The sequence below is a fragment of the Rhinopithecus roxellana genome, chromosome 6 (genome assembly GCF_007565055.1).
Source record: "Rhinopithecus roxellana isolate Shanxi Qingling chromosome 6, ASM756505v1, whole genome shotgun sequence".
Classification (NCBI taxonomy): domain Eukaryota; kingdom Metazoa; phylum Chordata; class Mammalia; order Primates; family Cercopithecidae; genus Rhinopithecus; species Rhinopithecus roxellana.
In genome coordinates this window covers 53,925,104-54,069,282 of record NC_044554.1, presented here as the reverse complement: position 1 = coordinate 54,069,282, position 144,179 = coordinate 53,925,104, and the positions used below count along the sequence as shown (strand labels likewise).

Sequence of the window (144,179 nt, the reverse complement as noted above, 5' to 3'; positions counted from 1 at the left end):
TGCTACATGGGCCACCACAGGAGAGAGGAGAGCAACAAGGAGGGGCCCAGGAGACCGCTCTGAGCCCCTATCCTATTCCACCAGGGCAGCCCTGCTTTACTCTCCTTGGCTCCTTTAAAGTCTTTGAAAGATGGTTTGATAAAATGTATCTGCTGCTAAGACAGTTGGGAAATCAACATGCAGATGAATTCATGGTAGGGCTGTTTGTGGTTGAGGACCTCACTACAGCACACAGGGTTCCTGCCATGTGGCCCGCTATAGGAGGTGTTTTTCTCAGGCCTCACTAACATAACAGAGCAGTACCTCTCCCAAGTATTTGGTTTGCTTTGGCAGTTAGGCAGCTCAGAACCAAATGTATAACCCACTGATTTGTAACTATTAGTTCGGTGCAAAAGTAATCACTGTTTTTGCTATTAAAAGTAATTACCACCAACCCAAAAGTAATTTTACACCAACCTAAATATGTAGAACCTTACGCTGCCATTTCTTTGTCCCTGCATTATCTTTTTTTTTTTTTTTTTGAGATGAAGTCTCACTTTGTCACCCAGGCTGGAGTACAGCGGTGCAATCTCGGCTCACTGCAACCTCTGCCTCCAGGTTCAAGCAATTCTCCTGCCTCAGCCTCCCGAGTAGCTGGGATTACAGGTACCCACCACCACGTCCGGCTAATTTTTTGTATTTTTAGTAGAGACAGGGTTCACCATGTTGGCCGGGCTGGTCTCGAACTCCTGACTTCAGGCGATCCAGCCCCCGCCCCCGGCCTCCCAAAGTGCTGGGATTACAGAAGTGAGCCACCGCACCCAGCCCATGCATTGTTTTTGGCTTCATTTTAATCTCTTCCTTTCATTTTCTGTTTCTTATCACCCTGATTTCATTACCTGCTTAAGGTCTGCTTTCTTTCTCTCTTTAATCTATGAGTTGAAGGGAGGAAGGGACACTGAGACAGAAGAACAGAAGCTCTGCTCATCTAAACTTCCATCCCCTATTACTATGCCCCTACTATGGGTCAGCCTAGAATCTTCTAGTTCCAGTCCTTTAAGTCCATCTAAATCCAGACTCTGACTGAAGAGTAGTGACTATCTGTACCAGATGTGGTTTCACTGCGTTAGTGAATTAACACATGCCCTGGTCTAATTAACCATGCCATCATCCATATGGTCCTTTAAGTTCTCACTCTCGCCCTCTTTTCCAGCTCAAAGCAGCAGTCTCTGTATATTTATGTGTTTATACATAGAAAGCTATCTCAGGCCGGGCGCGGTGGCTCAAGCCTGCAATCCCAGCACTTTGGGAGGCCGAGACAGGTGGATCACAAGGTCAGGAGATCGAGACCATACTGGCTAACACGGTGAAACCCCGTCTCTACTAAAAAATACAAAAAATTAGCCAGGCGAGGTGGCAGGCACCTGTAGTCCCAGCTACTCGGGAGGCTGAGGCAGGAGAATGGCATGAACCCGGGAGGCGGAGCTTGCAGTGAGCTGAGATCCAGCCACAGCACTCCAGCCTGGCCAGCAGAGCGAGACTCCGTCTCAAAAAAAAAAAAAAAAAAAAGAAAGCTATCTCAAGGTTCCACTCTCCCCTCTGATGGTGAGGAAAGAGGGAAGTGCAGCTGACATGTCTCAAGGAGTTCCTTAAAAATAATTAATATATGGCCGGGCACAGTGGCTCACATCTGTAATCCCAACACTTTGGGAGGCCGAGGTGGGTGGATAACCTGAGGTCAGGAGTTCAAGACTAGCCTGTCCAACGTGTGAAACCCCATGTCTACTAAAAATACAAAAATTAGCTGGGCGTGGTGGTGCATGCCTGTAATCCCAGCTACTCGGGAGGCTGAGGCAGGAAGATCGCTTGAACCCAGAAGGTGGAGGTTGCAGTGAGCCAAGATTACGCCATTGCACTCCAGCATGGGTCACAAGAGTGAAACTCCATCTCAAAAAAAAAAAAAATTAAAATTATACTTTAATGTATGACTGCAACTGGAGTGCATGCTTGCTGAAAAAAAATTGAATATAGCTGTGTACAAAGTAAAAAAATACCACTTCCTCTCCCACACTCCATGGGTAACCACATAGGCATCAAACATTTTATTAATAGTGTTCTTTTTATTTTATTTATTTATTCATTTATTTTGGAGACAGAGTCTCACTCCATCCCCCAGGTTGGAATGCAGTGGTGCAATCTCAGCTCACTACAACCTCCACCTCCCGGGTTCAGGAGATTCTCCCGCCTCAGCCTCTGGAGTAGCCGGGATTATAGGCGCCTGCCACCACGCCTGGCTAATTTTTGTATTTTTAATAGAGATGGGGTTTCACCATGTTGGCCAGGCTGGTCTCGAACTCCTGACCTCAGATGATTCGCCTGCCGCGGCCTCCCAAAGTGCTGGGATTACAGGCGTAAGCCACCCTGCCCAGCCAATAGTGTTCTTTTTAAGTTGACAAGTTTAAACAAGAGCCCTCTACAAAGAGGAACAGTGCTCACCTCTTCTCCATACTGAATCCATGTGCCAGATTCATTCTTCCAATACCAAATCCATGTGGTGGTGAAGACAGAATTGGCTGGGTTGGTGACAGAAGAAGGAGTGGAGAGGCGTCGGACAGGAATGAAATCACAACAACTCATTTCCCGAAAATTGATTGTATAACTTCCTACAGAACAGCTGAGAGAGAAAAGTATTAAGTTAACATAATGTTTCATTGACCCCTGTTTTCCACAATCTCGTCTTCCCTAATGAGAGCGCAGAATTAAACTTTCAGGGCTAAAATAGATCTTCAAGTTTTCTTTCCATAGCTTCAGGTCCTATACATAAAACAAACATGGAAATGCAGACAGGAAAGTGACTTGCCTGCACCACATAATTAATGGTATCACATGGTGCATTCTTCCCTCAGAAAAATCCCAAAATAAAACTATGCCCACAAAACTCCTGATTGGCTCAATGTTAGAAAGTAAGTTAGAAACTCACATTTGGTCCATTTTAAAAATTATTTATTATTATTTAAATCGCTATCAAAATGTGGAGACCCTTGTGGAAAATTGGCAAGGTTAAAGTTATTTTCATAATAACATTAAACATTATTTGCTTTTTTCACTTTCATTCTCTCATGAATACACGACGAAATTTTCCAGAGGCTACACAATATATGATTTCACAGCAGATTGAATAAAGAAGCAGATATGAGAATCTAGTTATCTTCTATCATGCCAAACATTACTTTGCAAAAATATAAAACTCCTCTCAATAAATTTTTTGTTTTGGAAAACAGTTATTTTATAATTGTCCATATAAATATTATATATACATATATAAATACACAGTTATATACCTGGGTATGTATATTAAATGGGCATACATGAGTATGTATATAGTATTAAATATAGTTACATGAAACGTTCATTATGTTAACATATAGCAAGCTTATTCTTATTTTTAAGTGAATCAAATATATAATTGTTCTCAGTTTTAATTCTTAATATGGTAAATATTGATAGCTATATTCCACATAAACAGAAATTCTTTGGGATACTGAACACATTTTTTTTTTTTTCTTTTGAGACAGTCTCACTCTGTTGCCTGGGCTGGAGTGCAGTGGCGCAATCTCGGCTCACTGCAACCTCTGCCTCCCGGGTTCAAGCTATTCTCCTGCCTCAGCCTCCCAAGTAGCTGGAATTACAGGCGCCTGCCACCACACCCAGCAAACTTTTTGTATTTTTTAAGTAGAGACAGGGTTTCACTACGTTGGCCAGGCTGGTCTCAAACTCCTGACTTTGTGATCCGCCCGCCTCGGCCTCCCAAAGTGCTGGGATTATAAGCATGAGCCATCGCGCCCGGCCTTGGGTCCTGAAAAGATTTTAAGTGTTGAGGAGTTCTCTGACCAAAAAGTTTGAGAACTGCTGCTCTAAGACCTCTTAGATCAGTGGTTCTCAATCAGGAATGATTTTGACCTCCGTGGATATTTTACATCTGAAGACATTTTGGGTTATGACAACCAGCAGGGCTGGTGGGGGGGTGGTGCTTCCTGTCATCTGTGGATTGAGGCTAGGAATAGGGCTAAACAGCCCTGAGAGCAAACAACTATCTGGCCCAAAATGTCAGTAGCGCTCAGGTTGAGAAACCCTGGTCTCAACTTGCCTGGGGGCGGAAATATAGACATAGCAACAAGAAAATAGCTGATGTCGCCCTCTAGTGGTAAAAATGCAGCAACACAGAATCTCCACCCCCCAAATCACTAAATTCTCATATGATGAAAAGTAATGCAACTTTTCCCCCTAAAGAATTTCCTTGTTAAACTGGGATGTTTCTTATATCCCTGCACACCATAGATAAATATGGTCATATGGGTATCACCCATTTCAGCTCTTCCAGAAGGAGAAATGTTTTTACTTATTTTTGAGACAGGGTCTCACTCTGTCGTCCAGGCTGGAGTGTGGTGGCACAATCACAGCTCACTGCAGCCTCGACTTCTTGGGCTCCAGTGATTCTCTCACATCAGCCTCCCGAGTAGCTGGGATCATAGGTGCGTGCCACCATGCCTGGCTAGTTTTTGTATTGTTAGTAGAGACAGGGTTTCATCAAATTGCCCAGGCTAATCTCAAACTCCTGAGCTCAAGTGATTCTCCTGCCTCAGCCTCCCAAAGTGCTAGGATTATAAGCATGAACGACACTCAGCCAGAAGCAGAAATGTAAGGTAACCTCTTAGACGACTCCAGGCTAGAGAAAATAGCAAACATAAGGAAGGTATTAAATGCTAAAGTACACAACAAAATTCTACACTAAAACTATAAGAAATTATTCAAATCATGTTTCTAAACTATGAAGTTAAGCCAAAGGCTCTTTCATCCTAAATCATTTAGTACTTTTAATAGTTCCGTGATGAACTGATCAGGATACAAACCGGCCTCTGCCCTGTGTTTTTCTGCAGGACACAGACAACTATCAGCTAAACAAATAATCATGTCACTGTTTCATTTGAGTTAGCAAACATTCCCAGGATCTCTAGTATTAGCCAGGCTCAGTGTGACCTTAAACCCACCCAGCGGTGTTTTTCCTTCATTAACTCAGCAGGCACTTGCCATTTTTATCTCAAGAAGTATTTCACACTGGAATGGGATTCCTATGGAAAAGTGTTTTTTTCTTTTTCCCCTAAGAATAGCACTAATGCTTCCCTTTGATAATGTTGGGCTCTTGAAAGCTGGAGTACAGTCACCAACTTACATGTGGATTCTGGGGTCAGAGTAGGCTTCCTCGATCATCTCCATGTGGTTGAAGTCCGTCCAGGTTTTACCAATAAGCATCTGCCACCGGTAAGGCAGATGGAAGTGGACTTTGCTGCAGCTACCTACAAAGACAAAGATGGGGTCTGAGGGACTGTTGAGCGGGGATTCTAAACAATTCAGTCAAGTTCACTGCCAGCTTTCCCCATCCATTCCTGCCTGCCCCCTGCCAGACAGGTCCCATCTATACCTGCTGACATTGCTGTGTGTCCATTATCCAGGTTCCTTCATTACCTTGGAGATGCATCAGAAAACAAAAATTCAGGCCGGGTGTGGTGGCTCACGCCTGTAATCCTACCATTTGGGAGGCCAAGACAGGCAGATCACTTGAGGCCAGGAGTTCAACACCAGCCTAGCCAACATGATGAAATCCTGTCTGTACTAAAAATACAAAAATTAGCCAGGCATGTTAGTGGGTGCCTGTAATCCCAGCTACTCGGGAGACTGAGGCAGGAGAATCACTTGAACCTGGGAGGTTGAGGTTGCAGTGAGCCAAGATCACTCCATTGCACTCCAGCCTGGGTGACAGAGTGAAACTCTGTCTCAAAAAAAAGAAAAAAGAAAAAAAGAAAAGAAAACAAAAATTCCCCACTCCCCCCAAAGTCACTCTACCCAGATAGAAATTTGAGGTAATCAGAAATTTAGTTACCCTTTCTGCACCCCCCAAGTGTATTAAGCCAAAATGCTCTCCAGCAGAGACAACAGCCTGTATTTCCTTTTTTCTGTTTTTTGTTTTGTTTTGTTTTGTTTTGTTTTCAGCCTGTATTTCCTTGAAGCCCTGGCCTACAGTTCATCTCTTCAAGAAAGATTCTCCTAACGAATCTCACTCCATCCCCATCTGACTTGTATTTTTTGCATTCCTTTAGCCAGTACCCAATACTCAGCTGGGGGTTAATTTTTTATATGTTTTTACTTACTTCACGCAGTTTTCTCATTTGCAGATTTTTTGTTTGTTTGCTTTTGTTTTTGTTTTGAGGCAGAGTCTCATTCACTCTGTTGCCCAGGCTGGAGTGCAATGGCGCGATCTTGGCTCACTGCAACCTCCACCTCCCGGGTTCAAGAGATTTCCCTGCCTCAGCCTCCCGAGTAGCTGGGATTACAGGCCTGTGCCACCACGCCCGGCTAATTTTTGTATTTTTAGTAGAGATGGGTTTTCACCATGATGGCCAGACTGGTCTTGAACTCCTGGCCTCAAGTGATTACCTGCCTCAGTCTCCCAAAGTTCTGGAATTACAGGCCTAAGCCACCGTGCCTAGCATTTTATGGATGTTTTCATGCCCTACCTTAATTACAAAGTCACTAAAGAGAAGGCTGCACTATGGTTTAGCTTACTTCCCCCTTGCATATTTGGCACAGGGCTAGGCATACAAAAGATAGCCATTGCAGAAATGCCGGCTAAAGAATGAATAGATGGGCCGGGCGCGGTGGCTCAAGCCTGTAATCCCAGCACTTTGGGAGGCCGAGACGGGCGGATCACAAGGTCAGGAGATCGAGACCATCCTGGCTAACACGGTGAAACCCCGTCTCTACTAAAAAATACAAAAAACTAGCCGGGCGAGGTGGCGGGCGCCTGTAGTCCCAGCTACTCGGGAGGCTGAGGCAGGAGAATGGCGTGAACCCGGGAGGCGGAGCTTGCAGTGAGCTGAGATCCGGCCACTGCACTCCAGCCCCGGCGACAGAGTGAGACTCCGTCTCAAAAAAAAAAAAAAAAAAAAAAAAAAAAAAAAAAAAAGAATGAATAGATGTTATAAGCTACAGTACACGAAGATAGAAAATAGTTCTGTTTTTCAAAATTTGCATTGTTATGTTTAAATTGTTTTGAAATATTCAAAATAAAGATGTGTGACAGCTCCAAAACAAACAACCAAAAAAGACAAGTTTAGACACTGCAGGGACACCTTGAGTGGCCCCACTTGAGACTTGGCTGATTGAAAAGTACATAACCACTCATTATAGTTCACAACTCACACTTGTTAGAATGGCTGCTATGAAAGACAAACAGTGACTGGGCGCAGTGGTTCATGCCTGTAATCTCAGCACTTTGGAAGGCCGAGGTGAGTGGATCACTTGAGGTCAGGAGTTCAAGACCAGCCTGGCCAATGTGCCAAAACCCCGTCTCTACCAAAAATATAAAAGTTAGCCGGACGTGGTGGGCACACGTCTGTAATCCCAGCTACTTGGGAGGCTGAGGCATGAGAATCACTTGAACCCAGGGGGCAGAGGTTGCAGTGAGCTGAGACTGCACTGCTATACTCCATCCTGGGTGACAGAACGAGACTCTATCTCAAAACAAACAAACAAACAAACAAAAAAGGCAAACACACACATACAAAAAGAACAAGTGTTGGTGAGGATTTGGAGAAATGTGAACCCTTGTGCATTGCTGGTGGGATAGAAAAATGGTACAGCCACTATGAAAAATAGTTCCGCAGAAAAAAAACATTAAAAGAAGTACTGTATGATCCCCCAACTCCACTTCTGTGTATATATCCAAAAGAATTGAAAGCCGGGTTTTGAGAAGACATTTGCACACCCATGTTCATAGCAGCATTATTTACAATGGCCAAAAGGTAGAAGCTTACAGAAAAGTCCTTAGGTTACTCACCATTAAATGGACAACCCTTATACAGATGGTCAAGACAAATTTCCTTTGAGCCATGATCATCCACCCTAGAAGATGTGGTCCTTGTGACATCAGATAAAGAATCTATGAAACAAAAAAGGATGCATGTATGCTGATCTTAATGTTTAAACCAAAAATCAAGGCACTTGGTCTCACAATGGGAAAGAATATCTGAAATGCAGGCCATGTTCAAGAAAATTCCTATGATTTATGTGTTTCTCATGAGTGTCTAGACAGCCCCTCCATACAACAAAAATGTGGACCTCAGAGTCCTGTGAAAGTTAAGTTTATTTCTTAAATCATAGTTGAAATATTCCTATTGTCAATAAATGTGGCAGCTTATTCCCTGTGGTTCTACTGGTTGGTCCTTCCCTGTCTTCATTAGTCAACCTCCTCACCAGACCACCCCTTAACCAAAACCCTCTAACTCTCTGCCCTTTAAGAACTGGGGAACATCCAAGGAAAAACCAGCAGCCATAGCCACTCTGCTGAAGACTCAAGACACAGGGGCCCGTTCGTCCTTCAGTGACTTACACTGAGCAGAGCCTGTTGTCTTCCTTGTGAGCTCACTGGCAGGGGAAACAGGAACCTGGGTGCAGTTCTGCCCCTGGGCCCTCCATACTGCAGCTCTGTTGCTTGAGGAAAGGGCAGCAGGTGACTGAGGCAGAGTCCTGACTTGTGCAGGGGCAGTGGATTCCCCAGGTGTGGTGGGGACCAGGCTCCTCAGACTATGACTTCCAGAACGTAACTTATCTTTCTCCCCCATGACTGCCATTGTTAAGCCAAAACCAGTGGCACCAGTTTTTTCTACATCAGTAGTTTTATCCACCACTTGACTAGAGCCATTTGGTGTATCGTGAACAAATGTACTAGCCCCAAATTTCTTCCCTTTGTATTTACCATTAACAAGTGCCACTCTTGGGCCAGCATCATCTGTGATTCTGCCAGTGGCCTGAACATCCCGGGAAGCAGGTCCAGCATCCTGAGTCCTAGGTGTTGATATTTCTCTCTGACTGCTGCTTGTGCTTTTGTAATTTAAGGATCTGGTAGAAGTTATATCTGTGACCACTCCATCAGCATTATTATTAAAAAGAGGGCCAGGCTGGACGTCCTGAGTTCCACTTTTGCCGTTGACGTTCCTGTAGTCTGAGGAAAGCAAGCCTGCACCCTTTCTGGTGGTCACAGCTTCAGGTGTTTGCAGAGAGCCAAGAGAAGAGAGGGTGGCAGGTAGCGTGGGAGGAAACACAGTCTTTCTCCTGGCGCCTTGGTCATTTGTCCAGGATGTGGGGCTCTTCCACTTGGGGGCTGGTGTTGAATTGGAAGCAAGGTAAGTGTTGCCTGGATTTCCACGCAAGGGGTCCTCTTGACTGCCGTTCTCTAAAAACCTCCGGCTTGCTCCGGCCTGACTTGTTCCTCCAAGATCGGTAGCCTTGGACGAGCCTAAGGGAGGCCGAGCGCGATCCTGACTCCCCAGATTCGTGAACTTGTGGGTCAGATCATCCACAGGTGTGTCCTCCAGGGAAGCCCTGTGGCCGCTCGGATCTGGACTAGGCGTGCAGGACCTCTCAGCAGACGCTGAAGCAGACGCAAGAAATTCTTGGCTGCCCTGAAAGAACCGATCTCTACTTTTGCTTCTAGCCCTATATGCCATGTTTCTATGATGCGAGGAAGGAGCTAGGGGAGAAAAAGTCAAAATGAAACAAAGTAATGAACATTGGAGTTAATGTAACTGAGTTCCTACCACCCTTCCCCCTCTTAGCTTTTCCAGCCTTGCTAGCCAAGGGCTATCAAAGTACTTGGCCTAATCTGATGTGTAAAAATCTTGAAGATGGGTGGTTTGATGTGTAAAAATCTTGAAAGTGGGTGGTTTGACAATGACGGGAATTTTTTTTTTTTTAAGAGATGGAGTGTTGCTCTGTTGCCCAGGCTGGAATGCAGTGGCCCGACCACAGCTCACGGCAACCTGGAACATCAGGGCTCCAGCGATCCTCCCGCCTCAGCCTCCTGAGTAGCTGGGACTACAGGTGCTCACCGACTGTGTCAGTAGATGAAAGAATCTTGTCATTCTGCCTGCACGGCAGAGCACGTCAGTTCCATGGCCTAGGATGATAGTGAGACCCTGGCTCTCTTCTGGGACTCAAAGTAGCCCCCAAACCCCAAAACTTTTAGGTGGGGTTGTCCACTATCTCCTGATCCTGAGTCAACATTCACCACTGTGGTCAATGGAGAGAGAGAGATTAGGGCAAATCAGAGAAGATTTTCCAGAAAGCATTCGATTTTGCCCATATTGTGATATGGGTGTACCTGGCTATTGACAGATTCACAGTGCTTCAAACAAACCAACAGAAAATGAAACCACAGTCTAAAGGCCTGACTTTGTTTAATCTGGAAATTTTTCTAGTTTTCTTCATCCCACTCCATAAGGCCAAAGTGTATCAGAAGTCAACATCGACAAAGCAGTGTGGCCTGGAGGGAACCGGCCTCCCTCTAGAAACTTGACAGGTCACACCCTCCTGGAAGCAGGGAGGAAGGAAGGAGTAAGGGTGTGTTTGTGAGCACGTGTGGAGTGTGTGTGTGGCGTGCATGCATGTGATGTTTATGTGGGGGGGGTGTGTGTGTGTGCTGGGGGTACATGTAGAAGACGAGCATGTCTGTGTTTGAGGCACAAGTGCACGTGTGGTGTGTGAATGTGAGGTGTGCACGTGTGCTCGTGTGTGTGAGTTTTTTGTGTGGAGAAGGGGTAGAAGAGACGTTTTTTTCTCTTCCAAACCCCAGGGGGCAGCAGTAATGTAGTAAAAGCAAACACCCTCCTCCTGTCAAGAAAAGGCTTCACTTAGGAGATTAACTAGAAGTGAAAACATATACAGATCTTTCTCATTCACAATAAGTATACATTGAGAAGCTACCACCAAAACCCATTCCTCCAGACGTTCCCCTGTTCAGGGGCCACTGTAGTGTGGGAGAAAAAACATTAGATATGGGATCAGAACATGCACTCTGCTACTTTCTAGTGGTGTGAGGCCTTGAAAATGTTACCTTTTATTTCTTCATTATATTATCCTTCATTCTGCCTAAAAATGAGCTGAGGCTGCTTGCAATAAAAGTTGCTTACTATTTCTGAGTCTCAGTTTCTTTTCCCCCTTAAGTAAGGCTAATAAATGACATATCTGCCTTTTCTTGTGGTTTCACTGTGAGGAACAATGATGAAATATTTATTTGGGGTGAAAGTCCCTTGTAAACTGATAAACCATTTCCCAAATATAAGGAAGTTTAATTGTTCATTACTTTGCACAGAATCTTAGAATCATGTATTCGATCTGCTTTATAAAATTCACCTTTTCTACATCCACTTCATAAAGACATTAAAAATGAATGTCAGTATATAATATGAAAATGCTTCAGAAATAGGAGCACTTGGCTGGGCACGGTGGCTCATGCCTGGAATCCCAGCACTTTGGGAGGCTAAGGTGGGTGGATCACTTGAGGTCAGGAGTTCAAGACCAGCCTGGCCAACATATTGAAATCCTATCTCTACTAAAAATATAAAAATCAGCTGGGTGTGGTGGCAGGCACTTCTAATCCCAGCTACCTGGGAGACTGAAGCAGAAGAATCACTTGAACCTGGGAGGCGGCCATTGCAGTGAGCTGAAGTCATGCTACTGAACTCCAGCCTGAGTGACAGAGTGAGACACTGTCTCAAAAAAAGAAAAAAAAAAAGTAATAATAACACTTCATACTCCTAAGGATGACTATTATTAAAAAAAATCAGAAAACACAAAATGATAGAGGATGTGAGAAATTTGAACCCATGTGCATTGTTGGCAGAAATGAAAAATGGCACAGCTGCTACAAAAAACGGTATGATTGTTCCTCAAAAACTTAAACATAGAATTACCATGTGATTCAGCACTTCTACTTCAGATTATATACCCCCAAAGAACTGAAAACGGGGTCTCAAAGTGGCATCTGTACACCATATTTACAGCAGCATTATTCACAATAGTCAAACTGGAAATGACTCAAATGTCCATTGACAGATGAATGAATGAAAAATATACAATTATATACATACAATGAAATATTATTCATTCTGACATATGCTATAACATGTATGAACCCTGAGGTCATCATGCTAAGTGAAATAAGCCAGTCAGAAAAGGATAAATATTGTACGACTCCACTTATATGAGGTACCTAGGGTTGTCAAATTCATACAAACAGAAAGCAGAATGTTAGTTGCGAGGGGCTGGGGAAAAGAGGGAATGGGAGTCATTGTGATTTTTTTTGAAATTTTAAAATATTGGGTTTTTTTTTTTTAAAGAAATGGCACTGAGGACCATAAATTAAATTGTACATAGTTTTGCATCAATAATAAATTTTCTGTATTAATTGTCTTGTGAATATGTAAGAGAATGGTCTTATTCTGAGGAGATACATGCTGATATATTCAGGTGTGAAATGTCATGCTATTTGCATATATCAAATGCTTTAACCACCAAAATGTTCTACGTGTGTGTGAGTAGCTGTATGTATATACAGATAGAAAGTGCTAAAGCAGTTGGGACAAAATGTTAACAGCTGGTAAATCTAAACAATTTTATGTTTGTTTCTTTTCCTTAAAAAAAAAAAAAAAAAAAGCTTTAGGCCGGGCGTGGTGGCTCACGCCTGTAATCCCAGCACTTTGGGAGGCCAAGGTGGGTGGATCATGAGGTCAGGAGGTGGAGATTATCCTGGCTAACACAGTGAAATCTCGTTTCTACTAAAAATTCAAAAAAAAATTAACCAGGCATGGTGGCAGGTGCCTGTAGTCCCAGCTACTCAGGAGGCTGAGGCAGGAGAATGGCATGAACCCGGAAGATGGAGGTTGCAGTGAGCCAAGATCACACCATTGCACTCCAGCCTGGGCGACAGAGTGAGACTCTATTCAAAAAAAAAAAAATGCTGGGTGCTATGGCTCATGCCTGTAATCCCAGCACTTTGGGAGGCCTAGGTGGATCACAAGGTCAGGAGATCGAGACCATCCTGGCTAACATGGTGAAACCCTGTCTTTACTAAAAATACAAAAAAATTAGTTGGGCATTGTGGCGAGTAGTCCCAGCTACTCGGGAGGCTGAGGCAGGAGGCTTGAACCCAGGGGGGCGGAGCTTTCAGTGAGCTGAGATCCTGCCACTGCACTCCAGCCTGGTGACAGAGAGAGACTCCGTCTCAAAAAAAAAAAAAAAAAAAAAAAAGCTTTATTAATTAGTTTTTAGGAAAATGATACACACTTTTTAAACCTGGGGGGCTGGCCGGGCGCGGTGGCTTGCGCCTGTAATCCCAGCACTTTGGGAGGCCGAGGCAGGTAGATCACAATGTCAGGAGTTCAAGACCAGCCTGGCCAATATGGTGAAACCCCATCTCTACCAAAAATACAAAAATTAGCCAGGGCGTGGTGGCAGGCACCTGTAGTCCCAGCTACTTGGGAGGCTGAGGCAGGAGAATTGCCTGAACCCGGGAAGCAGAGGTTGCAGTGAGCCAAGATCGTGCCACTACACTCCAGTCTAGGTGACAGAGCAAGACTGTGTCTCAAAAAAAAAAAAAAAAAAAATTACACCTGGGGGCCAGCAATAGTGCTAAGCATAAAAATTGAATTGCAAACATTGCATGTATACTACCATTATAATTATGTAAAAATGGTGTATGCATATGCATGAAGTTTGGAAGGGAAAATGAAGAGTTTTACGTGGCAAGGTAGAGTTTTTATGGCAGAGTTTTTCTTTGTTGCGATTTCTGCTGATTTGAAAGTTCACACAATTGGCCGGGTGCAGTGACTGATGCCTGTAATCCCACTACTTTGAAAGGCTGAGGCAGGGAGATCATCTGAGGTCAGGAGTTCAAGGCCAGCCTGGCCAACATGGCGAAATCCTTTCCTCTAATTTATACGAAAATTAGCTGGGTGTGGTGGCGGGCACCTGTAATCCCAGCTACTCGGGAGGCAGAGGCAGGAGAATCACTTGAACCTGGGAGGCAGAGGTTGCAGTGAGCTGAGATCATGCCACTGCACTCCAGCTTGAGTGACACAGAGAGACTCTGTCTCAAAAAAAAAAAAAAAAAAAGAGAGTTCACACAATTGAAAAAGAAAGACGTTTACCTCTGGGCCCCGGGGGATTCTTCTGCATATGCTTGCTGTTGCAGATGTCCTGGATATTCTGCACCACGTCAGGGTTCAGCCCGTGCTCCCTCATGATGGCCAGCACCTTTCTGTCCATCAGGTTATGGGACCGGAGGCAGTTGGGAAAACGACAGTTGCCTCGGGTGAAGTGGTCACAGATGTGGAGTCTTGAACACGGTGGCTGCTGGTTACAAATCTGCTGCCGACCCTCTCCCTTATAACTTTTGCATATCTACAGAAGGGAGAAACAATAGCCAGAGTCAAAACACCTTCTTATATCTGCCAAACATTAATTAAGGCAAGCTCACGTGTGCAAAAATCTCTGAAGCAAACAGAGATATACCAAAGGAGGAAAAATACACGCATATTCTACAATCTTTGATGAGTCACATTCAATTGGTGATTTACTTGGGGCAGAAGAGGCCCACAGACTAACTAAAAGATACTGATGAATTTGAAAACCCCTGGAAGAATCAATGTAAACTGGTTAACTACAAACAGGACCCAAAGTGAGCCCTATATCATGAAGGAACCCAGCATAGGAAGGCTCATCTTTGGTTATCAACTCGCTTTGCAATGAAAAGGACACATGGGTCTTACCTGCAACTGTTTGGAAATCCAAAATTTAGTCTCTGCTAGGCAGAATGACATTTCTCAAAAGATTGCCTAAAGAAGATAAGTTTTATATTTCCATCTAAATAGATACATGTATGTGACTAGCTCTGAAGAGATGTAGTTCCTACTGGAAAGAGGGCAGAGAAAATACTGCAGCTGAGGCCAGGCCATATGATACAGAACTGGAGGATACTGGTTTTAAAATCTGAGGCCCGGCCGGGCGCGGTGGCTCAAGCCTGTAATCCCAGCACTTTGGGAGGCCGAGACGGGCGGATCATGAGGTCAGGAGATCGAGACCATCCTGGCTAATACTGTGAAACCCCGTCTCTACTAAAAAATACAAAAAACTAGCCAGGCGAGGTGGCGGGCGCCTGTAGTCCCAGCTACTCGGGAGGCTGAGGCAGGAGAATGGCGGTAAGCCCGGGAGGCGGAGCTTGCAGTGAGCTGAGATCCGGCCACTGCACTCCAGCCCGGGCGACAGAGCGAGACTCCGTCTCAAAAAAAAAAAAAAAAAAAAAAAAAAAAAATCTGAGGCCCTGGAAGCAGTTGTGTGACCTCAAGAGACTCCTTACCTACTCTCAGCCTCCGTTTCCTTTGCTGTAACAGGAGGAAAAGATTTGTTCTGTCTACAAAAACCAAGTTGTTAAGCAGACTAAATAACACAATTTGTAAATGTGTTATGCAAAATATATAAAGTGTGATGCAAGTGTTTGAACCATGAAATGAGGAAACCAATATAATTAGTAAGAAACCTGAATTTCAGACATTTTAATGAGTCATTTCTATAGACTCTGAGCAAACCAGATCAGTATCGTTCACTGTGATCTGTCTAGATGGCAAAGCCATGATTCAAACCCCACTAGCAATGATTTAGCCACATGGACAATCGCTAAAACATGACTCAAGTAGATATAGGCAACTGCTATCAAGTCTATTATCCAGATTCTAGACTCTAGACCAGCGATTCTCAAAGTATGATCCCCGGACCAGCACCATCAGCACTACCTGTAAACTTGTTAGAAATGCAAATCTTCAGGCACTTGCCTATATCCATAGAGTCAGAACCATCAGAGGTGGGGCCCAACAGTCTGTGTTTTAACAAACCTTCCGGGTGGCTCTGATGTACGCTAAAGTTTGAACTGTAGCAAAAAAGCACCATTAGCAACTTCACAAATAATGTTTTAGTAACATTCCTATTCCCACGCTGATACTAAACAAGAATGCTCCTGCCTTCATTAGGGCCAGAACAAATGAAAGCATTTCTTCCTTTAATAAGCAAATTTCAATTGTACAAGTTTATATACCAGGCAGTCAGGTTTGCCCGATCTTTTTATGTTCTCACAAGTCAAAGCAAAATGAAAAAGTGTGAATATGTAGTTTTTAGGGATGAGTGTGTGGCTTCCCACTGGTTACCTCCAGTATTTTAACATTGTGACTAACACTTACACAGTGCTCTTAAATATTAGTTGAACAAATGCAAAACAACCAATGAAGTGACTGGAAACATTCCACTGTGGTCCCCATCTCTCACCCCCTAAACCACAGAGCTGTTTCTCTGCACTGCCTCTTGCACTTAGCCCCTCTCTTCCTCCTCATCCCTTCTGATAAAATCCATCAGTCAGGTATGGTGGTTCAGGCGGGGCACGGTGGCTCACACCTGTAATCCCAGCACTTTGGGAGGCTGAGGCGGGAGGATCATCTGAGGTCAGGAGTTTGAGACCAGCCTGGCCAACATGGTAAAACCCTATCTATACCAAAAATACAAAAAATTATCCAGATGTGGTGGTGCACATCTGTAATCCCAGCTACTCGGGAAGCTGAGGCAGGAGAATTGCTTGAACCCAAGAGACGGAGGTTGCAGTGAACTGAGATTGCACCACTGCACTTCAGCCTGGGAGGCAAAGTAAGACTCCATCTCAAAAAAAAATAAAATAAAATAAAAATTCCATATTGCCCAAAACAACAGCTGCAAATCTGCAGGGATAATTCCTCCGTTTTTAGAGAGCCATCCTGGACCAACTCTTCTTGAAATTAGCTGAACTCTGGCTGACTCCTCCTGCTAAAGCCTTATGAAAAAATTCCATGCTACTCCCCCAAGTTAAAACACTCCTTCAGAGCCTTCTCTTGCCCAGCATTCTTGAACAAAACTTATGCCAACAATACTAATTCATGCTAACTCCAGAAACCAGCTCCTCAGACCTCTAGTTCAGGAAATAATGCAGTCCCCCAGTCCAGAATCTTAACTCTCACAAGTTGAAAATGGCAATTAAATTATTAGCTAAAAATAAGCTTCAGGCAAGAACCTCCCCACCCCACCCTCTAATTGTGGGTACTGAATTCTAACAATGGAAAGGGAGCCTTGGGATGACGCTGACCTCTTCTTTGCACTGTTTGATGAAAGCATGATGAGAGCATTTTCCTAGAGGGACCCTCACAGCACTGTGGTCAGTGGGCTCTTCTGGGATCCCTTAACATAACAGTGCCTTCTCTTAGGTTCATGTCTGCCGACCTCCTCTCTAGAGAAGGGAACTGATATGGTTTGGCTCTGTCCCCACCCAAATCTCATCTTGAATTGTAGTTCCCATAATCTCCACATGTCATGGGAGAGACCTGGTGGGAGGCAATTGAATCATGGGGGCAATTACCCCCATGCTACTGTTCTCATGATAATGAGTTCTCACAAGATTTTTTTTTTTTTTTTTTTTTTTTTTTTTTACTTTTTAGTAGAGACTGGGGTTTCACCGTGTTAGCCAGGATGGTCTCGATCTCCTGACCTCATGATCCGCCCGTCTCGGCCTCCCAAAGTGCTGGGATTACAGGCTTGAGCCACCGCGCCCGGCCACAAGATTTTATGATGGTTTTATGAAGGGCTTCCCCCTTTGCTTAGCACTCACTTCTCTTGCTTGCCGCCATGTAAGATGTTCCTGTTTTGCCATCCACCATGATTGCAAATTTCCTGAGGCCTCCCCAGCCATGCGGAACTGTGAGCAATTGAACCTTTCCTCTGGCCGGGCGCGGTGGCTCAAGCCTGTAATCCCAGCACTTTGGGAGGCCGAGGCGGGTGGATCACGAGGTCAGGAGATTGAGACCCTCCTGGCTAACACGGTGAAACCCCGTCTCTACTAAAAAAAAAATACAAAAAACTAGCCGGGCGCGGTGGCGGGCGCCTGTAGTCCCAGCTACTCGGAGGCTGAGGCGGGAGAATGGCGGGAACCCGGGAGGCGGAGCTTGCAGTGAGCCGAGATCGCGCCACTGCACTCCAGCCTGGGCGACACAGCGAGACTCCGCTCTCAAAAAAAATAAATAAATAAATAAATAAATAAATAAATAAACCTTTCCTCTTTATAAATTACCCAGTCTCAGGTATGTCTTCATACCAGCATGAAAATGGACTAATACAGGAAGAGTGTCCTTATTGTCAAGGGACTCAACATAGATGTGTGGCCCAATGTTAAAAGTACCTGATGCTTTTGAAGAACTGAAGCAGGGATCAGACATGAAGAATGGCCTTTCCAAGCCTCCAGGTTAACACTAGACTAAGGATAGACCACAAAATACCTTCTCTCAAGTGTCATGGCAAGACTCCAGCTTGTCATTCCCTCAATGAAAGGAAAAGGATGGGATGTCTCTGATCGTCAGTGGGAGCTTTAACAGGGTTGATGTATAAGGCATTTTTCCCATGCTGGTAGTGATGGGGGACTGGGCTAGTATCTAGGCCAAGGCCCATAGATATCCCAAGACAAGACCTTTAAACCTTGGACTCCTGGAATTGAGACAGAGAGAGACAGAGAAAGAGGGAGAGAGAGAGAGACAGAGAAAGAGGGAGAGAGAGACAGAGACAGAGAAACAGAGAAACAAATCTAAGTATCTAGATAGAAGAATGCATGGGGCTGGAGAGAAAATGGGGCATATTTTCCTCCCCCTAACCCCCAACAAGTCTTTATAATGTGTCTTGCACTCATATCTCTCCTGAGCTCAGTGGCCAACTCAAAATCACTTCTCATGTTATAAGTTTTTTAAGTTCTTAGGGAAACACACTGAGCTCAGAGTCAAAAAGTGTTTAAGCCTCCAGAAGTCCCCAACAGCTATCTCACCGTATATAAAAGTGCATCTGAGCTGGGTGCAGTGGCTCACGCCTGTAATCTTAGTACTTTGAGAGGCTGAGGCAGGAGGATCGCTTGAGCTCAGGAGTTCAAGACCAGCCTGGGCAGCATAGTGAGACCCTGTCCCTACTAAAATTACAAAAAAAATTAGCCAGCTATGGTGGTTCATGCCTGTAGTCCCAGATACTTGGGGGACTGAGGCAGGAGAATAACTTGAACTCAGGAGGTCAAGGCTGCAGTGAGCCCTGATCATGCCACTGCACTCTAGCCCAGGTGACAGAGCAAGATCCTGTCTCAAAAAAAAAAAAAAAGTGCAAATGAATTTCAATTTTACTTACATTTTCTCCATCCCTTCCACTCACCCATTATGTTTCTATGCCTCTCTTTAACTGTGAGGCTAACTTCTCTATTCATGGATTTTATTGGGCCAGAAACCACTCTTTAAACAGTATTCTCTGATCCTTAAGTCTATATTCCTGAGTGGAAGAAACTGTTAATAGTAAAAGAAGTTCCCAAGTTTTAGGTAGACACATGGTTACCCAGACAGAAACTACATTTCCCAGACTCCCTTTCAGCTAAGTGTGACATGTAATAATCTCTGGACAATGTGATTGAGCAGATGGGCCATAAACAATGTCCATGTCACATCTTTTAAAAAAGGAAACTGCTTGCCTTCCATTTACTTCCTCTCTACATTTCCATTGGCTAGAAAATGGTGACAGTGGGTACAGACTCATTGTACACTGAGATGGAAGCCACATTTTGAAGATAACAGAGCTGACCTACTGACCTGAGTCCCTTGATGACATCATCAAGTCTAGCTGCCTGACAACTCGGGCTACCCCCCATCCACATCCAGGAAAAAGCAAGAGTTGGCAAACCTTTTCCATACAGGGTCAGATAGTAAATATTTTAGGCTTTGTAGGTCATTCTGTTTCTGCTGCAACTACTCAACTCACCCTTGCAGGGTGAAAGCAGTCATAAACGAATAGGTATGGTTGTGTTCCAATAAAACTTTGTTTATAAAAACAGGCCAGGTGCAGGGGCTCACACCTGTAATCCCAGAACTTTGGGAGACCAAGGTGTGCAGATCACTTGAGGGCAGGAGTTCGAGGCCAGCCTGGCCAATGTGGTGAAACCCCATCTCTACTAAAATATAAAAATTAGCCGGGCATGGTGGTGGGCACCTGTAATCCCTGCTACTTGGGAGGCTGAGGCAGGAGAATTGCTTAAACCTGGGAGGCAGAGGTTGCAGTGAGCTGAGATCACACCATTGCACTCCAGCCTGGGTGACAGAGGGAGACTCTGTCTCAAAAAAAAAAAAAAAAGGTGGCAGGCCAGCTTTGGGCTCTGGGTTATAGATTGCTGACTCCTGACCTAGATTATCAAGTGATAGAGAAACTAAATTACATTTTATTTGAATCACTGCATTTTGAGGGGATACCTGTTACAACAGCTTAGCCTACCCTCATCTTCCCTGCCATCTTCCCAACCTCACTCCAAAGTCCATCTCCTCCAAGAAGCCACCTTGATTTAAAGCATCAAGTAGTCTGACTACTATCAGATCTTCAGTTCATACTTACTCACACAGGGTTCCCTTGCAGCCCAGTGGAAGAGGTATTCCAGACTCACATTCTTTTAAAACCTCAAATAGGAGAGAAATTTCTGGGATCTCTTAGGTCACTCAGCAACAGCCTCGACTGCCACCTGCAGAACCCTGGCATTAATTTTGAATTTTCTCTGCTCCTACTCCAAAATATCTGTGACACAATACTGCCAGCAATATTCTCCCTCCTTAAACTGAGGAGTCACAACTTACCTCAGGCATAAAAAAAGGATCACTTTGGAGGAGGAGCACTGCTAATTCCTCTTTGTTAAGTCCAGAGAGTTCATGATTTTTCAGGACTCTGAAGTTCTCTTCTGAGAGAACCTCATGAGAATATTTGCATAAATTCCTGGAAGAAAACACGACAATGGTCAGTATTTCTACTTCACAGATGCAAAGAAACAGAAATCAGCCATAAAACTTTCAGTCAGCAAAGACCCATGCCCATATCCTTTGATAACAGAAACAGGTTGGTTCTGCTTAAAGAATACACTTCATTATTTCTTTTTTTTTTACTGTTTTGTTGTTGTTGTTGTTGTTGTTGTTGTTTGAGACAAAGTTTCTCATTTGTCGCCCAGGCTAGAGTGCAGTGGTGCAATCTCGGCTCACTGGAATCTCCACCTCCTGGGTTCAAGCGACTCTCCTGACTCAGCCTCCCGAATAGCTAGAACCACAGGCACGCACCACCGCACCCAGCTAATTTTTTGTATTTTTAGTAGAGATGGGGTTTCACCATGTTGGCCAGGCTGGTCTTGAACCCCTGACCCCAGGTGATCTGCCCGCTTCAGCCTCCCAAAGTGCTGGGATTACAGGTATGAGCCACTGCGCCCGACCAAAAATACACTTTAGTAAAATAAATTCATGAAACAGGTAGATAGGAGTATGGTGTATCTTCTTCAAATACATACATATATCTGAATTTAAATTATTGCAATACTTCTTTAAACAGCATTTCCTCTAGTATACATTAAGTTATAATTTGTATATAGCTCAGAAAGGTCAAAAGAGGAAAAGATTGGCAAAGAAACTAAAACAGATCTATTAAAAATGATTGCCTATCAAGAAAGAGAGAACAAATTATGAAAACACATCCAGGACTGCAGTAAAAATCAATGGGACAAAAGAGTTCCATTTATCTAATCTTTTCATTATATAACATTGCTCATTGCTGTATCTCTTGTATGTCTTATATACCAATGTACATACTTATTTGTGACTACAAAGGAATGGAACAAGTTCTTAATTGTATGTTTCCAACAACTCTACAGAAAAAGATGTAACATTCCCTTCACTTTGAGACTTTAATGATTTAGTTCAACAATGTCCAGTAGAACTTTCCATGATCATGGAATTGTTGTATAATATAAACTTTCCTATATGGAAGCTACAGATAGAAGCATGATGGAGCGCTTGGTTTAATCACATTAAAGTCTGAGAAGCACTTATTGAGATCACTAAGAAACACTAGTAGCACTTTTGCTCTTATTAGGCAAACATAATTTGACAGTTATCAATGTCCATATAACAAACTCATTCCACATGTTTTTCTTTTTGAGGAGACAAGGTCTCACTCTCTGCCCCCAGGTTGGGGAGCAGTGGTGTGATCAGGCTCACTGTAGCCTTAACCTCCCCAGGCTCAGGTGATTCTCCCACCTCAGCCTCCAAAGTAGCTAGGACTATGGCATGAGCCACCACACCCAGCTAATTTTTAAATTTTTTGTGGAGCCAGGGTTTTGCTATGTTGCCCAGGTCTGGTCTCAAACTCCTGGGTTCAAGTGATCCAACCACCTCAGCCTCCCAATGTGCTGGGACTACAGGCATGCCAAGCCTCATTCCACTTTTTTTTTTTTTTTTTTTTTTTTGAGACAGATTCTCACTCTTGTCGCCCAGGCTAGAGTGCAATGGAGCGATCTCAGCTCACTGCAACCTCCGCCTCCCGGGTTCAAGTGATTCTCCTGCCCCAGCCTCCCAAGTAGCTGGATTACAGGTGCCCGCCACCTTACCTGGCTATCATTCCACTTTTTAAGTTAAATATTCTACGGGTGATAGTGTCAAAATCCTTAGGCTTATGGCCTTAGTAGTTATTAATATGACCACATATTAATATTTTCTAGTTTTCACCACAATTATCAAGTTGTCAGGTAGTTGGGTAATGCCCAGATTTTCGCTAGTATAATGTGGCTAGCATTATTTTTATACAAATACCCTTTCTTCTTATACATTATTTTCCTGAGAGTTATTCCTTTGGGCATATTGCCTTAAAGAAAACAATAATTTTCTTGGCAGCTTGTGTTTCATTTTCATCTACTGTTGTCCAGAAAACACACCAGCAATCTAGGAGTGTGTCTATTTCCCATACAAGCACGTTCACATTGGATTTTGTCATCATGCTACTTCAATAGATATGAAACACAAGTAATTCATATCAAAGCCTGTTTTTTTTGTTTTTTTGTTTTTTTGTTTTTTTTTTTTTTTTTGAGACAGAGTTTTGCTTTTGTTGCCCAGGCTGGAGTACAGTGGCACAATCTCAGCTCACTGTCACCTCCATCTCCCAGGTTCAAGCGATTCTCCTGCCTCAGCCTCCCAAGCAGCTGGGATTACAGGCATGCATGCTCCACCATGCCCAGCTAATTTTTTATTTTTAGTAAAGATGTGATTTCACCATGTTGGTCAGGCTGGTCTTGAACTCCTGACCTCGGGTAATTCAATCCACCACCTTGGCCTCCCAAAGTGCTGGGATTACAGGCATGAGCCACTGCGCCTGGCCTGAAAGACTTATACTTTTATTAATTCACACTTTCATTATTAGTAAGACCAAAATGTTCCCAAATGTTGGCTTCCTGCTTGTGTTTCCTCTTATTTATACTATTTGCTCGTATCCTTTAACCGTTTACTAGAGAATGAATACTGACTGACCTACAGATGTGTAATTATTCTTTATATTTTTTAATATTAATTTTTGCCAGCTTTATTTCAAATAGTTTTGCATTTCTTCCTTTTTATCAAGAGTTAAGATTATTATTGCTGAATTCTTTTTTTTTTGAGATGGAGTCTTGCTCTGTCGCCCAGGCTGGAGTGCAGTGGCCGGATCTCAGCTCACTGCAAGCTCCGCCTCCCAAGTTTACGCCATTCTCCTGCCTCAGCCTCCGGAGTAGCTGGGACTACAGGCGCCCGCCACCTCGCCCGGCTAGTTTTTTGTATTTTTTAGTAGAGACGGGGTTTCACCGTGTTAGCCAGGATGGTCTCGATCTCCTGACCTCGTGATCTGCCCGTCTCGGCCTCCCAAAGTGCTGGGATTACAGGCTTGAGCCACCGTGCCCGGCCCTGAATTCTTACCAGGTCCTTCCAATTTGACATTTATAATTTACACTACTGCTTTATTTTATTCATTTATTTTTTTTGAGACTGAGTCTTACTCTGTCTCCCAGGGGATGTCACCTAGGGGAGTGCAGTGGCAAGATCTGCCCTCACTGCAACCTCCACCTCCCAGAATCTAGCAATTCTCGTGTCTCAGCCTCCCAAGTAGCTGGGATTACAGCTGCCTGCCACTGTGCCTGGCTAATTTTTGTATTTTTGTAGAGAAGAGGTTTCACCATGTTGGCCAGGCTGGTCTCAAACTCCTGACCTCAAGTGATCCGCTCGCCTGAGCCTCCCAAAATGTTCAGATTGCAGGCATGAGCCACTGCACCCAGCCCTAGCCTACTGCTCTCCAGTTTGGGCGACAGAGCGAGACTCCGTCTCAAAAAAAATAAAAAATAAAAAGAAATAAAAAATTTACAAAGAACAATTGTAATCCCTATTGTGTTTTTAATCAATCTACTGTTCTGCTTTGAATCCTATATCATACAATTTATCATATAATATCATATTAATTTTTTTTTTTTTTTTTTTTGACACAGGGTCTCTCTCTGTGCCCAGGCTGAGATGCAGTGACGTTCTCTTGGCTCACTGCAACCTCCACTTCCTGGGTTCAAGCAATGCTCATGTCTTGGCCTCCTGAATAACTGGGATTATAGACATGCGCCACCACCCCTGGCTAATTTTTGTATTTTTAGTACAGAGGGGGTTTCACCATGTTGGCCAGTCTGGAACTCCCAACCTCAAGTGATCCACTTGCCTAGGCCTCCAAAAGGGCCGGGATTACAGGTGTGAGCTACTGTACCCGGCCCACAGCATATCAATATCATAAAGTCTAAATGTCCTTTGTTAACTTTTTTTTTTTTTTGATGTAGTTTTGCTCTCCTTGCCAGGGCTGGAGTGTAATGGCAAGATGTCAGCATGTCAGCTCACTGCAACCTCCGTCTCCTGGGTTCAAGCAATTCTCCTGCCTCAGCCTCCCGAGTAGCTGGGATTACAGGCCCCACCACCAGGCGCGGCTAATTTTTGTATTTTTAGTAGAGACAGGGTTTCACCATGTTGGCCAGGCTGGTCTCGAACTCCTGACCTCAGGTGATCCATCTGCTTCAGCCTCCTAAAGTGCTGGGATTACAGGTATGAGCCACCACGCCTGGCCCTTTGTTAACATTTTAAATATACTTTAAATATTAACAGTAATTTTTCATATAATTGGCTTACACCTTTTCAAAAAACTCTTTAGTGTGCTTAACTATTCTTTTCTTTGATCCTCCGTCCTTGGCCTCCCAAAGCACTGGGCTTACAGATGTGAGTCACCACACCCAGCCTATTATTTTCATTATAAAAATTTTATTAGGGAATAAATTATCTCAATTTCCATAAAACAGTACATTGGGAATGTAATTTCTATTAACTCCATAAATTAGATTGGATATTAAGTATAGCATGTTAACTTCATTAAATCTTCTGATTCTGGAACAGAAAATATCCCTCCATTTATTCTGTTTTTTCCTATTGTGAATTTAAATTTTTCTTTTAATAGTTTTCCTTCATTTCCAAAATATTGAATATTATCTGTTGCACTATTATTTTTTAATTGTCACCGGTAAATAGAAATGCAAAATGATTTTATTGAAATTGATGATTTTTTGAAAATGTAAACATCTAGGTAAAAGTTATTCTCTAAGAATTAATCTTTAAAAGTCACTTATTCAATGCTATTGTTTGTGTGTAAATCGTGTCTACAACTCTCCAGATTGTCTTCAGATCTTACAGTGTAACCTCATATGAAAAAAATAGAGAACCAAGGACTCTGTCGACCAGGAGCAGAGCCCTTGAAACCCGGCCAGCCCTCCATGTACCTTGCCTCCTGGAGAAGTCAAGGCCAGTCACTCAGGCTCTAGCGACAGCCTCTATCCTTGCCATTCTCCCAGGCAGGCCGTCTCCTTGCTTTCTCCACCCGGTGACCCTGGCTTCCTGGCACTCCTTGATAAGGTCGACCTCTGCTTTTTGGTCCTGCACTGTGGTTTCAGATAACCAGTCCCCGCCAGCCCCTACCCAGAACCCTCAGCAGCTGGGCTAAGACTCCACTTTATCAATCCCGGAGGAAGGACTCCTACAGCAAGAAGGGCCTTTGAAAGATAATCCCCTCCAGCCAGCCAGGCGCGGTGGCTTACCCCTGTAATCCCAGCACTTTGGGAGGTCGAGGTGAGTGGACCACGAGGTCAGGAGATCGAGACCGTCCTGGCTAACAAGGTGAAACCCCATCTCTACTAAAAATAGCTGTAGTCCCAGCTACTCAGGAGGCTGAGGCAGGAGAATGGCATGAACCCAGGAGGCGGAGTTTGCAGTGAGCCCAGATTGCACCACTGCACTCCAGCCTGGGCGAGAGAGGGAGACTCTGTCTCAAAAAAAAAAAAAAAAAAAAAAAAAAGAAAGGTAATCCCCTCCAGCCTCCACCTCAAAGCAGAAATCCTCTCTATGGTGGATTGACCAGATGAGCCTGAGCCTCTTTATCTCACAAGGATCTTACCTCATTGTGCTGGTGGCCATTAGCCATTACCATTAACGTTTTCTTTTTCTTTTCTTTTTTTTTGAGACAGGGTCTTATTCTGTTGTTCAGGCTGGAGTGCAGTGGCACAATCATGTCTCACTGCAGCCTTGAACTCCTGGGCTCAAGCGATCCTCTCACCTAGGCCTAGGTGCTGGGATACAGACGTGAGACACCATGCCACCCTAATATTCTTCTTGATATTGAGCTGAAAATGACCTCACTGAAACTTCCCACCACTAGACAGGTTCTGCCCTCTGGCTCTGATGTATTTAGCAACTTGTTAGTCAGAAGGAATTAAGAATCTTTGCTTCCCCTTTAGCTCCAGCCCAGACGTCCTGAACTTAGAGCCAAGCCTACCGCACCTGTGCAGATCACGGCGCGATGCAGAATTTTTCCTGTCCTATGCTAGATGAGGAGTGTGGCACTTCCAAGGTCCCTGAAGTCAGCACTTCCTCTAAATAACTAAAGGAAGCCAGGTATCCTAATGGGGAGCCCTCTGCCTGAAACCCCAAGTGTCCAGGCTTTTCCAAAGCTACCCAAGGTGCTCATGTCTGAAAGAAAAGTCAAAGCTGGCCCATGCTTCACTGGCTGGGGTCCCTGGTGCTGCCCACCTGGGGGCCTGGTTTTCTTTTTCATTTTCATCTCCATCCTCAGGCAAGCTTCTTATTCCTCTAGATTCTGTGATTCTCACCCTGAACCCAGTCTCGACCTGCAACATCTCTGTCTCGACTGGGTCTGACCTGCAGCCCCTTCCCTGGCAAACTATGCTTCGTTTTCCCAGATTCCCTAGACTTCTCCCCAGCGGCTTCTTAGGGGCTTTTTCTTTGCCCTAATTTCAGGATATTGATCATGTAATACCTAACCTTGTTTTTAGACTCTCCCTTAATCACCTAGCCTTGTTTCCACATGAATAGGCTCTCCCTTAGCTGACAAAACCGGACAAACTCCATTTGGCTCCTTCATTTACAAGACATCAAGGACTCCTTACCCACCCCCTTCCTCAAGGAGTTACCTTGTGTAAGCTGACTCTCAACATATCAAAGAGTCCAATTCACTGATAAGGTACTGAAGCAAGCAATGTCTGAAGTTTCCAGGATTTTGCTCATGAGGTAACACCGTAAAGCCCTGAGTTTGTGTGCGGCAGAGCCCCCATATCTATCGCCTTATGATAGATGTAGAGCCCCTGCAACTGGAACTGTTTGTTTCCCTGTAACCATTTGTCTTTTTAATTTTTTTGCATGTGTTTACTTCTGTAGAATTGCTGTAATTAAGCTCCGCCTCCCCTCTCTAAACTAAAGTATAAAGGAAAATCAAGCCCTTTCCTCAGGGCTGAGAGAGTTTCGAGCGTTAGCCGTCTCTCGGTCACTGGCTGATAAAGGACTCTTAAATTCGTCTCAAAGTGTAGCGTTTCTCTCTAACTCGCTCAGGTACGACAATCAGCCACGAAGGTGGGGCAGTTTACACTTCCCTTCTATCTGGGTTAAGCACAGAAATTAACATTTATTACGCATTTACTAAGTGACAGGAACTTTACCTCTGTTATTTAATTTAGTAGTCACGATAATCCTACTTTGGGAAACCGATGCCTGATAAAATGAGAAATCAAAGGTGACTGAGATAAGAGGAAGATCCAGTAATGAACAGGTATCCCAAAACACAAGCAAAAACCTAAGCTGGAAAAATGAACACAGATCTGAAACCTTCTCAAATCAAAAAAATTTAAATCGGCATCCAGAATGATTTAAGCCACTGTTCCCACACTATTATTTAAGCAGGGTGCAAGCAGAGATCGTGTACATAAATCACATAAAGGGTGTGGTAGGAACACAGTATGTGATAGGCACTATTTGTTGTGATTCGTGTCAGGCCTCTGAGCCCAAGCTAAGCCATCATATCCCCTGTGACCTGCACGTACACATCCAGATGGCCTGAAGTAACTGAAGAATCACAAAAGAAGTGAAAATGGCCTGTTCCTGCCTTAACTGATGACATTACCTTGTGAAATTCCTTCTCCTGGTTCATCCTAGCTCAAAAGCTCCCCCACTGAGCACCTTGTGTCCCCTGCCCCTGCCCAGAGAACTGTAATTTTCCACTACCTACCCAAATCCTATAAAACAGCCCCACCCCTATCTCCCTTTGCTGACTCTCTTTTCGGACTCAGCCCGTCTGCACCCAGGTGAAATAAACAGCCTTGTTGCTCACACAAAGCCTGTTTGGTGGTCTCTTCACACGGACGTGAGTGAAAATTAATGTTGTACAGACAAGCTCAGCAGCATGGGCCACGATCAGAGCGTGAAGGGGGTCATGTGTAGGTTTCAGGTGGCAGAAACTTCCTTCCGACTTTCTTCTGATCACTCTGTCCCAGCTCCAGGTGCCTAATATTGGCTAGTGGACTTCAGCCAGGAAATAGTGTGAAAGTCTCCTGTGGCCCCTTGGGGTTTGCTAAGCTAACGATGCTGAAAGTTTGGTCCCTAGGCCAGCATCATCAGCATCACTTGGGAGGTTGTCAGAAATGCAAATTCTCAGGCCCCATCCCAGATATCCCAGGGTGATTCTCAATCTTTTAGCATGCATCAGCATCACCTAGACAAGTGGTCCGTTAGATTCCTGGGCCCCCACCCTGGAGTCTGTGAATCAGTAAATCTAGGGGTGTAGGGCAAGAATTTGCATGTCTAACAATCTGGTTTTATGAACATACTTGAAGTGTAGGCAGCTCAGGGTCACCTCCCCAAAAAAGACAACAGGTCCTACAGAAGGTTGGTTAGAAGCTGTGGGAACTCCCCTTTCGCCAGGACAAAAAGAGCTCTCCTACAAATTATTATGAATTTCCCAGGACAAAACAAGCGTTTGCAGAATGCTACCCACATTTGGAGCAGATAAACCTCAAACAAACGGGGCAAGTTGCAGTAGGAGGTGATAACTTAAAAAAAAAAAAGAGCAAAGACATCCTTGAAAGAGGCAGAATTGTCTCTCTTTAAGGAACTCAGGCCAAAAGCCTAAAAACAAATGACCTTTTCACTTTTCTCTTCCAGCCACAGAGCAAAATGTTATTTTAGCCCAGGCAATAAGCGCTCTCTCTCACCACGGGTGCAGCCTAAACAACTAGCCTGCACAGTGATTCTCATTCCTGGCTACACATAATAATCAACTGGGCAGTGTTGAAAATACACAAACCTGGGCCCCGCCCTGGAGACTGGCTTCATTTGACTGGGATGGGAGCCCAGGTGACTCCAGTGTGCAGTCAGAGCTGAGAATCACTGGATATGCTTGTCACATTCAATTCTGGGTTAGATTCCTGAACCGGATGTTCACCTCTGAGTTCTTGCACTTCACAAATCGGTAAACACAGGGCTAGCTCTGACTCAACAGACCAAAAAGAGACAGTATGAGTCTTTTTTTCTTTTTGACAGTAATTTATATCGAAGTACTCCTTCCCTTTCCCTTCTCTCCTTCATCCCCTCTGCTCCCCAACACCCAATAGGGTTGACAAAAACAAAAAGATCGCTGATTTGTATAGAAAACAGGAAATCACTCACCATGCTATAAGCCAGGTGAAAAAGGAACCAGGACATGTGAAAGATAAAATCTAGAGAACATTGATCTAAAGAATAAAATGTCATCAGTCAAAAACAACCCTAACAAAATACTATTTTAAAGCCACGAGATTCCTATTCCCCATGTTTATACTTCTGATATTCAAGATTAAATAGCCATGTTATTAGAGGGTAGGAATGGTTCACTGCCTCTAGAGTCCCTAGTAAGATGGAGGAGAAACAGAATAGACAGGACGAGATCATATGAGCAGGGTAACAAAGGATGTGGGGACAGACAGAGGGTGGAGCTGAAAAACAATGAGCTTGCTTTAACCACAACTGTATTACCCAGAACACACCAGGCACAAAGAGAGCCCCAGCTCACTGCAGAAGATGGTGATCCTAAGGCTGCAGCCATGGCAGCCCCAGCCTGCACCAAGGGAGAGGAAAGCACTGAGGACCTTGCAAGACTGGGCAGCAGAGGAAGCCGGGCCTGCTGAGGACGGGGGAGGCAGGAGGCCAAGAATCTGCATATATCCGACGATTGTACCAAGAGTGAGACAAACAGCGCGGGTGCCACCAAAAACAATAATCTTTCTGTTATTATGGACAGTCTCTCCAGTCTTGACTTCTCTAGTCCCCTAAGTTCATGGTTCACAAGCTTCATTGCCCATTAAAAACCATCTAGGGACTTAAAAAACAAAATCCCAATGTCCAATTCAAACCATAATTAAATCAGAATGTAGGAGTCAGGCATCGTATTTTTTAAAGATTCCCTAAGTGATCCCAACACATAGCAAAGTTTGAGAAACATCGCCCTGGGTCCGCATCAGGACTGAGAAAAAGGAGAGTAGATGGCCGGAGGTAGTGGCGTTACTGCCAAAATCTTTTTTTTTTTTTTTTTTTTTTGAGATGAGTTCCAGTCTTGTTGCTCAGGCCGGAGTGCAAAGGCGCGATCTCAGCTCACCGCACCCTCTGCCTCCCGGGTTCAAGTGATTCTCCTGCCTCAGCCTCCCAAGTAGCTGGGATTATAGGCATGCACCACCATTCCTGGCTAATTTTGTATTTTTAGTAGAGACGGGGTTTCTCCATGTTGGTCGGGCTAGTCTCAAACTCCCAAAATGAGGTGATCCACCTGCCTCGGCCTCCCAAAGTGCTGGGATTACAGACATGAGCCACCGCACCCGGCCACCAAAATCTTGATGATCAGAGAAAGTAGTTCACACAAGCCTCCTCTCCTCTCACAGGCTGGCTTCTCCCCACCACTCCCCACAATACTTCCCAGCGTAAGTCCCTCTGAAAGTTAAGGAATATTAACCAGAGAGAGATTAATTAACTGGTTGACAGTATTTCAGGATCCTGTGAGTGACAGATGAAGGGGTAGAAGCCTCTAGAATAATCTACCGTTTGTGACACAAAGTATGTGCTCAATAAATATTTGATCTGGTGCCTAGGATGCCAAAAGTTTCCCATGTCTTTTGATCTGTCACATAAAAGTAATAGAACCCCTAATCTCTGAGAAAGATCACTTAAAGAAAAATATTTCATTCATTCTGCACTAAAAAATTCATTTCTTTTACTCCCTCAAACTCGAAAGCCACATAAAACTTTGCATTTGCAGTCTTCCAGGAAGTTACCCCTAAGGAATTACATGTTTCTGAAAGTGTGGTTTGACCCCTGCAAATGGATTCTTTAGGATGGTATTTAAAATGCAGATTCTGGGGCGCAGCGGCTTACATCTGTAATCCCAGCAGTTTGGGAGGCTGAGTTGGGTGGATAGCTTGAGTTCAGGAATTCAAGACCAGCCTGGGCAACATGGCGAAACCTTGTCACTATTAAAAATACAAAAAATTGGCCGGGCGCGGTGGCTCAAGCCTGTAATCCCAGCACTTTGGGAGGCCGAGACGGGCGGATCACGAGGTCAGGAGATCGAGACCATTCTGGCTAACACGGTGAAATCCCGTCTCTACTAAAAAACACAAAAAACTAGCCGGGCAAGTTGGCGGGCGCCTGTAGTCCCAGCTACTCGGGAGGCTGAGGCAGGAGAATGGCGTAAACCTGGAAAGCGGAGCTTGTCTTGAGCTGAGATCCGGCCACTGCACTCCAGCCTGGGCGACAGAGTGAGACTCCGTCTCAAAAAAAATAAAAATAAAAATAAATACAAAAAATTAGCCGGCCATAGTGGCAGAGGCCTGTAATCGCAGCTACTTCAGAGGCTGAGGTGGGAGGATTACTTGAACCCAGGAGGCAGCGGCAGAGGTTACAGTGAGCAGAGATCTTGCCACTGCACTCCAGCCTGGGCGAGAGAGGGAGACTCTGTCTTAAAAAAAAAAAAAAAAAAAAAAAAAAAGGAAATAAAAATTTAAAAACTAATGAATAAAAACGCAGATTCTCAGACTCCAGCCCACCTGTTCGGAACAGAATTTCCAATACGTGACTTGGGAACCTGCATTTTAGTAGACTCTCCCATGTGATGAAAATGCATGTCAAAGTTTGAGAAGTACTGCTCCAAAGCTGGGTAACTACATCCCAGAAGCTACTCAAAACAATCCATCATGGATGGGAAAAAATACTGGAACTCCTTATATTTTTTAATGTAAAAAAATCTTTTCAGCCCAGAAAAGTATTGCCTGGGCTGAAAGGGCTGGAGGAGTGGGGGGATTCCCTGGTTAACTGAGAAGGGGCACAAGAGAACCTTTAGGGCTGATGAAAATGTTCTGTATCTAGGGTGTTGTGATGGTTACACAGGTGCATCCATTTATCAAAACTCTTTAAACCATACACTTTACCTTTTTTTTTAAGATGGAGTCTCACTCTGTCACCCAGGTTGGAGTGCAATGGTGCAATCTCGACTCACTGCAACCTCCACATCCTGGGTTCAAGAGATTCTCCTGCCTCAGCCTCCTGAGTAGCTGGGATTACAAGTGCACACCACGATGCCCAGCTAAATTTTTTTTGCTTTTTTTAGTAGAGACAGGGTTTCACCATGTTGGCCAGGCTAGTCTCAAACTCCTGACCTCAAGTGAGCCGCCTGCCTCGGCCTCCCAAAGTGCTAGGATTACAGGCATGAGCCATCACGCCCGGCCTCCATACACTTTAAATGGGTACATTTTATTGTATGTAAATCATACCTCAATAAAATTGATTTAAAAAAATTTTTAAAGTAAAACAGTAAATAGTATACAAATTAAGAATTTTACATCATAGACTGTTTAAATAAATGTACACACATTAGGATTAGGAGTAAATGCTCAAAACGTTCTCTGCTGAAGGTATGTGGGATCAAAATGTTAGGAAATGATTTCCCTAGATGACGTCTTTTAGCTTGATTTTCTAAATTGGTCTAGATTGGCATTAGCCAATTTAGCTTGATTTTCTAAATTGGCATTAGCCGGGCATGGTGACACATGCCTGTAATCCCAGCTGCTCGGGAGGCTGAGGCAAGAGAATCCCTTGAACCCAGGAGAAGAGGTTGCAGTGAATCCGAGATCGCACCACTGCACTCCAGCCTAGGTGACAGAGTGAGGCTCTGTCTCAAAATAAAAAAAAAAAAAATAGTTTTAGCCATTTTTAAAATGGTAATATATATATATATATATATATATATATATATATATATATATATATATATCTTTTCTTTTTTTTAAATATCTTCTCAGTGCCAGGCGTGGTGGTACACATCTGTAATCCCACCTATTCAGGAGGCCGGGGCAGGAGGGTGGCTTGAGCTCAGGAGTTTGAGATTAGCCTAGGCAAAACATTGAGACCCCCGTCTCTATTTTAATAAATAAATAAGTAAATAAATAAAAATAGTACATAAAAAAACAATAAATACAATCTCTTCCCTGTATAGGAAATAGGGAAAAGATCATGAAATAAGTCTCCCCTCTCTCCTCCCAACCTGAGACCAGCTCCCCTGCTGCAATTTGGTTAAAGTGATTACTCACTGGGCCTGAAATCCTAGGTGCTACTGAAACCTTTTATCCCTTTCTTACGCCCATGTTATTATGGCTTCTTCTATCCCAAAGTAGCCATAGGTAAAGATCACAGATGCCTGGTTTGGAAGTAAATACAGGCAGAAGCAGTAAGCAAATTAGAACCATTTAATGGATGGAAAAATACATCTACTTATTTTAAATGTTTAATTTTGCCATCTCTGCATTATGTAAAAAGTAGAAAATACTGTGTTATCACATGCTTCATTTGTCACTATTTAAGATTTTATCATGGTTCACAATATTACAATGTCATCACATTTGTTAGCTTAATTTCTAAAGAAAATTGCAGACACTGAGTGTCAAATTTGATCAAATTAAAAATTTGAGATGTAGTGATTGTGAAAAGAGAACAAAAAATTCCCAAATGATTCTTTTTTTTTTTTTTTTGAGACGGAGTCTTGCTCTGTTGCCCGGGCTGGAGTGCAGTGGCCAGATCTCAGCTCACTGCAAGCTCCGCCTCCCGGATTTATGCCATTCTCCTGCCTCAGCCTCCCGAGTAGCTGGGACTACAGGCGCCCGCCACCTCGCCCGGCTAGTTTTTTGTATTTTTTAGTAGAGACGGGGTTTCACCATGTTAGCCAGGATGGTCTCGATCTCCTGACCTCGTGATCCACCCGACTCGGCCTCCCAAAGTGCTGGGATTACAGGCTTGAGCCACCGTGCCCGGCCCCCAAATGATTCTTACAGGGTGCACCCTTTTGTGTCACGATGTTGCAGAAAACAGCATGTCTCTAAGGCCATCAGTCCGACAACAACGTGACTCCATGGACAGTGCAGAATTAGCAACAGAAGGAACTTCAGGAAGACTTAATACGCCTCACACAAACAACACAGAACGTGCAACAGTAAAATGCAAATCATGTTTCCTTAGTGAAAGGAGCAGAGCCAAAAGGTCACACATTATTAGGTTCCATTTATAGGAAATGTCCAGAATTAGAAAACAAACAAAAAGTAGGTTAGAGATTGCCAGGGGCTGAGGAAAGGGAAGAATGAGGACTGGTTCCTGATGGGTGTGGGGGTTTCTCTTTGGGGTGATGAAAATGTTCTGGAATTCCAATAGTGGTAACAGTTGCACAACATCATGAATGTATTTACTACCCCTGAACTGTACACTTTAAAATAGTTTTAATTTGGGAGGCCCAGGTAGGTGGGCAGATCACCTGAGGTCAGGAGTTCAAGACCAGCCTGGCCAACATGGTGAAACCCTGTCATTACTAAAAATACAAAAATTAGCTGGGCGTGGTGACACATGCCTGTAATCCCAGCTGCTCGGGAGGCTGAGGCAAGAGAATCCCTTGAACCCAGGAGAAGAGGTTGCAGTGAACCGAGATCGCACCACTGCACTCCAGCCTAGGTGACAGAGTGAGGCTCTGTCTCAAAATAAAAAAAATAAATAAATAGTTTTAGCCATTTTTAAAATGGTAAAAAAAAAAAAAAAAAAAAACTGTTACAAACAAAAATAGAGTGCTAAGATGACCAAAAAAGTAAAATGCAAATAAGAAGCAACTACTAAGATGCCAAGTAAGACAAACTTAAAAAATGAGTAATAAGACTTAAAAGGGCTAGAGACCCAGAATATATAAAGAATTAAAACCACAATGAGGGCTGGGCGCGACGGCTCACGCCTGTAATCCCAGCACTTTGGGACACCAAGGCGGGCTGATCACGAGGTCAGGAGATTGAGACCATCCTGGCAAACACAGTGAAACCCCGTCTCTACTAAAAATACAAAAAAAAAAAAAAAAATTAACCGGGCTTGGTGGCGGGCGCCTGTAGTCCCAGCTACTTGGGAGGCTGAGGCAGGAGAATGGTGTGAACCCAGGAGGCGGAGACTGCATTGAGCTGAGATTGTGCCACTGCACTCCAGCCTGGGTGACAGAGCGAGACTCCACTTCAAAGAAAAAAAAAAAAAAAAAAAAAAAAAACACGAGATACAATTTGCATTCTTTGTATTGGCACAAATTTTAAAAAGCTGATGATACCACTTGGCTACGATGTAAGGCAAGGGAAGGCTCTTATTCTTCTGGTGGGAGTATAACTTGGCAAACACACTTCAGAAAACAATTTGGTATTATCACATAAAACTTAAGAATCAAAATTCCACTACTAGATCCCTAGGGAAACTCATGTAACATGTACACAAAGAAGCATATACCAAAATGTTCACAGCATAATGGTTTAATAGCAAAAACTTAAATCAATTTCACTTTGTTTTTTCAGAGGCAGGGTCTCATTCTGTTGCCCAGGCTAGAGTGCAGTGGCACACTTGCACCTGACCACAGCCTCATCCAGGCTCAAGTGATCCTCCCACTTCAGCCTCCTGAGTAGTTGGGACTACAGGTGTGTGCCACTGTGTCTAGCTGATTTTATTTTTTAATGTTTTTGTAGGAGCTATGTTGCCCAGGCTGGTCTTGAACCCCTGACTTCAAGAGATCCTCCCACCTTGGCTTCTCAAAGTACTGCGATTACAGATGTTAGCTATTGAGCCCAGTCTCAATTTTAATAATAAGAAAATCAATGTATAAATTGTGTACATTCATGCAAAAGAAAGTAATGAATACATTTCAGTGAATCAGAGTAGTCTTTCTCTAAAATTGGTGGAGCCCAGAGCAAGGTTATAAATGGAGGCTTGGATACAAATGTCTAAATATTTAATAGTAATAAATCATGCTGAGCTGGGCTCAGTGGCTCATGCCTGTAATCCCAGCAGTTTGGGAGGCTGAGGCAAGAGGACTGCTTGAGCCCAGGCACTCGAGACCAGCCTGGGCAACATAGTGAGACCCTGTCTCTAAACACATACACATACAAATTAGCCAGGTATGGTGGCACTAGCCTGGTCCCAGCTACTGGGAGGCTGATGTGGGAGGATCATTTGAACCCAGGAGGTTGAGGCTGCAGTGAGCCATGTTTGCACCGCCACACTCCAGCCTGGTGACAGAACAAGACCCTGTCTCAAAAAAAAAGAAAAAAAGTCTGTATATATAATCACATAATAAAAACTTTAATACAAAAATTTTAAAATTTGTTATAAAAAAATTTTTTTTTGAGACAGAGCCACACTCTGTTGCCCAGGCTGGTGTGCAGTGGCATGAACATAGCCCACTGTAACCTCAAAATTCCTGGGCTCAAGCAATCCTTCTGCCTCAGCCTCCAGCATTGAGGACCACAGGCATGCACCACCACACCCAGCTAATTTTTTCATTTTTTATTTAATTATTTTTATTTTTTATTTTTTTATTTAATTTTTTAATTTTTTTTTTTTTTTTTTTTTTTTTTTTTTTTTTTTTTTTTTTGAGACAGAGTCTTGCTCTGTCACCCAGGCTGGAGTGCAGTGGCCGGATCTCAGCTCACTGCAAGCTCCGCCTCCCAGGTTTACGCCATTCTCCTGCCTCAGCCTCCTGAGTAGCTGGGACTACAGGCGCCCACCACCTCACCCAGCTAGCTTTTTGTATTTTTTAGTAGAGACGGGGTTTCACCATGTTAGCCAGGATGGTCTCGATCTCCTGACCTTGTGATCCGCCCGTCTCAGCCTCCCAAAGTGCTGGGATTACAGGCTTGAGCCACCGCGCCTGGCCTAATTTTTTTTTAACTTTTTTATTTTTTGATGGGGTCTCACTATGTTGTCCAGGCTGGTCTTGAACTCCTGTCCTCAATCCTCTCATCTTGGTCTCCCAAAGCACTGGGAGTACAGCCATGTAGTGCTTTGCACCCAGCTCAGAAAAAAAAAAAAAAAAATTTATTCAAATAATGACTATTTCAAAGCCTTCTGATTGGCATAAGTCAAAAAAGTTTGATAACACCAAGCATTAGCTGGCCAGAAAATGAAGAAACTGGGACACTCAAACATATAAGTATAAACTGGCACAGCCACCTTTATACTAATTTGTCAGAATCTGGAAAAGTTGAAGCTATGTAATATTCAAACCAACAATTCTGCTTCCTAATCATCTACCCTGGAAAAGCTCTACCCATGAGCACCAAGAGACACTTGCATGTAAATTCTTGGCAGCTTGATTTGGTATAACAAAAACCTGGAAATATACCATATATCCATTACTGGGAGGAACAGGTAACTGAACTGTGGTATAAATCCTATGATGAAATACTTTTCCACTCTTAAAATGAATAAACTAGGTCCTTGTGTAGCAATATGAATAGATCTCCAAAACACAGCATTGAATAAATATTTGAAAACACATAAAATACTACATTTTGCATATGGATACAAATATATATGAGGAAATCATAAAATCATGGAAGAGCAAGATACACACCAAAATCATGATTGAAGCTGCTTCTTAGGAAAGAGGGGAATGAGACTGGGGGATGAGAAAAAAATAACCTTAGGCCTGTTATGATTGTTTACTATATTTTAAAAGAGGAGCAGAATTGAAAAATGTGAACACTTATTTATTCTAGGAGGAGAGTTATAACTTGTATGGGTTCAGAATAAATATTCTCTGGTGCTTGTTATATTATTCTTTGCGTTTTTCAGTATTCTATCCAATTTGCGAAATAGTCAACTAGTCTTCTTCCCATCTGCCCACCCCCACCCAAAATGTGAATTAACCGAAAAGGAAAGACACAAACAGGAAAGACCCAGAGGAAACACCCACATTGGCAAAAACCACAAAGCAAGGTAAAGACGCTTGGGCAGCCTGCTTGAAACAGTTAAACAGAAATCATGCAGGCAAAAAAAATTTTTGAATTAATAACTTCATATAGTTACTGGACAATCGAAGTAGCTAGTTAAGAAGTCAAGGCTGGGTGCGGTGGCTCACGCCTGTAATCCCAGCACTTTGGGAGGCCGAGGTGGGCGGATTGCCTGAGCTCAGGAGTTGGAGACCAGCCTGGGCAACATAGTGAAACCCCGTCTCTAAAATACAAAAAAGAAAAAAAATTAGCCAGGCGTAGTGGCAGGCGCCTGTAGTCCCAGCTACTCGGAAGGCTGACGTAGGAGAATCGCTTGAACCTGGAAGGTGGAAACAGCAGTGAGCCGAGATCGCGCCACTGCACTCCAACCTGGCGACAGAGCCAGACTCAGTCACCACAAAAAAAAAAAAAGAAAAAAAGTCAAGCAAGGCCAGGAGCAGTGGCTCATGCCTGTAATCCTGCCCTTTGGGAGGATGGGAAGATCGCTTAAGCCCAGGAGTTTGAGAGCACCCCAGGCAAAATGGCAAAATCCCATCTCTACTAAAAAATACAAAAATTTGCTGGGTGTGGTGGCGCATGCTTGTAATCCCAGCTACTTGGGAGGCTGAGGCAGGAGAATCCCTTGAACCCGGGAGGCGGAGGTTGCAGCGAGATCACTCCACTGCACTCCAGCCTGGGCGACAGAGTGAGACTCTGTCTCAAAAGAAAAAACAAAATTAAAAAAAAAAAAAAAGCAAGCCGGACGTGGTGGCGCCCACCTGCAGTCCCAGCTATTCAGGAGGCTGAGGCAGGAGGATCATCTGAGCCAGGAATTCGAGGAATTCGAGGTGGCAGTGAGCAAGACCCTGCCACTGCACTTCAGCCTGCGTGACAAAGCAAGACCTCATTTCTTTTTTTTTTTTTTTTTTTTTTGAGACGGAGTCTTGCTCTGCCGCCCAGGCTGGAGTGCAGTGGCCAGCTCTCAGCTCACTGCAAGCTCCGCCTCCCGGGTTCACGCCATTCTCCTGCAAGACCTCATTTCTAAAGAAAAAGAAAAAAAAGGCCGGGCGCGGTGGCTCAAGCCTGTAATCCCAGCACTTTGGGAGGCCGAGACGGGTGGATCGCGAGGTCAGGAGATCGAGACCATCCTGGCTAACACGGCGAAACCCCGTCTCTACTAAAAAAAAAAAATACAAAAAACTAGCCGGGCGAGTGGCGGGTGCCTGTAGTCCCAGCTACTTGGAGGCTGAGGCAGGAGAATGGCGTAAACCCGGGAGGCGGAGCTTGCAGTGAGCTGAGATCCGGCCACTGCACTCCAGCCTGGGCGACAGAGCGAGACTCCGTCTCAAAAAAAAAAAAAAAAAAAAAGAAAAAAAAAAAAAAGAAGTCATGCAGATCTAGGTTCAAATACCAATCCTGCCAGCTTCTGGTTATGTTACTTTCAGTAAATTTCTGAAAAACTCTATGCCTGAGTTTCCTATAATAAGGATGGGACTTAAAATACTACCTTAGGAGCTACCCTAAAGACTAACCTGGATATCATCTCCAAAGTGCTTATCATAGTGGTTGGCACATAGTTATTTGTTCGATAAATAGTGATTATTTTTGCATCAGAACTGGGATTAGAACTCCCTGTGTGGGCATATATTTCAGCAAAGCAAATAGAAATATCCAAACCGATTCACCAAAACAATTATCCAACATCGAAGCAAGCCCTGTTGTCAACTAAAATGTATAACTAAAAACATTGCAAAAGAAAAGATAGAAACTACAGGACAGGATAAATCCTATCTATAAATAATAGTACCACAGAAAAAATTTTATACACCCAGTACAATGCAAATCGTCCCCCTGTAAACAGAGACCAGTTTATAACATCAAGATGGGTAGCAGGCCGGGCGCAGTGGCTCACGCCTGTAATCCCAGCACTTTGGGAGGCCGAGGTGGGCGGATCACGAGGTCAGGAGATGGAGACCATTCTGGCTAACAGGGTGAAACCCCCATCTCTACTAAAAAATACAAAAAAAGAGCCGGTCGTGGTGGCGGGCGCCTACAGTCCCAGCTACTCGGGAGGCTGAGGCAGGAAAATGGCCTGAACCCGGGAGGCGGAGCTTGCAGTGAGCCGAGATCTCGCCACTGCACTCCAGCCTGGGCGAAAGAGCAAGACTCTGCCTCAAAAAAAAAAAAAAGATGGGTAGCAATTAGTTAACAGACCCCATTAACTGGTAATCTACAAAGAAAGTCCTCAAACTCACAAGTGGCAGTTTTGGAAGACGAGGTTTTATAACTTGCTAAGAGGAGAATATTTTTAAAACATACTTAGGGAGGAAAAAAAACATGTTTTCTAGGACCCGAGGGCAAAAAAAAAAAAAAATTCTCCCGGAGGTCCTTATTAGAACGTTTAATACATTAATAGATTAAAAGTTTGTAATTCCTAAATTCAAAAGTGATGTAAAACGAAATTAAAAATATGGCTCGGCCAATAAACGTTAGGAAATAAGATTTTATCACTCTACTAAAAAAAATAAACTTTATTGAATTATCTGGAGGGCCCATCCAAATTTAGATAGGCCAAATAATCCCTATATTATATATATTCTTATAAAAGTGGGGGTTAACACCCAATTAATGACTTTAAAACAATTTTGCTATTTCAAACCAGGGAAAAATATACCATAATAAAATCCATAAAACTAAAATGTCGAAGTGTATTGCCTACAACAAATTGAAACAAAGTATTTAAATGTTAGATATGTAATATATGAAAACAATTATAGGTCAGGCAAGGTAGTGGCTCAGGCCTCAAATCCTAGCACTTTGGGAGGCCTAGGCCGGCAGATGGCTTGAGCTCAGAGTTTGAGACCGGCCTGGCCAACATCGCGAAACCCCATCTCTACTAAAAATACAAAAAATTAGCCAAGCATGGTGGCACACACTTATAATCCCAGCTACTTGGGAGTCTGAGGCAGTAGAATTGCTTGAACCTGAGAGGCAGAGTTTGCAGTGAGCTGAGATCCGGCCACTGCACTCCAGCCTTGGGTGACCCTATCTCAAAAAGTAAAAAAATAAAAATAAAAAATAAATTTTTTAAAGGATTATGTCTACGTAGGCTTTTTCCTGAAAATACAAGTTGGATTTATAAGACAATCAGGGACATTTGAATACCAACTGGATATTAGATGATATTAAAATTGTAATTTTTTTTTACAAAAATGTGATTATGGTACTGTATTATGTTAATAAAACAGTTCTTATCTTTTAGAGATACTAAAGTACTTAGTAATCAAATGGTTGCTGAGATTTGCTTTAAAATAACACATTGGAGTTGGGGACACACGGGGAATAGGGAGAACAAATGAAACAAAACTGGCCATATTTTGAAAACTGTTTAAATGAAATGATGAGTACAAGGGGCTTCATCATTTTTTTCTCTCTACTTTTGAGTATGTTGAAAATATCCATAGTAAGAAATAAAAAAATAAAAAGCATGTGTATTTCAAACTAAAAGTCAACACTAGTTGGTGAAGAATTTGTCATAATAGAAAAGATAGTAACAGAAAAATCATAACAAAGCCTTCCAACCATGTTATTTGGTGTAGTGCTAGAACATGCTAGAATGTTCCTTCCTTTTCTATCCCCCGCCCTCTGCTCTCTTCTTCTCAGATATTTCTTCAGTTACCAGCGGTAACTTAGATGATTTCCTCAATACCCATAACTCCCAGCAACTCAGAAATAACCTTCAAATTATTGCCTTACAACATATTAAAGAAATTTTTAAATAAAGGAACACATTCAAGAACTTTTTAAAAACGTTAGAGTGAGCTGAAAGGGTTTTTGCTGTAAAGAAATTTTTTAAAAAATATATTGTGTCCTCTACCTCATCCATCTAAAACATTTACCTTTGTGTGTTTTATTAAACGTATATTGGGGGTGAGTGACTGGAGTTTTTGTTAGTTAGGTGCGTGATCAAAGTTTGCTGACCGGGTCGGACAAGGTGGCTCACACCTGTAATCCCAGCACTTTGGGAGGCTGAGCGAGACAAGTGGATCACCTGAGGTCAGGAGTTCGAGACCAGCCTGGCCAACATGGCGAAACCCTGTCTCTACTAAAAATACAAAAATTAGCCAGGTGCGATGGCGCGTGCCTGTAATCCCAGCTACTCGGGAGGCTGAGGCAGGAGAATCGCTTGAACCTGGGAGGTGGAGGTTGCAGTGAACCGAGGTGGAGTCACTGAACTCCAGCCTAAAAAGTTTGCTGACCACCATTTTAAACCCTGGGACACAATTCAAAGTGTTTAAGAATGGGCCAAGTGTAAAAAGTATTCTACCGAGAAAAGTAATTGAGCAGAAGCACATAGTGACAGAAAGGGTGGAAGGAAAGACTGACCAGAGAGAATCATTCATTAATTCAACAAGGCATTCATTCAGTTCATTCAGAAATGAGATGGGAACGCGGAACCCGCCAAGACGGGAAAGAGACTACACAAAAAGGACTTGGTGATGACAGATTGTGAGGAGGAGGATTAAAACCCTGCCTGGGGGAAAAGATGAGTTTGACTCTATGGACAGGACACATGCGCGAAAGGAAGGGCCTGGGATCAAGGGAAAGGCCTGGACAGCGAATGTGAACCTGGAAGCCATCTTTTTAGATGTGCAGCTGTCCCCGAGGGAGCAAGCTCTCTTAGTGAGAAACTGGGAAGAAAATCACTCAAGAGGCTTAACCCAAACCTTGCAGCGCACCTGCATTCAGACGAAAAAAGAAAAAAAAAAAAAAAGGCAAATGGAAACAACAGAAGCAGTGGCCCGAGAGGTGAGCCGCACTGCTTCCAACCGATTTAAGAGAGTTGTCCCAAGGCGGGCGGTCAACTGCGCGCGCCACCGTGGAGAGACCACCCGGAGGGAAGGCCCGCGGCTGCTACAGCTTCAGGAACCTGGAAAAGGACTACTCCTGTTAAGCGCCAGGCATCAGAAAAGCGGTGATGGGGGGCATGGGGGTGACCAGGAAGAGAGGGACAAGCAGAGAGACCTGTGGCTCGCTCCGGCGGAGACGGACAGGGGGCCCAGCGCGGCTGGTTGCTGGCTCCGCCACGTCTAGGGAAGAAGGTAGCAGGGAGGGAAAGACTCAAGATACCAAAGAGTAGAGGCTCTTTCCTTCCTTCCCAACCCTGCCTCCCGCTTCTCTAGGCCCTGGCTGTCTCCAGAGCACTTTATTCTTCTGATTGGTGCGGGCGGGCGGGGAAAGGGGTAGAGATTGAGCCTGGTCTCCGCTAGGCACTAGCATTTTAGCCATTCTCGAAAAAAGGTCTGGAGGTGCCGGAAGGAAGGGAACGGTAGAAGCGCGGGCCCTGCAGGGGCTCCCAGAGGGAGTGGCTGGAGGCAGAGGCTGTCAGGTGCGGGGTCCCGGCGAGGCCATGCCCCTCCCAGAACAGTGCCCGCCTGGACAGTCCACCCAGACCAGGGTTGCGGACAGCGCCCCTCCCTGCGGGTGCACTTACCTCTCCGACTGAGAATAGTTGCACCGGCCCAGCAAGTTGAGCTTGCAGAGATGCAGGTTATCGCAGGGTCTCTGGCAGTACTTGCGACGGCAGACCCGGGCTCGAGTGGTGGCCACCACCGATCGGGTGATCCCGGCCTCGCCGCCGGTTTCCAACACCACAAAGCGGTCGGGCCCGGCTACCTGCAGCACCTCACAGAGCTGCGGCTCAGACAGCGCGATCTCCTCGAGCAGCGCGTCCAGGGCCATGCGGCCCCCGTGGGCGCACAGGATTTTGGTGATGAAGCAGCACACCTCCGGGTCCGCCATGGCGCGCTGGCTGTGCTGGCTCTGCCGCGGCGCGGGACTCGGTTCCGCGGAAATCGAAACTTACAAGTGTACAGGGGCGGGCGCGGGCGGTGCTCCTGCTGGGCGCGCCCGGAGTCAGCGAGGCCGCGCTCTCCGTCGCCGTTAGTCCAGCCCAGCGATCCACTCTCCGCTCTCAGGTCAAGAGGCTAGATCTCACCGACCGGGTCCTAGTGGCAGGTTTACAGCCGGCCGCAAGGGCAACTGGGTGGAAAGAAAGAGAACGCGCGGGCAAATCCGCTGGTGACCGCCTGGGGTGGCCGCTCTCGGTTCTAGGCTCGGCGAGGGTGAGGTTCCCCAGCCGGGCTCCGCGTGGCTTCTTTAGAAAGAAGAGAAACTAAAAGCGATCTTGGGGCTCTGGCCGGTGTTTTATAAGCCAGCCGACTGAGGCGTGTGACGCAAGTCTTGGGAGCCCTGTTGAGGAGTGCGCACCCCACCCATTCCCGGAAAGAGCAGACCCTAGCGAGCGCTTCCTGCGAGCCCTGCGCTCTGCCTCCGTTGGTAGTAAATCTTCCCAGCAACTCCACACGGTAGATATTATTATCCTCACCCTGAACTTGAGGAAGTAACTTGCACAAACACGCACTGGCATCAAGCGGAGCTCAGATGCCACCGAGGTTCCCCAGATCGCGTCCCCAAGCCCCAGATCGTGGTCTGCCCGGTCCAGGACCGATGTGCAACTTTCTCCTCCACCACCGTGCCCTCTTAAAGAACAACGATTGTCACTCTCCCTCGTTTCTGTCTTCTCACGAACTTCTGGACGAACCACTTCTTGACATGGTCTTGCTTACCTAGAATCGCTAACTCGGTGCCCTGAACCACTGCTTATACCTCAGTCACGATGGACATGTTAAGACGTATCCCAAGATTTCCAATCAGTTCCTCCCTGTAGAGATTGAGACAAGAACTTTTCCACCGTGGGGACACACTTTGACCCCCAGAGTTGACATATTGTTTTTAAGTGAAAACATTGAGCTACAGAAGAGGTAGAAAGAAATCTTAATGAAACCTCCCTTATCTGACTAAAGCAGAAACTCCCGAAAACATGGTGCCATTAACAGCCTCTCAGAGTATTCAGCTGCCAGGAAGATAGACTGTCCCATTACCATTAGTACCAAAAAACCCAATGGGCTAGGTACGGTGGCTCAGCCTGTAATCCGAGCACTTTAGGAAGCTGAGGTGGTGGGAGGATTGCTTGAACCCAGGAGTTCAAAACTAGCCTGGGCAACATAGCTCTCTACAATAATAATAATAACAACAACAATAATAATTAGCAAGGCATGGTGGTGTGCACCTGTAGTCCCAGCTACTTGGGAGCCTGAGGTGGGAGGATTGCTTGAGCATGGGAGGAGGCTGCAATGAGCCGGGATTGTGCCACTGCACTCCAGCCTGGGCAACAGGACCGAGACTTCGTCTCAAAAACAGAAAACAACCCAATCGAAACTTACAAACTCTCCTACGGAAACCCTGAAAACTTCCTTTCTGTTAAGTTGAGGTATATAAACCTTTACTTTTGAGTTTTCTGTTACTGGAAGCTCCTCCTTGAATGTGTAAATAAACTTTGTCTTTTCTCCTGTTTGTCTATTGCCAGTTAATTTTTAGGCCCTTGAAGACAGGACACAAGTTGAAGAGGAAAAATTTTTTTGTTTTTTGTCTTTTCTGTTTTTTGTTTTTTTGTTTTTTCCAACATCTTCAAATAAAATAGATGGGTCATTGATCAGATAAGAAATACATCTTTTTAAAAAATAATAGAATCTGGTTGCCATCTTAGAAATTCTTCAAAATGACTAACGAGAATTCTCCGTTTTGTCATTCATGGTAGATAAACCCTCTTTCAGGAATAGAGTACTTTGTTATGAAAACCAGCCAAACATGGGGGCCACATAGGATCATCTTAGGATGTCTAAGAGGGACATCTTGTTCCTTCTAGCTGCGGCTTCTATAGTTGTCCTTTAATCCACTTGGCCTTATTTGTGGTCTGACAGGTTCCCAGGGACCTTTATTATCAAATCAACTAAGTTCCAGATGTTTATTGAGTATCTTCTATGTGGTCCTTATATTAGTTAGTAATGTAAGAACATGCAGAAGTTTAAGCAACAGTCCCTGCGCTCAAGGAGCATGTATGGGAAGACATGAAAAAATGCTTGGAAATATAAGCAAATTCGTAGATAAATGCTGCAATGGGAATATACAAGATGAGAGACTGAAGAGTCTAGTTTGGCTACAGTGGTTGGGAGTACAGACATAGAATCTACTCCAATTTGAAGCCATGAAAAATGATTTAAGGGCCAGGTGCAGTGCCTATAATGCCAACACTTTGGGAGGCCAAGGCGGGAGGATCATGACCCTCCTGGGCAACATAGTGTGAGACCCACCTGGGCAACATAGCAAGACCTCATCTCTACTAAAAATAAAAACTAGCCAGACATAGTGGCATGCGCCTGTAGTCCCAACTACTTGGGAGGCTGCGGCGGGAGGATTTCTTGAGCCCAGGAGTTCAAGGTTGTAGTGAGCTACAATTGTGCCACTGCACTCCAGCCAAGGCAACAGAGGAAGATCCTTTTGAAAAGGGAAGAGAAGGGAAAGGGAAAGGGAAATGGAAAGGGAAACAGAAAGGAAAAGAAAAAGGGAAAGGAAAGGAAAGAAGGGAAAGGAAAGGGGAAAAGAAGAAGGGAAAGTGAAAGGAAAAAAGAAAGTGAAAGGGAGAGAGAAAGGTGATTTAAGGAGTTCTGGGAAGGAAAAAGGAGACATTTTGAAAATTTTTGAAATATGTGCCATCAGGCCGGGCGCGGTGGCTCAAGCCTGTAATCCCAGCACTTTGGGAGGCTGAGACGGGCAGATCACGAGGTCAGGAGATCGAGACCATCCTGGCTAACCCGGTGAAACCCCGTCTCTACTAAAAAATACAAAAAAACTAGTCGGGCGAGGTGGCGGGCGCCTGTAGTCCCAGCTACTGGGGAGGCTGAGGCAGGAGAATGGCGTAAACCCGGGAGGCGGAGCTTGCAGTGAGCTGAGATCCGGCCACCGCACTCCAGCCTGGGCGACAGAGCAAGTCTCCGTCTCAAAAAAAAAAAAAAATACAGAACTTTCTCTGCACTTTTTCTGGGGCATAACGCCAGTAAAAGTCAAAGGAAAAAGCATGATTGATCCATGGGGCCTATCAGACTTTGGTGAGGACCTGACAAAGTCTCTGCCAGCCCAATGAGAAGCTCTGGAGTAGGGGTCCAGCTCCGGACAGAAAAGTCTAGGCCCTTGTACTGCCTTGCTCAGCCACTGGTGGGGGCCGCCAGAGAAGTGGATGACTTCAGCTCGAATGCTGGGGCAGATCTTGAAAGAGCTAAAGCTGGAAGCTATTGGCTAAACATGCTCCTCAAAGCTGGGCAGCAAGCTCAACCTGAGTGCCACACTGTGTCAGCTGTAGTCCACCCTTTGTACCACATGGCTTTCTTTATCCATTTGTATTTAGGAAACAAGTTTTCAGGGTCACTCTTCCTACAGGGAAGCTTATAAGAGGGAAATTAATGGAATGAACTATATATCGTCCTTGTCACTGCAGTTGGTCTCAAGGCCACGGCTGGTTGTCTGGTCCTCATCATATCCCTCCACCACTATCCATTCCAATCCCTCTAACCCTTGGCCACCACCTCAGCTGCTCTCAATAGCTTAATCTGGTTGGGTGCCCTATTTGTAAGTGGTCTGAGCACATCTCAGGCCCAGATGGGCAAAGGATTACCAAGAGACACCCAAATAGGTCACCAGAATTCCATGCATATTCCACCTGCCCACATTGTGTAACAGCAGCCACACCTCCTGCTGACCATTAACAGTTACCTCGGATAAGATGGCCATTCCCTTTCTTACTTGCTAGTCTTTGACCATTAGGAGGCCAAAGTACCTGGTGACAGCCATCACTGTAGTCCAGTGGGATCTCTGCTGTATCTCCAGGCAAGAGTGTGCCCCTTTTGGGAACCAGGACCTGCAACTCTGCAGAGCCCGGTGTTGCGGGGAGAGGAAATTGTAGGGGGTCATTGGAATTTTACTAAGTAGGGCCACTCTGGAAACCATTCTTTCCAGACTCACATATGGACACAGTACCATACTAACTTGACCTATTCAAGGCATATACCACGATGTTCTGGAGGCTATGTAATCATTGTAGGGTATCACCTCCATGCTGGTGCTTTGACTCCATCTTTAACTGGCTTTTCCAACAGTGCATCCTATAGCTACTGGGTGGTGAAGTGTATGATAAGACCATGGATACTATGTTCATAGGTTCATTCCCTCCACTTTCTGTGCCATGAAAAAATTCACCTGGTAAGATGCTATGTTAAGTGTGATTCCATGTCTATGGATCGGGCAACCTTTAAGGCTCCAGAAAGTGGTGCTACTGGCCAAGCGTGGTGGCTCATGCCTGTAATCCCATCACTTTGGGAGGCCGAGGCATGGACGACTTAAGGCCAGAAGTTTGAGACCAGCCTGACCATCATGGTGAAACCCTGTCTCTACTAAAAATACAAGATTAGCCGGATGTGATAGCACACGCCTGTAATCCCAGCTATTTGGGAGGCTGAGGCAGGAGAATCGCTTGAACCCAGAAGGCAGAAGTTGCAGTGAGCTGAGATCGCACTATTGCACTCCAGCCTGGGCAATAAGAGTGAAACTCTGTCTGAAAAAGAGAGAGAGAGAGAGTGCTACTACTGAGGCTCTGCAGGGGGAAAGGGCAACCCCAAATCCAGAATAACTGCCTCTTCCTGTGAGAACCACCACTGGTTCTGCCAGGACAAAAGGGGACCGATGTAGTCTACTGGTCACCAGGTAGTCTACTGTTCTCATTAAGGAACAGAGCTTAGCATTGGTCTTTATGGCTGGCAGATCAGACATTCAGAGGTGGCAGCAGCTATGTTCATTTTGGCAAATGACAATCCATGCTGTTAGGTTCTTGTATCACTTCCATCTTGGCCACCGTGGCCTCTCTGTGCAGCAGTGGGGGAGCAGCCTCTCACTAACCCTGGCCAACATTAACTGGCCAAGTTATTTTGTGTAGTTGGCAGATCTTTTGTAGGCCTTAATGTGATATGAACTGCCCACTTCCACATGTCTATTCATATGCTTCCTTTTACTCTTAGGCTCCCAAATTCCCAGCCAGGCCACCATCACTGTCCATGAGTCCATGTCGGTTCTAACCCTAGGCCATACTCCTTCCATACAAAGTGATGACTAGGTGCACTCTCAAAGCTCCTCCCGCTGGGGAGATTTTCCCTTACCATTGTTTTTCAAGGCCTTCCCTGAGTGAGACTGTAATATGCATTTTATTATGAGTGAGGCTGCCATGCATTTTCAGTTTGTACCCACATATTAAGCTAGCCCATCCTTAATCCAAACTTGGTCTTTTTCCCTCCTCCTTTAGCTAGTTATATGGGACCCCCTCACATGACCACAGGTGAGGCTGGGGGAGAGGTACTGGTGCAACTGTAGTGAGTGACATGAAAATCTGGGCTAATTGCTCATGTGGCTTGCATGTGCGTGTGCCCTCTGGTCCCACCTGTGTTCAGTCCCAGATGTACCAATTTTATCCTATGATGGCTTTCATACTGACCCTGCCTGACCTTATCACTTGGTGTGTCTAACAGGACATAGCTGATGGCAGCCAGTTTTGAATCCATGATCACTTGGTGTCTCCACCAGGGCCCAGTAGAAGCTCAGAGCTGTTTTCTGAAAGGAGTGTAATCCTTCACTGCAGTTGGCATGACCTTGTTGCACTATCCAAGGAGTCTGCATTGTGATTCCTCTATTAGGGCTCATCATAAATCCCATACTACATCTTTTTCCATCACTGACATCTCCAACATGAGAAGCTGTGCCAGATTTTATGGTCCAAGCAATAGGGTTGCTTGTATCACAGCCCGGAGAGTTCCTTCTTGATCTGAGTCCCACTCAAAGATGGCAACCTCTGTGTAACCCAGTATGCACAGCAGCAGTATTCTTAGGTGTGAAATGTGTTTTATCAAGAACTCGAAGATTCCTAACAAATTTTGTGCTTCCTTCTTTCCAATAAGTATAAATGATGCAACAATTTTTCTTTTGCCTTGGAAGGAATGTCCCAGCACACTGGTGACCAAGGGACCTTTCAAATCGTTAGTGAAGTGGCAGGTCAACGTATTTTGTAGGATTTATTTCCCACTCTCAGGAGCACATGTGTCATACCAAGGCCTCTACCATGCTCTTCACCTCTTTCTCATCCTGCTTAGCAGCATGACATCCTCGATGTGATGGATCAATGTGATGTTACATGAGATGTCCAAATGCTCCAGTTCTCTTTGGACTAGATTATGGCAGAGGACTGAAAAGGAACATAACCTGTGGCAAAACTGTACAGTCTTGTTGCTGTGCATTCTGCATGAATATGAACTCTTTCTGATCCTCTTTCTTGATTGCAAAAGAAAAGAATGCATTCACCAGATCAATGGCCTCAAACCACTTCAAGCTACATAAATCTGCTCTGGCAAAGATGCTATATCCAGTACATAGCTACTACTTCCTTGCAGTAGTCTGAAGTCATTCTCTAGGAACCATCCCATTGCTGCAGGGTCCACACTGGCAAATTAAACAGAAACATCATAGGTACCATGCTTCTTCATCCTTTAGATATTTAAGAGTGGCACTAATATCAGCCATCCTCCTCATCCTAGACTGTAATGTTATTTTGTAGTTACTACATTGGCTGGGGTGTGGGACAGTTTCAGATACTTCCACTTAGCCTTCCCTACTGTGATAGCTCCACTCTACAAAATCAGGATGAATGTGAGCGTTAGCCCAATTCCCAAGTGTGGCAATCCCAACCACATATGTGAAGATTAGGAGAAGGACAATTGGTGGGTTCATGAACCCAGGGAACCCACTGCAAGCTGGACCTCAGTCAGGACTCCATTTGCTCCCACTCTGACATGGAAGCCATGAGAATGTTTCAGTTCTTTGGGCGTCAGTCAACCTCTGACCTTGTACCCAACAGTCACCAAAATGTCTGCATATTCCCCTATCCCCAGTGTTCCATCATTGGAATAAATATTGTAGATCTCTTTAGGGGAAGAATCAGAGGAACTGTGGCAATATGTTCTTGCCATAGTGTTACAGGTCCTTCATCTTGGTGACTTGGCCACCACTTCACTCAGTGGGTTCTGAGTCTGAACATTGGTTCAGGAATGGAAACAAGGCAAGGAAATGTTTTTCTCACTGTCTTGCTTATTAATTCTTTTATTTTAGATTATACTTATGAAGCAGAACAGATGCTCCTTGACTTACAATGGGGTTATGGCCCAATAAATCCATCATACATTGAATATACTGTAAGTAAGGAATGCATTTAGGCCAGGCACGGTGGCTCACACCCGTAATCCCAACACTTTGGGAGGCTGAGGCAGGCAGACCACTTGAGGTCAGGAATTTTTTTTTTTTTTTTTTTTTTTTTTTTGAGACGGAGTCTCGCTCTGTCCCCCTGGCTGGAGTGCAGTGGGGCGATCTCGGCTCACTGCAAGCTCCGCCTCCCGGGTTCCCGCCATTCTCCTGCCTCAGCCTCCTGAAAGGTCAGGAATTTAAGACCAGCCCGGCCAACATGATGAAACCCCATCTCTACTAAAAAAAAAAATACAAAAATTAGCCAGGCATGGTGGCTCACACCTGTAATCCCAGGTATTTGGGAGGCTGAGGCAGGAGAATTGCTTAAAGCTGGGAGGCAGAGGTTGCAGTGAACCTAGATCACCCACTGCCCTCCAGCCTGGGTGACAGGGCAAGACTCTGTCTCAAAAAAAAAAAAAAAAAAAAAACCCAAAAATATATTTAATACACCTCATCTACCAAATATCATAGCTTAGCCTAAGCTACACTAAATGTGCTCAGAACACTTACATTAGCCTACAATTGAGCAAAATCATCAAACACAAAGCCTAGTGTATAATAAAGTGCTGAATATCTCATCATGTAATTTTTGAATTCAGTACACCGTACAGTATCAGTTGTTTACTCTTGTGATCACATGTCTGACTGGGAGCTGTGGCTTGCTGCCACTGCCCAGCATCACAAGAGGGTATCATATGGCATGTCCCTAGCCTGGGAAGAGATCAAAGTTCAAAATTCAAAATGTAGTTTCTACTGAATGCACACCATGGTGAGGCAGAAAAATCATATGTTGAGGGCCATTTGAACTTTTTGACTACCCATGCGTCTATGTTCTTCCTAGAGAAACTGTATGCTATTTACAATCCCTACAACTCCCTAAAAGTCAGGTCCTGTTAGCTGCCACTCTGATTTTGTCGTTCCGCCCTTAAGTGCCGTCATTCTGGTATCTAGTGCATCAGGGTTCCATCATCTTCATTGCTATCAGTGAGCCAAGTTCCAGGACAGCCCCTCCTTCCATCAACATGTTCTACTGGGGAAAGCACCACTGAACTTATTAGCAATGTTGCTGTCCCTCTCATCAATGTGTTCCCTATGGCCTTGATGAATATGGCTCCTTGAGCCATCCTATAGGATATAATCCCATGGTGGGTGTTCTGGCCTAACCTTACATCTGTTTCAGCATGTCCCCTTGTCTGAGTCCTCTAATCCTTTCCTCAACTGCCTGACATAGCAATTTAGGCACTTCAGACTCACTCTTCATGAGCCAGCACTTTTCCGGGATTCAGGGAGCCACCCTAGCAGCAATTTTGTACCTGGTTCTTGCCAGGATGCTCAACCTCGTATCCTGAGATGTGCCCTTATGTCAATAAATTCTCCTGTATACAATGTCATATTATTCCAGCTCACTTGACAGAGCAGTTCTCTCAGAATGCTGAAGTTGGAAATCAAAGTGTGTGAAGTGAAGAAATAAAACAATTGAGTATAGAACATTCATTTTAGAGGATTGACAGGGAAGGGAAGGGAATGGGAGGGGAAGAGAAGAGAGGGAAAAGATTGTTCAGGTGGCCGGGCGCGGTGGCTCAAGCCTGTAATCGCAGCACTTTGGGAGGCCGAGACGGGTGGATCACGAGGTCAGGAGATCGAGACCATCCTGGCTAACACGGTGAAACCTCGTCTCTACTAAAAAAAAATACAAAAATTAGCCGGGTGAGGTGGCGGGCGCCTGTAGTCCCAGCTACTCGGGAGGCTGAGGCAGGAGAATGGCATAAACCCGGGAGGCGGAGCTTGCAGTGAGCTGAGATCCGGCCACTGCACTCCAGCCAGGGCGACAGAGCGAGACTCTACCTCAAAAAAAAAAAAAAAAAAAAAAAAAAAAAGATTGTTCAGGTAATGAGAGGGAGAATTTTTTTTGTTCAATTGATACTTGCCCTTGTTTTTATTTTCTTTTTGTTTATTATTATTATTGTTTGTTGTTATTTTACTAGAAGATCTGGGTATTTGTGAAAGTTTCAATGAAATAGATATGAGGAGAGTGCAAGACTGAAGTTGCTAGGGCATGTTAGGGTGACATTGAGCCATATGAACCTGTTGAACACCGATCAGAGGGGGAAGCGGAAAACACACAGGCTGCAATGAGTCAGCTATGCTAAGTCATAGAAAAGTACATAAACATCAGAGAATTGAGTCAGATTTGGACATTTGGAATGTCCAAAGTCCATGCCAAACAGGTGTTCCATAGGAGATATGGGAGTCAAGAGAAGCATTAATCAAATGGTCAGACAAATGGGGGAAGGCTGCAGTAGGGGGCAGGCAGCAAGTATACTTTTAGAGTTGGAGAAGGGCCATATTCCTCTTAGAGGATATATTTACAAACTTTGTTTTGGTGGTGTTAAAATGAGGAACTTCAGGCTGCAACCCTTCTTCCAGTAACATATCTGAGACCAGAGAAAATGGGGATGTAGAAATCCAGAGGTGGGGTTAACTTGGTGATGATGGCCTGAGATGGTAGCCAGCTGGCTCCCAGTGGGTTTTACCCCCCAGGTATCTGTACCTTTGTGCACCCTTCCACACTAAACAGCACAGATCTGTGTAATCAATAGGATACTGTCAAAATAACAGTATGACTTTCAAGACTAGGTCATAAAACAACGCTGTGGGTTTCTCCTTGCTCTCTCTTGGATCCCTTGCTTTGGAGAAGCCAACTGCTACGTTGGGTGGACACACAAGCAGCCCTAGAGAGGGGTCCGTATGGCAAGTAACTAAACCCTCCCACCAATGGTCAGCACTAAGCTGCCCAGCATGTGGGTGAGCCAGTGGGAAGGGGAGACTTCAGTCTTGCTCAAGGCATCACATGACTGCAGCCCCAATTAACTGTGACCTCACCGAGACTCTGAGCCGGAACCACCCAGTGAAGCCACTAAGCAGAAACTGAAAGAGATAAGAATGTTGATTGCTTACATCATACTGCTTCATGCTTATGTATCTGGTGAGTCTTAAGCAAATCAGTGAGGTGAGTTTTTATTACCTCAACTTACAGAGGAGAACACTGAAACACAGGTTAGCACACATTGGAAGCAGCAGAGGCAGGATTCAAATCTGGGTCTTGCTGACTCCAAGGCATACAACCCTATGTCACCTTCAGTTCTTGCTAGCAGCTGCCTTCAGCACTACAGGAGGAAGTGAACCATGCAACACAACAAGGCCTGGCATCTCAGCAGCCAGCTGACATAGAGAGGCCCTCCTTACAGGGCTCCCTGAATAGAACACCTGATATTTTCCCATTAACTTCCTTTTATGTTTATATTGCTTTCTGATTTCTCAATTATCTTTCTGCCAAATAAACGGTTACACTAGCAATCACAAGTTGAAAATTATTTTTTATAGTATCCTCACACAAAGCCACTTAATTTTTTTGTTTTTGTTTATTTGTTTTTGATATGGGGTCTCTGTTACCCAGACTGGAGCGCAGTGGTGCAATCTCAGCTCACTACAACCTCTGCCTCCTGGGCTAAAGCGATTCTCCTGCCTCAGCCTCCTGAGTAGCTGGGATTACAGGCATACACCATCATGCCTGGCTAATTTTTGTATTTTTAGTAGAGACAGGGTTTCACCATGTTGGTCAGGCTGGTCTCGAACTCCTGGCCTGAAGTGATCTGCCCACCTCAGCATCCCAAGTGCTGGGATTACAGGCGTGATCCACCATGCCCAGCCCAACAAAGCTACTTCATTTTAACTGCTATGAAGATAAGTTACCAGGCAGGACGTAGTGGCTCAGGCCTGTAATCCTAGCACTCTGGGAGGCTGAGGCAGGAGGACTGCCTAGGCCAGGAGATTGAGACCAGTCTGGGCAACATAGGGGACCTCATCTCTACAGAAAAATTAAAAAATTAGCCAGGCATGTACCAGCATTCTGGCACATGCCTGTAGTTCTACCTACTAGGGAGGCTGAGGTGGAAGGATCGATTGAGCCCAGGAGGTTGAGGCTACAGTGAGCCATGGTTGCACTACTGCACTCTAGCCTGGGTGACAGAGCAAGACCCTGTCTAGAAAAAAAAGAAAAAGAAAAGGAAAAAAAGGTAAGTTACCTTTTATATTGTAATAATATTGAAATAAATATTGTCTCCCATATCTTTAACTCATTTCAGTTAAACTTCAGCCATAAAGAAGAATTTGGGAGTTTTCAAATAAATTTTCTTTTTAATTTTATATTATAGAAAATTTCTACACAAAAATAGAACAGTACAATAAATGCCCAATGGCCGGGCATGGTGGCTCAAGCCTGTAATCCCAGCACTCTGGGAGGCCGAGGCGGGCGGATCATGAGGTCAGGAGATGGAGACCATCCTGGCTAACATGGTGAAACCCTGTCTCTACTAAAAATACAAAAAATTAGCTGGGTGTGGTGGCAGGCACCTGTAGTCCCAGCTACTTGGGAGTTGAGGCAGGAGAATGGCGTGAACCCGGGAGGCAGAGTTTGCAGTGAGCTGAGATGGTGCCACTGCACTCCAGCCTGGGCAACAGAGCAAGACTCTGTCTCAAAAAAGATGATAAATAAATAAATAAATAAATAAATAAATAAATAAATAAATAAAAATGCCCATGTACTCATCATATAGCTTCAACAATTATCACCTGTAGCTGTCTCGGTCTGCCAACGTACTCATAGTTGAGCCACAACATGGCACTTATTAAATCCCTTAGCACTTATTAAATCGTTTTTTAAAAAGCGCCAAAATGATAATAGGTGTTGTTTCTTGGTTATACATTTTATAGATAATTTACATTTTCTTGATTTTACTTCCCAGTATCTTCCCAAATTTCTGCAGTCAATATGAAGTACTTTTGGCCGGGTGCGGTGGCTCAAGCCTGTAATCCCAGCACTTTGGGAGGCCGAGACGGGCAGATCACGAGGTCAGGAGATCGAGACTATCCTGGCTAACATGGTGAAACCCCGTCTCTACTAAAAAAATACAAAAAACTAGCCGGGCGAGGTGGCAGGCGCCTGTAGTCTCAGCTTACTCGGGAGGCTGAGGCAGGAGAATGGTGTAAACCCGGGAGGCAGAGCTTGCAGTGAGCTGAGATCCGGCCACTACACTCCAGCCTGGGTGACAGAGCGAGACTCCGTCTCAAAAAAAAAAAAAAAAAAAAAAAAGAAGTACTTTTGTAATAAAAGAAAATGCTATTTTAAAATGATTGAAAAATGTCTTTTTTTCTTTCTTTTTTCTTAGAGAGGGCATCTCACTATGTTGCCCAGACTGGAGGTCAGTCATTGCTCACAGGCATGAATATAGTGTACCATAGCCTCGAATTCCAGGGCTCAAGGGATGCTCCTGCCTCAGCTTCCTGCGTAGCTGGTGCTACAAGTGCATGCCATTTCACCTGGCTTGAAAAAAATGTATTTCTTTAAGGAGTATATTTTCAAATGCTTGGTCCAAGAGTCACTCTTGTTCTTGCTTGGAACAAGCCATCAGTAATCCTCTCCCCCACGATTTCATATAGTTTACTAAGAGGGAGCAGAAAAAAAATTGGGCTTTATTTTTGAGACAGGGGCTTGCTCTATCACCCAGGCTGGAGTGTAGTGGTGAGATCATAGTTCTCTGCTGCCTCAGACTGGGCTCAGGGATCCTCCCACCTCAGCCACCAGAGTAGCTAGGACTATAGGTGCGCACCACTGCACCCAGCTAATTTTTTTTTTTTTTTTTGGTAGAGCTGGGGTCTCACTATGTTGCCCAGGCTGGTTCTTGAACTCCTCAACTCAAGCAATCTTCCTACCTCTAGCCTCTTTTTTTTTTTTTTTTTTTTTTTTTTGAGACGGAGTCTTGCTCTGCCGCCCAGGCTGGAGTGCAGTGGCCGGATCTCAGCTCACTGCAAGCTCCGCCTCCCGGGTTCACGCCATTCTCCTGTCTCAGCCTCCCGAGTAGCTGGGACTACAGGCGCCCGCCTCGTCGCCCGGCTAGTTTTTTGTATTTTTTAGTAGAGACGGGGTTTCACCGTATTAGCCAGGATGGTCTCGATCTCCTGACCTCGTGATCCGCCCGTCTCGGCCTCCCAAAGTGCTGGGATTACAGGCTTGAGCCACCGCGCCCGGCCCCTCTAGCCTCTTGAAATGCTGGGATTATAGGTGTAAGCCACTGCAACCAGCCAGAATATGGTTTTTAAAGGCTTCTTTTTTTTCAGAAGGAACAATCTCTATTAAGAAAAAACAAAACGTTCTTTTGTTTTTTTGGTAAGGCAGAATATTTGTAAACCTAGTAAAAAAAGAAAAAACAGCCCTCAAACAGAGCCAATGAATAGATCTACTGTGGCTCTGTAGCAGAGAGTGGAGGATTCTCCTTTTCGTGAGATTTTCTTTCCTTAAGGAAAATCAACCCTAGTAGGAAATGCCAAAACTTAGTGCCTTGGCATTCCTTCAGCAACTCATGGCCCTGGTCGATGACAGAGACATGATTTCTACAGTGGTTTCTAAGAACCTAGGGTCAATATCACTGTGTATCAGGGCTGAATTGGAGAAACAGAGACTCCAAAGCAGCACTCTAAGCTCTGGGCTGGATTATCTTTAAAATAAACAAACAAACAAAAGCAGATTTAGCAAGATGCAATTTACTTACTGTTGATAAAAAGAGTCAAACTCTGTAAAATAGTTGAAGAGATTTATTCTGAGCCAAATATGAGTGATCAATGGCCTACAACACAGCCCTTGGGAGATCCTGAGAACATACGTCCAAGGTGGTCAGGCCACAACTTGGTTTTATATATTTTAGGGAGACATAAGGTATCAATCAATACAGATAAGCTATACATTGGTTGGGTCTGGAAAGGTGGGACATTTATAAGTAGGGGCTTCCAAGTTATGGGCAAATTCAAAGATTTTCTGATTGGCAATTGGTTGAAAGAGTTATTATCAACAGAAAGGAATGGCTGGTTTACAATAATGGGTTGTGGAGACCGAGGTTTTATTATGCACATGAAACCTCCAGGTAGCAGGCTTATGAGAGAATAGATAATAAATGCTTCTTATCAGATTTAAAGAGTCTATTCTGTCTGTAATTCCAAAAGCGAGGAGGGTAGAATGAGGTATGTCCAGCTCCCACTTCCCATCATGGCCTGAACTAGTTTTTCAGATTAACTTTGGAACGCCCTTGGTTAAGAGGAGGGGTCCATTCAGATGTTTGCGGCGGGGGGTGGGGGCTTAGAATTTTATTTTTTGTTTACAGTACTATATAATTCACCTACTCAAAGTGTACAATTCAATGCTTTTTTTTTTTTTTTGAGATGGAGTCTCACTCTGTTGCCCAGGCTGGAGTGCAGTGGCGTGATCTCAGCTCACTGCAACCTCCGTCTCCCAGGTTCAAGCGATTTTCCTGCCTCCGTCTCCTGAGTAGCTGGGATTAGAGGTGCACACTACCATGCCATGCTAATTTTAGTATTTTTAGTAGAGACGGGCTTTTACCATGTTGGTCAGGCTGGTCTCAAACTCCTGACCTTGTGATCCACCCACCTCAGCCTCCAAAAGTGCTAGCATTACAGGCATGAGCCACCACGTCCAGCCAATTCAATGCTTTTTAATAAATTTTTATAGTCATACAATCATCAAAACCTGGATTATGCTTTAATAGTCCCTCAGAATCCACTGATCCGTTGCAGCTGCAATGAAACTGCAACTTTGCCTGTTACCTATGCAACCAGGTTTTGTGTACCTATGTTATGATGTGTTGCATAATATCGTTAGAGCTGTAGTTAGGAATAATAACTTCTTCTCAAGTACACTCAATGTCATATTCTGCCCTTCATAACTATAGCTACAGTTCAAACAGCCTCTACCAGAATTTAGAGATTTAAAGCTATACCCAACTGTTGGAAGTCAGTGGTCGTTTCAATTGACTTAGGAAATTCAGTAGGGTTGTTTATAGTATCATCAGCCCTTTAGATCCTGGCAAGAGGAGTCCTTGCTCTGGGCTCTGTACTGTGGCCACATCCTAAGCCAGGAATGAAAAGTCCATGGAGCTAAGGTGTCCTTGCACCTCACCTGACGATGCTGTGTGCCCAGGACTCTGAATTCCCTGCTGATGCAACCCCAAGACTGTTTCCACACCTGAGCAGGTATCTTCCTGGGGTCTGTCCTCCCTATAGGTCTATTAGAAAATGACAAATCACAGTTGAGTTGGGTGACTATAGCTTGAGTTTGTGGGCTGGGTGTCCACATACATGCACAAAGCCCTACATGGTGTGAGAGAGAACATGGAGTGAGAAGAGATGGGTGTGCACTGAGGGGTTGGGGCTGGATCTCTCTGCACTGCCACATCCACAACAGAATTTTGAGAAGTCTGAGAATTCTAAATTGGAGCATGACCTTCTTCATAATGGTATATTTGTCAAGGTAGGAGGATAAAACATTTTATTGAACAGTTTGTTAAGCTGATTTAAAATTTTCCAACACTGAGCTGTATGGTATATGGACCTCCATATGTATGATTTCATTTATATTAAATGTCCAGAATAGACAAATATATAATGACAATAAAGAGATTAGTAGTTGCCAGAGGCTGGGAAGAGGGGAGATATAATGAGTGATTGCTGACGGGTGTGGGGTTTCTTTCTGGGGTGATAACAGTGTACTGGAATTCAATAGTGATAATGGATGCACACTGTGAATATACTAAAAGCCACTCACGCTTTAAAAGTGTGGGTTTTATGGTAATTTAAATGATATATCAAGCTATCACCAAAAATATACAATAGGAGTTCAGAAATGCCACCCCAAAGTATGATGCTATGACATGCTGATTACTTTGAACTGATGTCACTTAGGGAACAGCAGATGCAGGCAGAGGCTTTCTCTGAGCTCTGCTTATCTGCCTAAGACAGATCAAAGGATCCTCCAAAAGGAACTCAATTGTCATGAATCTCCTCCTCTGGAATCTTATCAACCAGGGACAATGAACTTGGATCACAGGAGGGGAGACCGGAGGTTGACATCATACCTAGACAGCCACCTCTTCTTCTGAGGACTGCTCCAAGAGAACCTTTATTACTTGAGAGGCTTTTCATTTGCATAACAAGAAACCTTTTTTCACTATACACTTCCACCCCTCATATTCTCATAACAGGTGTCACCACTCCCCACCCAGAAGTCCAAAGTCTCTATTCCCCTCTGTACCTCAGGGTGCTATATAAGTTTCAATCATCTGACCCTTCTTTGAATCTCACATTTGTGGGGCTTGCATGGGTATGTACATAATTTAAAATGGATTTCCTCTTGTTAATCTGTCTTATGTCAATTTAATTCATAGCCCAGCCAAGGAACTTAGAAGAGTAGAGGAAAGTCATTTTTCACTCCCCTACAAGAATATTCTTCTGTAAAGAGGAGCTAGAAATAATTTTTGTTTTAAATTTAACCAAACATAGGGATAATTCTGAAATTTGGAACCAAAAGAATTATAAGTACATTACTGGTGAATTTGTGCTTATCTGAAATCTGTACATGTAGCTGTCTTTATGTATCTCTGTATATTGATGTTTTTCTATATATATAATCAGTGAAGTAAGATATCTAGTCATTCATTTACTCACCAAGTAATTGCAGCGGGGTGGCAGGGACAGTGGGGGTTGTGGTGGTGGGTTGCCAGAGCATGAGAAATATGCAATATAATCTAAGAAATCATACCTACCTGGCCAGCCACAGTGGCTCATGACTGTAATCCCAGCACTTTGGGAGGCAGAAGCAGATGGATCACTTGAGGTCAGGAGTTCCAGACTAGCCTGGCCAACATGGTGAAATCCCATCTCTACTAAAAATACAAAAAATTAGCTGGGCATGATGGCACGTGCCTGTAATCCCAGCTACTCTGGAGGCTGAGGCAGGAGAATGACTTGAACCTGGGAGGCAGAGGCTGCAGTGAGCTGAGATTGTACCACTGCATGCCAGCATGGGTGACAGAGTGAGACTCCATCTCAAAAAAAAAAAAAAAAAAAAAAAAATGAGACCTGCCTTCCATGAGCTCATGGTATACTTGAATCTCCATAGGTTATTCAGGAGGGTATGTAATGTAACTCAACAATGCCACAATTACTTAAATTCATTTGGGAGAATTACCTCATTTTGCCCAACTTGTCATTGTGAAAAAAAAAAAGAAAATTTCAGGACCTTCCAAATTTATTATGCCAAAGGGAAAAGTCAAGCCCTGGAAACTGAGTCACGTAACATGGCTGTTTTTCTTCTCTGGTGCATGACTGTTGCTTCCTGATCTTTTTGTTGATGTTATACATTAACCAGGTTCTCTATTCTTTATTCAAACCTAGACTAAATGACGTTGGAGATGGAGACTCTTGTGATTGTTACCTCTTTACAACAAAATGTTAAACAACCCCCTTAGAGTGTAATCAGTAGTAGTGAATTAAATCTTCTTTGTATATTAGCCTTATATAGAAAATGCTGGCCAGGTGCTGTGGCTCACACCTGTAATCCCAGCACTTTAGGAGGCCGAGGCAAGCGAATCATGAGGTCAGGAGAGCGAGACCATCCTGGCTAACACAGTGAAACCCCATCTCTACTAAAAATACAAAAAAAAAAAAAAAAAAAAAAAAAAATTAGGCATGGTGGCAGGCACCTGTAGTCCCAGCTATTCAGGAAGGCTGAGGCAGGAGAATGGCATGAACCCGGGAGGTGGAGCTTGCAGTGAGCCAAGATCGTGCCACAGAACTCCAGCCTGGGCGACAGAGGGAGACTACTCCATCTCAAAAAAAAAAAAAAAAAAAAAAAAAAAAAAGAAAGAAAGAAAGGAAAGAAAATGCTGTAATATGCTGTAATTCTGTGCAGTACACCTGTGGTTGCCTACATACACCACCCTCACCTTTCACTACATTGGGGAGCACTGATCACCATTCTTTCTTTGGTGTCTGTGTTTACCTGATGGCTGCTCTCACACTTTGCACTTGAATAAACTTTTAACTGGATCCTGAGCTGTTTGATTATTAGATTGACATTTTGATGATCCAGAGACTCTAAGCAGGCCTCCTGAGATCTATGCCTCTTTGCCGACATTCGGAGCTTTGGTGTCTACAGGAGCGGCTTTTGCTCATTCCCACCTCATTGGAACTGGCAGGGGGCTCTGCCAAGGCTCCTCTCAGGTTTTGAATCTCTCTGGCTTTGACTGAGATTCAGACTTTACGCAAGCGATCCAGTTCTGTGCTCCACAGAGCTGGAACTGAAGCTCTACTTTAAGACAGAAGTTTTGTTTGCTTGTTTTGCCTTTCACAGATTTATGACGTTCACTTTTCTTTGAAGTTAAGGTTTGTTGAACTACTTGCTAGACTTTGTATGGCCCTTTCTGTCATTCGAATTTGGTCAGAGAACAAAATAGGTTCTCTCTCTGAAAACAGAAACTGAATGTTTGTGGCTTTAGGTAAATTTGTGGTTTTGGGCCAGGCCCAGTGGCTCACACCTGTAATCACAGCACTTGAGAGGCTGAGGCAGGTGGATCACTTGAAGCCAGGAGTTTGAAACCAGCCTGGCCAATATGGCAAAACCCCATCTCTACTAAAAACACAAAAATTAGCCAGGTATGGTGGCATGTGCCTGTAATCCTAGCTACTTGGGAGGCTGAGGCCAGAGAATTGCTTAAACCCAGGATATGGAGGTTGCAGTGAGCCCAAATCATTCCACTGCACTCCAGCCTGGGTAATCAAGTGAGACTATGACTCAAAAAAAAAAAAAAAAAAAAAAAATTTTGATTGTGGTCTGAAACTGGATCCAGGTTGGTGACCCAGGTTTTGGAGCTCAGTTAAAATTGACATCTAAGTTTTCTTCTTGAGTGACCAAAAGTTCACAAAAGGGTTCATATGAGGACATAAGTCCCAAATACAAAAGACCTTGTTCCTCCCAGAAGAAAAGCACCTTAGGTGATTGAGGTCATGTAAGAATGTCAGAGTTCATAGCTTGGGATGTGTAGCTATGCTCTAGGGAAATCTCAAAGAAGAATATGCAAGGAAATCTGCTTAACCCGGTGGGCACACATAAGGAATTGGGCTACTGGTGCCTTAAACCCCCAGAAATTTCTGGGTTTCATTGGGACACATAAGAGGGGAGTGGTGACTCATGGGTGAAACCTTGAGGAGTAATCACTATTAAGCAGCACACTAGACCCAAAACATCTTTTCCTTTCAATCTTTGGTCAGTTTAAAAGAGGATACAAATTATGGTCAACTGTTCATTTAAAACAAAGTCCTCTTTAAGGGAGGACCCACTTTTAGAAACTCCAGCTAACTTTATGTACAAGACTTATGGTGCCACCTCCTGTCTATACACACACACACACGCACAACCTACATACATAAATATGGGTGTATGTGTGTCTGTTTTATGAGGCAGGGTCTTGCTCTGTCACCCAGGATGGAGTGCAATAGTACGATCTCAGCTTACTGCAACCTCCACCTCCGGAGCTCAAGCAATCCTCCCACCTTAGCCTTCCAAGTAGCTGGCACCACAGGCACACCCCCATGCTGGGCTAATTTTTTTAGTTTTTGTAGAGACAGTCTCACTACGTCATCCAGGCTCATCTAAAACTCCTGAGCTCAAGTGATCCTCCTGCTTCAGCCTCCCAAAGTGCTGAGATTGCAGGTGTGAGTCATCGCACCTGCTACCTCCTGTCAGTGTTGGGAAAAATGGTCTTACTTGACCCAGGAAGATGCTGAATTACAATGGCCAAAGTGGGGTACTTGTGAAATGCCTAAGTTAGTTTGCTCACATGCACAATTAGAAAAAGCCAGCTCTAGAATTAAATAATATAATTTGGAGAGTTATTTCCAGTGCTACCCAGAAGCATGCAAAAGCGGCTGTGACAGAGTTCTTTTCCTATAGAAAGAGAATGAAAAGCTCTCTAAAACTTTAATTCAGAAAAGCTGCTGAAACTGCTGCTTCTCCTCCTCCTGCTCCCCCTTCTCTCTATCCCTCCTTATCAGAACTACCTTGCCCAGACGGACCTTCTCTTCCTTCTCCTCCCCTTCCACCTGCTCCCACTTTTTTGGCTTCATTTCATGAACATCCAGTATCTGGTAGAGGGAAACCTGCTTTAGTTTATCAACCATGGTCTAAGGTAGAACTTAAAGGCATAGTTAAATAATTCCCCGACCCTCACCAGGATCCTATTGGTTTTGCTAGAGAATTTGAATTAAATATCTGAGCTTATGGCCCTGGTTATTCTGATTTATATCAACTAACTCATATGTGACTATCAGAAAGTAAAGCTAAAGATTAGACAGACAAGGCCCATTATAGAACTCTCTTAGAAGGCCAGGTGCGGTGGTTCATGCCTGTAATCCCAGCACTTTGGGAGGCCGAAGTGGGCGGATCATGAGATCAGGAGATCAAGACCATCCTGGCTAACACGGTGAAACCCCGTCTCTACTACAAATACAAAAAAAAGTAGCCAGGTGTGGCGGGCGCCTGTAGTCCCAGGTACTCGGGAGGCTGAGGTAGGAGAATGGCATGAACCCGGGAGGCAGAGGTTGCAGTGAGCCGAGATTGCACCACTGCACTCCAGTCTGGGCGACAGAGCGAGACTCCGTCTCAAAAAAAAAAAAAAGAAAAAAGAAATCTCTTAGAAGACTTTCATAAATGCTCAGGACTGTAGGCAGACACACAAAACTGCAAAGGCTTTGCTTCAAGCCACTCCTCACTGTTTCAAAGAGTAGTTGACTGTAGTAAAATACAACAAGGTCAACAAAATCCAGATGAGTCAGTAATATCATATTTTGAGGGTTTGAGTAAACTTAAACAATATTTGAGTTTATCTGAAGAAAGCTACGCTAATAATCAAAATGATACCCTTCTCAACTCCAGTTTTATAAATGGGTTAGATGAAGAATTAGCACTAATAGTGAAAAGACAAAACCCTCGCTGGGCCACTTCTCAAACTCATAATTTGGTCAGTCTTGCTGACCAGTTGTCTCATAACTGAAGGTGAAACTGAGAAGGAGGCCAAACAAAAGAGCAAGGCTAATAAAATTATGAATTTACAGTGGAAACAAACATCCACACAATTTGGACCTTCAAAATATCCTTATAAACCCCCAAGTAGACCTAACTATACGCTTTCAATTAATTCAAAAAGCCTGATCACAGTAAAAAGAATTGCCAAAAACTAAAAAGGGAAGAACAACAGGTAGAGGCAGAAAATAAAAAATGGGGGTGCTCCATCGAACTTAAAGGGGCCTTTCCTTTTCTCCTTAATAACAATCTGGGAGAAAAGAAACTCCCCTTACTGATTTCATCCCTTACTCTGTGGAAGCATTGCTAAACTCACAACACACTTAACATTATTCAATGGGTAGACTAGCTTCATAGGAAGTTTCACTTCTTTTAGCTTATCATGTGACCATCTCTAGATGTAATAAGCTAAATATTGCAACTCTTTTTCCTTCACTTTCAGATGAAACACCACATAATTGCATAACTCTAACTGATAAACTTTTTTTCTCCTAGGACTGATCTGCAAGACTTATCTTACTTAGGCTGATGTTGTTTGGTTTACAGATGGATGTCATTTAAAGGATGAATCTGGAACTTACTGTAAAGGTTTACACAACAGTGTCTTTAACAGAAGAAATAGAAAGTGCTTACCTTCCAGAAGCCACTTAGATTCACTTCTGTCTTTGTACCACAACTGGGTATTGAAGATGTCATTCGCCATATAGAGGTCCTAACCAATTACACACAAAAGGCCCTAAATGACAGCCACATGAATGTCTCATTGTTAAATAATGAAGTTACTCTCTTGAGAAGACTGTATTACAAAATTGTATGGTCTTAGACATACTGCAGCCCAAGGAGGAACCTGTGCTATGACAGAAACTGAATGCTGTGTTTATATCCCAGATGAATCAAATAATGTCACCAAAGTAATGACTGATTTGAAAAACTCTAATAATTAACCTTTCGGATCCAAAACCCTCTCTAAGCTACCGGTTAAGTAGTTAATTTGGATCTTGGGGACCTTGGTGGCAAAAGCTGTTATGTATTTTAGGAATTATCATAGTTTGTGTTTTGTCTTGCCTTTGTCTACAGAGCTGTTATGGTATTTAACTGCAATTGGGTCAACACACAGCTGAGAAAATTAGAACAAAGACTATTCAGAGAATTGATTGAAGAGGCAGCCATGTAGCCTGAATCAGGTTCCAGAACTACTTTCTCTTGTTGCTTTATAATTCGGACTTGGTCCTTTCCAATTTCCCCTCCTCCTTGGAATGTGACTGCCAGGAAGGAGCCTTCCTAATGACATGAGGTTTGATCAAATACACGGCCTGAGAATATAATTCTTCTATAATGCTTTCTCCGAAAGCTTTTGAAGAAAAGGGGAAAATGTGAAAAGAAAATTTCAGCACCTTCCAAGGGGAGAAGTTAAGCCCTGTAAACTAAATCACAGAACATGGCTGTTTTTCTTCTCTGGTGCATGACTGTTGCTTCCTGATCTTTGTGTTGATGTTACATATTAACCAGATTTTTTATTCTTTATTCAGACTAAATGACGTTGGAGACAGAGACCCTTGTGATTGTTACCTCTTTACTTTTTTTTTTTTTTTTTTTTTTAGTAGAGACGGGGTTTCACCATGTTAGCCAGGATGGTCTCGATCTCCTGACCTCGTGATCCGCCCGCCTCGGCCTCCCAAAGTGCTGGGATTATAGGCTTGAGCCACCGCGCCCGGCCTGTGATTGTTACCTCTTTACAATAGAATATTAAACATCCCCCTTAGAGTGTAATCAATAGTAGTGAATTGAATCTTCTGTGTACGTTAGCCTCATCTAGAAAATGCTGTAATTATGTACAGCACCCCTGTTTTTGGCAATATAAACGACCCTCACCGTTCCCTACACCAGGGAGCACTGATCACCATTCTTTGCTGTCTGTGGTTCCCGGGATAGCCGCCCTCACACTTTGCACTTGAATAAACTCTTTCAACTGGATCCCTGAGCTTTTTAGGCTGACATTAGTTAACTAACAAGATGTTAGTTCTTCAGTCTGTTAATTCTGAGGGGTTGACCAGAGGTCCTGAAAGGTCCCTTCCAACTCTAACATTTCACGATTTTGTGAATTTAAAGACTATGGTTGCCCCTGTATTAACTGGGTTCCGGAGTAAGATAGATAAATTAAGTCATCCAATCGACAAATATTTATTACAGTTCTCTATTGTGTGTAGGTGTATCTGTGGAAATAGGAAACTGTATTTTGATGCACTCCTGCCTCCAAATCACAGAACTACAAGTCCTTCAGCAGAAATTTTCTAAGCTTCTCGCACCAGCCAGAGACCAAGATTCTGCGGTGCACGCAGCCAAGGGTTGCTATGGAGTTCAACGCGGCCCAAAACGGAAGTGGTCCTGAAAATTTCCTTCCCAGAAAACTTGCATTTGAAAAACAATGCCATTCCAATTCGCCTTTTCCTAAAGTAAACTCATAAATAGAGACACAACCAAACTTTCGCTCTCAGCACAGAGAACGACGCTCTCCTCCCAAGAGGAACCTCTGCTCTTCCGCGGCAGAAGCTGCACGGAACCAAGAAGCCGCGGGCGCTGGTTCTCCAACGAGCTTTTCTCCCCGACGTACCAGCCTCCCGGCGGGGTTGCCGTGGAGACAGAGCGCCCTGTGTGGATGCGGCGAAACGCTGAGGCGCGGCCATTTGCTGTCTGGAGGGGACTCACGAGACCGACGTCAAGATGGTTAGTGACTCTGAATAGTGAGGGATTACTTTGAGTAGGTCCTGAGGCTTGCGATTCGAGGTTCCCAGCACACTTCTGTGTAAAGTCTAGGTGTGTCCGCAGAGGGTAATTCCCAGCTCTCCCTGTGTTCCCACGGGGGACAGGGATGCAACTGTAAATACCTCGATGCTTTCTTCCCTCCTGCTTCTCCATTTACCCACATCTAAACCACTTATGGGATGGGAAGCAGAGGAAGGGAAAGCTGAGATGACAGAAGCTGTGCGAAAGCATCTCTAGCCAGTGAAGATAAAGTTGGGAGTAGCTGTTTGGTCCTTCCTAAGTATTGGGTGATGGCTCTTCTACTAGAATACTTGTTACAAAGCAAGTTTAAATAGGCTTCCCTAGGGTTCGTTGTTAAGGATTTGACTTATAACTTTTTTTTTTTTTTTTTTTTGAGACGGAGTCTCGCTCTGTCGCCCTGGCTGGAGTGCAGTGGTGTGATCTCTGCTCACAGCAACCTCCGCCTTCAGGTTCAAGCGTTCTTCTGCCTCAGCCTCCTGAGCGGCTGGGACTACAGGCGCCTGCCACCACGCCCGGCTAATTTTTGTATTTTTAGTAGAGATGCGGTGTCACCATGTTGATCAGGCTGGTCTCGAACTCCTGACCTCCTGATCCGCCCGCCTTGGCCTCCCAAAGTGCTGGGATTACAGGCGTGAGCCACCGTGCCCGGCCTTGACTTACAAACTACAGAGCTGCAACACTCAGTTTAAATCTGATCATCAGAATTGAACCATACAGCTATCTTTGTTTCTTTTACAGATGCTTTCAAGGGCCAAACCTGCTGTAGGCAGAGGCGTACAGCCCACTGACAAAAGAAAGAAGAAAGGTAGGAAGATTCCAAAACTAGAGGAGCTACTTTCAAAAAGAGATTTCACTGGAGCTATTACCCTATTGGAGGTAATGCCCAAAGAACGTTGCTTCTTAGCGTGTGAATACGAGACTGTAGATGAATGACTAGGTGAGAATGCTGGTTGCTATGCTGTTGTAATAGGTGCGTGCATTCTGAGGCTTCCTGTACAAATTCCCTGTAAATCTAGTCAGGCACAGATTCCGGATTCTAAATTAACTATAAACCTGATAAAAAATGAACTAAAAAACTAAATTTGGCTGGGCGCGGTGGCTCACGCCTGTAATCCCAGCACTTCGGGAGGCCAAGGCAGGTGGATCACGAGGTCAAGAGATAGAGACCTGGCCAACATGATGAAACCCCGTCTCTTAAGAATACAAAAATTAGCTGGGCATGGTGGCATGCACCTGTAGTCCCAGCTTCTCGGGAGGCTGAGGGTGGAGAATTGCTTGAACCTGGGAGGCGGAGGTTGCAGTGAGCCAAGATCATTGCACTGCACTCCAGCCTGACTACAAGGCAAGACTCTGTCTCAACAAACAAACAAACAAACAAACAAAAGAAAAACCTAATTTCTTGAGGGCCACTTTTGAGTATGTTTAGTTTACCAATGGTGATCACAATCTAAAAATGTGAAGGGACATTTAATACAATGTCATTTCACACATTGCTTATCCCAACCCTTGACCAATGTATGAATTTTTTTCCTATTATGTGTTCTAAAATTTTGATCAAATTTAAATAATTCTAACATGCGTATGGTTGAAAATATTATAGCCCCAGAGAATATTTCAAATCTCCATGGCAGTAGTTCTCATCTTTTAATAGACATTGGAATTACCTAGGGTACTTAATAAGATATTGATTCCTGGGCTCCTGCTGTAGGTCTGCAGTGGTACTCAGGAATCTACATTTTAAGGTGAGTAGTCTAAGTGCCTCTGATGGAGATGGTCCCAGGAGACTGCGCTTTGTAAAACTGCTTTGTGGGAAGCACATGTTACAGGAGGGTGAAGGGCTGCACCAAAGAATGAAGAGTTCTGACAGCATGGTCTGGTTGTGTTGTGCCACAGTCATTTCTCTTAAAATGCTACTCCATCCATATTACTCTGAATCTACTGTTAATAATTGTTATAATTAGCTTTACATGTATTTCTCCATCTTCCATGTATAGTTCACTTTCTTGTTTTTTCTTTTTTCTTTTTTTGAGATGGACTTTCACTCTTGGCACTCAGGCTAGAGTGCAATGGCGCAATCTCAGCTCACTGCAGCCTACTCCTCCCTGGTTCAAGCAATTCTCCTGCCTCAGCCTCCTGAGTAGCTGGGATTACAGATGCCCGCCACCACACCCAGCTAATCTTTTGCATTTTTAGTAGAGATAGGGTTTCACCATGTTGGCCAGGCTTGTCTCAAACTCCTGGGCTCAGGTGATCCACCTGCCTCAGCCTCCCAAAGTGCTGGGATTACAGGCGTGAGCCACTGCCCTCGGCCTAGTTCGCCTTCTTACTAAGTGCTCTGGTATTGAACATGTTGTTTAGCTTTTTAGGCATCAGCCTTCTCATCTTTGCAGTGGGGGAGTTGGCATGGAGAAACCTTCTAGTTCTGTGAATCAGCGGACTGAGTGCTATATATCTATTTTCGTCAGTCTGTTTCCCTCTTTTTTCTCTAAGACAGTGACCACATTTTCCTTATTGTATAACACCAGGTTGCCTTTATTTTGTTTTATTTTTGAGACAGGGTGTCATTCTGTCGCCCAGGCTGGAATGCAGTGGCGTGATGGTGGCTCACTGCAGCCTCAACCTCCCAGGGCTCACACCAGTCTTCCACCTCAGCCTCCAAGTAGCTGAGACTACAGGCATGTGCCACTATGCCTGGCTAATTTTCATTTGATTGGCTGTTTGTGTGTGTGTGTGTAGAGATGGGGGTCTTACCATGTTGCCCAGGCTGGTCTTGAACTCCTGGGCTCAAGGGATGCTCCTGCTTCTGGCCTCCCAAAATGCTGGGACTACAGGGCCAGACTGCCTTTAAGTTGGCAGGGAGGCTCTGCTCTTTGCTTACATTCTTACGTAGTTAGTTGGAGTACCATGCTGTATGGGAATGGAAACTACTATGGTTTGGGGTGAGGAAGTCTCATGCGCTTTCCTGTAGCTCCAGGGAATTCAGGGAGACCTCACATGAGAATATCTCCAGAATTAAGGCACTATACTCATATTCATAGCATTTGGTATGAGGAGGATTTCTAATGTTGTAGAGTTAGCTACAGGAGTAAATTCTTAGTCCAGACAAGAAAGTATCAAAGGGATGTCTTCATCTTGTAATGACTGAGGCCCCTTAAGTTCTATAGTGATGCTCTGTAAATATGTGTTGGTTCACTATTTGATTTATCACCCTGTAGAGTGAAAAAAAAAAAAATCTTATCTTACCGTGGAAATTCAGAATTCTCTGTCAAGATCTCAGTCCTTTCCTCCAAAATAAGGCTTTTCTTTTGTTGGCTGAGGAATTCATAAATACTTGTTCACAATGGACATAAGTGAGGCCAAGTCTTCTGAACATCCTTAACTCTTGTAGCCCTGGTAAGCTAGCCTGCTCAAGGGTAATAGAAAGATTTAATGGCTCGTCCTCAGTGAAGGGTTACAACCTATTAGTAAATATATGTGTGTGCTAATGCAATGGGACTGAAGCGGGAGGTTAAATGCAGTAGAGCACAGAGGGTGACAACATGAGCTTTGGAGTCAGGCATTTCTTTAAGTCCCTGACAGCACACATACTGGCCATGTGGCCTTGAGTTCATGGTTCAGCCTCTCTAACCTTCAGTTATTTGGCTCTAAATATTTTACATAATTCTCTTCCTTATATATCACCCAGAATTGTTAGGCAACTCAAATGCTTTCTGGAGTATAATATCAGTAAATACAGAAAGCCAAATGTCAAATATTTGACAATATAAACTTCTATGATAATTAGAAGATACTTGTCCTATAGGTATAGGTTTAATTAAACCTCATATTGTCATGCTTCTAATACTTAGATTGCCTGTTGTTCGTTAGTAACCCAACATAGCATTGTTTTTTAAACAGAGAGTTTACTATTCAAATTTTCATGCTTTTTAAATACATTTTTAACCTGAAGTTCAAACGTCATGTTGGGGAAGAAGAAGAGGATACTAATTTGTGGATTGGATATTGTGCCTTTCACCTGGGTGACTACAAGAGAGCTCTGGAGGTTAGTGTAAAAAAAGTTTTTTCCAAACAGAACTGTGTTTAAAATGTTATTAAACTTTATATTATAATAATACACGTTCATGGTAAAATTCAAACAATGCAGAAGGAAACAAAAAGAAGTTACCTATTTGCATTCCTCAATTATACTTGTTAATGAAGGCAACCACTGACTTTGTAAAAATTTATGGCTTCAGTAATCGTCTATATGTTAATACGTTCTATTACAGTAGTTCCCCCTTGTCTATGGTTTTGCTTCCCGAGGTCAATCTGAGTTACCCAAGGTCAATCTCAGTCTAAAAATAGGTGAGGACAGTATAATAAGATATTTTCAGAGAGAGAGAGAGAGCAAAAGAGACCACATCCTCATAACTTTTATTACCATATATTGTTATAGTTCTATTATCCACTATTGGTGTTAATCTCTTATTGTGCCGAACTTATAAACTTTATCATAGGTGTGTATGTATAGGAAAAAAACATAGTATATATAAGATTCAGTACTATCCAAGATTTCAGGCATCTACTAGGGATCTTTAAACATATCCCCTGTGGGTAAAGGAGGGCTACTGTATATGTACATGTATCTTGTGTACTTTGTACTTTTACATGCATACTAATGAGATTGTACAACATATTGGTATTAGCATTTATTAAGTAAATCTTCAGAAAAGGAAAATTAAGCCATTAAGCCATTTTGATAGAAACTTTCATGAGTCTTCTCTCAAGAGAATTTCACTTTTCCTTTGCTTGGTTATTTTTAGACATAGGAATGATTATATTTATATTTTTACAAGTAGAATTGTTTTGGAGAAATTGTTTTTCTTGGTCATTGTAAACCCTACCCATCTACAGTAATTAATCAGTGGGATTATGGATTTACTTTCTTTCTTTCTTTCTTTTTTTTTTTTTTGAGACGGAGTCTTGCTCTGTCACCCAGGCTAGAGTGCAGTGGCGCGATCTCGGCTCACTGCAAGCTCTGCCTCCTGGGTTCAAGCGATTCCCCTGCTTCATACCACCCCCGCCTGGGGAAGCTGGGACTACGGGTGTGCGCCACCATGCCTGGCTAATTTTTTTGTGTGTTTTAGTAGAGATGGGGTTTCACCATGTTGGTCAGGATGGTCTCGATCTCCTAACCTCGTGATCTGCCCGCCTCGGTCTCCCAAAGTGCTGGGATTACAGGCGTGAGCCACCACTCCCAGCCACATTTCCTACATATTCTCATTCCCAAGATGTAATCTAAGCAAATTTGAAGAACCTCCATAACTAAAATGAAAATATTCGAGGACAGGTAATGAGGAGGCGAAATGAAGAACAGAGGAACAAAGTTGGTGAAGGGAAAGGGAAGATGTGAAAAGGACAGAATAGAGGCTGGCAGTATTTGCAAAAGGCATAGGAGGATAGAAAGAACAACCCACATGTAGTAAGAAAATGAAATAAAGGCACCTGGGAAAGACTGATAAAAAGTGAGAGTATATGGAAAATGTCGTTGACAAAGTGAGTCTCAGAAAGTATCCTTGGCAGGAAAAACAAAACATTTTAAAAATACGAAGACTCCCTCCATGCCAAAAAAGCCAGAAAGCAATTAGAATGAAATGAAACTTGTCGTATATTAAAGCCATCAGATTTTAAGTTAACTGAACGTGTGAATTTCTTTCTTTTTTTTTTTTTTTTTTGAGACGGGGTCTGGCTCTGTCGCCTAGGCTTCGGTGCAGTGGCCAGATCTCAGCTCACTGCAAGCTCCGCCTCCTGGGTTTACGCCATTCTCCTGCCTCAGCCTCCCGAGTAGCTGGGACTACAGGCGTCTGCCACCTCGCCCGGCTAGTTTTTTTGTATTTTTTAGTAGAGACAGGGTTTCACCGTGTTAGCCAGGATGGTCTCGATCTCCTGACCTAGTGATCCGCCCGTCTCGGCCTCCCAAAGTGCGGGATTACAGACTTGAGCCACCGCGCCCAGCGAGCGTGTGAATTTCTTAAAGGGTATCTTGTATGTCTTTTTAAGTTAGCAGAAATAAAATGTTTCAGTTACTTTTTGTTTCTGTTGTTTGTTAGTCCCTATCAGTATTAATTGGGAGACAAAAACCACAAGTGTAAGATTATATGGACAATAGCCCTGCAGATATAGGATTGAGCCTTAGCTTCAGCATTTAACCTTTTCAGGTATAGAATAATTGCAGAGCATGTAGGATTCCCTAAATGTGAAGTTACTTAATCTCAGTATGAAATCCTATTCCATTATGGAAGAATGGCCCATCGATTGCTTTGCTGCCAAAACGAGATCACTGCTTACTATGTATTTCAGGAATACGAAAATGCTACAAAAGAGGAAAATTGTAATTCTGAAGTCTGGGTGAACCTAGCTTGCACCTACTTCTTTCTTGGGATGTATAAACAAGCTGAAGCAGCTGGATTTAAAGGTAAAGGTGCTCTTATATCTGATATTCTTCATTCATAGTGAAGAGTCGTTTTGAAGATTTTAAAACTTAATGTATTCCTTTTTCTCTTGAGAAAAAAAATTGATATTAGAAAGCTAAAAAAATAGATTTAGTTCTCAAAGAATATTGGATTTGAGTAACGATGTTTAAAGAGAGTTAGTGCTACACCCCACCAGGCTACAGCCAAAAAGCAGAAGGACAAAAGAAGAAAAAGGGCCAGGTGTCTTTCTTAGGCCCCATCACGGGAGGATGGGCATGCTGTTAGTGGTAGTTAGGTATAGTTTTTTTCAGGCTCTTATGGCTGTGAACTTTATGGCTGCTTTTCCTGTTTCTTTTTTTTTTTTTTTTTTTTTTGAGACGGAGTCTCACTCTGTCGCCCAGGCTGGAGTGCAGTGGCCGGCTCTCAGCTCACTGCAAGCTCCGCCTCCCGGGTTCACGCCATTCTCCTGCCTCAGCCTCCTGAGTAGCTGGAACTACAGGCGGTTTCACCGTGTTAGCCAGGATGATCTCGATCTCCTGACCTCGTGATCCACCCATCTCGGCCTCCCAAAGTGCTGGGATTATAGGCTTGAGCCACCGCGCCTGGCCCTGCTTTTCCTGTTTCTAAGTGAGAAACCCAGAAATTTCAGTTTGAAGAATCCAGAAATCATCCCTTCTGCTTTCTTACATATGATATTCATCTCAGGACAATTGTACTCAAATTTGAAAATAAGAATAAAAGGGAAACATGGTAGAAAAAGTTAAAGATGGCTGGGCGCAGTGGCTCACACCTGTAATCCCAGCACTTTGGGAGGCCAAGGCGGGCAGATCACCTGAGGTCAGGAGTTCGAGACCAGCCTGACCAACATAGAGAAACCCCCATCTCTACTAAAAATACAAAATTAACCAGGTGTGGTGGCGCATGCCTGTAATCCCAGCTACTCAGGAGGCTCAGGCAGGAGAATCGCTTGAACCGGGGAGACGGAGGTTGCAGTGAGCTGAGATCGAGCCATTGCACTCCAGTTTGGGCAACAAGAGTGAAACTCCATCTCAAAAAAAAAAAAAAAAAAGTTAATTAAAGGATGAACCAAATTAAGGTCAAGGAAATGCAGAGAAAGTGGGCACTGTAATGTTTGATAGGGAAGAATGTATTCAAGGTAGAATTAATTTATACATATAAAGAATTTTAGCCCAAATTCATGGCAGACATGGAACTTGAAGACTTTTTTTTTTTTAATACTTTAAGTTCTAGAGTACATGTGCAGAACGTGCAGACTTGTTACATATGTATACATGTGCCATGTTGGTGTGCTCGTTAGCCTGGCTAACACCCATTAACTCGTCATTTACATTAGGTGTATCTCCTAATGCTATCCCTCCCCTGCCTTTTTTTTTTTAAAGACATGGTCTCACTATGTTGCCCAAGCTGGAGTACAGTGGCTATTCATAGGTGTGCGCATAGCATGCTATAGCTTCAAACTCCTGGGTTCAAGCCATCCTCTAGCCCCAGCCTCCTGAGTAGCTGAGACTGCAGACAATGCCCACCACCACGCCCAGCAAAGCCTTTCTTGATTTGTACCCAAATTATTTCATATGTACCAATGTAGTTTTTCCTAATTTAGTTATTAGGTCCTTTATGTTACTTACTTTATCTTATATTTCTAGGCTTTATCTGTGCTAAGAACAGTGTTAGACACATATAAGGTGATCATGGTAGCTATCTCTATTTCCATATAATTTTTTCTTTTTTTCTTTCTTATACATTGAAGTATGACTTTTTCTGTAAAAGAGATAGAATCGTTTATCCAGAATCAGAAAGTTTTCCAAGAGTGCAAAGGAGATTTGGAACTTAAAAGCCGTTAACATTTTTGCTTGACTGCCTGTTTCAGTATGGCACATAATTATGCTAGAAAATCTGTGAAATAGAGACTGGGCTAGTATTTAGGAAAATATGGCAGTATAATTGTGGAAAAGGAGATACCAGAAGGAATTAACAAAGAATACTGGGACTAAGAGGTGAATGAGAGTGGATTCATGCACACATTGAGATGACCGTGGGTGTCTATTACCACTGTTTGGTTTGGTATATGAACAACACAGAGGTGGGCTGTTACTATAACCATGCATGTGGAGTATTGTATTGTGGATCACCGTAATAGGATCGGGTAGAACAACCAGTGGAGAAGAGCAGAATCTTAGCACATTTCTCTTCTAGTTCTTGATGCTGTTTCTGCTACTGCAGGTGGAGACCAGACTCAAACAATATGTATTCTTTTTTTTTTTTTTTTGAGACAGAGTCTCTGTTGCCCAGGCTGGAGTGCAGTGGTGTGATCTCGGCTCACTGCAAGCTCTGCCTCCCGGGTTCACGCCATTCTTCTGCCTCAGCCTCCCGAGCAGCTGGGACTACAGGCACCCCGCACCATGCCTGGCTAGTTTTTTGTATTTTTTAGTAGAGATGGGGTTTCACCGTGTTAGCCAGGATAGTCTCGATCTCCTGACCTCATGATCCGCCCACCTTGGCCTCCCACGGTTCTGGGATTACAGGCGTGAGCCACTGCGCCCGGCCAACAATATGTATTCTAGCAGAGACATATTAAGATCAGATAAATAAGGATTTGGGAAGATTCGTCCAAGTCTCATTTCATTCCTACAAGGGACTGCTAGACTATTGAGTTCTTTAATAAGCAACTTGGATTTTTTTTCAGCTTCAAAAAGCCGACTCCAAAACCGCCTCCTCTTCCACTTGGCTCACAAGGTATTTATGTTCTCATTTCACATTTTTTTGTTTTAAAAATATTTTTATTTTTCTTCTTTCTTGTTACTAACACTAGTGAGAGATAATTAATTAGAAATTCTTGTTAATGGGTTTCTAGAACAAGTGGAATATAACTTAATTGTATAGGATATTCTCCTCTATCAATGTTCTTTACCCTCTGAATTTATTCAGAGATGTTAGGTTTTATTTCTCCTTAAGCAACGGTCATATAAGAAGTTTAGACTGGTCATGGTCGCTCACGCCTGTAATCCCAGCACTTTGGGAGGCTGAAGTGGGTGGATCACCTGAAGTCAGGAGTTCAAGACCAGCTTGGCTAACATGGTGAAACCGTGAGTCTACTAAAAATACAAAAAAAATTAGTCGGGCTTGGTGGTGCACTCCTTTAATACCAGCTACTGAGGAGTCTGAGGCAGGAGAATCAGTTGAACCCAGGAGGCGGGGGTTGCAGTGAACCTAGATCATGTCACTGCACTCCAGCCTGGGCAACAGAGCGAGACTCTGTCTCAGAAAAAGAAAGAAGTTTAATTTGTGTCAACTATCCTATTATCTCTTAGGAAACAGATTCAAAATCACCTTGTCCTGACTCCTAGAAATAAATATACACTTTTCAGAATTGCTGTATGGTAATTATTTTGATAATGATAAAATTATTTTTTAATTTATTTAAAAAATTGTTTTATAGCATTCCACCAAATGCATCATATGTGCCATTATTTATTCAACGTTTCCTAGTTATTTGACTTTTAGATTATTTATAATTTTAAAAATTTATAAAAATGTCATTCTGAACATCCTAGAAATGGACATACCTATTGGGTATGAGCAACTTTAAAACTTTTAATTGATATTGCTAAGTTGTTTTACAGAAAGTTTAATCATCCACAGGCATTATATGAAAATAATTATTTTTGGTACATTTAGAAATTCCACATCACAATTGTCACTTTGTCTCTTTCTCTTTTTAGTTTTGCTTTACATGTTTTTCAGACTGTCATTAAGTGCACACAAACTTAGAATTGCTAGTAGACTGTCTAGCAATAGTGTCTTCCTAGTAGACTAAAACATATATTATCATGAAATAGCTCTCATCTCTAAAAGATTTCTCTTTGTCATATTTGTAAGCTATACTAGCTCTTTTGGTAGCATTTGCCTATTATATGTCTCATCTATTCTTTTACTTTCTACCTTTCCATGTCCTTAAATTTAAGGTGACTCTTATAAACAGCATATAAATGAGTTTTGTGGGTTTTAAAATCCAGCTAAAATCTTTTTTTTTTTTTTTTTGAGATGGAGTCTCGCTCTGTCGCCCAGGCTGGAGTGCAGTGGCCGGATCTCAGCTCACTGCAAGCTCCGCCTCCCGGGGCTAGTTTTTTGTATTTTTTTAGTAGAGACGGAGTTTCACCGTGTTAGCCAGGATGGTCTCGATCTCCTGACCTCGTGATCCGCCCGTCTCGGCCTCCCAAAGTGCTGGGATTACAGGCTTGAGCCACCGCGCCCGGCCTAAAATCTTTATTTAAAAAAAACCTCTAGTATATAATCCATTTACTTAATGTATTTACAAATACGGTTAGCTTTGTAACTACCATTCTGTTATTAGTTCTCTGTTTGCCCAGCTGGTCCATGTGGTCTGTGTTCCTTTTTCTCTCCTTTCTTGTCTTTTTTTGGATTGATATTTTTTTCTTTTTTTTCTTTTTTTGAGACGGAGTCTCGCTCTGTCGCCCAGGCTGCAGTGCAGTGGCCGGATCTCGGCTCACTGCAAGCTCCGCCTCCCGGGTTTATGCCATTCTCTCGCCTCAGCCTCCCGAGTAGCTGGGACTACAGGCGCCCGCCACCTCGCCTGGCTAATTTTTCGTATTTTTTTTAGTAGAAACGGGGTTTCACCGTGTTAGCCAGGATAGTCTCGATCTCCTGACCTCGTGATCCACCCGTCTCGGCCTCCCAAAGTGCTGGAATTACAGGTGGATTGATTTTTAAAACTATATATTTCTCCTCAATTGGCTTGCTAGTTATGTACATTCATTCTTAACATTATTTTAGCAGTTACCATGTGTCTTTTGCATACTGAAAAGTTTGATATTAATTAGTACTTTTACCAATTTCTAGAAAATTAAAGGATCTTAGATCATTTAAACTCATTTACTCTCCATCTTATGTACAAATTTGAAATATATTTTAAGTGTCTATATGTTTCTAATCCCATAAGACTGTTTTATTACTGTTTTATGCAGTGAATATTCATTTATCATTGGCCATATTTATCCTTTCCATTGCTCTTCATTTCTTCTTGCATGTTTGTGCTCCTATCTAAAATCATTTTCCATTTGAGGAATTTCCTTTAATATTTCCTTTAGTGGTGATGAATTCTCTCAGTTTTTGTCTAAACATACTTTTATTTGACTATCTTTTTTAAAGCATTTTTTTCTCAGTGTAGAGTTCTAGGTAGGTAATTATTTTTGCTTAGCATTTTGAAGATGTTGCTTTATTGCTTCCTAGGACCTTGTCTCTACTGAGACGTTAGCCATCAGTCTTACTGTTGCTCCTGTGAAGATGGTTTTTTCTGATCATGTTTAAGATTTATACGTTGGTTTTTGTTATTAGCACTTTTCCTATCGTATTCCCAGATATGGTTTTCTTTGTATTACACTGCATCAGGTTCATAGTGCTTGTTCGAGGTTTTTTCTTTTTTTAATTAAAAAAATCCTTGGTCATTATTACTTAAAATTTTGCTTCTACTCTATACTCTTCTTTCCTTTTAGGCTCCCAGTAACATGTAGGTATGTAGACCTTTAATTTGTATCACATGTAAACATTTTGTCACATTTTCTTTTTTTTTTTTTTTTTTTTTTTTTTTTTTTTTTTTTTTTTTTTTTTTTTTGAGACGGAGTCTTGCTCTGTCGGCACGGGCTGGAGTGCAGTGGCCGGATCTCAGCTCACTGCAAGCTCCGCCTCCCCGGGTTCCCTCCATTTCTCCTGCCTCAGCCTCCCGAGTAGCTGGACTACAGGCGCCCGGCCAGGTCGCCCGGCTAGTTTTTTGGTATTTAGTAGATAGAGCGGTGGTTTCCACCATGTTAGCCAGGATGGTCTTGAATCTCCTGACCTCGTGATTCCACCCGTCTCGGCCTCCCAAAGTGCTGGGATACAGGCTGTGAGCCACCGGGCCCGGCCGTCATTTTGTCACATTTTCTATATATTTCCTGCAGAAATTTATTTTACTCATCATCATTCTTCAGCTGTCTAATCAGCTATTCCATTTATCTATTTTGTTCTTCATTTCAGTTATTGTATTATTTTTAGAAATCACATTTTATTACTTTTTAAATTTCTAATTTCCAGTTAAAATTTCCTAATTTTTAATTTAATTTCTTAAACGTATTAATAACAGTTATTTTTAAAATCCATGTCTAGTAATTCCTATAGTGTATCTCTGGACAGCTGTTTCTTGGTTTTCAGTCAAATGTTCTTATCTCCTGGTTTGCTTGGCAATATTGTGTTTAATGCTGGCTATTGTATATTAAAATATATAGAGATAATTTGAGTATCTGGATGATTTTGTCTTCTTCCAGAGAGGATTTAGAATTTACTTTTACTTCCGGCAAGCACATAGAAAAGGGGCAAATCAACCGATACCTGTCAGAGATTACAATGATTTAAAGCTGGTCTATTTCCATTTTACGTCTGTTTCTAGGGTAGCTTTCCAGGGGTCCCAACTGATAACTTGGTGGGCCCCAATCTCTATTTTTTTTGGTCCATTGAGCCCATAAGACTTCTTGAAGCTCTACTTAGTTTTCAGCAACTCAGCCACCAATTGAGAATTGGTAGGTACCATTAGAGAAAAAATGGTACTAAATATCAGAATCACCTCTTTGCACTTTTGTTCTGCTTGGGATATGGTATCTCAAGTCTTCACTCACTTGGTAGCTCTATGAACCCTTCACACAGATTTTTTTGTTGTTTTTTTGAGACAGGATTTCACTCCCAGTCACCCAGGCTGGAGTGCCATGGCGCCAACTCAGCTTACTATAACCTCTGCCTCCCAGGCTCGAGCAATCCTTGTGCCTCAGCCTCCCAAGTAATTGAGATTACAAGTGTGCACCACCATGCCCAGCTAATTTTTGTAGAGACAGGGTTTCACCATGTTGCCCAGGCTGGTCTCACGTACCTGAGCTCAAGTGATCTGCTCACCTCAGCCTCTCAGAGTGCTGGGATTACAGGCATGAGCCACTGCCCCGGCCCTTCTTACACAGATTTTTCAGTAGTTTTTAAGATTTTCTAGGTGTTCATGGTGGGAGCACTGCATACTACAAGCTTCTCTAATATTATTTAGTAGTGAAAGTCTTTGATTGAATTTAAATAAATATATTTTACTGTGTTTTTCTTCTGATTACAAAAATAATACGTTTATCATAGTGCTTTTAGGAAATAACAAAATATACACAAAAATCAAGATTTCTTGTAAGACTGCCACTTAAAGCTAACACTGTAATATTTTACTCTCTTTTCTTCCAGTCTATAAAAAATTTGTATTTTTATGTGTGTATATATATATGTATATTTATATTGTCAAATTTGGATCATAGTATATATTCTGTTTTATAACCAGGCTTTTCACTTAAAAGTGTATCATAAACATTTTTCCATGTAACTAGATAGTCTACAGAATACAATTCTTTACAAAAATTTTTTTTTTTTTTTTGAGACGGAGTCTCGCTTTGTCGCCCAGGCTGGAGTGCTGTGGCCGGATCTCAGCTCACTGCAAGCTCCGCCTCCCGGGTTCACGCCATTCTCCTGCCTCAGCCTCCCGAGTAGCTGGGACTACAGGCGCCCGCCACCTCGCCCGGCTAATTTTTTTTTATATTTTTTAGTAGAGACGGGGTTTCACCGTGTTAGCCAGGATGGTCTCGATCTCCTGACCTCGTGATCCGCCCGTCTCGGCCTCCCAAAGTGCTGGGATTACAGGCTTGAGCCACCGCGCCCAGCCTCTTTACAAAATTTTTAAGCTAATAAGTCATTCTCTGTATCAGGCAGTAGTGAGCAATCTACATATTAAGGGTCACTGTCAAAAATGTATCTGTTCTGCCCCATATATAAGCAAAAGGCAACTAATATTTGCAGCAGCCATCTAACAAAATAAGCATTATAAGGTTGGAATAGAATTCTGACAATCTGCCAGGCGCGGTGGCTCAAGCCTGTAATCCCAGCACTTTGCGAGGCCGAGACGGGCGGATCACGAGGTCAGGAGATCAAGACCATCCTGGCTAACACGGTGAAACCCTGTCTCTACTAAAAAATATGAAAAACTAGCCGGGCGAGGTGGCAGGCACCTGTAGTCCCAGCTACTCGGGAGGCTGAGGCAGGAGAATGGCATAAACCCGGGAGGCAGAGCTTGCAGTGAGCTGAGATCCGGCAACTGCACTCCAGCCTGGGCGACAGAGCGAGACTCCGTCTCAAAAAAAAAAAAAAAAAAAAAAAAAAGAATTCTGACAATCTCAAACAACAACAATGTATGGTAACTGAAGAAAGGATGAAAAAATGTTGAGCAGGAAATTAAAAATTGAATTCACTAAGTTACATGATGAGAAGTACATTTTGATTCCCTATTGTCTACCAAGCAGAATGAGATATGAAAGAACAGATTGGCTAGGCACAGTGGCTCACGCCTGTAATCCCAGCACTTTGGGAGGCCAAGGCGGGCCGATCACAAGGTCAAGAGTTCAAGACTAGCCTGGCCAACATGGTGAAACCCCATCTCTATTAAAGATACAAAAACTTAGCCTGGTGTGTGGTGGCATGCATCTGTAATCCCAGTGACTTGGGAGGCTGAGGCTGGAGAATTGCTTGAACCCAGGAGGCAGAGGTTTCAGTGAGCCGAGATTGTGCCATTGCACTCCAGCCTGGGGGACAGGGCAAGACTCCATCTCAAAAAAAAGAACAGATTAAAAATGTTACCAGGTGTTAGTAAAGAGACTAGACAGAAAATAAAAGGAAAGGGAGAAAATATAAAGAAAAGATAAGGGGAGGGGTCAAATAATACTAACTATAACCTAAGGACTTTGCACTGTGGTTGTCAAGCTATGCCTCCCGAGGCTATTTGCATTCTTTCTGTTTTTTGAGACGAAGTCTCGCTCTGTCGCCTAGGCTGGAGTGCAGTGGCCGCATCTCAGCTCACTGCAATCTCTGCCTCCCGGGTTCACGCCATTCTCCTGGCTCAGCCTCCCGAGCAGCTGGGACTACAGGTGCCTGCCACCTCGCCCGGCTAGTTTTTTGTATTTTTAGTAGAGACGGGGTTTCACCGTGTTAGCCAGGATGGTCTCGATCTCCTGACCTTGTGATCCACCCGTCTCGGCCTCCCAAAGTGCTGGGATTACAGGCTTGAGCCACCGCGCCCGGCCTTGCATTCTTTCTTTGCAGAGGAAATGAAATAGAAGACAAGGAACCTAAGGGAAATAGGAAGAAGAGAGAGACACAATGGCTACAGAAGGAAGAGTTAAAATCTCTATCACATAGGTATTGATTTCTCTAGCAACACTAATGTGAATCTTTACATGTCTTTTCCACTCTCACAATTTTAGTTTAATGATGAGAAAAAATTGATGAGCTTTCATCAGAATCTTCAGGATGTCACAGAAGATCAACTCAGTTTGGCCTCAATCCACTATATGCGATCTCACTACCAAGAAGCTATTGATATATATAAGCGAATACTGCTAGATAACAGGTCTGTGTCCTTTTATACCTACTCTACATTTTTTTCATTTTTTTAGTTTCTTCTGTAACTAGTTTGAGAATCTAGTGTCCTCTCGATCTAGTACCACCATGCGTTCAAATCTGTTTAGTTGATAATTTGGTAAGATTAAGAATTAGATATTGTCTAAATCAGGCTTTCTCTACCTTTTTTTGCATTATCACCCTTCTAAAAGACTCTTCCCCCAATTGCCCTCCCATGAAATTTTAATATACTTATATATATATATATATATAAATATATATCCATGTATGTACTATATGTATAACTGTGCTTTACATATTAAATGAATATGATTTTTTCATCCTCCCATAAGAACCAATTTTTCCCCTTTGGGGGTGATATTGATATTACCCCTGTTGAAATGTATGGTCTAGATGTATCAAACGTAGTGTTATAGTTACATTGTAGGTAACTTGCTGACAAAATTAGATACAAACCATTCTTTTTTTTTTTTTTTTTTTTTGAGACAGAGTCTTGCTCTGTCGCCCGGGCTGGAGTGCAGTGGCCGGATCTCAGCTCACTGCAAGCTCCGCCTCCCGGGTTTAGGCCATACTCCTGCCTCAGCCTTCGGAGTAGCAGGGACTACAGGCGCCCACCACCTCGCCCGGCTAGTTTTTTGTATTTTTAGTAGAGACGGGGTTTCACCGTGTTAGCCAGGATGGTCTCGATCTCCTGACCTCGTGATCCGCCCGTCTCGGCCTCCCAAAGTGCTGGGATTACAGGCTTGAGCCACCGCGCCCGGCCGCAAACCATTCTTAAGAATTTACAGCCGGGCGCGGTGGCTCAAGCCTGTAATCCCAGCACTTTGGGCGGCCGAGACGGGCGGATCACGAGGTCAGGAGATCGAGACCATCCTGGCTAACACGGTGAAACCCCGTCTCTACTAAAAAACACAAAAAACTAGCCGGGCGAGGTGGTGGGCGCCTGTAGTCCCAGCTACTCGGAGGCTGAGGCAGGAGAATGGCATAAACCCGGGAGGCGGAGCTTGCAGTGAGCTGAGAACCGGCCACTGCACTCCAGCCCGGGCAACAGAGCGAGACTCCGTCTCAAAAAAAAAAAAAAAAAAAAAAAAAAAAAAAAAAAAAAAAAGAATTTACATTCCAACTTTATCACTAAACACTTGGCCTCTCTCTCCCTTCCCAAAAATATCTCATCCCCCTTCCTTCCATCCTCTTTTGCATTACCTCATACTTGCTTCCATTTCCAGCCATCAAGCCTACGTGTCTTGTCTGTTGGTCTTCTCTGTGGCGTGTACTTGTGTTTATGTTCAATTATCACATATATTAGTTTTTCAGTATGAACAGCATGAACTTTCCCTTTCTTCTCTAGTTGTCATCCTTCACTCTACTTATATCAAAACACCCAAATATTGCAATGCAAAAAGAAAATAATTATACTGATTATATCTTACCCTCTTTCTTCCTAAGGCAGATTCATGAACTGTCCTCTTTGCCTTGTCCGTTTGAGCTTTGTAATTTGACATTTCTGTGAAGTAGACTTAAATGGTTAACCCTAATTATTTCATCTCATAGGGAATACCTTGCCCTCAATGTTTATGTGGCCCTCTGCTACTACAAGTTGGATTACTATGATGTGTCTCAAGAAGTTTTGGCTGTTTACCTTCAGCAAATTCCTGATAGTACCATCGCACTCAATCTTAAAGCCTGTAATCATTTTCGCCTTTACAACGGCAGAGCAGCTGAGGTATTGATGGAAGTGTGTTTTTAATGTACTTCATTCCAATTTGAATTACTTTATACTTTCCAAGTTATTCATGAAACTCTACTATCTGTAAGTCTTGATTAATATCCCTTTGTCATTGCCAGTGTGATTCTATAAGAACATAATTATATGTTTATTAGATATTCTAAAAAGAATGTTGACTTCTGAATTCTGTGTGTTATGTCCATTAAATTGTAGATGATTTTACTGAGATGCCTTACATTTAAAACTAAATGTTTATGTTTAAAACCAAATGCTTCTGGCCAGGCACTGTGCCTCATGCCTGTAATCCCAGCACTTTGGGAGGCCGAGGCAGGCAGATCACTTGAGGCCAGGAGTTTGAGACCAGCCTAGCCAACATGGCCCCATCTCTACTAAAAATACAAAAAATTAGCCAGGTGTGGTGGTGCATGCCTGTAATCCCAGCTACTCGGGGGGTGGGGGGTGGGCAGAGGTTGCAGTGAGCCGAGATTGAGCTACTGCACTCCAGCCTAGGCGACAGAGTGAGACTCTGTCTCAAAAAAAAAAACAAAAAACAAATGCTTCAGCTTCTTCCTCTAAAATATGTGTGTGGCTCTGCGATTGAATGTCACCAACATACATCCAGTAAACCACATTAGAAACCTGGCATATCTGTTGCTCTCTTCTTCATCTCCATGTAATCATCCCTTAGTTTCTATCAGCTATACATCCTAGATAGCTCTTTTATCTATCCCTTCTTCTCCTTGGCTACTATTCTAATCCAGGAGTTTCTCACCTCTTATTTTGGCCCTTTAAATAGTGTTCCTGCTTTTAGTCAGTCTTGTTATCTTCAGTTCAACCACTGAATTTGTTCCACAGGCCATATTCTCTTACCACCATAGCTTCTTGTGCAGCATTCTCCCTCCTGGAATGATTTCCTTCTTTCTCTGCTTGGTACATGTCAACTTCTTTTTTAAGGTTAGCCCAAGAGGCAAAAATGGTGGACATTTTATAAATACTTAGAAATTGGCTAACTTGTAGGTACCATGCAGAACACTTTAAATCTATTATTTAATTTCCCTGACAAGAGGCTATTGTAGTTCTCATTTTATAGGAAACCGAGAAAACGCAGGAGGCCATAGGTTGTTACCTCCTCTTATTTCATTTAACATGTTTTAAATAACATGTAACTTTACTAACATTTTAATAACATAATTTTATTTAGCATATACACATATATACATATACAATATATCGATATAGGTAGATACATAGATATAGAATAGATAATATGTTTTGCACTATATCTATATATAAATATATGGATATAAATAGATAATTTAACATGGTTATTACTTTAGTTGATGTCAGAAGACACCAAAATTTAAATGTAAAATTTCTGCATGTGTCAAACTTTAAAAATCCTACCCTTGCCCTCCAAATTGAATTGCTTAGTATACACTTGAGCACATAGTATATACATATATATTAAATAAAATACATTCTTGGGATAATGGTCATTTCAACTAAAGATTCCCCCAAGTCTGCCTAATTGGCTTGTTTCCAGCATTAGCAGTTTAGTAATAGACTGGATTTGCAATCTGGTATCTTTAGAGTTTTCACCCATTAGTAAGAACAAATAAATGAAATACATTCTTGCCTTTCTAGAGAATCTCTTGAATCTGGGAGGAGGAGGTTGCAATGAGCCGAGATTGCGCCACTGCACTGCAGCCTGGGCAACAGAGCAAGAGTCAGTCTTGGGGAAATTTACCAATTTTGGTGTATGGTCCAATTTGTTAAATGTTTACAGTTTGTCTGTATATCTCTTTTCCATAGTCTAGTATGGTTACTCAATATCCTATCTATAGGATACACCTAGAATTATCCAAGTTAGGACATCAGAGTGTACTTCTAACCCCAAAAGGCAAGTTTTTTCCTTTGACATTGTGTCAATGTAGTTTATATATTGATTTTATAATGTAGTCCAGCAGTAGAAGTCTATGTTAAATGTACTTGAAGAACTTTTTTTGGTAGCAATAAAATAGTTTATGTTTAATTATTATAATTTTAATAAACTATTTAAATTCAGGCATTCTTCTAACTTGTATAACGGGGTCTATATTACATTGTTTAGTCTCTCACAAATACCAATAGCATCCTGCTTTTCTAAAGTAAACAGGAAATAATTTATAATGATTGACTTAATTCTTAAAGTACTTTGAGTAACTTGTTCATGCTTATGTGACTAACGTAACAAGTGGCAAATTCAGATCTCAAACTTTTGTCTGACTCCAACATAGACTTAACCACTAAAATATACTGCAACACACACACACAAAATGTCTCCATTCTGCTTATTATTTGTTAGTTGCCTACTTACCTTCAATCTAAACAAGCTCATTGATGGTTGAGACTGTGTCTTTTGACATTTGTTTCCCAGGACTGGGCACAATGCTTGCACAAAGTTGATGCCAACTACTTATTTGTTGAATGAGAAATTAAAAGTATGACTGACAAATTAAGGAGAATCACATTTAAAGAAGGAGGAGGTACAAAAGGTCAGTAGAAATGAAGACTGAGAAAAGGCTGTTTTAATTAGAGTTTCCTACATTTCCTTATCTGATTAGGATATCATTATTACTGGAGCTTGAAACTAGGTTGCAAGGAGATCAGGAGTGAGTGAGTAACAACCCAGATTGGAAATTCTCATAAAGGGTATGGCAGAAGGGATGGCAAGTAGATGATGAAAAAATGGAAACATTGAATGTAAGATACTGGTTTAAAAAAATAAAAGAGGAGAAAGCTGCTGGTTTTAGAGACTGAAGAGTTGAAGAACTTTTCCCCCAAAACTGGCATGGCCTCTAGGGTAGTGATTATGAGTTTGGACTTGGAATCAGATAGACCCAAATTTCAACCCTGGCATAGTTGCTATGTGACTTCAGGTGAAATACTTAACCTCCTTAAGCATCATCTGTGAAACAGGGAAAATAATGGTATTGACTCATAGTAGGTTCTTGTGAAGATTAAATGGTATGAGGTATGTAAAGTCCTTAACTTGATATACATAGTAAACTCTCAGTAAATATTTGTAATTATTAAAGATTTTATAGACTGAAACATAGTCACATTGATCTTTTTCTTTATGCTTAGTGCTTTCTGTATCTTGTTTAAGATACCATTTCCGGTCAGGCACAGTGGCTCACACCAGTAATCCCAGCACCTGGGGAGGCCAAGGTGGGTGGATCACCTGAGGTCAGGAATTTGAGACCAGCCTGACCAACATGATGCAACCCCATCTCTACTAAAAATACAAAATTAGCTGGGCATAGTGGCACATGCCTGTAATCCCAGCTACTTGGGAGGCTGAGGCAGGAGAATTGCTTGAACCCAGGAGGCAGAGGTTGCAGTAAGCCAAGATTGCACCACTGCACTCCAGCCTGGGCAACAAGAGCAAGACTCCATCTCAAAAAAAAAAAGAAAAGAAAAGAAAAAAGAAAGCTCAAGATTATATTTTCTGATGCCATCTTTTTAAAAACTGTATCTACTTATTTATTTAGAGACAGTGTCTCACTGTGTCACCAAGGCTGTGCATTAGCACAATCATAGCTCATTGCAGCCTCAAACTCCTGGGCTCAAATGATCCTTTTGCCTCAGCCTCCCGAGTAGCTGGGATTACAGACATGCACCACCATGTCTGGCCAATTTAAAAATTTTCTGTAGAGATGGGGTCTTGTTATGTTGCCCAGGCTGGTCTCAAACTTCTGGCCTCAACTAATCCTTCCACCTTGGGCACTCGAAGCTCTGGAATTATAGGCATGAGCAACTGTGCCCAATCAATTCTGATATTATCTTCTAATAGCCTATTTTACTTTGTAAGCACAAATTTTCTGTAATTACAATATATTTTAAAGGATTAAGTTCTCCAGTTAAAAGACAAAGATTAGTAAATTAGGAAAGACAAAACCCTAATACGTATTTTAAATAGAACAGAACATAAAGGATGTGTTTCACGTGAAATATTTCTTACATGGTTTCTAACATTGGTGTCATGTTTTTGGAAATGTCACTTTCATTCTAACGTAGATATGATGACCTACATCTTCAATTTATAGTTTTATTTATATATGGCTTTATTGAGATATAATTAACATATCATACAATTCACCCTTTTAAAGTGTACAATTGGTTTTTTAGTATAGTCACAGCTTAAGTGCAACCATCACCTATAGTCAATCTTAGGACATGTCATTATCTCGAAAAGAAATGTTGGCTACGCACGATGGCTCATGCCTGTAATCCTAGCACTTTGGGAGGCCAAGGCGGGCAGATTGCCTGAGCTCAGGAGTTCAAGACCAGCCTAGGCAACACAACGAAACCCCGACTCTACTAAAATACAAAAAACTAGCTTAGCTGGGCGTGGCCACGTGTGCCTGTAGTCCCAGCTACTTGGGAGGCTGAGGCAGGAGAATTGCTTAAACCTGGGAGGCGGAGGTTGCAATGAGCCGAGATTGCGCCACTGCACTCCAGCCTGGGCAACAGAGCAAGACTCCGTCTCCAAAAAAATAAAAGAAATGGCTGGGCACAGTGGCTCACACCTGTAATCCCGGCATTTCGGGAGTCCGAGGCAGGTGGATCACAAGGTCAGGAGTTCGAGACCAACCTAGCCAACATGGTGAAGCCCTGTCTCTACTAAAAATTACAAAAATTATCTGGGCATGGTGGCATGCACCTGTAATGCCAGCTACTCAGGCACGAGAATCACTTGAATCTGGGAGACAGAGGTTGCGGTAAGCTGAGATTGTGCCACTGTACTCCAACCTGGGTGACCGATACTCCATCTCAAAAAAAAAAGTCATACCCTTCAACTATCAACCCCTGTTGCCCCATCCCCCAGCCCTAAGCAACCACTAATGTACTTTGTCTTTATATATTTGCCTGCTGTGGATATTTCATATATATTTGGAATCATATAATATTTGGTCTTTATGATCGGCACCTTTTACTTAGCATAATGTTTACAAGGTTCATCATGTTGTAGCATGTATTAGTATTTTATTCATTTTTATGACCAAATAATATTTCATTTTATGAATCTACCTTTTTTAGTTTTTTCCATTCATCAGTTGATAGACACTTGTATTGTTTCCACCTTTTGCCTATTATGAATGCTGCTTCTATAAACATTATACTTTTTGTGTAAGTTTTTGTTTGTATGTTTTCAGTCCTCTCGGGTTTATACCTAGGAGTGGAATTGCTGGGTCATATAGTAACTCTATATTTAATTGTCTGGGGAGCTGCCAGAGTGTTCTAAAGTAACCGCACCATTTTACATTCCCACCAGCAGTTTATAAGCATTTTGATTTCTTTGCGTTCTTGCCAACAGTTGTTATCAGCTGACTTTTTGACTCTAGCCATCCATTCTAGTGGTGTGAAGTGGAATCTTGTGGTTTCTATTTGCATTTCCCTGATGACTAATGATGTTGAGCATTGTTTCATGTGCCTGTTGGCCATTTGCATATCTTTTTTGTAGAAATGTTTATTCTTTGCCCATTTTTGAAATAAGTTATTTGTCTTTTTGTTATTGAGTTTCACGTGTTCTTTATATATTCTAGGTACAGTCCCTTATCAGATACATGAATTGCAAATATTTTCTCCTATCCTGTAGAAGATTTTCTCTTCATTTTCTTTTCTTTTTTTTTTTTTTTTGAGACGGAGTCTCGCACTGTTGCCCAGGCTGGAGTGCAGTGGCACCATCTTGGCTCACTGCAAGCTCTGCCTCCTGGGTTCACGCCATTCTCCTGCCTCAGCCTCCCGAGTACCTAGAACTACAGGCGCCTGCCACCATGCCTGGCTAATTTTTTTTGTATTTTTAGTAGAGACGAGGTTTCACCGTGTTAGCCAGGATGGTCTCGATCTCCTGACCTCGTGATCCGTCTGCCTCGGTCTCCCAAAGTGCTGGGATTACAGGCGTGAGCCACCGCGCCCGGCTCATTTTCTTAATAGTGTTTTTTTTGAAGCACAAAAGTTTTTAATTTTGATGAAGTCAAAGTTATCTCTTTTTTTTTTTTTTTTTGCCTTTTGTTTCTTGTGCTTTTGTTGTTATATCTAAGATTCCATTGCCGAGTCCCGGGCCATGAAGATTTTCCCCTGGTTTTTCCACTAAGAGTTTTATAATCTTAGCTTTTAGGTCTCTGATCCATTTTGAATTAACATTTGTAAATGTTATGAGGTAAAAGTCCAACTTGATTCTTTTGCATGTGAATATCCAATTATTTCGGCACCATTTATTGAAGAGACTATTCTTTCATCCTTTGAATGGTCTTGGCACCTTTGTTGAAAATCAGTTTACCATAGACAAATAGATTCATTTCTTCGGGACTCAGTTTTCTTCCATTGGTCTATATGTCTATCCTTACATTAATACTACACTACCTTACTTGTAACAAATTTTGAAATCAGGAAGTATGAGGCCTCCTAATTTGTTGCTTGTTTTCCAAGCTTGTTTTGGTTACTCTGATCTCTTGCAATTCAATATGAATTTTATAATCAGCTTATCAATTCCAACAGAGAACCTAGATTGGATTCTGATAGGGATTGCATTAAAGATCAGTTTGGGGATTAATGCTCTCCTAATAACGTTAAGTCTTTAAATCCATTCACATGGAATATTTTTCCATTTATTTAGGTGTTTTTAAATTTCTTTCAACAATATTTGGTGGTTTTTATGGGGCAAGTTTTCCATTTCTTTTGTTATATTTATTACTATTTTATTATTTTTGATGCTATTGTAAATTAACTTGTTTCCTTAATTTCATTTTTGAATTGTTCATTGCAAGAGAATAGAAATACTACTGATTTTTGTATTGAGTGTATCCTGAAACCTTGCTGAACTCATTTATTAGCTTTCTTGCAGATTTTCGGGAGGATTTTCCATATATAAGATTAATTTGTGAATCAGGATAGTTTTACTACTACCTTTCCAGTCTGGATGCCTCTTCTTTCTTTTTCTTGTCTAATTGCCCTGGCTAGAACTGTCATGCGCGTCCATGTGAAGCGACCACCAAACAGGCTTTGTGTGAGCAATAAAGCTTTTTAATCACCTGGGTGCAGGCGGGCTGAGTCCGAAAAGAGTCAGCGAAGGGAGATAAGGGTAGGGCCATTTTATAAGATTTGGGTAGGTAAAGGAAAATTACAGTCAAAGGGGGGTTGTTCTCTGGCGGGCAGGAGTGGGGGTCACAAGGTGCTCAGTGGGGGAGCTTTTTGAGCCAGGATGAGCCCAGAAAAGGACTTTCACTAGGTAATGTCATCACTTAAGGCAAGGACCGGCCATTTTCACTTCTTTTGTGGTGGAATGTCATCGGTTAAGGCGGGGCAGGGCATTTTCACTTCTTTTGTGATTCTTCGGTTACTTCAGGCCATCTGGGCGAACGTGCAAGTCACAGGGGATGTGATGGCTTGGCTTGGGCTCAGAGGCCTGACAAGAACCTTCAGTACAGTGTTGAATAGAAGTGCTGAGAGCAGATATCCTTGTCTTGTTCCTGATCATAGGTGGAAATCATCCAGTATTTCACCGTTAAGTATGATGTTAGTTGTGGGTTTTTTGTAAATGTTCTTTCTCAAGTGGGGGAACTTCCACATGTTTTTATCATGAAAGGATGTTAAATGGAACTGCTTTTTCTGTAGCTATTGAGATGATCATTTAGTTTTTGGTTTTTATTCTATTGATATGGTATATTATATTAATTGATTTTTGAATGTTAAACTGCCCTTGTATTCCTGGAATAAATCTCATTTGGTCATCGTGAATAATCTTTTTAATGTATTACAGGATTCCATTTGCTAAGAACTTTTTGGAGGATTTTATGTCCATATTCAAAAAAGATATTGGTCATTTTCTTCTCTTGTAATTTTTTTTTTTTTTTTTTTTTTTTTTTTTTGGTTTTGGTATTGGGGTAATACTAGCCACATAGTATAAGGGGAAAAGTTCCGTCTTCTGTGTTTTGGAAGAGTTTGTGAAGAATTGGTATTAACTCTTCTTTAAGTGGTATAATTAAGCAGTGAAGCCATCTGGGCCTGGGCTTTTTATTTCAGGGCAGTTTTTAAATTATTAATCTAATTTCTTTCTTTAGGGATTGCATTGACTCTAAAGATCAGTTTGGGGCTTAATGCTATCTTAATGACATTAAGTCAGTCTGTGCACATCGATCCATGTTGTATGTCTATTAATAGTATTTCTTCTTGAGTCAGTTCTGATAGTTTATGTCTTTCTAGGAATTTATCCCTTTCACTTCAATTATCTAATATATTGGCCTATACTTGTTCACAGTATTCTTCTGTAATCCTTTTTATTTCTCTAAGGTCAGTAGTATTGTTCCTTCTTTCATTTCTGATTCTAGTAAATTGAGTTTGTTGTTTTTTTCTTGGTCAATCTAGCTAAAAGTTTTCTTAATCTTTTCAAGGAACCAGGTTTTGGTTTCATTGATTTTCTCCATTCTCTTGTCTTTTAATTAATTTCTGCTCTAATCTTTATTTTTCCCTTCCTCTGTTTGCTTTATGTTTAGTTTTCTCTTTTTTTTACAATTAGGTTATTAATTTGTGGTCTTTCTTATTTTATTTTTTAAATATAGGCATTTACAACTGTAAAATTTCATGTAAGCACTGCTTTAACTGCATCCCGTAAGTTTTGTTATATTGTATCTTTCATTTATCTCAAAGTATTTTCTAATTTTATTTTTGGTTTGTTTGGCCCATTTGTTATTTAGGGTATGTTGTTTATTTCCTAATTTTCTTTTATACGTAAGTCCATATTCTACATGGAATTGATTTTTGTGTAGACTGTGAGGCAGAGGTCAAATTTTATTTTTTTTCATAAGAATAACTCATTGTTTCAGACCATTTATTGAAAAGATCAGTCTTTTCCTACTATTCTGCCACCTTTGGAAAATAATTCCAGTGTTTAGATATGTCTGCTTTTGAACTCTGTATTATGTTGATCCATTTGTGTATCCTTGCTCTCATTACCATACGGCCTTAATCACTACAGATTTGTAATCAAGTTTCACATGTAGGCCAGGCACGGTGGCTCAAGCCTGTAATCCCAGCACTTTGGGAGGCTGAGGTGGGCGGATCACGAAGTCAGGAGTTTGAGAACAGTGTGGCTAACAAGGTGAAACCGCTTCTCTACTAAAACTACAAAAAAATTTAGCTGGGCGTGGTGGCAGGGGCCTGTAATCCCAGCTGCTCGGGAGGCTGAGGCAGGAGAATCACTTGAACCAGGGCGGCAGAAGTTGCAGTGAGCCGAGATCGAGCCACTGCACTACAGCCGGGTGACAGAGTGATACTCTGTCTCAAAAAAAAAAAAAAAAAGTTTCACATGTAGTGGGTCTAGCAAGTTTTGCCATGGTGTTAGTCTTCAAGGGTGTCTTGGTTATTCTTGGCTCTTTATCTTTCAGTATAAATTCTAAAACAAGTCTGCCAAATCCAAACACAGAAACAAACCTGTCAGGATTTTAATTGTGTTGCTTTGAATCCATGGATGAGTTGGGAGATAATTAATAGTTTTATATTAGGCCGGGCGCGGTGGCTTAAGCCTGTAATCCCAGCGCTTTGGGAGGCCGAGACGGGCGGATCACGAGGTCAGAAGATCGAGACCATCCTGGCTAACATGGTGAAACCCCGTCTCTACTAAAAAATACAAAAAACTAGCCGGGTGAGGTGGCGGGTGCCTGTAGTCCCAGCTACTCGGGAGGCTGAGGCAGGAGAATGGCGTAAACCCGGGAGGCGGAGCTTGCAGTGAGCTGAGACCCGGCCACTGCACTCCAGCCTGGGCGACAGAGCGAGACTCCGTCTCAAAAAAAAAAAAAATAGTTTTATATTAAGTCTTTAAATCCATGAATATGGTATCTTTCTCCATTTATTTAGATCTTTAATTTCTTTTTTTTTTTTTGAGACGAACTTTTGCTCTTATTGCCTAGGCTGGAGTGCTGTGGCATGATGTTGGCTGACTACAACCTCCACCTCCTGGATTCAGGTGATTCTCCTGCTTCAGCCTCCCAAGTAGCTGGGATTACAGACGTCCACCGCCACACCCGGCTAATCTTTTGTATTTTTAGTAGAGATGGGGCTTTATCATGTTGGCCAGGCTGGTCTTGAATTCCTGACCACAGGTGATCCACCCGCCTGGGCCTCCAAAAGTGCTGGGATTACAGGTGTGAGCCACTGCGCCCGGCCAGATCTTTAATTTCTTTTAGTCAGGTTTTGTGCTTTTCTTTTTATTTGTATTGGTCTTTTTTTTTTTCTTTTTTTCTTTTGTCTTTGAGACAAGCTCTGGCTGTGTCACCCAGGCTAGATGGAGTGCAGTGGCTGGATCATGGCTTACAATAACCTCTGCCTTCCAGGTTTGATTTGATCTTTGTGCCTCAGCCTCTCAAGTAGCTGGGACTACAGGTGTGTGCAGCTGTGCTCAACTAATTTTTAAAAATTTTTCTAGAGACAGGTCTCACTACATTGCTAAGGTTGGTCTTTAACTCCTGGGCTCAAGTGATCCGCTTGCCTTGGCTTCCCAAAGCACTGAGATTATAGGCATAAGCCACCGTGCTTGGCCTTTGTATTGGTCTTTTTACATGTTTTGTTAGATTTGCTTCTAGGAACTTGGTATTTTGTATGTTATCGTAAGTGGCATCTTATTTTAAAATTTCATTTTTTGACTTTTTGTAGTGATGTATAGAACTACAATAGATTTTTTTTCAATTTGAAACCAGTCACTGTTTATTAACTGACCAATTACAAAAATAATCACAGTGGTTACCTTAGTTCATCCTTCTGATATGCCTGTTTATCTGGTCTTCCCTGTTGCCAGCATCTCTACCTTCTACCAAGTGGGTGGTATTTCTCATCATTCCACCTCATGGAGATCATTTGAAGGGCCACAGGAAGTTGTTTGTGTCTTTGAAGTGTTTTCCAACAGTATAGATCTCATGAATCTGATCTTGCATGCAGATGATGCCATATTTACTGAGAGATCAAGCAATCAAAGTGTTGTTTGTGAAGGCAATTTGCTTCTTACTGATTTTACCATAACCATGCTTGTAGATCAGTTCATTTACTGACCTCAGGTTTGGATACTTCCATGTAATATATGCTCTTACGGTCCTTATCATGTTAACTAAAGCCTTCTTGAGTTTAACAAAGGTGCCACTGAAGATTTGGCAAAGGGAAGGCTTCAGACCATTGGGCCCACACCATTGATACCTCTGATTCTGATGAGAAATGCCAATTTAGGTTCTACAGGTACGTAGAAGTTACCAGCTTTTCTTGCCATCCTAGCCACTGGAGTCTCAGGTCTGTACATCTGCCTGTATTTCTTGTGATAGTGCTTAGCTGTTTCATATAAAAGCCTCCTTCTTGCCTTTTTTTTTTTTTTTTTTTTTTTTTTTTTTTTTTTTTGAGAAAGAGTCTAGCTCTGTCATCCAGGCTGGAGTGCAGTGGTGTGATCTCGGCTCGCTACAATCTCTGTCTCCTGGGTTGAAGCTATTCTCCTGCCTCAGCCTCCCGAGTAACTGGGATTACAGACATCCGCCACCATGCCTGACTAATTTTTGATTTTTAGTAGAGATGGGTTTCACCACTTTGGCCAGGCTGGTCTTGAACTCCTGACCTCAAGTGATCCACCCACCTTGGCTTCCCAAAGTGCTGGAATTACAGGCGTGAGCCACTGCACCTGGCCACCTTCCTGCCTTTTGAAGCCTCTTTTGGAAAAACATCTTTGTCAGGTTCTTTTTTTTTTTTTTTTTGAGACGGAGTCTTGCTCTGTCGCCCAGGCTGGAGTGCAGTGGCCGGATCTCAGCTCACTGCAAGCTCCGCCTCCCGGGTTCACGCCATTCTCTTGCCTCAGCCTCCAGAGTAGCTGGGACTATAGGCGGCCGCCACTTCGCCCGGCTAGTTTTTTTTGTATTTTTTTAGTAGAGACGGGGTTTCACCGTGTTAGCCAGGATGGTCTCGATCTCCTGACCTCGTGATCCGCCGTCTCGGCCTCCCAAAGTGCTGGGATTACAGGCTTGAGCCACCGCGCCCGGCCTTTGTCAGGTTTTTAATCTTCAACTCTATGAAATTCCTTTGCTTTGCTTTTCCTTAAGGAGTTCTGGCACAGCTGGAACCTTTTTTTTTTTTTTTCTTTGACACTTTTCATGGTTCCAGCTGGGAAAGAGTAAGTTCTACAGTAGATTTTTTTTAACTGATCTACTAAGATCGGCTGGGTGTGGTAGCTTATGCCTGTAATCCCAGCACTTTGGGAGGCTGAGGCTGGTGTATCATTTGAGGTCAGGAGTTTGAGACCAACCTGGCCAACATGGTCAAACCCTGTCTCTACTAAAAATACAAAAATTAGCTGAGCATGATGGTGCACGCCTGTAATCCCAGCTACTTGGGAGGCTGAGGCAGGAGAATTGCTTGAACCCAGGAGATGGAGGTTGCACTGGAGTGCACTGCAGCCTGGGTGACAGAGTGAGACTCTGTTCACATAAAATAAAATAAAACTTGAAAAAAAAATGGACTTTGGATCAATTTAAGAGGTCAATTTAAGAGATCTTGCTAGATTATTTTGTTTTAAGTTACATTAAACAATTTTTTAAAGCAACAATGTATATATGTATGGTGTACAGCATGTTGTTTTGAAATATGTATACATTGTAGAATGGTCACATCAAGCTAATTAACATATTTATTACCCACATTTTTTTTTGTGGTGAGAACACTTAAAGTCTACTCTCTTAGCAATTTTTAAATATATAATACATTCTCATTAACTAGAAGTCATTGTTGTACAATAGTGTTGTACATTATGTTGTATATAATGTATACTATGTTGTACAATAGATTCATTAAACTTATTCCTCCCCTCCATCTGAAATAATGTATCCTTTGACCAACATCTTCCCAATCTTCACCCTCCTGGCTCCAGGCCCTGGTTACTACTATTCTACTCTCTGCTTCTATGAGTTCAACTTTTTTAGATTCCACATACAAGTGACATCATGTGGTGGTTGTCTTTCTGTGTCTGGCTTATTCCACTTAACTAATGTCCTTCAGGTTCATTTATGTTGTTGCAAATGATGGAATTGCCTTCTTTTTTAAGGCTGAATAGTGTTAGTTTCATTGTTTATTTACCACATTTTCTTTATTCATTTTGTCTGTTGATAGCACTTAGATTACTTCCATATCTTGACTACTGTGAATAACACTGCAATGAACGTGGGAGTACAGATACCTCTTTGATATACTGATTTCATTTACTTTGGATAGATATCCAGTAGTAGGATTGCTGGATCATATGGTAATTCTATTTTTAATTTTTTGAGGAATCTACATGCTGTTTGTCATAATGGCTACACTACTAATTCACATTCCCACCAACAGTGCACAAGGGTTCCCTTTTCTCGACATCCTTGCCAACTCTTGTAATCTTTTGTGTTTTTGATAATAGCCATTCTAACTGGAATGAGATGATATCTCATTGTGGTTTTTATTTGCATTTCCTTGATGATTAGTAGTGCTGAACATTTTTTCATATACCTGTTGGTCATTAGCATGTCGTCTTTTGAGAAATCTCTTATTAATCCTAATAATTTACCTGTAAATTCATTTGTATTTTATATATATGTATATATATAATCATATCATTATTTTGTTTCTTCCTTTCTAATTCTTATAATTTTATTTCTCTCTTATTGCACTGACTAGGGCCTCTGGAACATTGTTGAATATTTGAAATATCCTTGTGGCTGGGTGTGGTGGCTCACACTTATAATCCCAGCACTTTGGGAGGCCAAGGCAGGCAGATCATGCAGTCAGGAGTTCAAGACCAGCCTGGTCAACACAGTGAAACCCCGTCTCTACTACAAATACAAAAATTAGCCAAGCGTGGTGGCGTGCACCTGTAATCCCAGCTACTTGGGAGGCTGAGGCAGGAGAATCGCTTGAATCCGGGAGGTGGAGGTTGCAGTGAGCCAAGATTGCGCCACTGCACTCTAGCCTGGGCGACACAGCTAAATACCATCTAAAAAAAAAAATACATATACATATATACATATGTATACACACAGTTGCAAGGTTTTTTTATCTCAAAGCGAAAGTTTTTGATGATATTTCATCATTAAGAAATGATATTTCGTCATTAAATATGATGTTTAATGTAGATTTAAAAGGATATCCTTTATCAGATTAAGGAAATTCCCTTCTAGTGTTAGTTTGCTAAGAGGACCAGATGTTGAAGTATAACATCTTGTATTCTTTGTCAATTGAGACGATCGTATTTTCCTTTATTCTTGTGGCAAATTATTTGAAGTATTTTCTATTTTTTTTTTTTTTTTTTTTTTTTTTTTTTTTTTGAGACGGAGTCTCGCTCTGTCACCCAAGCTGGAGTGCACTGGCCAGATCTCAGCTCACTGCAAGCTCCAACTCCCGGGTTCACGCCATTCTCCTGCCTCAGCCTCCCGAGTAGCTGGGACTACAGGCGCCCGCCACCTCGCCCGGCTAGTTTTTTGTATTTTTTAGTAGAGACGGGGTTTCACCGTGTTAGCCAGGATGGTCTCGATCTCCTGACCTTGTGATCCGCCCGCCTCGGCCTCCCAAAGTGCTGGGATTACAGGCTTGAGCCACCGCACCCGGCCGTATTTTCTATTGTTAAATCAACTTTAGGCTGGACATGGTGGCTCACATCTGTAATCCCAGCACTTTGGGAGGCTGAGGTGGGGGATCATTTGAGGTCAGGAGTTTGAGACCAGCCTAGACAACACGGTGAAATCCCACCTCTACTAAAAATAGAAAAATTACGGTTGTGTGGTGGTGTGTGGCTGTGGTCCCAGACACTTGGGAGGCTGAGGTGGGAGGATCACTTGAGCCTGGGGGCCAGGGGTTGCAGTGAGTCAAGATGGCACCACTGAACTCCAGCCTGGGCAGCAGAGTGAGAGCCTGTCTCAAAAAAATAAAAAATTTTAAAAATCAACTTTATACCAGAATTAACCCAGCTTCATCATGGTTCATTCTTCTCTTTACATATCACATATTAGATAGCTATTATTTAATTTGTTGCATCAATACATATTGGTTTGATTGGTTTATTTATTTATTTATTTATTTATTTATTTATTTTGAGACGGAGTCTTGCTCTGTCACCCAGGCTGGAGTGCAGTGGCCGGATCTCAGCTCACTGCAAGCTCCGCCTCCCGGGTTTATGCCATTCTTCTGCCTCAGCCTCCAGAGTAGCTGGGACTACAGGCGCCCGCCACCTCGCCTGGCTAGTTTTTTGTATTTTTTAGTAGAGACGGGGTTTCACGGTGTTAGCCAGGATGGTCTCGATCTCCTGACCTCGTGATCCGCCCGTCTCAGCCTCCCAAAGTGCTGGGATTACAGGCTTGAGCCACCGCGCCCGGCCCTGATTGGTTTATAATTTGCTTTTTTGGTATAGTTCTTGTCAGGATTTGGTGCAAAGGTTATCTCAAAGGAAAATGAATTAATTGAAGCAGGTACCATATGTTTCTACTTTCTGGAAGCGTTTGTATAGCATTGGCTTTTTCTTAAATGTTTGGTAGAACTTATTGATAAAACTGTCTAGGTTTGGAAGATTTTAAATTACCTAATTCAGTTCCTTTAGTGGTTATAGGACTATGCATATTTTCTATTTCTCCTTGTGTTATTTTTGGTAAGTTGTATTTTTCTAAAAATTTGATAATTTCATTTACATTTTCACATTTTTTTAGTCTTTTCAAAAACCAACTTTTGTTTTTAATCCTATTATACACCTTTTTTAAAATTTTATTAATTTATGTTCAAGGGATCCCCAAAAAGTTCGTAGAAAATTCCATTTTATCCTTCCTTTGCCAGTGTAGCTCTTTAATAGTTCCTGCTGATTGTGGGAAGGGTCTTTCACTAGACTTCCCACCTTGTGCTGGCTTTCTTTTTTGTCCTTGTCACCTGGCACAATATGGACTCAAAATAGATCGAATGCAGATACAGATATTACAATCCATCTATCCTCTGTTAAGCCAGACATTAAAGAGATTTGCAAAAAATGTAAAACAATAACACTGTTCTCACTAAATTTTTGATTTGATAAATACAGTTTTTTAAAGTAAAAAAAATATGTAAGTCAATTTGTAGTGGGGTTTATTATTGTTATTTTTAAACTTTTTTTTTTTTTTTTTTTTTTTTTTTTGAGACAGAGTCTCGCTCTGTCGCCCAGGCTGGAGTACAGTAGCGCGATCTGGGCTCACTGCAAGCTCCACCTCTCGGGTTCATGCCATTCTCCTGCCTCAGCCTCCGAGTAGCTGGGACTACAGGCGCCCACCACCACGCCCGGCTAATTTTTTGTATTTTTAGTAGAGACGGGGTTTCACCGTGTTAGCCAGGATGGTCTCCATCTCCTGACCTCGTGATCCGCCCGCCTTGGCCTCCCAAAGTGCTGGGATTACAGGTGTGAGCCACCATGCCCGGCCTATTTTTAAACTTTTATTTTTTTTATTATTATTTTTTTTCTGAGACGGAGTCTTGCGCTGCTGCCCAGACTGGAGTGCAGTGGCCGGTTCTCAGCTCACTGCAAGCTCCGCCTCCCGGGTTTATGCCATTCTCCTGCCTCAGCCTCCGGAGTAGCTGGGACTACAAGCGCCTGCCACCACACCCGGCTAATTTTTTTTTTGTATTTTTAGTAGAGACGGGGTTTCGCCGTATTAGCCCGGATTGTCTCCATCTCCTGACCTCGTGATCCGCCCGTCTCGGCCTCCCAAAGTGCTGGGATTACAGGCTTGAGCCACCGCGCCCGGCCACTATTTTTAAACTTTCAAAATTTGATTGTTTTTATTTTCAGAAATGACAAGTTGCTCTGAAATTGAGACCAAATGTTAATTCTGACATATTTTAAGGCATATTATTACTACCTTTTTCGATGAATTGAATACTTAAAATTTTCTGTTTTAATTTCTAATATGATAAGTATTGAGGGCTATTTGCCACATAAACAAAAATTCTTTGAGATCATTTATAGAGTATAAAAGGGATCTTGAGACCAAAAAGCTTGAAAACTGCTGATGTAACCTAATATTACCCAAAACTTTGGAACTATACTATGGACAAGAGAAGAGTGATAGAAAAATTGCTGAGCAGACATGCATTCCCAATTATGAGATCAGGCAGAACGAGTTTGTGGTAGTTAGTGAAGAACAATCAAGAATTTAATTATTTTTATCCAGAAAAGCTTAACAACCCACTAATAGAAATAGAAAAGGGATGAAAGGAGGATTTCTTAAAATCTCCTTTCAGATTAAAGAATCAGCCTTAGTTGTTTAAGGCTTAGCTCCTTAATCACCTTTGACACTGAAAGAAAAAACTAACTCTACGAGTCTTCAGACGTGAGTATCCCAGTTTTCAAACTTGCTGCTTAGTATAAGTTTCAAGTCACTTAGCTTTTTTTTTTTTTTTTTTTGAGACAGTCTCTCTCTGTCACTAGGCTGGAGTGCAGTGGCATAGTCTTGGCTCACTGCAACCTCCGTCTCCCAGGTTCAAGTGATTTTCCTGCCTCAGCCTCCTGAGTAGCTGGGACTACAGGTGTGTGCCACCACACCCAGCTAATTTTTTTCTATTTTTAGTAGAGACGGGTTTTACCATGTTGACCAGGATGGTCTCGATCTGTTGACCTTGTGATCCGCCCCCTTGGCCTCCCAAAGTGCTGGGATTACAGGCATGAGCCACTGTGCCCAGCCCAAATCACTTAAGTTTTATAAGCCTCATTGTTTTCATTTATTATTGCCCTCATTTGAAAATGTGGGTAATAATAATTACATTGACCTAGAGTCATGAGGATCAAATGAAATAACTTGTTAAATTCTTTGTAAATTATAAACCATTGTGTCAATATGTGGTGTAAGAACTATACACTTGTCATTTTCATAAGCCTTTCTTTTTTAAATTTCAGGCAGAACTCAAAAGCTTGATGGACAACGCTTCTTCATCCTTTGAATTTGCTAAAGAACTCATCAGGCACAATCTGGTGAATAACGATTTCCCATCTTGACTGACTTCAGTCCTACTCTGCTTTGGTATATCACAGCGATTAGAAAGATGAATAAAAGGAGAAGCCCCAGCAAATAATGCTTTACTCCAAGGGAACACCTCCTCACTGTGGAGGAGATCAGTTTTAAAGTACTACTCTGTTTCCTTAAGGAAGTCCTTGTTGGGAGAACAGGAATATATTTGATATTTGGAAAGAAGCACAAGGCAGTGTAGATCCAGGTTCTGTTTTTTGGGGAAAGACAAAGGAACATATCCCCCTGTCATTTAAAATAAATGGGAAATATTTTTGCATCTTTGAAGGATGGCTGAGATTTAGAGAGTTCATTCTAGTCAAGGACATGGAGCTAGAATGAGGGTGACATATGTAAACGATTGTGAGCAGATTTATCTTACTAGAACAGTAAATTTGTACTGGGGAATAGCAGACACTCAAATTGGATGGGTGGTTGGGTTTAGGGCTAGATTATGATTCTATCAACCATGTAATATAGTGAGATGCAGAACAGCTGCTCTCAATTCAGATACCTGGGAACGGGCAAATCAACTAATACTACTGAGATTCTTCATCCAAAAGTGACAATAATATTAACTATGCTTTTTCCTTCTGATTTCTCTAATCCTTTTTGTAGTACCAATTCTTCTAGTAAACCACAACTGTTTTAGACTCTCCCCTTCTCTTTATCTCCAGTACCTATTCAGTTACTAAATCCTATTCTCTTCTTGCTGGCAATGTCTTATATTTACTCCATTTCGTCTTTAATTCAGGCCTCCATCACAAATACAGTTTTATTTGGATACTTTCTACTATGAGTTTCTGCATCTAATCTTTTAACTTCGAATTTAGTTTCTAAATAGAAGTCAGATTAATTTTTCTGGAGCATTATGGGTTATATGGTAGTCTGGAATTTAAGCTTGGAGAAAGATAAAGACTTGAGAATAAATTTAGGAGTTATTGTAAGAGTCTTGACAGATGGCCGGGTGCAGTGGCTCAAGCCTGTAATCCCAGCACTTTGGGAGGCTGAGACGGGCGGATCACGAGGTCAGGAGATCGAGACCATCCTGGCTAACACGGTGAAACCCCATCTCTACTAAAAAATACAAAAAAATTGCCGGGCGAGGTGGCAGGCCCCTGTAGTCCCAGCTACACAGGAGGCTGAGGCAGGAGAATGGTGTAAACCTGGGAGGCGGAGCTTGCAGTGAGCTGAGATCCGGCCACTGCACTCCAGCCCGGGCGACAGCAAGACTCCGTCTCAAAAAAAAAAAAAAAAAGAATCTTGACAGATTAATATGGAAGGTTTTCAATTGCTGAAGTTAAATAAATATTGTAGAAAGGATTAAAAACAGAAAAATATGGTTCGAAAATAGCATCTGTATTTATGGGACTGGAGGAAGGAGTATCAACCAATGAGACAAGAAAGGGCAAACAAGAAGAAACATCTAGATAATGTAATGTCATTTACAATTGCACATTTTAATCACCTAGGAGGCTTTTGAAATTAATAATGCATGGGCCCCACCCCCAGGGAATCTTATTTAATGGTTGGTCTGGAGCCCAGCTATCAGTTTTTTTTTTTTTAAAGCATCTCAGGTGGATATAATATACAGCTATGGTAAAGAAACACTATAAGAATATATGACTGAAAGGGACATGAAATAGGGATAATTCTTAGAGAGTGGGATTAGAAAGAGAAGTAAGAATATGGAAATTTTTCTTTCTTAATACTTAAAGTTTTTTTTTTTTTTTTTTTTGGAGATGGAGTCTCGCTCTGTCACCCAGGCTGGAGTGCAGTGGCCGGATCTCAGCTCACTGCAAGCTCCACCTCTTGGGTTTACCCTATTCTCCTGCCTCATCCTCCCAAGTAGCTGGGACTACAGGCACCCGCCACCTCGCCCGGCTAATTTTTTGTATTTTTTAGTAGAGACAGGGTTTTACCGTGTTAGCCAGGATGGTCTCGATCTCCTGACCTCGTGATCCGCCCGTCTCGGCCTCCCAAAGTGCTGGGATTACAGGCTTGAGATAGCGCGCCTGGCCAATACTTTAAGTTTGAAATATATACATAGAAATATATACATAGAAATATATACATAAGAAATATATACATAGTTATTGCCATAAGAGCATGATTTCTGTATCTCTAGGTTGTTTTCCGAGGAGGTGAAGGGGCTTTGCAGGTTTTACCTCCCCTAGTTGATGTCATTCCTGAAGCTAGGCTAAACTTGGTGATTTACTACCTTCGTCAAGGTAAGAAAAATTTGTCCTAGTCTTACTTACAATGAGGTATTTTAGAGTAGTTAAATATGTCTGATGGAACTATTTGCTTCACTTTTTAAATCCATAGTTCCAAAAATATATTTGCAACAAGTTCATAGAACAAGTTTATTGGTGGTTATTTGTTGTGCCTTTTTTATCCTCTTTCCTCTTCTGTTGCTTCCTACCTTCTTCTCCCTCATGCCGTTTTTTCTTTTTTCCTTTTATTTTTCTGTCCTTTATTCTCTATCCATTCTTTCTTTTTCATTGTTTTTCCTCCCATTCCCTTATAGTTCTTTTTTCTTTTTCTAGTTTCCCCCGTTGCATAATGTACATTCACATTTTCTTGTGTCTTTTGAAAATAGTATTAACTGTTTCTTATTTGCTTTGTCTGCCTTTGTTTCTTTGTATCCCAGGCTGCTTATGAGAAATACTATTATTCAAAGAGGATGTGATATTTATTGCCCCTAACTAAGATTACAATTGTTAGACAAACACCTAAAGCTGCCTTTTCTAACAGCTGTGAGTACAGGGTAGCAGCCACCATGCATTTGTGGTGGCATTTGGTCATGGGCCCTGGAGTTACAATGTGGGCCTTTTTAGGTGCATGGTAGAAACCAACCAGGACAACATATTCCTCACGAAGGAAAATTTATTTATTAAAATAAGAATATGAACTTATAAACCATCCTATTTTATTTTATTTATTTATTATTATTCTTACTATTTTGAGACAGAGTCTTACTCTGTCGCCCAGGCTGGAGTGCAGTGGCATGATCTCCGCTCACTGCAACTTCTGCCTCCCTGGTTCAAGTGATTCTCCTGCCTCAGCCTCCCGAGGAGCTGGGATTACAGGTGTGCGCCACTGTGCCCGGCTAATTTTTGTACTTTTAGTAGAGATGGGACTTTGCCATGTTGGTCAGGCTGGTCTTGAACTCCTGATCTCAGGTGATCCGCCTGCCTCGGCCTCCCAAAGGGCTGAGATTACAGGTGTGAGCCACCATGCCCAGCCTCTATTTTATATAAAAGCAAAAAGAAATATGTTTTGGACAAGAATGAAATAAACAGCATATATATTTTATAAATTATTTTTATTATGGAAAATTTCAAACATAGACAAAAATAAATAGTACAGTAAACACCCAAATACTCACCCTGGATTCAGCACTTTTCAAGATATTTCCAGTCTTCTTTTTTCATTCAGCACCTCTTTTTTGTTCCTGAAATGTTTTAAAGCAAATCTCAGACTTCATGTCATTTAATTCCTGTATACTTAATATATATATATTTCTTTTTTTAAAAAATCGTTGCTTTTCTTATCAATGCCATTGGCATAGAATGCCTCATCCATGTTCTTAGCTTCAATATTTTTGTTTTTTGTTTTTTTTTTTTTTGAGACAGAGTCTCACTCTGTTCCCCAGGCTGGAGTGCAGTGGCGGGATCTCTCAGCTCACTGCAAGCTCCACCTCCCAGGTTTACGCCATTCTCCTGCCTCAGCCTCCCGAGTAGCTGGGACTACAGGCACCCGCCACCTCGCCCAGCTAGTTTTTTGTATTTTTTAGTAGAGACGGGGTTTCACTGTGTTAGCCAGGATGGTGTCGATCTCCTGACCTCGTGATCCGCCCGTCTGGGCCTCCCAAAGTGCTGGGATTACAGGCTTGAGCCACTGCGCCCAGCCTAGCTTCAACAATTTTTAAGGTACTTCATGGCTTAATATGAGTTTTCTAAGGATATTTGATTTGGTTATTTTTAGCATAACTACTCAACACTGAATATGGAGAGTTAGAAGATGGATAAAACAGATCATGTTTCCCATGAATATTTAAGTACTGAAGGATCTTATCTTTTGGGGGGGGACTGCTTCAGAAGGGTTTTCTGGAATACAGACTAGTATAATTACTTTGTTGTATTTCAGATGATGTACAAGAAGCTTATAACTTAATTAAGGATCTGGAACCTACTACTCCTCAGGTAACTGAGAATGTTTTACACTTTTACTAACCAAGTTCTGCTAAAAGTGGAACTTCAGAAATCTAGTTGGAAGTCATATTAGAGAAGATTAGGCAGACTTCTGCCTGTAGAATACCAGGAAAAGACCATATGTATGCATTTAGGAATGTTATATGCGACTTATGATATGGGAATGAATGTTCTGGGCTTTTTGATGTTTTTAAACTCCCTTGTATGTAGTCATTTTGTCAAAAAGGGTAAAGAAATTTGGAAAATTCCTTTAGTATTTGGAAATATGAAAATTTAGAATTCTGATGAAACTAACAACTAGATACATGCAATTATTTCATAAATTGTCTATGACTTGTCTTTCTTCCCCATTGGATCGTTAACTCCTTATAGTCAGGGACTGTGTCTATATTGTATCTCTAACACTGTGTACATGAAGTACATAGTAAACATTCCATTTATTGAATGAAGGACTGATGAAAAATATTTCCAGACCCCATGACGTTTAAACAGGTATATTTCTCAAGTATATTAAAAGATTCAGCTTCTTTCATGCTGTTCTGTGTGTGAGCTCTCTTAAATGAAAGATTGACAACGCTGCTCGCTAGGGAGGGTATTTATTAAAGAATTGAACCAAGTCTGAAAAAAGGAATACAAGTGAGGCCTCAAGACTCCAAAAGAGAGAATACCTTATAAATGGACATCAGAGGACAGTTTTATTTTATTTTTTTAGCAAAAGGATTACTAGCAAAGAAAAGTAACTATAGGCCGGGCGCGGTGGCTCAAGCCTGTAATCCCAGCACTTTGGGAGGCCGAGACGGGCGGATCACGAGGTCAGGAGATCAAGACCATCCTGGCTAACACGGTGAAACCCCGTCTCTACTAAAAAATACAGAAAAAACTAGCCGGGCGGGGTGGTGGGCGCCTGTAGTCCCAGCTACTCGGGAGGCTGAGGCAGGAGAATGGCGTGAACCCGGGAGGCGGAGCTTGCAGTGAGCTGAGATCCGGCCACTGCACTCCAGCCTGGGCGACAGAGCGAAACTCCGTCTCAAAAAAAAAAAAAAAAAAAAAAAAAAAAGAAAAGTAACTATAACATTGTAAAGGGGGGCCAGGAGTGGTGGCTTACGCCTGTAATCCCAGCACTTTGGAAGGCTGAGGCAGGTGGATCACCTGAGGCCCAGATTTCGAGACCAGCCTAGCCAACATGGCGAAACCCCGTCTCTACTACAAATACAAAAAAATTAGCCAGGCATGGTGGCTGAGGCCTGTAATCCCAGCTACTCAGGAGGCTGAGGTAGGAGAATTGCTAGAACCCTGGGGGTGGAGGTTGCAGTGAGCTGAGATCACGCTACTGTACTCCAGCCTGGGCGACACAGCGAGACTCGGTCTCAAAAAAATTGGAAAGGGAAAATAATGTATATGATATGGTCACAGACAGTGGCAGTGGTTGAGAAGGTAATAAAAATTATTATATCAACATTTTACTTTTTTTTCCATAGAATTGAAATAAAATGAAACTTATCTCCTGGAGTTTCCCCTGAATTATTTTTGCTTAAGGTTGAGAATTTACAAATATGGTAAATTTTGTTATATAGATACTTGGCTGCTGGAAACTAAATGAGTGTCTCCTAATTCTTTCATTCAAGCCAGGGATAGAACAGAGAAAAGTAACTGTAGGTAATCTTTGATAATTTATATAAAGTATTGAGTTAATGCAAGGAGTTAATTTGAAAATAATCTCATAGCTCCACATTCCTCTTAATCAGTGTTATTCCATTTTTCTAGGAGTATATTCTCAAAGGAGTGGTCAATGCAGCCCTTGGCCAGGAAATGGGTTCAGTGAGTATGAAATCACTGATAATCTGTAGGTTGCAAAGTTATAGGTGTGTGGACGAGAACAAAATGACTATCAAAGTACAAGCAGCAAGAGGCTCTCCTGTAGCTCCTTTTATTTCTCCATATCCCCCAGTCCAGACTCCATTGTGAAAAGAATGTTGTGTTATTTAGAGACAAAAAAAAAACCCTATAACCCTAAAGACTCCTGCTTTCTTAAAAGGGTCCAATTTTTAAATAGCAAGTTATTTAATAAACTTAAAAATCATTGTGCAACTTCATTCTTATTTGCAGGGACTTTTTTTTAACTTCCATATATCTGTAATTTTGGCATCTGTAAAGTGAGGACAATTATTTCTCTGGAGAAGTTAGTTTTATAAACACCAAAACACTGTCTAAAATTAAAGTCTTATCCATCTTAATATAGCATTCTTTGTTCTTTTTGGAACAAAATGGGATACAAATAAATATTTATCTCGGGCCGGGCGCGGTGGCTCAAGCCTGTAACCCCAGCACTTTGGGAGGCCGAGACAGGCGGATCACGAGGTCAGGAGATCGAGACCATCCTGGCTAACACGGTGAAACCCCATCTCTACTAAAAAATACGAAAAACTAGCCGGGCGAGGTGGCGGGCGCCTGTAGTCCCAGCTACTTGGGAGGCTGAGGCAGGAGAATGGCATGAACCCGGGAGGCGGAGCTTGCAGTGAGCCGAGATCCCGCCACAGCACTAAAGCCTGGGCGACAGAGCGAGACCCCGTCTCAAAAATAAATAAATAAATAAATAAATCTTTATCTCAAGTGCATTCTGCAGTGCCTTGTATAGTAGATAGGCAGCAAATATTTATTAAATAAATGAGTTTAATAAATACTCCTTGTTATATCTATAGCTCCTGTTCCAAGGTCTGATATATGGTAAAAGAGCAATAGATATTTGTAGAATGATTGAGTTCATTTAATGAAGTTTTAGGATAGAATTTAAGGATTTGATTCTTTTTCTTCTTTTCTGCCCTGTCCCTGCACAGGTTTTAATTCAGTTTCGGGTCTAGTTGTTATGTTAATGAGAATTAGCATTGTTTGGGGCAATATTTAAAACAAGGGTATATGTTAAATCCTGACAAATATGTTAGAACCGTAAAGTATAATAAAAATATTTTTACCTTATTCCTCTATATCAGCTGTTTGTTTTTCAGAGGGATCATATGAAAATTGCCCAGCAGTTCTTCCAGTTGGTGGGAGGATCAGCTAGTGAATGTGGTATGTCTGAAATCTGGACTTACGATCTGCTTTATAATTGGAATGGGCATATATTGACTGTGAAGTTTGATTCTCTCTCTAGGGATGTATCTATTAGGCTTCACATTATAAAGTGGGAGGTCAGAAATAAGAGAGAATATTGGAATTGGTTCTTCTCAACGTCTCAGCGAAAGTGGGATCAGAGAATAAATAAAGCAGAGTAAATGTGCTGTTTTGTTCCTGAGAGCTTTAAAACTTTGAATCAGTTTTGGTTATAAAATGTTATTTTTTACTGAGTTTTCAAGAGCTCTTTTGAGCATTAACTTTTGTCACATTCTGGTAGGTCATTTGCCTTTAAACTTTGCCTATGATATTTTTTTCATATAAAAATATTAAAACCAGCCAGGCATGCTGGCTCAGGCTTGTAATCCCAGCACTTTGGGAGGCTGAGGCTGGCAGATGGCTTGAGTCCAGGAGTTCAGGACCAGCCTGGGCGACGTAGGAAGACCTCATCTCTACAAATAATAATAAAAAAATTAGCCAGGTGTGGTGGCACACACCTACAGCCCCAGCTACTTGAAAGGCTGAGGTGTCAGGATTGCCTGAGCCCAGGAAGTTGAGGCTGCAGTGAGCCATGATTACACCACTGCATTCCAGCCTGGGCAACAGAGTGAGACCCCCATCTGAAATATGTATACACCATACAACCATTACTACAGAAATTCAAAGAATCACCAGAGGCTCCTATGAGCAGTGATATGCCAATAAATTGGAAAACCTGGAAGAAATGGATAAATTCCTAGATACATACAACCAACCAAGATTGAACCATGAAGAAATCCAAAACCTGAGCAAACCAGTAACAAGTAATGAGATTGAAGCCATAATAACAAGATTCCGAGTAAATAAAAGCCCACGACCCATTGACTTCACTGTAGAATTCTACCAAACATTTAAAGAAAAACTAATACCAATCCTACTCAAACTATTCCAAAAAAGAATGGAGGAGGGAATATTTCCAAACACATTCTTCAAGACCAGTATTGCCCTGATAACAAAACCAAAGACACATCAAAAAAAGAAAACTAAAGTCCAATATCTCAAATGAAGAGGGATGAAAAAATTGTCAACAAAATATTAGCAAACAGAATTCAACAACATATCATTCATCATGACCAACTGAGATTTATCCCAGGAATGCAAGAATGGTTCAACATATGCAAATCAATGGGATACATCATATCAGCAGAATGAAGGGCAAAAACCATATGATCATTTCAATTGATGCTGAAAAAGCATTTGATTAAATTCAACATCCCTTTATGATAAATGCCCCCGAAAAACTGAGTATAGATGGAACATACCTCAAAGCAATAAAATCCATATATGACAGACCCACTGCTAGTATCATATTGAATGGGGAAAGTGGAAAGCCTTTCCTCTAAGATCTGGAACAAGACAAGGATGCCCACTTTCACCACTGTTATTCAACATAGTACTGGAAGTCCCAGCTAGTAATCAGACAAGATAAAGAAATAAAGGACATCTGAATTGAAAAGGAAGAAGTTATATTACCCTTGTTTGCAGATGATATGATCTTATATTTGGAAAAACCTAAAGACTCCACCAAAAAACTATTAGAACTCATAAGCAAATGCAGTAAAATTGCAGGATACAAAACCAATAAACAAAAATCAGTGACATTTCTATATGCCAACAGCAAACACTGTGAAAATCAGAAAAGTAATCCCATTTATAATAGCTACCAATAAAATTAAATACTTAGGAATTAACCAAAGTAGTGAAATATCTCTACAATAAAAACTATAAAACATTGATGCAAGAAGTTGAAGAGGCTGGGCGCAGTGGTTCACGCCTGTAATCCCAGCACTTTGGGAGGCCGAGGCGGGTGGATCACGAGGTCAGGAGATCAAGACCATCCTGGCTAACACGGTGAAACCCCATCTCTACTAAAAATACAAAAAGTTAGCCAGGCGTGGTGGTGCGCACCTGTAGTCCCAGCTACTCGGAGGCTGAGGCAGGAGAATGACGTGAACCTGGGAGGTGGAGCTTGCAGTGAGCCGAGATTGTGCCACTGCGCTCCAGCCTGGGTCACAAAGTGAGACTCCGTCTCAAAAAAAAAAAAAAGAAGTTGAAGAGGACACACAAAAAAGGAAAGATATTGCATGTTCATAGATTAGAAGAATCAATATTGTTAAAATGTTCATACTACCCAAAGCGATCTACAAATTCAATGCAATCCCTATGAAAATACCAATGATATTCTTCATAAAAATAGAAAAAACAATCCTAAAATTTATACAGAACCACAAAAGACCAGAATAGCCAAAGCTGTCCTGAGCAGAAAGAACAAAACTGGAGGAATCACTACCTGACTTCTAATTATACCTCAGAGCTATAGTAACCAAAACAGCATGGTACTAGCATAAACACAGACACATAGACCAATGGAGCACATTAAGAGAACCCAGAAATAATCCATACATTTACAGTGAACTCATTTTTGACAAAGGTGCCAAGAACCTCTGGGGAAAGGACAGTCTCTTCAATAAATTGTGCTGGGAAAACTGGAGTTCTATATGCAGAAGAATGAAACTAGACTCCCATCTCTCACCCTATAAATCAAATCAAAATGGATTAAAGACTGATATCTAAGACCTCAAATAAGGAAAATTCTACAAGAAAACATTGGGGAAACTCTTCAGGACATTGGTGTGGGCAAAGACTTCTTTTTGTGGTGTTCTTGTTTTTGTTTTCTTTCAAACAAGATAGGCTTTATTTAGATCACTAAAACTAACATTTTACAGACAAGTAACCATAACGTTACACAGCAAAGTATAGCTGTAAAATCTCAAACAAGAAAGGCAATGCTTTCTTTAGATCACCAAAAATAATGTTTCACAGAGAGGGAACTGTTAGAAGCAAATGTATAGCTGCAAATTTTCTTTTGCCATCAATATCGAGTTCCTGTAACATACTTTGAGACTACTTTGTGGTTTCCAAGTACAAACTAAACCTTGTTGGACAGAGTTGCCCAGCTTCATCAAAAGAATGAAATCAATTTGCAAAAAAAAAATTTACTTAATGCTAGCAAATAACAAAATAATGTGGTTCTCGCTAATGAACTGCAATGTCTATTGAAATAGCCTAACCTATGTATGCTTCCACAAACATTTCACTGTGAACCCAGTTGCTTTTTCCTGCTATCACAGATGGCCTGCACAGTAGCAAGTGTTGTGTCAGAGCACTATAGGCACCCAGGAAACAATTCCTAACAGAATAACTACAGTATGTGGGCAACTCAAACAACAGGGCCCACCTCTGTCAGAGCCCCCTGGTGGGCATTGTGTTTGTGCTCTGGGTAAAGACCCACTACCTTGATAGCTGTTCATCTGGAACCCAGAGTGCCAAGGCTAGACAGAAGAGTTGTTCTTATAGAACCATCAACATTGTAATAAATAGCCCAGAGATTCTTGCTGTGCATTGCACCTCATAGGAAGTGACATAAGCTGACTCTAGGAAAAAGTAATCACAGTATTCTGCCAAAAAACCTCAAATAGAGATCAAAGTGCTTCAATAAAGCCTTCAGATTTTTCTCAGAAAAGGACATCTTTCCAAGAATTTCTGGAAGTTTTACAAACAATTGCAGCAAATGTTATGCCCCGTAAATATAACAGGTGGAAGCGACTGGTCACCTGGTGGGTAATTATCAGGCATAAGCTTCTAGGACAGGACCTTGTTCATTTCATTAGTTTTTCTCCTTACAAAGCCAGCGAACACTGCACTTCCTTGCTAGGAGTCAGAGGAATAGGTGAAGACGATCTGCTGTGCACAGGTGTCTTCTTTTCCAGGTGCAGAAACAGCTTGGGTATGCTGGCGGATGTGTGCTGCTGCCGGCCCTTGGGCTGAGGTGAGGTGCTGCTGTCAGAAAGTCTGTCACAGTTGGTGGTGTGGCTCATGGACCGCCTCAGAGACTGCAATGCTTCCAACTCAGCTTTGCGCCTTTTGGGGGTGTCTGGTTCACTAATGGTTGGCTGACTCTCTGTGGACTGTGGCATGGATGAATTCAACAAAGGCAGGCTGGGAGAGAGTTCTTCCTGGATTGTATTAGTGTTTGTGGCAATTTCCTTAATTAGAAAAAAAAAATATGGATGAAGTCACTTTTTCTTTTTTTTTTTGAGATGGAGTCTCACTCTTGTCACCCAGGCTGGAGTGCGGTGGTGTGATCTCGGCTCACTGCAACCTCTGCCTCCTGGGTTCAAGCGATTCTCCTGCCTCAGCTTCCTGAGTAGCTGGGGATTTCAGGCTCCTGCCACAATCCCCGGCTAATTTTTGTATTTTCAGTAGAGGCTGGGTTTCACCATGTTGGCCAGGCTGGTCTCCAACTCCTGGCCTCAGGTGATCCACTCACCTCGGCCTCCCAAAGTGCTGAGATTACAGGCGTAAGCCACCGCACCTGGCAAAGTCACCTTTTTATACTGCACTTGTTCATAAGGATAGAGTAAAACCAACAGTAGAGTGTAATCAAAGGTTATTCTTAATTCATCCACCATCTCCTTACAAAGGTCAACATTCTTTTCTTCTGGGATATAATGCACGTTCATACTGGCATGTGGCATAGCATGATGGTGACGAGGCCTCTCATTGGCTGAAAAGGCTGCATTGAGAGCAAAATGCTTCCAAAATCATTATGATGTTGGTCTGGCATGAAAGTTTCACTAACCATTTCCTTCTGTTAATGTAATAATAATCATCCTCCTGCTACTTCAGAACTTCAGGAATTTCTGTAGTTATTGTTGTTTCTTCCATTTCTCTTTTTGTTTGAAGCTCTGGTTCTTCTTTCACTTCAGCCTTTTCTTCAGTATCACTTTCTTCACTTATTTCTTGATACTTTGCTGCTGTCAGAGGAACTGCTTAATGAGTTTTCATCATTTTCATCTTTTTCGTCAATGAGGAGGCTTTTAAGCAGAATCAACACCAGGCAACCTGCAGCACTTCTTTCTTCCTGTGCTCCTCAGGCGAGCTACAGCTTTTCTTGCCAATTTATGCTGTATTCTACGATTTTCATCGGTATCATGAAGCACATGATCTTCGGCCGCCCATTGATCCCAGCTTCTGTTCCAGCCATGAAAATGGATCAGATATTCTGGGATCTTTCTGCCTTTTTTGTCTTTCCCAACAGTAACAATCTGGTTCGATGGCAGGACTTCCCACGGGAGCCCACCTGGCACTGGGCCACACTGGAGGAGAGATTTAACACAAAGACAGAAACCCTAGTCCAGAGGTCTCCTCCACTGGCGGCCCACGTTAGCTTTAGGGGGTGCAAACAGTAACAGCAAAGCACACGTGAGGTTCGCGACTGTGTGTGAGTGGCCTGGCCCAAAGATTTCTTGAGTAATACCGCACAAACACAGGCAACCAAAGCAAAAATGAACAAATGGGATCACACCAAGTCAAAAAACCTTCTTCACAGCAAAGGAAACAATCAACAAAGTGAAGTGACAATCCACAGAATGGAGAAAATATTTACCATCTGACAAGGGATTAATAATCAGAATATAGAAGGAGCCCAGACAACTCAATAGGAAAAAATCTAACAATCCAATTTGAAAATGGGCAAAAACTCTGAACAGACATTTCTTAAAAGGAGACATACAAGGCTGGGTGCCTTGGCTCATGCCTGTAATCCCAGCACTTTGGGAGGCTGAGGTCGGTGGATCACCTGACGTCACCAAGACTAGCCTGGTCAACATGGTGAAACCCCATCTCTACTAAAAAATACAAAAAATTAGCTGGACATGGTGGTGGCGCCCGTAATCCCAGCTACTCAGGAAACTGAGGCAGAGGAGTCACTGGAACCCAGGAGGCAGAGGTTGCACTGAGCCGAGGTCACGCCATTGCACTCCAGTCTGGGCAACAAGAGTGGAACCCCGTCTCAAAAGAAAAAAAAAAAAGGAAAAAAAGACATACAAATGACAAATGGGTGTATGAAAAGGTGTTCGACATCACTGATCATCAGAGAAATGCATCACTGTTGGTGGGAATGTAAATTAGCACACCCACTGTGGAGAACAGTTTGGAAGTTCCTCAAAACACCAAAAATAGGATGACCATATGATACAGAAATCTCACTGCTAGATAAATACCCAAAAGAAAGGAAATCAGCATATCAAAGAGATATTTGCACAACAATGTTTATTGCTGCACAATTCAAAATAGCAGAAATTTGGAAGCACCCTAAGCATCCATCAACAGATGAAGGAATAAAGAAAATGTGGTACATATACACAATGGAATACTTACTATTCAGCCATAAAAAGGATGAGATGAGATGAATGAGTTGAGATCCTGTCATTTACAACAGCATGGATGGAATTGGAGGACATAATGTTAAGTGAAATAAGCCAGGCACAGAAAGACACACTTTTCACTTATTTGTGGGAGCTAAAAAATATTAAAACACTTGAACATTAAAACACTTGAACTCTTGGAGATAGAGAGTAGAGTGATGGTTAGCAGAGCCTGGGAAGGGTAGTGGAGTGGGAGGACAGTGAGGATGGCTACAAAAAAAAAAAAAAAAAAAAATAGAATTAATAAGGTCTAGTATTTGATAGCACAACAGAGTGATTACAGTTAACAATATAATTTATTATACATTTCAAAATAACTAGAAAAGTATAACTGGATTGTTTGTAACACAAAGAAGGAATAAATGCTTGATGTGATGGATACCCCATTTACCCTGATGTGATTATTATGCATTGTATGCCTGTATCAAAATATACTGGATGTCCATATGCAGTATGGATATATGGACTACATACCCACAAAAATTAAAAAAAAAAAAAGTAGATTATTTTTATTATTAAAACCATTTTTAATTAAGTTTTTCTTTTCTATGATTACTTGCATGGGTATTAAGCTTAGAAAATGCTTTCTTTCTGCCACAGTTATATAATAGTCACCTATATTGCCCACTTGTAGTCTTGAAACTTCATTTTTATGATTAAAGTATTTCATCAGCCAAGATTCAGTGAAAGATTTGAGAAAGGGGTATAAAAAGAGATGCTAGTTAGCCAGCATGAACCAATATGGTGCTGCCTGTACTGGTTGTCTATGTCTGGCATCTATTCTGAGTAACAGTGTTCATGCTGAATTGAAAATTATATTAAATATTTTTATTACTCCTGGACATTCACAAATGTTTCACCAATACCAGTTATTGCGTACTATTTTCCCCATTTCATTCATTCATTCATACAATAAAAATTTATTGAGCTGTTGAGGATACAGCAGTAAACAAACAAAACTCCCAACCATTGTGGAACTTAAGTCTAGTAGGGCAGATGGACTAGAAACAGTATATAGTGGCCGGGCGCTGTGGTTCATGCCTGTAATCCCAGCACTTTGGGAGGCCGAGGTAGGCGGATCACGAGGTCAGGAGATCGAGACCAGTCTGGCCAACATGGTGGAACCCCCATCTCTACTAAAAATACAAAAATTAGCCAAGTGTGGTGCGTGCCTGTAATCCCAACTACTCGGGAGGCTGAGGCAGGAGAATTGCTTTAACCCAGGGCGCAGGTTGCAATGAGCCAAGATCACGCCACTGTACTTCACCCTGGGCAACAGAGCAAGACTCTGTCTCAAAAAAAAAAAAGAAAAGAATATATAGTATATATATAGTGTGTGTGTACATATATATTTATACTACGTATGTATATGTGATATGTATATTCTGATCCTGATCCAGCTTTTTGCCTGATATCAGATTCCTATTTGAGTGGTGGAGGATTAGTATAACTCCCACTCTTGCCACAGGCATTCCTAAGGCTCCTTATTCTGTTTAATTTTTTTTCCTTTATCACTTATCACAGTCTGATATACTATGTATATCATATATATATATATACTATATGTATGTACATCTCATCAGATGTACCACAAAATGCCACCAGTTTCTGTAGTGGCATTAGTGGCATCAAGTAATCCTTAAGATTAGTTTTGTGTTTATCTGGTATAACTGATGGTTTTAAATTTTATATGTATATCTGATTAGATATACATATATAGTGTGTGTGTATATATATATATCAGATGTACATAGTATATCAGACTGTGATAAATGTTAAAGGAAAAAAATTAAACAGGATAAGAAGCTTTAGGAATGCCTGTGGCAAGCGTGGGAGTTATATGAATCCTCCACTACTCAAATAGGAATCCGGTATCAGGCAAAAAGTTGCATCAGGATCAGAATCAGATGGTTCCATGGCAAATTATTTTTCCATTTGAGATTGGAAGTGCTAGGTTGATTTAGAAAAGTGATGATGGAAACCAGGCCATGCTAATTGAATATGCACATGTTGGATGAGAGAATCAAAGCCCTGGAAAATGACCTGGGTAGTGTTGCAGTTAGTGAACCTGCAGGGCATGTGTTCATTTTGGACTCTGGGAGTTAATCCCCAGAGAGATTATTGGTCACTCTCAAGGACTGTGACCTCCATTATATTGGGATTTTGTCCACTGAACAAAATGTATAATTTTAGAATCTAGAAAGATATTTTGGAATATTTTCCTGTCTCTAAATTATTAAATAACTCAAACTTCAGCTAAAGAGGATTTTAGTTTCATGAATATATGTGGGTTTTTTTCCCCTCCATTTCAGATACAATACCAGGGAGGCAGTGCATGGCTTCCTGTTTCTTCCTGCTTAAGCAATTTGATGATGTCTTGATTTACCTCAACTCATTTAAGGTCAGTATAGAATTATCTACAAGATTTTATATACAAAATACTGTAGAATGTGTCAGAGAAGATAAGATACCCTTAGAGATGGCCCGTTTTCTGTGGTGGCATTCGTGGCATCAACTAATCCTTAAGGTTAGTTTTCTGTTTATCTGGTATAACTGATGGTTTTATATTTTGTATGTTCATTCTCAATGTGACCTGTTCTTGGGATGTTTTTCAGAGTTACTTCTATAATGATGACATCTTTAACTTTAATTATGCCCAAGCCATAGCTGCAACAGGCAATACCAGTGAGGGTGAAGAGGTGGGTACCTGCTTTTGAAAGCATTTGAATGATTCTGTCTAAAGACATCCTTATCTTTTTCTCACTGGAATAAAATGGTCAAGGGTTAAGGATTATTAAAGATTCCTCTGTTCTTAGAATGCATTAAAAAGTACACTGTGGAGAAGGTACAGGGACACACACCTGTATTCCCAGCTGCTTGGGAGGCTGAGGCAAGACAGTGGCTTGAGCTTCGAAGTTTTTTTTTTTTTTTTTTTTTGTCTTTTTTCCCCCTTTTTTTGTGCAGAACGGGGTCTCGCTATATTACGCAGGCAGGTCTCGAACTCCTGAGCTCAAGCTATCCTCCCGCCTCTGCCTCCCTGAGAGCTGGGATTACAGGCGTGAGCCACCGTGCCCAGCCGAGCCTCGAAGTTTTAAGCTGCAGTGCACTATGATCGTGCCTGTGAATAGCCACTGCACTCCAGCCTGGGCAACATAGTGAAACCCTGTCTCTTAAAAAAAAAAAAAAAGAAAAGGACAATGTGAATAGACATAGATTTTATAACCATATTAACATTTTCCCTTTTTAGCAAATTTTATGGAAATATAACATACGTACAGAAAAGTATACAAATCATAAGTATACAGCTTGATGACTATCAATATGTTTCTTTACTTATTTGATTTCTAACTTTTTTTTTTTTTTTTTTTTGAGATGGAGTCTCGCTCTGCTACCCAGGCTGGAGTGCAGTGGCCGGATCTCAGCTCACTGCAAGCTCCGCCTCCCGGGTTTACGCCATTCTCCTGCCTCAGCCTCCCAAGTAGCTGGGACTACAGGCGCCTGCCTCGTCGCCCGGCTAGTTTTTTGTATTTTTTATGGGGTTTCACCGTGTTAGCCAGGATGGTCTCGATCTCCTGACCTTGTGATCCGCCCGTCTCGGCCTCCCAAAGTACTGGGATTACAGGCTTGAGCCACCACGCCTGGCCCCTGATTTCTAACTTAATTGTATTTTTGTGGTCATAGGCTGAAAAGTGGGAAGATCACTTGAGCCCAGGAGTTCGAGACCAGCCTAGGCAATATAGTAAGACATCATCTCTACAAAAATTTTTTTAAAATAGCTGAGTATGGTGGCATGTGCCATTTGTTGAGGTTTGCCTTACTGACCTGTGTGTAGCATGGTCATATATGCTTAAAAAGAATATATATCATACAGTTGTTAATTATTCTGTTTGAATCTTCTATATCCTTACCAACTTTTTGTCAACTTGTAGTATCAATTTCTGGTGTAATTTTTTATTTTTATTTATTTATTTTTTTTTTTGAGATGGAATCTTGCTTTGTCGCCCAGGCTGGAGTGCAGTGGCGTGATCTCGGCTCACTCCAAGCTCCACCTCCTGGGTTCATGCCATTCTCCTGCCTCAGCCTCCCAAGTAGCTGGGACTACAGGCGCCCACCACCACGCCCAGCTAATTTTTTGTATTTTTAGTAGAGATGAGGTTTCACTGTGTTAGCCAGGATGGCCTTGATCTCCTGACCTCGTGATCTGCCCACCTCAGCCTCCCAAAGTGCTGGGATTACAGGCGTGAGCCACTGTACCCAGCCAATATTTTAAAATCACCACAATTCTGTCCCTTACTTTTCTTAGCAGCCTGCCCAGAATTTGGTCATCTATAATGCTACAGTGATTATCAATCTAAGGCAAGCCAATAATGGGTATTTTTGTTGCAAAACCATCCTCATCTGTATTCGCTTTCTTTCCTCTTCTTGCAGGCATTCCTCTTGATCCAAAGTGAGAAGATGAAAAATGATTACATTTACCTCAGCTGGTTAGCTCGGTGCTGTGAGTCTTCTTTTAAATGTTACAAGAAGAATCCTCTTTTTCTTTTTGGTTACATAATCTGTTCGGAAATGACATGGAATGTTTTCTAATTTGATTTTGCATTTTGTTCTGAGAATGAGTAAACACTGAAATTAAGGGTTGTTAATGCAACTCAGTAAGTGTTGCCATGTAAATATGTCATGCAAGTTTACCCTGTGATTAGTTCTACCATATAGCATTGACCTAGTATTTATAGCTTGAAAAATGTCAAGTTCTTTCTAAAGTCTCGTTACAGTTTCCAGAGTCTCAGCTTATAGTGTTGTTTGTGAAATGATGTTGTTACACTAATTTTAACTTTTCACTACGGGTCAAGTCTGAAAAGTGGCAAAATGTCAAAAATGTAATTTTTTGATATAGAACTTTACTTTCTGTCTCTTTCTCTCTCTCACTCACTATCTTTTCTTGCTCCTTTTTAAAACTCAAGATTTAAAATGTTGGCCAGGCACAGTTGCTCACACCTGTAATCCCAGCACTTTGGGAGCGTGAGGCAGGCGAATCACTTGAGGTCAGGAGTTCAAGACCAGTCTGGCCAACATGGCAAAACCTCAGCTCTACTAAAAATACTAAAATTAACTGGGTATGGTGGCACACATGTAATCCCAGCTACTGGGAAGGCTGAAGCACGAGAATCACTTAACCTGGGAGGCAGAGGTTGCAGTGAGCCAAGATCACACCACTGCACTCCAGCCTGGGTGACAGAGCAAGACTCTGTCTCAATAAAAAAACAAAATTAAGTAAAATGTTCACTGAGTTTTTGTAGTCAGAGGAAAATTAGCAATCATATCTTCTAAGTGAGGTTGAAACTATGAGTAGGATTGAATGAATGATAGTTATCCTTTTAAGCATATGAGCAAAGTAGGAATTACCAGAAGTCAATCCGATCTGAAAGGCATAATTATGTGACTCCAAACTTAAATATTTTAAGTATGGTAGAATTCTGGCAGGGAGCCAGCTGAATGCCAGCATTGCAAGCTTTCCATGAAAGCTTTCCGCTACATTGTTTGGAATATGGAACCAAATCCATAGAATAATAAGGTGCAGACATTATTTTTTGTACATGTAAAAATGACTCATTTGTTTACAAATCTTTGATTCCTTTTGCAGATATTATGAATAAGAAACCAAGACTAGCCTGGGAACTTTATCTTAAGATGGAAACCTCTGGCGAGTCCTTCAGTCTCTTACAGCTCATTGCTAATGACTGCTACAAGGTGAGTCGGACTGAGACTAAAGGGAACATTGAAGATTAGTATCACATTGCTGCATTGGCTAAATATTAGGGGAAAATGTCCTACAGACTAAATGGCTAGTAGTGAGAGGATTCACATAGTGTTATAAGAGATGCCATTCTTGGCCGGGCGCGGTGGCTCAAGCCTGTAATCCCAGCACTTTGGGAGGCCGAGACGGGCGGATCACGAGGTCAGGAGATAGAGACCATCCTGGCTAACACGGTGAAACCCCGTCTCTACTAAAAAATACAAAAAACTAGCCGGGCGACGTGGCGGGCGCCTGTAGTCCCAGCTGCTTGGGAGGCTGAGGCAGGAGAATGGCGTAAACCCAGGAGGCGGAGCTTGCAGTGAGCTGAGACCCGGCCACTGCACTCCAGCCTGGGCGGCAGAGCGAGACTCCGTCTCAAAAAAAAAAAAAAAAAGAGATGCCATTCTTGGCCGGGCGCAGTGGCTTAAGCCTGTAATCCTGGCACTTTGGGAGGCCGAGACGGGCGGATCACGAGGTCGGGAGATCGAGACCATCCTGGCTAACATGGTGAAACCCCGTCTCTACTAAAAAATACAAAAAACTAGCCGGGCGAGGTGGCAGGCGCCTGTCGTCCCAGCTACTCCGGAGGCTGAGGCAGGAGAATGGCATAAACCCGGGAGGCGGAGCTTGCAGTGAGCTGAGATCTGGCCACTGCACTCCAGCCTGGGCGACAGAGCGAGACTCCGTCTCAAAAAAAGAAAAAAAAAAGAGATGCCATTCTTTTTATGAATGAACTGAACTCAGAGATAGGCAGTATTTCAGAGATTTACGTGTATATGAAATGATTAGAGAGGAAGTTTTAGATTTCTAAAGGGTATGAGTCTTTAGGTAGCGTTGATGTACAGATAATCATCTGGTAGTTGGAAATTTGGTTCTGAAGCTCAAGAAAGATGTCTTCTGACATCTAGAGACATAGATTGGGAGTCATCAACATTTAAGTACAGTCCTGTATTGCTTAATAATGGGGATAAGTTCTGAGAAATGTGTCATTGGGTGATTTTGTCATTGTACAAACATCAGAGTGTACTTACACAAACCTAGATGGTATAGCCCACTACACACTTAGGCCATATGATATAGCCTATTGCTCCCTAGGCTACAAACCTGTACAGCATGTTCCTGTACTGAATACCGTAGGTAATTATAACACAATGGTTAATATTTGTGTATTGAAACATATCTAAACATAGAAAAGTCACAGTAAAAATATAATATGGAACCACAGTCATATATGCCACCCATCATTGATCAAAATACTATTATGAAGTGCATGACTGGATTAACTGAAGCCCTGAAAAACAGTGAGATTACCCAAGTAAAATGTAAAGTGAGAAGAGGTGCAAACCAAACTTTGAGGTACAAATGGCAGACAGGAAAGACAAAGGAACCAGAAAAAGAGAACAAAAACTTAGTCAGATTTAGTAAAGGAATGGCTGTTTTGTGTACATGTTGGTGTGTGGAGGGGGGCTGGGGGGAGTTGGAAAGGATAGGAGGAGGTAGTAGTTTTGGGACCTAGCCTATAGATTGAGATTTTTTAAAAATCAGCCTCAAATTCTGGAAGTTCCTATTTTTGGAATATCTGTTCCAAAAATGTCAAAAATACAGGTAAATGTCAGGTAAAGAGAGTCTTGTATTAAATTAATCAACAAAAGCTCATTTCAAAGTGAATCATTACCAAAAAAAGAAGTGAATCACCATCAGTGGAAAAGATTTTAAGACATAGGAAACTTAAACAATAGTTTAACATGACTTGGTGGGTGGCAATGCTCTTAAATAAATTAGGGGAGGCAGAGGGAAGGAAAACATTAGAAGACAGGAAATTATTTCAGTTTTAGATATATTAAATCTGAAGTGTCTTTGAGGCTTTCAGCAGAGATAATAGAAGTAGGAAATTAACAGGCTGTCCTTGGAGCTTTGGTATTCATCTGGCTTAGCAATGTAGATTTAGTAGTTAACAATGTAGATTTAGAGGTTAACAGTAGTTAGTGGTGGTAATCGCAATGATAGTAGCAGTGGTAGTAGTAGTAGCAGCAGCAGCAGCAGCAGCAGTAGCAGAGTATGAGAGAGAATAAGATTAACCAGTAAATGGGGTGAGGAACCTCGCGGAACACCAGTGTTTAAGGGCTAGAAAGGGAAACGAGTAAATGAAGAGAGGATGAACACAAGAGAAGGAAAACAATGAGGACAGGCAAAAAAAAAAAGAAATGCTTTTCATTACTTTTCCTTGCTCCTATTTAATCAAAAGCCAAGCCAGGAGAGTGTCAAATCTGCAACTGGATAGAAATGCATGAGGACTGAGAAGACAGTAATAGGTAGAGAATAGAGTCAGATTACAAAGCAGATGCAGCGAGTGTCATGTAGACCAGAGTCTTAAAAAATCTGATATTGATGATGAGGAAAAATGTAGTGCTAACTTAAATGGAAAATCAGAGTTTGGGATTGTGGGGGATGGGGTGGAGAGTTCTTCTTTTAGAGTGGGGATAGGGGAGTATATCTGTAGGCAGAAGAAAATGAGCCATTGAACAGGCAGATTAAAAATTCAGGAGGATGGGGCATTTTTGATGGAGTTAGGCCCTAGAGGAGATGACAGGGGAATAGGGTTAACGTCAAAGGGAGATAATTACTTGAAAAACAAGTTGGCATTACCTAGTGTCTCGGTCGCATGACCACCCACTAGTTTGGTGATTTACTAGAAGGACTCATGACTCAATATAAAGCTATACTCATGGCTAAAATTTATTACACTACAGGAATAGCAGGAAAAAGATAGGTGTAGGTGAAGGCTAGAGAAGTCAAATACAGGTTTTTCTTATCTTCCTTCTGTGGGGATCACACAGTCATGTCTTTATCCAGCATATGTGTGATGTCCTTGCCAAAGAAAAACAAAGAGATTAAGGGGGGAAATGGCAGAATTAAGCCCTAACATGTCAATAATTAAATGTAGATGGTCTAAGTATGCCAATTAAAAGACATCTATTGAGAGTGTGAATAAAAAAAAAACCCAATTATGTGTTCTCAACAAGAAATTCACTTTAAATATATTGATATACATAGGTCAAAATTAAAAGGATCAAAAAAAAAAAAAAACCCACCATGAAATAGTTTGGCAGTTTCTTTAATAAACATACTTACCATATGACCTAGCAATTGCATTCCTGTGTATTTATCCCGGGTAAATGAAAACCTATATCCACAGAAATATATAAATGTTAATAACACAAATTTTAATATTTAAATGTTAATAGCAGTTTTATTTGTAATAGCCTAAAACTGGAGCCAGTCAAAGTCTTTCGGTAGGTGAATAGTTAAACAGACTGGTTTGGCCTGGAATACTACTCAGTAATAAAAAGGAACAATAATGAGAAGTCTGACTCCATTTCTGGATGTTTGACTGCTGACAGCTTTTTTTTTTTTTTTTTTTGAGATGGAATCTCGCTCTGTCGCCCAGGCTGGAGTGCAGTGGCTGGATCTCAGCTCACTGCAAGCTCCGCCTCCCGGGTTTACGCCATTCTCCTGCCTCAGCCTCCCGAGTGGCTGGGACTACAGGCGCCCGCCACCTCGCCTGGCTAGTTTTTTGTATTTTTTAGTAGAGACGGGGTTTCACCGTGTTAGCCAGGATGGTCTCGATCTCCTGACCTCGTGATCCGCCCGTCTCGGCCTCCCAAAGTGCTGGGATTATAGGCTTGAGCCACCGCGCCCGGCCTACTGCTGACAGCTTTTAAGCCTCACCCCTACCTCTTCCCCTTGTGCCCCACATCTGGGCAAAATGATAAGAAAACCTACATGCTCCCTTCTTTGGCACCACAGGGTGATTTAAACCACACAAGTCCCTGCCCATGCACAGGAACCTTCACCACGGCCCCACCTCCTAACCACAGTAAGCACAAAGGCCAGTCTCCTTTCCGTGCTCTCTCAGGCCTTTTCAGATCTGCTTAATAGGGCTGTTCTACTCTCCCTAGACTTCAACTGTGTAAGAAAATGTTTCATATCCTCTTGCTGTATGTGTGTGGCGTCCTCAGTTTCACTATCCAAACCAAACTTTGGTTAGGAGTCCCTCTTGAATTTGCAGGGTGACCATAACAGGAGCAAGCTATTGGAACACACAGTAACTTGAATTAACGGGGAATAGAAGGACATTATACTGAAGGAAAAAAGCCAGTTTCAAAGGGTCCCATACTGTTAGCTTTCATATATGTAACATTCTTGAAATGACAAAATTGGCCAGGCGTGGTGGCTCAGCCTGTAATCCCAGCACTTTGGGAGGCCGAGGGGGGTGGATCACCTGAGGTTGGGAGTTTGAGACCAGCCTGACCAACATGGAGAAACCCCGTCTCTATTAAAAATACAAAATTAGCCAGGCATGGTGGCGCATGCCTGTAATCCCAGCTCCTCGGGAGGCTGAGGCAGGAGAATTGCTTGAACCCGGGAGGCAGAGGTTGCGGTGAGCTGAGATTGTGCCATTGCACTCCAGCCTGGGCAACAAGAGCGCAACTCCATCTTAAAAAAAAAAAAAAAAAAAAAGAGAGAGAAATGACAAAATTATTGAGATAGAGAACAAATTAGTGGTTGTTAGATGTTAGGGATGGTGAGCAGGGAGGGCTGTGCATGTGACTGTAGAAGAGTAACAAGGGAAATCTTTGTGGTGATATAATGGTTCTGCATCTTGGCCAGGTATGGTGGCTTATGGCTGTAATCCCAGTACTTTGGGAGGCCAAGGCAGGAGGATTGCTTGAGGCCAGGAGTTCAAGGCCAGCCTGGGCAACATAGTGAGACATTGTCTCTATAAAACATTTTTTAAAAATAGCTGGTCATGGTGGCTTCCTCGAGAAGCTGAGACAGGAGAATCACTTGAGCCCAGAAGTTCAAGGTTGCAGTGAGCTGTGATTGCTTTACTGCACTCCATCCTGGATGACAAAGCAAGACCTTGTGTCCAAAAACACAACAGTAATTCGATATCTTGATAGTCACATGGTTGTGGTTACATGAATCTACACACAGGATGAAATAACAGGACCATCATCAACATACACGGTACCAGTGTCAATTTCCTGATTTTTATATTGTGATATTTTACGATCTTTATGTAAGCTGTAACATTTGGAGGAAACTAGGTGAAAGGTACACGTGACCTCTGTCTTATCTTTGTCCATGGATCTATAATTATTAATACTTCCAAATAAAAAAATTTTTAAATGAATCAACTACAGCTATATACAGCAATATAGATGAATCTTATAATGTTGAATCATAGGTACAAGACAGAATATTTACGGTATTCATTCATATAAAGTTCTGAGAAGCAGAACTCAATTATATTGTTTAAAGATGTATGTACATAAGAGAGAACATAAAGTCAAAGAACTGATAACCATAAAAGTCAGAAGAGTAGTTACCTCTGGGTATGGAAAGAGGGAGTTATGGTCTGGAAGTGACACACAGAGAGCTTTTGTGTTGCTCTCAGTGTCTTGACCTGGGTAGTGTTTACAGTATTTTCACATTATGATTAGTAAGCTGTACGTGAATGTTTCATATACCATCCTATATGTGTGTTATTTCACAATGAAGACTTTTTTTTTAAAGAGTACATAAATAGAAGGACAAACCTTGAACATAATAAAAAAAAATTCACGTGAGATTAGGTAGAAAGGAGGAAAGGATGAATGAAGGTGTAAATATAATTTGAATTGAAGAGAGGAAAGTTGTGTTTTCCCTGTGAAGTACAGAATAAGACTAAGCTAAGAAGGCTGTCTTAAGGAAACGGTCAAAGATTTAGAAAAACATCTGTCAGGAATAAAGAAGTTATAAACCATAAAGAGAGTTGCCCAGCAATTTGAAGTCTTAGGTGAAATTGGTAACAGTATGCATTTATGATTGCCAAGTAAGAAAACTCATCTGGCCAGGCGCGGTGGCTCAAGTCTATAATCTTTGCACTTTGGGAAACCAAACTGGGAGGATCACCTGAAGCCAGGAGTTTGAGACCCACCTGGGTAACATAGTGAGAGCCTGTCTTGAAAAAAATTAAAAATTAGCTGGGCATAGTGATGTGCACCTGTAGTCTCAGCTGCTTGGAACACTAATGCAGGAGGATCTCTTGAGCCCAGGAATTTGAGGTCGCAGTGAGCCATGATGGCACCACGGCACTCCAGCCTGGGCAATAGAGCTAGATCCTATCTCTAAAAAAAAATGAATTAAAAAATTTTTTTAAATAAAAGAAAACTAAGCAAAATTTAATGGGATTCAACATGTTCTATGAGGCCAAGTATAGTACATTTGGGAAAAATGTCTGTCGAAATGCATTAAACATTTGAAATATTTAGTGTTTAGAATAGTAGTCAGTATACATCTAAGCATTCTGAGAATTTAGGAACAAGACTAGGGAAAGACTGTTCTCGAGTTGAACATGATCAAATTAGCATAAAATGAATGACAGTAGTTATCTGAAAAGAATGTATTGAAGAGGCTTGAAAAATACTCAGTTCAAATCACAATCATCAGAGCTTATCCTCAAGATTAGAATACAATTAGAAGAAATGGCAAAAGTGCTGATGGTAGCATAACTTGACTCTAGGTAGAAAAAATGTTATACTGTTGAAAACTGAGTGAACATAAGGTGGTTTAAACTGAACCTATGTACCCAAATTGTATTTTTCCTTCTTATTGTTTTAATTAGGAATTGAAGTTTTTCTAACTTGCTAACTGAAAATGTTATCAGTACCCATGCATTTACTTCATACAGTTCCGTTTCATGTTATCTTTATGTTCAGGTTCTTTCTGTGCAATCTTTTTACTGCAAGTATTACCACATACTTTCTCTTACTAGATGGGCCAGTTTTACTATTCTGCCAAAGCTTTTGATGTCCTTGAGAGGCTGGATCCCAACCCTGAATATTGGGAAGGCAAAAGGGGTGCCTGTGTGGGCATTTTCCAGATGATCGTAGCTGGGAGAGAACCCAAGTAAGTAAACAGGCAAGAAATACGACCTCTACTCATTTGCTTGTTTGTGCAGGAAAATAATTGTTCTCTTGGATGATATCTTCTGAAAACACACAATTATAATGATGTTTTAGAATGATGAAAAAAAGGTTGATGTTAAATATTTCTATCTGACCATTTTCCTCCAGAAATCTTTCATTTTGTAGAATCAGATAATTCTAAATCATATATAATGGGATCAGATCATTCTAAGTCATATATACATTGAGTACACTAACAGTCTCTAAATATAAGAGCAGGATGTATATTTGGTTCCAAATGAATAGCCATTTTTATAAACAAAGTGTTTTTATTTAACTCTTCTACTCTTTTGGGTTTTTTGTTTGTTTTTTGTTTTTTTGCCTATTGACTTTTTCTTGTGTCCTTTAGGTCTCAAAGAATTAGGAATGGAGTAGATGTGGTTGATAACTCTTTTGTTTTCTTTCACCTTCTCATATTCTAGGAAATACTGAGACATTAGTTTACATAAAATTAAGTGGTTTATACTTTCTTCTGCTGCTTTTTTTTCTTTTTTTTGAGATAGAGTCTTGCTCTGTTGCCCAGGCTAGAGTGCAATGGCGTGATCTCAGCTCACTGCAACCACTGCCTCCTGGGTTCAAGTGATTCTCCTGCCTCAGTCTCCTGAGTAGCTGGGATTACAGGCACATGCCACCACACCTGGCTAATTTTTGTATTTTTAGTAGGGACAGGGTTTCACCATGTTGGCCAGGCTGGTCTCAAACTCCTGACCTCAGGTGATCCTTCCACCTCAGCCTCCCAAAGTTCTGGGCTTACAGGCATGAGCCACCATGCCCAGCATATAGTTTCATTTGAAACAAACATTAAAACCAACTTGATTCCATTTTCTAAAAATAACTTCTTGGAATGTATTTGTTACTGATATATGAATAGGAAATGTGATAATTTTGTAAGAAAATAATCTATCAAACATTACTTCCTACCTTATAGTACTTCTAGTTCTTTTTTTTTTTGAGACGGAGTCTCACTCTGTCGCCCAAGCTGGAGTGCAGTGGCCAGATCTCAGCTCACTGCAAGCTCCGCCTCCTGGGTTCACGCCATTCTCCTGCCTCAGCCTCCCGAGTAGCTGGGACTACAGGCGCCCGCCACCTCGCCCGGCTAGTTTTTTGTATTTTTTAGTAGAGACGGGGTTTCACCGTGTTAGCCAGGATGTTCTCGATCTCCTGTCCTTGTGATCCGCCCGCCTCGGCCTCCCAAAGTGCTGGGATTACAGGCTTGAGCCACCGCGCCCGGCCAGTACTTCTAGTTCTAAGTAAAAGTTTAAAAGCATTTGGTTAGGTGAAAGAGGTTGTTTGTGGGGAAAAAGAAGTAGAAAATATGAGAAGACTCTTAAGCAAATAGTATCATAGGCAGTCGCCTATAGATTTGCTAGGGCAATAGGGAAGTTTTAGCATGCATTACTTAAAATATGTTTTAATTTTAATTAAATTTAAATTACTTCAAACATAAATGCTAGGCTTAGTCCTTAATGTTCCTCTCTTCCATATTTATTCATGTATTATTTTTCTTGAAAAAAATCCCTTATTCCTTTGGCTTTGTAAAATTTTATGAGTTTGACAGTGATGCCTAGTTGACGGTGGTTACCACCTTAAACAAGGGAGAAATCCACGAGTTAGACAAACTAAGTGACTTGCTGCTGTTAGAGCTAGAACTTGAACCCCAACTTCTGGATATACCCTTTCTAGTCATGCAGAATAAGAATAGAAATTGGAATATTTAGATCATCTCAGAAAGGATAAAAAGATTATCAGTATGTATATAGGTAGTATGGATAAACAAAGAACACTTGGGTTGGTAAGAAAGATTTTACATAATTTCCGTTTTACTATGCCACCATGAAAACATAAGGCTAGTAAGTTTGTAATTGCTTTATAAATACACAGTGGAAGAGTCTATTACCAAAAATGCCCCACAAGACATACAGTATGAAGGACAGTTCAGAGTTTATTTTATTTTTTAATTTTCATTCTTCATTGAAACACTTTGTCTTTTCAAATCTTTTCCTCAGAGAGACCCTTCGAGAAGTGCTCCATTTACTGAGAAGCACAGGTAACACCCAAGTAGAATACATGATCCGGATCATGAAGAAATGGGCCAAAGAAAACAGAGTGCCCATCTAAAATAGCTCCAGCATCCTAGGAACCAGCTTCTACTTTGGCATGAAACTGGAAATCGTTTTCACTCCAGTTTAATCTGTGATACAGGGCTCTGTTTTATTGACATTTTCCATCCTTGCTCTTTAAGCCTCAAGGTCAGAGACTGACTTGCTGAGACCTAGTCTCCTGGCTGAACAGAGTGCCATAGTCTGTGACCCTGTATGATCCTACTAGCAATAAGACTTTGGACTTATCTGGTGCCTTTCTTCCAAAAATGCTCAGAGTACTTTTATATAATTTACTGACTTTAAGGAAAACAGTATAACTTTTTTTTGTTAGTGTTTTATGGCATTGTCCCCTGGCTGCAATAACAAACGTCTTTGATGTTCAAGAATCAGCATCATTCTATCATTTAACTTTAAGGCTTCTCTGTACATTATCCCATTTTTTTGGGGAATTCCATAAAGGGTTTTATAACTGCACCTCTGAATCTTGGGAGAATAACTAGCTATGTGATTCTAAGAATAGCAGTAAGTTCCTTTATCAAACGGTCCAGTCATTAATAGGATAGATTTATGAGATTTCTCTTTCAGTAATTAAATTGTTGATGATAATAACGTGTTACAGTGCAGTAAGATGAATATTGCAGTGTTTTAAAAGGTGAGTACTATGAAAAAAATTGCAGTACCTCTAAAGGTATTCAAGAAACAATGTTTATGAATCTCACTAGTCCATTCTATTTTGGTACCATAATATTTTAGGTAACAAAGCAGGTTAGGTTTTTGTTCATGTATCTTTCTGAACAAACATCCGTTTTGAAAGTAGGGCTACAGTGATTATTTATATGCATTATGGGCACTTATTAATATAACAATAATAAAACATGAATTGTGTAAAGTCCTCTGAGGGAACCTCCTAATGGCTAGGCTGTCTGTCATAAGTCATATTCCAGCCCATGTTTCTGAGCTCTTATAAACCTACTATATAACTGAGCATTCTTAAGCTCACAACCTATTTCCAGAAAACAGACCCACATCTTTCTATGTTTTATACTACCTTTGTTTTTACACCATATAGTTTTTTTCTGTTAGTTTAAGGTACCTAGTGTTACAGGTCTAGAAAGTGCAGAGCCATCCCTACTTAGAAGAGAATAGATGAGAAGAGAACAGAAAGAAAGAATTCCTCAAGCACTGAAGTCAGGAAAATCCCCATAGGTACTGTATTAGCTGTTCCACTTATCCCAGCACTCCACTTGTGGATGAAGGAGTTGTATAGAAAGGAGGTGAGAAAATGGCAGGAGTGAAAGCAGCCAAGAAGAGATCAATGACTGAAGATCGCCTTCACCTTCAGGACTGTCACAAGGGGTTATTTCACCTCTACTTGGGAAGATGGCCAGTTTTTCTGTCTTTTATCTTAGACCCATATATAATCAGCTCAGATTTGATAAAAAATGAGATTTGATAAATCTCATTTATCAAAATAAACTGGCCTAAATAACTGAATTCTAGAAAGCAAAGCTACATCTTTTTTCATATGCCAAAGCTTCTGTTTCCTCATGTTGTTCTTACTTTTTAAATAATAAATGGCTCTCGGCATCTTAGGAACTAGATGGGGTCCCATCTAGGTAGAACCTGCTATAATTTTTAGAATCATTCTTGTAATTCTTACCTCACTTAAAATATTAGGAAACACAGTAATAGAAAAAGACAGGCAGAACTTGTCAGCAGGTTTTCACAGTGAAATTTGTCTTCCAGTGAATTGCTATTATTTTCAAATTGCCTGTAGTCGAAAAGCTTTTCCATTGATGGAGGTTTACTTTCAAATGAGCTTTTGTTGAATTCAACACTCTAGATTCTCTCTGACATTTTCCTGTTTTTTGGGGGGGAAAAAAAGCAGATATTCCAAAAATGGCAGAAATCTGAGTTTTGTAAACTTTTTATCTATGTTTTTTATCTCCAAAAAACATACATAAAGAAAGGTACCATCTCATTCTGTTATTAAAGATAGCTACTTCTGAAATGTCTTAACAGAGTTTCAAGATTGCAAAGTAGTATTGCACAGCTGGTTTTCTTACATGTGATGATAGAGGAGAGAGGAAGACCCAGACTTAGGCATGTAGTGAAATATGTACAGTTTCTAGCATCAGTGTACTATTTATAGTCTATAGCCTACATTACTTGCAAATGGTAAAAATATCTTATAATTATTTTTGTACCTCAAAATAATTATTATATTCTACTGTATTATTCAAATTAAAGTTTATTATTTGATTCTTAGTATGATATTCTGTTGAGTGTGATGAGGGTGGGACCTAAGTACGTCATGTGCCTTCTACCCTTTTTTTCCTAGCCCTAGAATGAAAGGAAAGAAAGTTTTGGACCCCAATAAGTTACCTTTAAAAGAGAGGAAAGTGCATATTCCCCAAGAAGCTCTTTCCACTAAGAGGCTGGTGGGCCGGGCGCGGTGGCTTAAGCCTGTAATCCCAGCACTTTGGGAGGCCGAGGCGGGTGGATCACGAGGTCAGGAGATCAAGACCATCCTGGCTAACATGGTGAAACCCCGTCTCTACTAAAAATACAAAAAACTAGCCGGGCGAGGTGGCGGGCGCCTGTAGTCCCAGCTACTCGGAGGCTGAGGCGGGAGAATGGCGTGAACCTGGGAGGTGGAGCTTGCAGTGAGCCGAGATCACGCCACTGCACTCCAGCCTGGGCAACACAGCGAGACTCCGTCTCAAAAAAAAAAAGAAAAAAGAGGCTGGTGGTTCCTATTGAATCATACTAGGCTTGGCTCTTTGCTGAATTACAGCCCATTCATGCTGAATTATAACCCATTCATAAGTTATATCACCAGTGCATAGTGTAGTACCTCACATATAGAAAGCTCTCAAATACTTGTTGACTGAATAATTAAACATACAGTAACTGGTAGAGCAAGTGACTTCTGAGATCTAACTTCATATATTCAGTTCCCATCTAATTATTATGTTATTGTGTGCTAAGCATATGCCAGGTACTTAGGATGCAAAGATAAATAATGCACAGGCCTGGCTCTTAAGGAACTCTAACAGAAGTATACACAACCGGCCGGGCACGGTGGCTCAAGCCTGTAATCCCAGCACTTTGGGAGGCCGAGATGGGCAGATGACTAGGTCAGGAGATCAAGACCATCCTGGCTAACACGGTGAAACCCCGTCTCTACTAAAAAATACAAAAAACTAGCCGAGCGAGGTGGTGGGCGCCTGTAGTCCCAGCTACTCGGGAGGCTGAGGCAGGAGAATGACGTAAACCCGGGAGGCGGAGCTTGCAGTGAGCTGAGATCCGGCCACTGCACTCCAGCCTGGGTGACAGAGCCAGACTCCATCTCAAAAAAAAAAAAAAAAAAAAGAAATATACACAACTAAACACAATAACGTGATTGATGTCATCAGTGGAAATAAAGTATTGAGCAATAAGAGAAGGCAATGGAATGTTTGTATCCTTGGAATTGAGGTGCATCCTGCCTCATTTGGGAGGAGCAATCCGAATGAATCCCAAAGCTCAACAGCTACAAGATGCCCACGGCTCTGCCATGTGTGCCACACACATCACATGCGTCCAAGTAGATGGAAGCCAAGGGACTGCTTTCCTCCTCTATGGCTTAGTGCACTTTCAGAAAGGTGCTAGCAAACAGGCATGATATCACAATAGTTATATCTTCATTCTAATGGCAAAAATGAAGTAGTGATTAGTTCCTGTATTAAGAACATCTCTCTCTTAGATGAATAGTCATGTTGTCTCTCTTTTCTTCATCCTATAAAATTCTAGGCTGGGCACGGTGGCTTATGCTTGTAATCCCAACACTTTGGGAGGCTGAGGTGGGAGGATCACTTGATGCCAGGAGTTTGAGACCAGCCTGAGCAACATACCAAAACCCTGTCTCTATAAAAAAAAAAAAATTTTTTTTTAATTAGCCAGTTGTAGTGGCACGTTCCTGCCATCCAGCTACTTGGGAGGCTGAGAAGGGAGGATCACTTGAGTCCAAGAGTTCAAGGTTACAGTATGTACTTTATGATAATGTTCAAACAGTACTCCTGACTATTAAGATGGTCTCAGAGCAGCAGAGCGAGGGACTTAGTGACGTGCCTGTAAACTACCTTAACACGGAGCTTCAGGAATATGAGAAGAATGTAAGACAGCACACAACAAAATGAATGTCATCAGTTGAGTGTGGAGTGTGTAGAGAAGTTTGCACATTTGTTGCCATCAAAACTTTTTCTTTAAATGAAATCTGAATACCAAATACACCTAGGGGCTGATTTGGTGGTTGTGGTGAAGGAGGAAGTAGATGGCCGGTCACGGTGGCTCACGCCTATAATCCCAGCACTTTGGGAGGTGGAGGCGGGCGGATCATGAGGTCAGTAGTTCGAAACCAGCCTGGCCAACATGGTGAAACCCTGTCTCTACTAAAAAATACAGAAATTAGCCAGGCGTGATGGCAGGCACCTATAATCTCAGCTGCTCAGGAGGCTGAGGCACAAGAATCACTTGAACCCAGGAGGTAGAGGTTGTAGTGAGCCGAGATCGCACCATTGCACTATAGCCTGGGCAAAAGAGCAAATCTCCGTCTCAAAAAAAAAAAAAAAAAAAGAAAAAAGAAAAAAGAAAAAAAAAAGAAAACCCTAGGCTAAGGACATAAATAGACAATTCTCAAAAGAAAATATACAAACCGCCAACAAACATGAAAAAATGCTCAATATCATTAATGATCAAGGAAATGGAAATCAAAACCACAATGTGATGCCACCTCACTCCTGCAAGAATGGCCGTAATTTAAAAATCAAAAAATAATAGATGTTAGTGTGGATGAAGTAAAAAGGGAACACTTCTACACTGCTGGTGAGAATGTAAACTAGTCCAACCACTATGGAAAACCGTGGAGATCCCTTAAAGAACTAAAAGTACAACTACCATTTGATCCAGCAATCCCACTACTGGGTATCTACCCAGAGGAAAATAAGTCATTGTATGAAAAAGATACTTGCACACGCATGTTTATAGTAGCACAAATCATAATTGCAAAAATGTGGAACCCAAATGCCCATCAATCAACAGGTAGATAAAGAAACTGTGGTATGATAGAATACTACTCTGCCATGAAAAGGAATTAATTAATGGCATTTGGAGCAACCTGGATGGGATTGGAGATGATTATTCTAAGTGAAGTAATTCAGGAATGGAAAACCAAATATCATATGTTCTCACTCATAAGTGGGGGCTAAGCTATGAGGATGCAAAAGGCATAAGAATGACACAATAGACTTTGGGGACTCAGGGGAAAAGGGTGGGAAGTGGGTAAGGGATAAAAGACCACAAATTGAGTATATACTGTTAAGGAGATGGGTGCACCAAAATCTCACAAATCACAACTAAAGAACTTACTCATGTAACTAAATACCACCTGTTCCTCAAAAACCTATGGAAATAAAAAGAAAAGGTGGCATGTGGTATGGAAGTAGTATATCTTAAGATGAAATCTGAAGTATAAAATTTAACTACCTGTCAGAACTGTTCCCAGGAAAACCTAGAAACAACCCAAATATCCGTTCACAGGAGAATGGATAAACTGTAGTAAAGTCACAAAGGAATATTATATAGAATAAATGAACTATAGCTTCTTGCAACAATATATTCCTTAGAGCAATAACCTTTTATAAGTTAAAGACAGCTAACATATACACTCAGAAGGAAAGCAGAGGAATGATGAACTCTAGTCAGCATGGTGGTTACCAAGTTGGGGAGGAGGGGCTGAGATGGAGAGGAGGCCACATAGATAATCATCAGGATTCATCATACCATATTAGATTATTATCAGATTCTAGTTTTCATGTAGATGATGAGCCACAGGGGTTTATTCCTTAATAAACTATAAAAAAAAACTATTAAAAAAACTATAAATAGTTAAATAAAAGAGGGCCACTGGTGAGAGAGTGTCATCTTGAGCCAGAGAGTATGACCAACCGAATCCTGTGCAACTGAGGTAAAATAAAACTAAGTTTATAAATATATAACTAGAAGGAAACGCTCCTAAATATAAGAACAATGATTATCTTCAAATGATGGAACTGTGTATTGTATATTCTTCTTTCTGTATTCTGTATTTTCTGATTTTTCTAGAATCAACACGTTATTTGTATCATCAAAAAAAATTGTTTTGTTTTGTTTTGTTTTTGAGACAGGGTCTCGTTCTGTTGCCCAGGCTGGAATGCAGTTACACAATCTTGGGTCACTGAAACTTCCGCCTCCCAGGCCCACACGATCCTGCCACCTCCGCCTCTGGAGTAGCTGGGACTATGGACATGTGCCACCACACCTGGCTAATTTTTGTTACTTTTTTTGGTAGAGCCATGTTGCCCAGGCTGCAAAAAAAGAGAAATCTTTACATCTAGCAAAATAATTTCTTCATATCATCTAATACCTAGTCTTTATTCACATTTTTCCAGTTGTCTCCAAAATGGTTTACTAGAATTAGGATCCAAACTAAGTACAACATTACATTTAGCTATTGTATCCCTTATACTTTTCTTTTTAAGTTAGAGATGAGGTCTCGCTATGTTGGCCAGGGTGGTCTTAAACTCCTGGCCACAAGTGATCGTCCCCGTCTCAGCCTCCCAGTATGCTGGCGTTATAGCTGTGAGCCACTGTACCTGGCCTACACTTTTTTTTTTTTTTTCGAAACAGAGTCTTGCACTGTTGCCCAGGCCAGAGGTGCAATGGTGCCATCTTGGCTCACTGCAACCTCCACCTCCCAGGTTCAAGCAATTCTCCTGCCTCAGCCTCACGAGTAGCTGGGATTACAGGTGCCCACCACCACGCCCAGCTAATTTTTTGTATTTTTAGTGGGGACGAGGTTTCCCCATGTTGGCCAGGCTGATCTCGAACTCCTAACCTTGTGATTTACCTGCTTCAGCCTCCTAAAGTGCTGTTATTACAGGCATGAGGCACCACACCCGGCCCACTTATTTTTTTAATGGCTATACCTTCCCCACTGTTCTCCCAAGCCATTGATTTGTTGGAGAAACTGAGTCATTTGTGTTGTAGAATGCCCCATGTTACAAATTTGGTTGGCTGATACCATGTAGGATTGTTGAACATGTTCCTTTGTAACTCAGATTGCCTTTACACTGGTAATTAGATGTAAAGGCTGAGTAGACTCAAGTTCAGTTGCTTTATGCTTCTTAGGTGGTGCTAAGGATCAGTAGGCTCCCTCTGATCCCTCCATTGCAAAGCTCGCCTTCGACCTTTCATTTAACTGTTGGAGCAGCCATGATGATCATGCTGAGAGGCCTTCTTTTATTTAGGGTTGCAAAATAGTGAGTTCCTAATTCTGTCATTCGGTATCTGCTTTTTGACTGAAATTCTGTAAAGAAGAATTTTCTCATTGAACTATTTGATTACTCTCAAAATCAGTTTATACAGGGAAGGTGAGAGGAAGAAAAATTCTTTTATCAGTTTTCAAAAAAATAAAGAAGTGCCCTAGCAACCTTCTATAGTAACCAACAAGGTTTTCTTTTTTTTTTTCAAGTATCATGAAACCATGGAGATTTTTAAAATTTTTATGTATTTATTTTTAATTTTAAAATTGTATTTAAAATTTTTTATCTATTTATTTATTTTGAGACTGGATTATGAAACTGGCTAATTTTGGTATTTTTGGTAGAGACAGGGTTTCACCATGTTGCCCAGGCTGGTCTGGAACTCCTAGGCTCAAACAATCTGCCTGCTTGCTGGGATTATGAGCCTTGAAACCATGGAGTGTTACATATTTTATATGTATCAATTAATTGCAAACATTATTTATTTTGATGTTTGAGCTGTCCAGCAAGAGTTCTTTTAAACTGGCTCCTGTGAACTGTAAAAAAATGTTTTAAATTGTGCTAAAATGCACATAACAGGGCTGGGCGTGGTGGCTCAAGCCTGTAATCCCAGCACTTTGAGAGGCCGAGACGGGCGGATCACGAGGTCAGGAGATCGAGACCATCCTGGCTAACCAGGTGAAACCCCGTCTCTACTAAAAAATACAAAAAACTAGCCGGGCGAGGTGGCGGGCGCCTGTAGTCCCAGCTACTTGGGAGGCTGAGGCAGGAGAATGGCGTGAACCCGGGAGGCGGAGCTTGCAGTGAGCTGAGATCCGGCCACTGCACTCCAGCCTGGGCGACAGAGTGAGACTCCGTCTCAAAAAAAAAAAAAAAAAAAAAAAATACACATAACATAAAAGTTACCATCTTAACCATTATTTGCAACAAATTATTTTTATTGTAAATTGACAATTTATAAATGTATAAGTTTATGGGTCACAGAGTGATGTCATAATTTTTGGGTACAATGTAGAATAACAAAATCAAGCTAGTTAACATAACCATCACTTCAAATACTTAATATTTTTGTGATGAGAACATTTGAAATTTACTCTTTGCAACTGTGAAATGTATAATACTCTATTATTAGGCTGGGCACGGTGGCTCACACCTGTAATCCCAGCACTTTGGGAGGCCAAGGCAGGCGGATCACCTGAGGTCGGGAGTTTGAGACCAGCCTGACCAAAATGGAGAAACCCCGTCTCTACTAAAAAATACAAAATCAGCTGGGCATGATGGTGCATGCCTGTAATCCCAGCTACTTGGGAGGCTGAGGCAGGAGAATCGCTTGAACCCGGGAGTCAGAGGTTGCGGTGAGCCGAGATCGCGCCATTGCATTTTAGCCTGGGCAACAAGAGCGAAACTCCATCTCAAAAAAAAAAAAAAAATACTCTATTATTAACTGTATTCCCTATACTGTACAACAGAACTCAAAGTATAAAATGTATCCTTCCTGAGATTTTGTACCTTGACTATCATTTAAATTTTTTTTTTTTTTTTTTTGGAGACAGGGTTTCGCACTTGTTGCTCAGGCTGGAGTGCAATGGTATGATCTCGGCTCACTGCAACCTCTGCCCCCTGGGTTCAAGCAATTCTCCTGCCTCAGGCTCCCAAGAAGCTGAGATTACAGGCACCCGCCACCACCTCTGGCTAATTTTTTGTATTTTTAGTAGAGACAGGGTTTCACCATGTTGGCCAGGCTGGTCTCAAACTCTCGACCTCAAATGATCCAACTGCCTTGGCCTCCCAAAGTGCTGGGATTACAGGCGTGAGCCACTGCACCTGGCCTTAAAATTTTTAAATGAGACAAAATATCAATTTCAAAACAGCATAAGAAAAAGTGAAATAGAGCAAATGGGTGAATAGAATAATAATTCATGCTATTACATGTTTAATGAACTGGCAGCAAGAGAAAAGTGGTCAAAGAAAGGCAGAGGAAACTGGTAACAAGAGGAAAATTGGTCAAAGAAATGCAGGGAGGGCCCGGGAGCAGCACCAGCCCCAGAGTGTGGGCCTGGGACTTGGGCCAGAACTGAGCCCTCCTGCAGGCATTTGGCTGCCCTGGGGGCCTGCTGCCTAAGGAAGGGGACAGGTGGGGCCCAGTACCTTGTGCCACCTCCCGCTCCACACACTCTGTCCTTTCCCCTCCCTTTGCAAAGAGTATTTTTCTAGCGCCTGAGCTGGACAGTTGTTTCTAAAACTATTTTGGTACCTGCTCCTGGGCCAGTCCCCAGCCTGTCATGAGTGTGTGTGTGTGGGCGTGGATGTGACTGGGAGCTCTGCTGGGCACCCGCAACTGGGGCCTAGTCAGGTGTGTGTGTTGCGCGGGATGAGGGGCGTCAAGATGAGTTTCCCTGTAGATTGTACCTTGGGGTTTTTTCCTGCCATTTTGTTAAAATTAGCGCCATTTTAATATTTAAAATACTGATTTTTAATATTGAAAATAAAAGCAGGCCGGGCGCGGTGGCTCAAGCCTGTAATCCCAGCACTTTGGGAGGCCGAGACGGGCGGATCACAAGGTCAGCAGATCGAGACCACCCTGGCTAATACGGTGAAACCCCGCTCTACTAAAGAATACAAAAAACTAGCCGGGCGACGAGGCGGGCGCCTGTAGTCCCAGCTACTCGGGAGGCTGAGGCAGGAGAATGGCGTAAACCCGGGAGGCGGAGCTTGCAGTGAGCTGAGATCCGGCCACAGCACTCCAGCCTGGGCGACAGAGCCAGACTCCGTCTCAAAAAAAAAAAAAAAAAAAAAAGAAAAGAAAATAAAAGCATTTAATATCTCTTTAAAAAAAAAAGAAAAGAAAAGAAAGGTAGGGAAACTTTGTTTCCTTCTAATTCTTGTAAGAATTAGAACCCAGGGACTCCATAATCATCTGGCATTCATTGGATGTTGTATCTATGGTTAGAAATGTACATGATAGGAACTCCCGGAATCTTGGAGATTCTTCTTTTAAGGTGCTGGTCAACCGTGGCCACGATGTAACATTTGTGCTGAGTTTCTCTCTGTACTAAGCAGTCATCTGTATAGGTTCCTTTGTGTGTGCATGGTAATCATTCAAACCTTGGATCCGTGGAGATCTCTTAGAGCCACTCAATACTTCTGCCCCAATTTCTCAATTTCAGCCATTACACAATCGGTTATATAAGGGACACACTTGGCCTACAGACAGTCCATCATTGACTGCACTGAGTCTGGTTTGGCTTTAATGGAAAAGTTGATGAAGTTGGTGTCAACAAGGATGTGGTAAGCTGGCCCAGCTGTGTATTATACTGGAAAAATAAGTAGGAAGGGTGTTGAGGAACTTCTCTTTCCTTTAGTATGTTGCAATCTTTCTTTTCTTCCTTTTTAGGTTTTAATCGATCCATTTCTTTAAGCCTCTGATGTCTGAGACTAAGCATTGGCTTCATGGTTGCATAATTCCTTGATTTCTTTTGCCTCTGCACACTCACATCACACTCTTGTTTCTTCCAGAATCCCATCTTAGCAATTTTTTTTTTTTTTTGAGACGGAGTCTCACTCTGTCGCCCAGGCTGGAGTGCAGTGGCCAGATCTCAGCTCACTGCAAGCTCCGCCTCCCGGGTTTACGCCATTCTCCTGCCTCAGCCTCCCAAGTAGCTGGGACTACAGGCGCCCACCACCTTGCCCAGCTAGTTTTTTGTATTTTTTAGTAGAGATGGGGTTTCACCGTGTTAGCCAGGATGGTCTTGATCTCCTGACCTTGTGATCCGCCCGCCTCGGCCTCCCAAATTTTTTTTTTTTTTTTTTTTTTTTTGAGACAGAATCTCGCTCTGTCAGCCAGGCTGGAGTGCAGTGGCATGATCTCGGCTTGCTGCAACCTCTGCCTCCTGGGTTCAAGTGATTCTTCTGCCTCAGCCTCCCGAGTAGCTGGGTCTATAAGCGCACGACACCATGCCTGGCTAATGTTTCTATTTTTAGTAGAGACAGGGTTTCACCATATTGGCCAGGCTGGTCTTGAACTCCTGACCTCAGGTGATCCGCCCGCCTTGGATTCTCAAAGTGCTGGGATTACAGGCATGAGCCCTGCCCATCTTAGCCATTTTTAAGTATACAGTTCAGTGGTGTAA

General features: G+C 42.1%; 2 protein-coding genes and 2 pseudogenes across 5 annotated transcripts in view; 1 reads left to right on the top strand and 3 right to left on the bottom strand.

The window, feature by feature from the left end:
- The window catches only part of ZC3HAV1 (zinc finger CCCH-type containing, antiviral 1), a 72,219-nt gene extending 27,330 nt beyond the window's left edge, over nucleotides 1-44,889 (bottom strand). For 2 of the 3 annotated variants that reach the window (XM_010356300.2, XM_030932167.1), the window contains exons 1-7: nucleotides 43,932-44,889; nucleotides 20,580-20,715; nucleotides 14,022-14,274; nucleotides 8,792-9,565; nucleotides 7,874-7,975; nucleotides 5,210-5,333; nucleotides 2,476-2,653 (exon numbers count right to left, since the gene is read on the bottom strand). In XM_010356300.2, coding sequence (XP_010354602.1) covers nucleotides 2,476-2,653; nucleotides 5,210-5,333; nucleotides 7,874-7,975; nucleotides 8,792-9,565; nucleotides 14,022-14,274; nucleotides 20,580-20,715; nucleotides 43,932-44,239 — 1,875 coding nt within the window. In that variant the 5' untranslated portion in view covers nucleotides 44,240-44,889. Of the gene's footprint in view, nucleotides 1-2,475; nucleotides 2,654-5,209; nucleotides 5,334-7,873; nucleotides 7,976-8,425; nucleotides 9,566-14,021; nucleotides 14,275-20,579; nucleotides 20,716-43,931 lie in introns of all 3 variants that reach the window. The other variant, XM_010356299.2, reaches the window with a different exon arrangement.
- Nucleotides 44,890-68,260: 23,371 nt separating this feature from the next.
- TTC26 (tetratricopeptide repeat domain 26) lies at nucleotides 68,261-134,974 on the top strand. Of its 2 annotated transcripts, none has more exons than XM_010356294.2 (18): nucleotides 68,261-68,378; nucleotides 69,177-69,314; nucleotides 72,388-72,480; nucleotides 74,778-74,892; nucleotides 77,595-77,644; nucleotides 84,235-84,380; nucleotides 85,943-86,114; nucleotides 104,056-104,130; nucleotides 106,293-106,395; nucleotides 108,317-108,372; nucleotides 110,146-110,199; nucleotides 111,384-111,447; nucleotides 120,110-120,198; nucleotides 120,413-120,496; nucleotides 122,226-122,295; nucleotides 123,439-123,545; nucleotides 130,412-130,545; nucleotides 132,611-133,090. In XM_010356294.2, the coding sequence occupies exons 1-18, from the start codon at nucleotides 68,376-68,378 to the stop codon at nucleotides 132,720-132,722; spliced, it is 1,665 nt and encodes a 554-aa protein (XP_010354596.1). In that variant the 5' UTR covers nucleotides 68,261-68,375; the 3' UTR covers nucleotides 132,723-133,090. The 2 variants fall into 2 exon arrangements, with proteins under 2 accessions (XP_010354596.1, XP_010354599.1); XM_010356297.2 differs by having other exon boundaries at nucleotides 68,293-68,378; nucleotides 69,177-69,243; nucleotides 132,611-134,974.
- On the bottom strand, nucleotides 114,880-116,694 carry LOC104656626 (annotated as a pseudogene).
- A 7,966-nt stretch (nucleotides 134,975-142,940) lies between the features above and the next one.
- On the bottom strand, nucleotides 142,941-143,531 carry LOC104656633 (annotated as a pseudogene).
- Between the last annotated feature and the right edge of the window lie 648 nt (nucleotides 143,532-144,179).

Bases quoted from the DNA above. Each gene is read 5' to 3' on its own strand.
- TTC26 (XM_010356294.2), top strand. The intron at 86,115-104,055 runs GTATTGATGGAA...TTTAAATTTCAG, and splicing joins ACAACGGCAGAGCAGCTGAG to GCAGAACTCAAAAGCTTGAT. The intron at 122,296-123,438 runs GTGAGTCTTCTT...TTCCTTTTGCAG, and splicing joins CAGCTGGTTAGCTCGGTGCT to ATATTATGAATAAGAAACCA.